Source organism: Medicago truncatula, chromosome 3 (assembly GCF_003473485.1).
Source record: "Medicago truncatula cultivar Jemalong A17 chromosome 3, MtrunA17r5.0-ANR, whole genome shotgun sequence".
Taxonomy (NCBI): Eukaryota; Viridiplantae; Streptophyta; class Magnoliopsida; order Fabales; family Fabaceae; genus Medicago; species Medicago truncatula.
In genome coordinates, this window is record NC_053044.1 from 57,894,768 (window position 1) to 58,038,946 (window position 144,179).

Here is a 144,179-nt window from a genome sequence, read left to right on the forward strand (position 1 = left end):
CCCATCAAAGGACACTTATTTCAGAATATTGCAGAATTAGTTGTCAGTTGGTGACCTGTTAAGTAGTCTGATACTGACCTGTAAAGTTTGTTATTGTTATCTAGCTATCTAGATTGTTAGAACCAGCAACTGAAGTTGCTCACACTATCTCAAAGCTTATTCAATAATAATATTGAATGAATACTTTGAGAAGCAAAAGCCCCTACATTATGTTATAGAATTTCAACATGGTATTAACGCCCTTTATGCTGTAGAAAGTAGGGGTGTGTTCATATTCAAATTGAAATTGCAAAATGATCCAAAAAATTTGAAAAATGCACAAAAAATGTGTTTGGAATTTTTCTTCTTCTGAAAACCGCTAGGTTTGAATTTCAAAACTGAACCAAATCACGTTCGTATATATTAAAAATCAAGTAAATAGGCAATTACCTCCTTGAAATTGTAAGTTTCGTCAATTACTCCCTTGAAATTAACAAAACTTCAATTATCCCCCCTGAAATTGCACAACGTTAATCAATTTACCCCCTCCGTTTAATTCTTCTGTTAGTCAACATGACGTTTTGCAAATATTTCCCTGAAGTTTTGCACTTATGTGCAAAATGCCGCCTGAACTTGAAAATTTATATTTTTTTGTTATCCTTAAAAGTGACTGCATTATCATTGAATTGTGGAGCATATTAGTTAAGTTTTGACGGTATACAACCATATATGTTCTCCGAAACGATCAAACATTAATGATGTATTAGAGCCTAATGATATGAAAGTCAGCATAACAAAGTATAACCACACCTGTCAAATGAAAAACTAATGCATGGTATACATAATGAAGCACATAAATGACATATGATTGGCATAGCCAAAAAATTATCAAGATGTCAAAATATATGGCTTTGCTATTGCTAATTTCTTCCTTTGACTCTATTGAGATGTCTTTTGAAAAATGAGAAGATGCACCAATATGAAGCAAGAAAGCTCTACCACCTTCCAATGTACCAAAGCACAATTGTAGCCTACAATTTAATACTAGAACAACGTTAGGAAGTTGTGATTGTCCTACTTTCTATAATATATTCTTATTCTTTCTATGCAATCTAAACCATCTTAAATCTATTGGATTGTAATAAATGATCCAAATGTTATTTGTAATATTGGATTGTAATATTGTAGAGTTTAAAGTATTAAAGTTAAATGTTAATTGTTTGCCTTTAATATATTTTGAGTCAAGGATAAGAAAAAAAATATAAATTTTTAAGTTGAGGGAGCATTTTGCACATAAGTGCAAAACTTGAGGGAGGTATTTACAAAACGTCATGTAAACTAACAGAAGAATTTGACGGAGGGGGTAAATTGATTAACGTTGTGCAATTTCAAGGGGGTAATTGCAGTTTTGTTAATTTCAGGGAGGTAATTGACGAAACTTACAATTTTAGGGGGTTATTGGCTATTCACTCATCAAAAATCTATCAGTTAATTTTAATTTTTTAATTTATACTTATTACTTCCTTCATCCTATAATAACTGAGCCATTTGCAAAAAAAAAAAAAAAAGTCCCAAAATAACTGAGCCATTTCACTTTTCATACAATATTAATTACTTTTTTCCCTTTATAACTCTAATTAATACTACTTTCATCATTTCCAATTTAATATATTTCACTTTACATTTATGATAGTGGAGAATACGCCAATACTTAACAAGTGCACTTAAAACTATATTTCTCTCTTCTTCATTTTCCCATTTTTCTTAATACGTGTGAAATAAGCTTTTGGTTCAGTTAATTCGAAACAAAGGGAGTAGTTGAATTTAACCTTTTTTATTTTTAATTGATTACTGACATTTTGTAATAAGTTATAATTTGGATATCCAAACATCGATCTAAATTACACTGCATTAAATTGGATTGGAATAAGTTTTTTAAATGAGTGATCCAAACTGAATCCAACCATAGGTGATTTTGTCTTTGAATCAGAATTGCCAAAATCGCACCTCGAACACTACTAGCAGAAAGCTTTCCCAACTATTGTCATAACTATGAAGCTTCTCTTCAATGAAAGCATCCTCACCCAATGACAATTTCTTGTCACCGAGTCTACAAGTAAACAATGCCATCACCTCTCATAATCTATCGTGTAGTCGACAGAATCTCTAAGAAGTATCGCAAATGGCATCTATGTACATTATCTAATGGTGTTCTATCGTGTGTCATTGGCTGCAAACACGCTTTTCAGGTGTGGGTAAGGTGCACAAGTATCTCGATTCTCTCTTCAAAGTTCAAGATCGTCAACTCAAGTGTGAACTTAAGAACACAAAATTGACAAGATATATCGATGAATGTCATATCAAGAACATGTATATGATTTATACTTGAAGGATCACAGGAGGAATTCAATTCCTTTGTAATAATGATTTATAATCATCTTTACACGCACTTTGTAGAAGACATTGAGATATTACTCATGGTAGATGAGGCACAATTTGACAATTTTCCTCAAGAATTTGTTAAAGGTAGCGTCTCTGCAAATATTGCACAATCCAAATCAATGTCCAATACCTCAACTCCAAATCAGGATAACCAAATTTCAGTTGCACAATACTACAATCCCGTTGTGGCAATGGTCATGGTTGTTGTCGATGGCGCAATACAAATCACACACATTGTGAAATTTACCCAAGGCCAAGGCACAAGGCTGCTACTTGGTATCACTACGATCAAAACTCATCTACAAGCTTTGACCGTTGAGTATTCAACTCCCTCAATATACTATGATGCCCCTTGGTATCCATACTCCGGAGCATCACCTCACCTTCAACCAACAGAATACCACCCATCCTAGTCCCTGCACTGGCCAGGAAAAAGTTATAATGGGAAATAGTCAAGAAGTCTCTATTGAATCTTTAGATTAATCTAAAGTTCTACCTCATTTCAAGCAAAATATCCACCTCTACAACATATACCTATTATTTCTGATATCCATGCTTTAGAAATCACTGCTTGTTGTGTTTGTGAATCCCATAGATTATATGACCCCCATCCCTCACTATTCATTCTACTCCCTTTGCGGTCTAACTCATTCTGATCTACGGGACCTAAAGCCATTTCCATCTTCAAGTGGCTATACCTACGACTGTACTACATTACCTTTGAGGTCTAATTCCCTTTGACATCACACATCATCTAACGTGTCCTTACACTTCCATCGTAACAGAATTGTTGAGAGAATATTGGGAAAAATCCAAGTCCCACATCGGATAGATAAGACTCTTGAGAAGAGTTTATAAAGAGGAGACAATCCTCACCTTACAAGCCGGTTTTGTAAGGGAGTTTTCCACAAGTCATAAAAAATGAATGATAATTTGGAAACTTCATGTATTTGTAGGGGTAGGAGGGTAAATTGCTTCAAATTTAAAATCCACAAAATTTGGGATTTAAACCGGTGAATTGACAACAAATAGAAGAAATTCTTGTGGTTTGAATTAGAGAGCATCCTCACTGTCATATCATCGCCCTGACTTTTCAACAAATAGAAATGGAATGATTCGGTCATTTTTTTCTTACAATAAAAAGCTTCTGCTAATGAATTGCATCTGTTATTCTTATTTCTTGACCACAATTCAGAATCTCATCTGTTCATATGGGAGAATAATTTGATTCAATAAAAGTGAGAGGCAAACGTATGGTCATTGATTGAAAACACAACGGTTAATACTGTAATGAAGATAGTCTACCATGGATGTTGCTTGAACATTCCTCGAAACATCAACCACAACTGATGATGATTAATCTATCTTTTCCTCTTCTCTGTTTCAACTTTCAGAGTTTGAGTTAGTTTTGGAGGGGCAAAGTAGAGAAATTAAGACTTTTTTTTTTTTTAAGAAGCAAATTAAGACACGTGCTTGATCTTTTGTTTATGAAAGGTTTTTAATGTGGAATCGGTTTTTGTCAAAAGCGAAAAATTACAAAAGAGTTTCTTTGATAGGAATTGATTTGAAGAGGAAGATTTGATTTTACAATGGGGATCCAAACATCCTCCCAAGTCTTGACCGATCCAAATCTCATTTAACCACTGTCTGTGAACATACATTTACTTCAAATAGTTATATTGAGGAGACGGAAAAGTAAATAGTCCTATGTTTTGGTTTACACCTAGATCACACACAAGAACCAATGAGCATGGAGCTAAACAAAGGCTGCACTAATTCCATTGCTAAAGGTTATAAACTGTCTTCCAACTTTTGACCAAAGTCAACATCAGAAGCATCACTACTGGGTTGTGACGAACCACAATACCCTACAGGGAGTGGCCCTGACGAAGGAGTCAAAGTATGAGTCTTTATCCCATGGATGGCTCAAATCACCTTCCTATGCCCTCCAAATGCCCATATCTGCAAGATGCAAGTAATTATGTCAAACTAACGCCTAAACATTTTTTCAAGATAGATGGCACTCAGAAAATACCACATCCCTGTATTTAATCAGTGAAATCAACATACATCAGCGTTCCTGGATACATTATTTGATACAAATATGCATTGGTTACCATAGTATAGTTATTGAAGAAAAAAAATGTTAGTATAGTAAGTGATAAGACACCTAAGCAAGTCACATGCTAGAAGATTCTAGAAGAGAGGGAATATGAGTTAGCTAGCAAAGTTCTTTATTTTAGAGATATTTTTGTTATAAAAGAGAGTGAAGGCTAGTGAGTGAGTCATTGAGAAATATTGTTAGTTGGAGAGGTTTCTCTCTAGTTAGGAGCATTGTGCTCTGGTAGGAGTGTTCACACTCTGGTTTATCCTTTTGTTTTATGTTATTCCGCCATAGTAGAGCCTTTCAGCTCACCATTATCATTCAGTAAATACAGTTTTGTTATCTTGATTTTACGAGTTCTATCATTGGTCCGACCTGTCGGATATTTGACAGAAGCTAGAGATCAATCATGCCATTGAATACATCCGAGGATGAACGCTTGGATGCTTTGGAAGCAAGATTGGGAACATTTGAGGAATGTGTCCAATCGTTTGTGGCGGAGTTTCGTCAATTGTTTATGACTGAGTTTTGTCAAACGTTGAGGGAAGTGATGATGAAACACAGGGAAACTGAGTTCTAACTCATATTCCCTCTCTTCTAGAATGTGCCGTGCCTAGATATCCTATCAGTGAGACAATCCTAGGACAAAACAGCTGAGGAAAAAATATGATACCAACTTCAGGGCAGAACATGATTTTTCTAACCAAAAAATATTTACCACTAACTTGGAATAAGTCCCAGTATTATGACCAGAAGATTCATTTATGCAAGGTCCTTAACAATCCTAAAGGAAGTATGTTTTGGAGTTCGACTCAAAACATGTTAAACCTCTATAAGCTCGCATGCCATCATAAATATAATGCTTTTTTTATTTTTGCTTAATTCCTAATTCTGTTTAACCTTAAGGAAAGCTTATAAACTAACATAAAAGCCTAGTTCTTTAGAAGCCTAGTCTGTTAAACCAACAATGAAGCTAACTTCCAAAATTGGTAACCACCCCCCTATATCACATATAACCTATAAGTTTTAAGGATCAGACTAAAATGTTTGCCCACCTTTAAATTTGTGTCCCAACTTCCTGTACACAGAGCACTTCCATCAGCAGACAAACCCAAACAGGTGATCCTGCCCTCATGAGAGTTTTGAAGAGATCCTAGATTCAGGACCACCTACAATCAAATGAAGAAGCAAGTATAGTCAGTTAGTCAGTCTTACTGACAAAAGTTGCACTAGACACAACCACAAAAGTACAAGAGCAAGTACAAATAAATGGAAAGAGAAAGTAGTGTCGGAAAATATCATGATATGACTAGATTTTACAAGACAGAATTGCATTTTGTTTTTGTTCAGTTTTTCTTTTTTCAAAAAATATGGCAAGTTTGCCAAGTCAGAGATTTAATATACTCCTAAGTCTATATTAATGGGAGTTGGAACAACCACTCTTTTTCAGCCTCCCTTCTCCTGTCTTTTTCCAAAATAAGAAAAATCTCAACTAGAAGATAAACCTTCAATTTTCCCTTCAAAATAAGAAAAAAAATTCCTTCAAATAATTCATATTAACTGCTTTTACTGGCCCACAAAACAAGGTCTTAGGCAATGACTTGAGACATAAATAGAAGTGCAAAATAAAATAAACAGCGGTATAAAAGCTCCACATCAAAAGACATTGTGATAGCAAAAAGAATATCAGAAAATTATGAGCCAATTTATATACAAGATGATGCCTAGTGAACTCATCATGATTAATAGACTCAGAGGTCCTATTCCAACACAATGCCACCACAGATTGAAATGTTGAAAGCATAATGAAACCAGAACTCACCCCCAAATCGCATGTAGAAGTAAAGCAAACAATTAATTAATAGAAACTAAACATGCTGTTAGTACGTATCACAAAGGATCTTATTTTCTATATAAGCCAGTTCCTCGCTGCCAAGCCAGAAACATCATGTTCTTTGAGGTGGGATCAAGTTACTCCCAGAGTAACTATGAGCAGAGTTGCTCCTCTTAATATCTCTAAACATAGAATTTCACCAATCCAACCGTCGATCGGTATCAGATTATATTAATGATCAAACATACAAATTGCTTATAAATTCAAAATTTGTACCTATGTAATTTTTTAGAGAACATTTACTTTTATACTTTTAAGAAGCTTATTATACATTCAAGTAGAGTTATTTGATGAAGTGTCAAATAGTTTTGAAATTTTATAAAAATTTGTAGAGTTGACCTACTCAATAAGAATTCTAATTTGGCAGTTGGATTCACACTGAAAATAAACAACCACAATGAAGCATATGTTCCATTTAAAAGCTAAGGTAGGAAGCAACAAGTAAGAAGAAGACACCCAACTGTTGGTTTAGGTCACACTAAAGCACCAACTACCTTTCGAAATAAAATCTCCCAAAACATAATAAGTAGAAATAAAACACCCTGCTGTCATTTCAGGTTAAACTGAAAAACCAATTATCTTTGCCAAAAGTGTCGCAAACATAGTAATCCCCAGTTCACTGTGGTACGAGGCTATGAGCAGAAAGAAAACACCCTACTTTTGTTTTACATAATCACACTAAAGCAACAATTACCTTAGCCAATAAAGTATCCCAAACATAGCAATCGCCATTTGTATATCCAGCAATCAGAAGTCTTCCGGATATGGAGAATGCAATGGAGGTCACATGTGCCATTTCGTTGTCACCGCTGTGTTGCTGATTATATACTTGAAGTTGGTGTCCAGTCCTAATGTCAAACAATCTGCAAGTTCCATCTTCTGAGCCAGTTCCAAATCTATTTCCATCAGGAAAGAATTTGACAGAATTAACATCACCCTCATGCCCATGAAATGTCCGCACTGCTCGACTTGCCACACGAGTGTCCCACAATCTGGCAGTCGCGTCGCAAGAACCAGATACAAACATTTTGGAGTTGGATCCATTAATGGAAATGCTGAGAGTGAGCAAAGAAAAGAAATATTTCTTAGCAATGATCCCATACTAAAAAAAACTATGCTCAACTGATTTTCATATAGATCTCGCTACTATTAAAACAACTTAAACAATACCTAAGTACATCTGCAGTATGTCCAGACTGAAATTCACCTCCAAAAACAGATGTTCTCAGGCCGGTGGTAATATCCCATAAAACACATGTTTGATCACCAGAACCAGTAATTAAGTGAGTGTCTTCGCCTGGAACATACTGACAAGATGAAACATAACCTTTATGTCCACTAAGCATCCTTGAAACATTTAGATTCCCATCCCTATCAGTGGGTGAATTAAGATTGAAAATAGAACAAACACTGTCAAGGCCACCGCATGCAACAGATTGACCAGTTGGGGAGAAAGCACATGTCATGACCCATGCACAAGGAAGCTTTATAGCATGAGTTTTCTGGCTTGTTAGAGCATTCCATACTATTAATCTACCATCTTGAGATGCACTAACAATTCGATTCTTTTCTGAAGTCCAATCCAATGAGTAAACCTGTAAAATTTCGTCAATGGTAAATAAAAACACAATTGCGCATATCTGACAACTAAGCAAAAAAAAAAAAAATCAAAAGCTTCCCTTGCTATCTATCATAGATAGAAAGTAAATGAATCTAACTCAGTTACGGAATGCTTGGTACCTATTAAGAAATTTGAATAATTCTACCTACTACGAGTACTCAGTGTTAAATTCAGCAAAAAAGAAAGTAGAAATTGGAATAAACCTTTCCGGTATGACCTTGGAGAGTTCTACAGCAAAGAATATCTGTGGGACCAAAAGTAACGGGAGTTCTACCTTGAGACTTTGCATAGCCAGCAACTACAAAGAGAAATTGTTGAGTTAGAAGATAAATAGATCTAATGAATGAAACTCGAACTCAGAACTCACTATCTGTATCAAGAAGAGAGAGGCGTCTTTGCTTCAAACGTTCTCTGAGATTGTTGACGGTTTCCGTTGCAGCTATGTGACGTTCCTTCAGCTCCGTAACTGACATTTTTTTTAGGTCTTCCTTCACTGATTCATTCAAATTCTGAAGAAAAAGGACGATGACCACGACCTAATTAATTAATAATAATAATTAATATGAATTTACAATTAGAAATGGTTGAGATGTAAAGTGTGAAGAGAAGAAGAAGAAGAAGAAGAAGAAGAAGTTGAACAAGTGGGGACTAACTGTTTATTATTTACTGACGCCGCCGGGCCCACTTCCTCCATCTGTCACTTGTGTTATTTGGAATGGAATCTGTCTTTGCTTCTTTTTCTATGGATGGATGGATCGAACTAAACTTAATTACGACGATAATTAACGGATAGTAATTTTGTTATTTCATTTCGTTTTGTTTTGTGCTTTCCAAGGTAACAAAAATAATAGTTCCGATGCCGGGAATCGAACCCGGGTCTCCTGGGTGAAAGCCAGATATCCTAACCGCTGGACGACATCGGATGCTTGTGTCAATTTATCCCAATTATTATATTTGACATTTCACCGTGTGCGCACACTACAAAGTACAAACGAGACAGTTTGATAGTGTTAGGGATAACAATGACAATATTATATTTGACTTCATAATTTCATACTTTGATATATATTATCCCTTTTTTTAAATATAATCCGTTTGCTTTAGTTTTATCCGTTTAGTTTGAAATTTTTACTATACTAAAAACATATAGAGTTCTCGTTTTTATGCTCTTGATCCTTTCATACTTCATAATTTATCTTACCCTTGGGTGTTTAGAAATTTATCAAGCTTTAATTTTTAATTTTTATTTTGAGCAAATCAAGCTTTAATTTATCTTACCCACTTGCATGATAAATTTGCATCGCATCCTTTTTATTTGCATCATTAATTATTTTAGAAGACATTTGTATGAGTTAGCTGACTGATCATATCAGATTATTCTTGTGTCTACAAAATTGCAGCATGGGATGCAATTATAATTATAATGTAATTTTAATACAATATCATTTATCAGTACTCCAAAATTGCATTATTTACTTCTCTTCAAAACGTTTGCGGGTTACATACATCTCTTGCTTAGATTTTCTGTCTTTCTGTTTTGAAACTCCACTGCGTTTTACCCTGCACACATCAAGCGGATAAATCCTCAAGAGCAACTTTCATGACACATCAAATTTTATTTAATACTTCTCTTTGGTGCATTGTTCACTCCCATCTGTGACTGGTAGTACAGTAGCTTATTTTCGTTTTTGCAAACATAACTTTATGATATCGATTGCATACATGTGTAAAAAGTTTTACATATAATATGAAATTATTTTGTATGCAACAAACAGGTCGGTAAATTGATATTTTTTTTCCTTCAGTTTTCACACTGATACGTCAATAATCTATGAAAATGGATTGCCACAAGCACACGTTATGCAACGCATACTCATACCTAAAAGATATACTATAATATTAAGAAGAAAAAAAGTTAGAATAAGGTTGGGTATGCATGCCAGAATTGGCATGCCTTGACGATGAACAATTAAAAACATACTAAATTAAAAGGTTATAAATAAAAGAGGGCCAAGGATAAACCCTTATTCGTTGATTAAAATTTAAATTAATGAAGTACTTTGTTTAAGAAAAACTTATTTACTAAAGCCAAGCTGAAGCATCTGCTTTTCAGGTACTCCCACCAGCGTAATTGCAAGCATTGTAACCTACCAAGAAGAGGAGGAAAATCAAGTTAGATAACAAACACAATGCATGTATGATTTATGATTTATTTTTTTTTTGAAGCTACAATGCATGTGCAATGATTTTGGCAAAAGTTGCATTTTAGAACTTCAACAAAAAGCACAATGTTACTACTGTGATTTTGTCAAATTTACTGAAGACTTAAACGTTAGAACCTTATAACTTGTAGATCACTCATAAGCCACAAACCACACCTACAGCCATAAAGCACAACTTAAAAGGACAGTCTGCTATTTCCAATAATTTTCCAATAATGTAGCGTTTTTCATTGCGAATCATGGCTAAGTGATATGTTCTTCATCATTTTTTTATTGATCAGTATTTACTATTAACAAGCATCATTGAAAAAAAGAAATGAACGAATAAGTATCAAAAGAGGATATTTACTTGGATTTTGAGATGTGAGCTTTGCTGTTTGAGTGAAATCACAGTTCCATTGATTTCTACCAAACGTTTGGTAGTAAAGATTCATTACAAAGGCAGCATGGGATGCTACCGTGTTGGGTTCAAAACATGCTCCTCCTGGTAGTATTGGCCCACAATCTATACCTTGGCTACATGCATAGTCAATATTGTTTTGCAACTGAGCATCAGAGACTCCTGCCTTAGGAACACACCATCCAGCAGAAGTGATGGGTGCTGGAGTAACTGGGCTAGTTGATGGTGGATTCTGAAAATCATTCAAACATCTTATCAACCTTTCTTTTTATGAGACCAATATCTTAACATTATACTATAACCAAAAAAATTGAATTGTCAACAAAAATAGGAAAAAATGAAACTAATTTTCATTTTTAATCTCTAAGACTCGGTGACCGAATTAGAAACAAATAGCAATTCGCTCACCTGCTGGCTAGATTTGGCCAAGCCAATATCATATGACATGGAAAGATCAGTTTTGAAGAGGCCGAAGGCGCGTTCGGAACCCGGTCCGGGTTTAAGGTCTTCATCATAGAGTGCAAAAATGTAAGTGTCCACAGACTTCCCGGGTATCAAAGGGGTACCAACTAATGATCTAAGATGGGTAATAAGGTTGCCATTATAGGCCTTGGCGTTTTCAACACTTGGTCCTACTTCATTGTTGTCCCCGCTAGAAGGCCATCCTGTCTCAGCAACCACAATCTCAATGTCCTCGTAGCTCATAGCACTCAGTGCAGAATGCACAGCATCAACCTGCTCAAAAAATCAGCAAGAAAATCAAATACCACTAATTATTACTATGTTCTTAAATATGAGAACATCTCAAACTTTTTCTTTGTCCCTTTTATTAGATTCATTTCAAATTTTCAACTGGTTTAATTATTTCTTAACCGATATACATCTAATTATGTTACACCTTTTTTTTTAGATTGTAATAAATATTGTGACGAAAACATAAACTATCTTTTCTATATTAAAGGGTAAACTAATAGTATACAATAATACAAATTGTCAACAAATATTAATATGCGGCTACCAACTTTTTTGACTATATGAGGAAGATTAATAGAGAGTTAAAATGAACAACCAAGAATAAGCTAGTTTATGGCTTATAAGTTTTTTTGTTTTTGAAGGAAAGTGGACAGCAACTAGGAGAGTAAAGACATACTAGTACATTCACTGACATTGGAAACTTTTTCACCTCTTTATTCCATGAGATCGAAAAAGAGTAAGGATCTTCCTACCATTACCATACTTGCTGCTACTATTACTATGGGTCCATTTTCTCTACTATGCCTAACAATTATTGAGACTTTGGAAGGACTTGTGACCACATTATCTGTGCCAGCTAGTCTCCAATCAAAGTCATGAGATTACAATCTATGTACTCATTATTTCACAGTTGAAACCCAAACATAGGACAGCATTCTCAATCACATATGGATAAGAACAACTTTATTCCTTACAATTTGACACCAGTGTCAATCTAGACTACTAATCAAATACTACGTGTTTGCTCTTTAGACCAATCAACCCGTGAATGGTCTGCTTACGCAAGTCTTATGTGGGCATTTAACATTTCCAAGCTCAAGACAGAAAGTTTAAGTCATCTAAACTCAAAGAGAACATATTGCTGTTGTAATAAAAATTTATACTTTAAAAAATTATCAAAAAATCATGAAAGAAACAATGATTTCTTAAAAATAATATATTTGTAAATAAGGCCGGTTTAGCAAATACAATAAGTTAGTTTATAGCTTATAAATTATATTATTAAAAAATACTTGTTTGACTCACCGTCGAAATAATCTAAAATAAAATTATTTATATAGCTTATAGTTTATATGTTATATTTAGCTGCGAAGTAGTATTTAGAGGAAATTACACTCACCTCCCCCGAGGTTTGACTCAATAGCACTTACATTCCCGCTAGTTTTTAATTAAACAATAACCACCCTTGTATCTTAAAAATTATTTATATAGCTTATAGTTTATATGTTATATTTAGCTGCGAAGTAGTATTTAGAGGAAATTACACTCACCTCCCCCGAGGTTTGACTCAATAGCACTTACATTCCCGCTAGTTTTTAATTAAACAATAACCACCCTTGTATCTTAAAAAAATAGACGCTCACTGCCCCTTTCAAGTTAGCGGTGTCTATTTTGACAGGAAATTAGAATGATAATTTTTTTACATATTCAAGGTTTCTCCAGGGATTTCACGAGATTGAATAGCATTAGACCATTGTTTGCAAAAATAAAAGTGGAGAAAATAATGATAGAAGAGCAAAGGAAAGGGTTTAAGGATCTAAGATTGACGAGAATGAAAATTTGTTTTGAAGTAAATCGAATACAAAACGAGAGTGTATTTTCCCCTAGTATTTATTTGAATGATGCAACGCTTGTTTCACTCACATATAAACAAGGCTTTTAATTTTTCCATTTATTTGCGTAAGCTATCAATTTTTTGTTTCACTAATATATAAACAAAGACTTTTAATTTTTCCATTTATTTGCATAAGCTATAAACTCTTAGTTCATATCATTAAAATAGACTAATTTACTTGTTTTTAATTTTTTTTCATTACATTATGCAAAGACCTGTTTCACTCATATATAATCCAGATTAACTAAAAAAAAATTTAGATTAACTAATAAAAATGTTAAAATTGCTGGCCAAAACGCTATTTGAACTCCAACCCCTCTGCATAATGTGATTTTGTATATTTAATCTTTTCCTAATTCTGACAACACGTGCGCATGTAATGCGGAATGTTGCAAAACAGAGAAAGATCGTCTCTTCAATACTCCCACACACTTAAACTTTTCGTTTTACAACAGTTATTAAAGGGGAAAATTTTATGATGAAGTCGCAAGAATGACTTTTTTGTTGAAGTTAACACTATAACATCAAAAATGTAATGAGTAACACCCCATTATTTATAGAATGACATCAAAAATTCAGCCTCATAGTATCATAAATACATCGGGTTAACAAGACTACACTTAATATAATTTTATCATACCTTGTTCTAAGCATAACACTCTACAAAGTGTAACACTTAAGACTATCACATAATATCATCTACTTTATTTGCATGTTAAAGATTCCAACGATAAAATAGTATTTATAAGTCCAAAATGTTGCAAGCATTACTAGATGAATATACTATTGATCATTAATCAGTAATCAACAATTTAAAAATGAATCAAACATTAAAATCAAAATTAACTTTTTCAAAAAAATCAATTTCCTGACTGCACCGTAGAATCAATAAATTATTTAAAGACACAATGAAAATGAAAAAAGGGAACGTTACCTGAGCATCGAACATGTTGGTATAGAGCTTTCCGTTACCCGAGTCAACCCGACCCGAATTAGGTTGAAATAAACAGAACGTAAGTGTTTCGGGTCTTGGATCACTCTGATAAGCAAAAAACGGATACGGATTAACCGTAAACGGCGATTTATTATCCTTCAGAAACGCCAATAACTGATTCAACGTATTTCTTAACGCCGGGTTAAACGACCCGGACGAAGGTGGATCCGACTGAGCCAAAACCGCCATGGAATGTACGGTGGTTACCTTCACCTTTCCGCCGAGTTTCACAGAGCTGAGGGCAGTTTGGACATTTCGAATCGCCGGCATAAGCTGTGAAACAAGTCCTTCATCACCGGAATTCAAAACCTCGTTACCGACGGTGATGAGAGTGATGTTACTGGCAGGGTAATAAGGCAACACGTTTGTGTTTATCCATTGAGTTGCGGCGTTAGGATCAGAAGCTAGACTTGGAATGTCGTTGTTTGCGGCTCCGATGACAATTCCGATGCCGGAATTGGCTAGGGATTTTATGATTGCTGGATCGGCGCCGTAGATACGTACTTTTCCGATGGTGGTGGATTGGAGAAGCTTAGCAGTGGCTTCCGGTGGGGGAAGATTGTCGGCGGTCTGACCGTAGTTAACACCGACGAAGGATTGTGAGTCTGCAAAAATGGAAGAAGTTAAAGAAAGTGAAGTAAAAGTTGAACAGTAATTTTCGCACTTTCCGAATAAAATATATTTCGAAAAAAGTAACGTTACTTTTTTACTTCAAAAGAATGAGAGCAATGCAAAAAAAAAAAAAACAAGAAGAAGAATGAAGTAATTAATTACCGGCAAAGGAGAGAGCAATGGCGAATAAAGAAAAGAAGAGAAGGAATGAAGGTGTAGGAGGAGACATGGCGTTGCTTGCTTGATAACTGGAACAGTGATGATGATGATGGTGTTATAAAGCCAACTTCATCTGAGTGAACTGAAAACAGTGTATACACAATACGAAAAATAAAATAACGGAAGAGAAAGTGTATGATTGAGTTGAGATAACTGTAGAAAGAGCGTGTATCTCAATCTCAATAGTAGTAAATAAATAATGTCCCGTGAGCATAACAATGCATTATTATATGTAGGGGTCGGGATTCGAACCTCAAACATTCCACTTATTTATCTTACATTCCACTTATTTATCTTATAACGGAATTCTAATCGGTCACAACAATACTTACAAACTGACAGGTTAGCCGGATAGCTTTACTAAGAGCCATATGAGATAGGGGCGGCATTTAAGTTTCATGAGTTACAATTGGAATCAATTTATTATTTATGGAGAATGTTACTTCATTTGTATTTTATTATACTCATTTCGTCTTTTAATTACTTCCTCCGTTTCAAAATACATATCCAATTTTTGCAATATGCACTATTCACTTGACTTATTTTGATTATACTTTTTAACTAATGTATAAATACAGATATTAGCATGTAAGATGTTGTTTGATTTATGTTGACAAATATTTTTAAAATATTAATTTTTTATAATTTTTTACTTTAGATAATTAAAGATATTAACGGTAAAAATTATACATTAACATATGTGAAGTGGTTGACTTGGACATGCATTTTAAAACGAAAAGAGTATAAAACTGCTTAGAAAAAAATGGTTGTCCTTATAAAAGACCTGTAATAAATTATTATATGTATTTTTTTTAAGGGTTTATCTAACATGTGCATTGCACATGTTAAAACAACAAATAGTAATAACTTTTTTTAGAAAAAATAATTATTTATTCAAAAGAAATTATATTTAATATTAAATGTATAATTTAATACAAAATTTCTATTTTAAACTTCTTTAAATGTGCAAATTTGCACATGATTAAAAGAAATTAATATATATCTAATCAATATGCGGGAGTATCATTAAAGAAGGTGACGTATGTTAATTTCTTGACTTATCCATTAGATAGAAGGTTGACATTTCGGCATGCGGATGTTATGGTGTACGGATGGGTAGAAGAAAACATGCATGTGTGTACTTGATTGGGGTTTCACCACTTGTTGGATTAGGTGTCAGGATTTTTACAATAAGACAAGCAGCCATAAAGTTGCGTCAAACAAAATGGCTAAACATGAGAAAAACTTGTTCTGACAATTAACATGTTTTTATATCATTTGCTTTTGACATTTTTGATTTTCTAGCACCAGAGGTTGTTGACCTTCTGCATAAGGTACAAAGGATCATGCGTAACAATATCATATCTGCTAGGTCCATGAATGTTGTGTTTAAGATAATTGGTTTTGTCATCCAAGTGTAAGTGTTTTGTCATCCAAGTGTAAGTAATTCTTGATACATACTAGTATTATTTATCTTAGAATATGAAAAGTAAGATTATGAAAAGTAAGATTGGATGCATTTATATAAAAAGGGTAATTCAATAATACATATTTTAAACATTTATTATTTTAACAATTTTTCTTTAATACTCGTGCTTTTTACTATATTATAAAGATAAATCCCTATGATTTTACCATTTTGCTTTTAGAATGGACATTTTTGTAATTTCCAATTGATGGGGTGTGGTTAGTGTCACCTCATCATTTTCAGGGTGCATTTTTCATTTTGCCCCTCACCATTTTTTTAATTATTTTATAATTTTTATATTTTTAATAACTTTTATAATTTTTATATTTTTAATAACTTTTAACTATTTTTCAATTTTTTCACCCAAATTCAGTTGCTTCTACATTGCCGTTGTGGGAGATTAAGGTATCGTTTGACCCGGCTTTTTTTCAACTACTCTACATTTTTAAGGATAAGTTAGGTCAAACACAGTGTCAATTATTTTAATTTCAATATTGTTTAATCATCACAACCTTACAAATATTTTTATTCACACTGTCATTTAATGATACCAAATATTTTTATTTCATTTCTTCAACCTCGCAAATATTTATACACACATTAACGTGTAGAGTAATATTTTATGTCCGTCTGTCTGTGTTTTTGTTACGTTGATGTATATAATTTTTTTTAGTGTTGCTTGGTTGAGTGCTACCTCGCCGATTTTTTTTAACTATTTTTCAATTCTTATATTTTTAAAAACTTTTAACCATTTCCAATTTTTTTATTTTTAACTATTTTTCAATTTTTTCTCCCAAATACAGTTGTTTCTACATTGTCATTGTGGGAGATTAAGATACTGTTTGACCCGGGTTTTTTTTCTACTTCTCTACATTTTTAAGGAGAAGTAAGGTCAAACACAATATCAATTAAGTACTTACTAGAAAGGGAACTTTTTTTAATACATAAAATTGAATGAAATGAGCTTTGGCCAAAAGTTGTTGAATGCTACTTTAAAAAACTACTTCTCGACAATATATTTCACAAGTACCTCTTTTCAACTCATGCTGGGAACCTTTTCTTTTATTTTTTAATATTATATTTCAATATGTTTTTATTTCCATTTAACTTTATTTTATTTTATTTTTTTGAACCGTTCCATTTAATTTTTTAAGGAGGTTCCATTTAATTTTTATATCTTTTTTTCAAAGGAATTTTATTATCTTTTTATCACTTATATATTTAATTTCAATTTTGTTTAATCATCACAATCTCACAAATATTTTTATTCATGCTGACATTTAATGATACCAAATATTTTTATTTCCTTTCTTCAACCTCGCGAATATACACACACATTAATGTTTAGAGTAATATTTTTTGTCTGTCTGTTTGTTTTTTATTACGCTAATGCATATAATTTTTTTAATATTGCTTGGTTGAGTGCTACCTCACTGATTTTTTTGAACTATTTTCCAATTTTTATATTTTTAAAAACTTTTGACAATTTTCCAATTTTTTTATTTTTAACTATTTTCTAATTTTTTTTCTCCCAAATTCAGTTGCTTCTACACTGTCGTTGTGGGAGATTAAGATACCATTTGACCCGGTTTTTTTTAAACTTCTCTACATTTTTAAGGAGAAGTTAGGTCAAGTACAATATCAACTAAGGTACCGTTTGGCCAGACTTTTTTTCGGTCTAAAAGCTACTTTAAAACAAAGTTAAAATAAAGCTCTTTAAGAAAAAGGCTAAAGCTGTTTGGTTTCTTTTTTTTTTTTTAGTTCTAAAGTTATTTTTGAGTTAAAAGCTGTTTGGCAAAATATTGTACAAAACTTTGAATTTATTATTTTTTGGTGGTGTCTGGGGTTCGAACCCGGGACCTTGCATATATTTATGCATTGTCTATAAATAAAAAAACTTTGAATTCATTATGAATTAACATAATAAATAAAAAAATGTCTAAAATATTTTTTGAAGGGAAAAAATGTTTAAAATATAAAAGATATATTTTTACCAATACTATATTTACTCAATGACGTTTATTTTGTGTAACATGAATACAAATTTGTACAATATCTTTTCCAATTATACTTTATAACAAATTTTGTTATAAGAATACCATATTTTTAGTGTTGGTCAAAAAGATAAGAATTTATATTATATAATATTATATTTGTTACATTGCTGGTGTCATTGAAAAAGATATGTTTAGTTTTTTTAATAAGAAAAAGATATGCATAGTTTGTTACAATACAAATGTGTAAATTATATATAAGTATAATTTTTTTAGGCAACTACACTTGTACTTTTAATTAAAATCAAAATTTTATAAAAATAATTATACGCATTACACAACACTAACAAAAATTATACGCATTAGCATAACAAAAAAAACAGAAAGAGGAACATAAAGTATTACTCTAAACGCTAACGTGTGTGTGTATTTCTGTGGTTGAAGAAAGGGAATAAAAATATTCGGTGTCATTCATTAACATCGTGAATACAAATATTTGCGAGGTTGTGATGATCAAAAGATATTGAAATTAATATATAACTGATAAAAAGATAATAAAATTCATAAAAAAAATAGATAATAAACTTAAATGGAACCTCATTAAAAAATTAAATGTACCGGTTAAAAAAAAAAAGGAAGAAAAAAGCATATTGAAAAAATAAAACAAAAGGTTGCCGGCGGAAGGTGGAGAGAGGTGCTTGTGAAATAAATTGAGGAGAAATAGTTTTTTGAAGTAGCATTCAACAATTTTTGGTTAAAGCTCATTCCATTCAATTTTATGCATTCTAAAAAAAGTACTTTTTTTCGAAGGTACTTTATTGATATTGTGTTTGGCCTAACTTCTCCTTAAAAACGTAGAAAAGCTGGAAAAAAAAGTCAGGTCAAATGGTACCTAAGTACTTACTAAAAAAGATACTTTTTTAATGCATAAAATTGAATGGAATGGGCTTTGGTCAAAAGTTGTTGAATGCTACTTCAAAAAACTACTTCTCGACAATTTATTTCACAAACATCTCTCTTCAATTCACGTTGGGAACCTTTTCTTTTATTTTCTAATATTATATTTCAATATGTTTTTTTCTTCCATTTAATTTTTTTTAACCGTTCTATTTAATTATTTTTAAGGATTTTTCATTTAATTTTATTACCTTTTTTTCAAAGGAATTTTATTATCTTTCTATCACTTATATATTTAATTTAAATATCGTTTAATCATAACAACCTCACAAATATTTTTATTCACGCTATCATTTAATGATACCAAATATTTTTATTTTCTTTCTTCAACCTCGCAAATATACAGACACACATATTAGCGTTTAGAGTAATACTTTATGTGTGTGTGTATTTTTTGTTACGCTAATGCGTATAATTTTTTTGGAGTTGCATAATGTGAATGATTATTTTTATAAAATTTTGATTTTAATTAAAATTAAAATTGTAGATGTCTTTTCTTCTCAACGTACTTCATACAACGATTTTTCCAAACTATCTCAGGTTAGGCCAATTGCTGAATTTATAAACTTAGTCAATGTCTGCTTTTTTTATGCACAAACATGCTTTGAGTTTTTTTACGCACAAATTAAAAATGCATATTGCATTATTCTTTATTTCATGTGCATAATTTGTGTTAGGATACATACTGCATCACTATTTGGAAAACAAATAAATTCAATCCTAACCAGTTAGGATTGTATTATGAGAGTTGCACCAAATGTTCGAAGACATCAATGTCAAATGGTGCTAGCTATATATGCACATGCGGAAGTGATGCTTAATTTCTAATTGTTTCAACAATGTTAATTGGTCAACGGGGTACATAAAATGTACATGCATGCATTTATCCCAAACAAGGTGTCAAGAACAATTCTGAAAGGAAAGCGTAAAACAATCATTCTCATTGATGACCAGACACAGACGGTATAACTGTCGCCTCATTACCGCCGATAGAGCAGGCTATGAAAAATACTTGGGTGGGTAGTGGTTCAATTTCTGCAGAGAACGAATGATGGAAGAAGGTGGTAAGCTCATCTTTGATCTCGAAAAGTCATAGAAGAACTTGCACGTTCGAGTTGTTCCAAGGTAGATCTTTGTTGTTGAACTATTTGAACTTCTACTATTTTGCGTATCGCTTTGGACTGTAGTCAAAAACTATCTTGATTTTGGGATGTCATTTGTTCTTTTCATTTTGTCTGATGTAAATATTGGCAAAAATCTCTTTTTGGTTAATCTATGAAACTCGCAGTCTCTTTTATAAATCTAACTATTATGTAACGTTAATCTGCATAATGTTGGTTCCTTCATTGGTTCCAATTAGTATCATGTTAATTATAATGTTGTTTTCCTAATCTCTTGAAGAAAAGAAAAAAAAACATGCTCTTTTCCTACATCAAATCTTTATAATACTTTGGTAAATGTTTTAGAAATGTACGTATATATAACATCTAATTAAAATTGCAATTTGTTTTGTACCTAACACTTCCCAAATGAGATATCAAGGACATTTCTAAAAGGAACACGAAAAACAATCACACTCATCGACAAACAAGCTCAAAAAAGGTATAAGTGTCGCTTGATAACGGCAAAGAGAGCAAGTTACAAAAAATACTTAGGCGGCCAATGATCAAATTTTGCCGAGAACATATGTTAGAGGTAGGTGATAAGTTAATTTTTGATCTAGAGAAGCCACCTAAAAATATGCACGTTCAAGTCGTTCTCAATTAAAGATTTCGTGTTCATGATCCGCACTTTCAACATATCACCTTAACTCTAATCCTAGACTAGATTATTATCTTCACTCACCGATGCTACTTCTTTGCTTGATTTCATTTGATGTAAATATGGGTATCAATCCTTTTTTGGTAACTCTATAACAACAACACTCTTTTTTATAATTTTGGATAATATGTAATCATAATTCACGCATCATTGGTTCCTTTATTGGTTCCAATTGTTTTCATCATAAATATTATGTCAATTCCTAATCTCATAAATTGATTATATGCTCTCTCTTAATCAGCCCATAATATTTTATGATGAATCACAATGTTCCGTCGTTTTAACATCTCTTCTTTCGAAGATTTTTTTTATCGAATACGTTATTGAAATCGTGTGAAGCACGGTTTTGTAACTAGTTGTTCTTATAAAAAAGGGAAAGATGGAGAATGGAGTATCACTTTTACATTTAATACAATGTCCTTTTGAATATAGTTCAGTTGATTACAGGAAGTTAGGAACAATCCATTGTTACATGTAGGAATTGGGTTTAAACCTTAAACATCTCACTTATTCTTCTTAAATGATGAATTATAATCATTAAGCCACTTAAAAAAAAATATAATAGAGTAGTTTTTAATAAGAAAAATTCTTAGGTGAACTCTCACCCAACACATCATTCTTACATCCAATCAATTAAAACTCAACACCTCATTAAAATAATTAAAATTAATTTTTTTTCTTATTATTTTTTGAGATTTCTCTCCCCACTTGCTTTGATTAACACCACAGTCCTAGTTTTGTGAGAAATTTTCCACCTTAATTTTCCTTTTTTCTTGTATTAAATCCTCTTAATTTCTGCAAATTGGATATTTTAATTTCACTGCATCACGTTTTGATTTCAATTTTATGCTCAAAATTCAATTTGTTTGAACAGAAAATCAACATCTACCTTCTCCATCTCTCATGAGGAGGGCATCGATTGCAACTGTTGAAATTGAGGGATGCGTAGAAGAAAATAATTTGGAGAGAGAGATAATATATATATATATATATATATATATATATATATATATATATATATATATATATATATATATATATGGGGGCAAGAAAAGTATAGAGAGGAAGAGTGGAATCTCGACGGTGGTGAGTGACTAGGTTTCACCGTTGTTAGGGAGAGAACACAAAACCATGGTGGAAGAAAGAGAGTTTTCTCCTGTTTCTATTTATTAATTAATTAAATAACACTTTTAATAATAGGTGTTATATTTTTATTGGTTAAATGTAACAATTATTTGTTGGGTGAGAGTTCACACAAAAATTTATCTTTTAATAATATGCCACATGTTAATCGTAACATGTGGTGTAGAACATCACAAAGAAATATATCGGTCCAAAAAAAAGAATATATATATAAGATGTAAAATATTGCAATCATATGTACCAAAAAAAATAATATTGCAATCATCATTCATCACAAAGAAATCACAAAATCTAAGGCTAATACAAAATCATCACAAAGAAATCATTCTGCACCTAACTCATGGAAATAAATTAGAAATCAAATATTGAAAATCCAAATAACTGAGTCTAAGCACATAAAAATATAAGCATGTTGATCATAGTTTATTTCCTTTCCCAATCATTGTGCTGATAAATCTGCGGAAACAGATATAAAAATATTGAAGTACATAATATATATATATATATATATGGTGGGGATATTTTGACTCCAAGAGTAAGTGTAATATCTTACTTTAAATCTTGACCTTTAATTCCAATATTGGTTAATGGCTTGGATTAATTGATATGATATGTTTTAATTCCATTTTCCACCGTAGTCAACACAAAATAATAAAACAATAAATGTCATTTAATTGCATAAGATTTTTTTTTTTTTTGCATATATGGCATTATGTTAATATGCAGAAAAAAAACACTATACTTGCTAGTTTGGTGTATAGAACAAAACAGAACGTGTTCAATTTTTGTTCTATTATCTTTTGTTTCAGGTCTTTTTAAGAAACTAAAACAAAAAAAAAATAAAGATATTGAACAAACAAGGAAAAAGAGTTTTTAAGTTTTGTTCAATTTTTACTGATAACCATTTTTGCCATGAAAGAGTTTTTAAGTTTTGCTCTTAACCCTCAAAAATTCTAGCGTGAAACAAAAAAAAAAGTAATGGAAGAAGAAAAAAAAATCAAACAATTAAAAGACATTTATTGTTTTGTTATTTTGTGGTGATAAGTGTTGACTACAATAGAAAATGGAATTAAAGCCTATCAAATCATTTAATCTAAGCAATTAACCAATATTAGAATTAAAGGTTAAGATTTGGAGTAAGATATTACACTTACTCTTGGAGTCAAAATATCCCCACCCATATATATATATATATATATATATATATATATGACATATACTATAAGAATAGCTATTTCATATGAGAATGATGAGAATACTTGTGAACCTTTAGATCAAATATAAATGATTCAGATTAAAAACATCATTTTAAACAATCCATGTGACTCTCCCTATCCTATCAATTCGCGTTTATCTTCTCCAACCCACTTGTTTCAACTGCTCGTTATTTCACTTCCGCCATTAACCTATGCAGTGAGATGGCTTCAATTGATAGCAAAGAGGAAGCAAAATTAGGGACTAGTTGGTTGTGGGTTCCTTTTACAATACAAAACTAAATAATTTTGTCAAATTCATCTTCAATTTCAATTTTATAAAACACATACATCTCAAAATTTAGGGTCACAAAGCAATAACCTCGATGGAGGAATTTTTTCAAATCTGACTTGAATTTGCCGTTAATTTCTCAAAGATCTAGATCAAAGGAATAAACGAGATTTGAGATATGATGTGATTGACTTGGAGAAGACGAAGGTTAGTCGCCTTCTGTTCATTCTTACCCCTTACTACCGGACCCCATTGGTTAAGTTGGGGCAGGAATAGCTATCGGACTACGATCACAGGCCGGGCCGACCCTCCTTTATTCTAGTCCAGTTGGAGAGGGAAAAGTCCCATCCGTTCCAGAAGTCGCAGAGAAATGGAAGGCTTAAATACCAAAAACTACGGAGGCATGATCTAAAAATGGGTATACCCGGATTCGGTTTACCCATGGAACTTGTGATTCCCTTGCGCCCACGGATGTCGTCTATAGGGGCTACCTGAAGCTATTCTCCGATCGGTACCTATACCCACTATTCATCACATCTGAGACTAAAGACTTAGGAAGTGATATAGTCACACTTAAATCCTTAAGTGTAGATAGGTAGACTTCTGCGACCTTTGAGTCGGCGATAATGAAAATTGTTAGGCTAGGGAGAGTCACATGAGTTGTTTAAAATGATGTTTTTAATCTGAACCATTTATGTTTGATCTGTTCACAAGTATTCTCACCATTCTCACAAGTATATATATATGACATATACTAATGGGTTTATGAGAAACAATCTAATGGAGAGAGATACATGTGTTTCTTAAATGGACTTTTTTAATCTCAACCATTCGTTTTTAATCTAATGGTTAACATGTATTTTTACCATTCTCATATAAAGAAGGCATTCACACTAGATATGTCATATATATATATATATATATATAGAGGGCATTTCAAATGAGAGGAGTTTTTAAATGAGAGGGTGAGAGGGTGAAATTGTGGCCTTTGGATTATTTAGATGGCTGTGATTTAATTCCCACATTAGTAGGTCATGTGAAACTAATTTGCTGAGCAATTAAACAAAACACGCGCTTCCCTCATAACGTTTCTTATTCCATCTTCTTCCCTTCATTCAACGTAAAACCTTTCACTTCCTGTAGAAACCATGACTGCTTCTTCCAACCAAATACAACCAAACGTTGCACTTCATGGACAAAGATACATCAATTTGATTTGGACAACTTGCACTTCTATTGAGTTACGTTCATCATTCTTCATGGACAAAGATACATCAACTTCTTTGGATATTCCTCAGGTATATTATAATTATTATGGCTTAAATTCATTTGCTATCTATTTTCTTGTTAGTTTTATTGCCGTTCAATGGTAGGTTTGGCAGGAATAGTTTTTGTTCTTTTTTCCTGCCGCAGCCTGTGTTGTTGATTATATCTTGTTGATGGCTTCTTAATAAAATATGTTTATTGAAGATATTTATTTTGTTAATTTTAGGAATATGAATGTGTGCCAAATTGTGATGATGAATTAAAGCCTAAGATTGGACAAGTATTTGATACATTACAAGAAGGTAAAATTTTTTACGAAAAATATGCACTCTCTATCGGATTTAGTGTGCGTTCATCATCATCGACTGTAGATAAAAACGGCGTGAAGCGTTGGAAGTATTTTGTTTGCTCGAAAGAGGGTTATTTGCCAAATAAGACGGATGATAAGGAGCAAAGTGAATCTACTGTCAAGGCTAAAAGAAGAAGGGCTTTAACAAGAGAAGGATGCAATGCAAATGTTGTTTTTAAATGGGTGGGGGAAGGTAAGTATGAGATAGCTCGATTTCATGAAAGCCACACACATCCACTTGCTTCACCTATGAAGAGACCGTTTCTAAGGTCTGCAAGGAAAGTGAATTCAAGTCACAAAAGCTTATTACTTGCATGTAGTAGAGCAAATATTGGACCTTCAAAAGCTTTCCACTTATTAAAAGAACAGCGTGGGGGTTATGAAAATGTTGGATGCACGCAGAGAGATCTTCAAAACTATTCCAGAGATTTAAAGACTTTGAATAAAGATTCTGATGCACATGTTTTGATAGACTACTTTAGAAGGAAGCAAGAAGTTAATCCATCATTTTATTATGCGTATGAGGTAGGTGAAGAAGGTCGACTGAAGCATGTTTTTTGGGCAGATGGTATTTGCAGGAAAAATTATTCCTTATTTGGAGATGTGGTTTCATTTGATACTACATATCAAACAAATAAATATCATTTGATTTTTGCACCTTTCACCAGGATAAACCATCATCGACAATCTATTACCTTCGGAGTAGGACTTATAACAAATGAGAAAAGTGATTCATTTGTATGGTTGTTTGAAAAGTTTTTGGAAGCAATGGGTGGACATAAGCCAACACTTATAATAACCGATCAAGATCCTTCCATGAAAGTGGCTATAGAAAATATTTTTGATACTTCTAATCATAGATTGTGCATGTGGCATATCATGAAAAAAGTTTCTGAAAAAGTAGGTGTTTCCACGAATGACGATGATGAGTTTAACAAAAGCTTCAAGTCATGTGTTTGGGGTTCAGAGACACCAAATGAGTTTGAAGAGACTTGGGCGTTTTTGATGACAAGGTTTGAGTTAGAAAAGAATAAATGGTTGTTGCATATGTTTGATATTCGAAGCATGTGGATCCCAGCATACTTCAAAGATGTAACACCCCGTTACCCAAAAACAATTATATAACAAATATTCATCAGAGTAGTTCCACAACGGGCATGTTACACGTCATTTCAAAATTTCTTAAATAGAAAATAAAACTATTTAATTAAAACAACTTGATAAAATATGAAAACATAGCAGCGGAATAGTTTTCAAATCAATAACATCGTGAACATCCAACAACAGTTTATGGCACTAAAGGCCTCAACATAAGTCAACAACATTGTTCAAAAGACCATAAAAGGCTCCACATCATAATTCCAAAATTGATACATAAGGAATGAAAATAAATATAACTAAATCCCATCCCGTACGTATCAGAGCCCTAGACAGTTGAACCACCACTCCTACTAATCTTTATTACCTGCAAGTTACCCATACGAAGGGCAACATTTTCAAGCAGAAGGGGTGAGATTCACAATCAATAATAATAATATATAATTCATCAAAATGCATCTAACAACTTAAAGTCCATCAATTAGTAATAATAATTCTTTTAACGACTCCTAAACCATATCATGTACTCATCATATCAACAGTCATAACTCGATATCATAAACAACATCATAACAACATCATTTAACTTCATAATCAACATCTTAATCATAATCATATAACGTCATACTTATAATTCGTATACAACATGACAACTTCATAATCAATGACATAAACAACGTAACAAAATCATATTCATAGTTCATATACAACATAACAACATCATTAATTCGTATTAACATTCTCCACCAAGCACCTTATTAACAACTCATGAATAGATGACAACTTAGCAACTATACGTAACATCATCATTCCATAATAATAATTATTCATCAAACATTCCATTAGCAATTCATGAATAAAAGACAACTTATCAACTTAACATAACCATCATCAAGTACATTTAACAACTCATAGATAACATCACATAATCATCATCACAACATTCATAATCATCATCATGTAACATCATAACAACCTCATATTCAACACCATAAACAGTCATCATAACTTCGTAATCATTATCATAAACATCTTCTCATAATAATATAAACAACACAACATAATCATCACATCATAACAATATAAACAATTACATATATTTAACAATAATGTTCTTACTTCTTTACCTTTAGTAACACTTACTAATTCAACCAACAACGACGATAACTACAATTATCCAATATATGTATATATTTATCAACAACATCATCATCATCAATGTGGCAACTACAACCAACAACTAAGACTCATGCATGACATGACAACACCACTAATACTCCTCAAAATATGCAATTATGCATGTGGTACCAAACAGGACCGAAGCCCTCACCGTTTTTGAATGGTTAAAGCATTCATCAGGACCGAAGCCCTCACCGCTGTGAACAACTAGTGCTCCAGGACATGAGTCCTCTCCGCTGTTTATGCATATGCAATGGACCTACTTGTGTATATCTACATACAACTTGACCATGCATACATACTCCACAACTCTACTAAGACTCATCTACAATGCATGTGGTACCATATCAGGGCCGGAGCCCTCACCGCTTTTGAATGGTTAAAACATTCATCAGGACCGAAGCCCTCACCGCTGTGAACAACTAGTGCTCCAGGACATGAGTCCTCTCCGCTGTTTATGCATATGCAATGGACCAACTCGTGTATATCTACATACAACTAGACCATGCATACATTCTCCATATGACTCCAATTTATACAACATGTATGGTTCAATAAATAAATCATACATCACAGCCATCAGCAACAACAACAACCAGCAATTCAACAATCCAGAATAATGCACAATTAAATATAACTATGCCCAAAACAACAACATCAATCATCACAATTCATACAACAACAATCAGCAACGGCAACAACAACTGTGCATAAATAAATATGACTTACTCCACAAATTGGTCAACTTAATGATATTAATAATCAACAACAACAAAGACAGCAACATAAACAACTTGCAACATAGCAACGTTAATAATAACAACTCGAATGATATAAACAAGAATATACATTTTCCACATAATATATATATTTCACATTAACCAACACCAACCAACATTAGCCAACGTCACCTAAATATTAACCAACTTTAATCAAACGTTAACCCACTTTAATTAAACATTAACCAACATATTAACCAACATTTTCCACAACATTAACCAACAGATGCATCTTAATCAATAATAACCAGTAACATGGCAGCACACAAACAATCTCAAGATATAACAACATCAAATGGTAATCAACATCTTAAAACATCATATATACATATAACACTTCATCAATCATTGACAATATCGTATTCACAAATATATACATACATATATTAATTCATCAATCATAAACAATTCTTCACTGTGACCTACGTGCAGTAATTTGACCATAACTCAAGTTCTATAAATCCTTTTGAAGTCAAACCAACGGCATTAGAAAGCTAACATCCATACCCACAACTTTCGTGTTTACACCTAAGACCAATTCTGTACCAATCAATACCAGTTTTCATTTCAAATTCTGACAAAGTTGTGCTGAAATCCATAAAAATTCACTAAGACCTCCTTGGAGTATTTTCATCATATCTCATAAACCAAAAATCATTTTCGAGTAAAATTAAAGCCATTGGAAAGCTAACAAAATTATCTACAACTTTCATGTTTACACCAAAGGCCAATTCAAAACAGAAACGTGTGAAAAAGACGCAAGAACGCGAAACAGGGGATGCTGTCAAAGTGCAGCTCGCGAGGCGAGTAAGTTTACTCGCTGTGGCGAGTTGCGACGAACAACTCTACGGAAACAGACCAGTTTTCAGCCAAAAACCCAATTTTTCATCCACCCAAACCCCAAATTTGATAGGAAACTCAACCTATATTTATTCTACAATCTGAACATCGATTCTTAACACAATTGCCATGGTTTCTACACTTTTCAATCCAAGAATCATACTCCAAAAACCTAACCCTCAATTTCCAATTTCAACTAGAACTATGCTAAACCAAGATCAGAATTATATAACCATTATCCTTGAGAGATAGTCTCACCCTTACCTGAGTTCAATTGCACAAACAAAGCTACAGCAAAATCGATCCCCTCTTGCTCTTGTTCTCCCCTTGGCTTGGTTTTCTCTCCCAAAACTTGTTTCACGTAAAACTGCTTCTAACCTTTTCTTTTCCTAACTCCCAAAATATAACTCCTCCTTTATTTCATTAAACTCCCCTTAATTCTATTAATTCCTAATTAACTCCCCAACCTCCAAAATAATATTAATTCTCACATTATTCTAATTAATATTAAAATAAACTATATAATAAAATAATACACACCACATAATCAACCAATATTATTTAAAATCACATAAATTATATAAATATATCCTAACTCAATAAAAAATAATTAAATAATCAATTAATTCAAGGAGGGCGTTACAAAAGACACTTTTATGGCTGGGATATTGAGAACAACATCAAGATCAGAAAGTGAAAATTCTTTTTATGGTAATTTCCTGAATCCTAATGTTAACTTGGTTGAATTTTGGATGAGGTTTGATTCAGCAATAGAAGCGCAACGGCATAAGGAGTTACTGGCTGATAATAACTCAATTCATTCTAAACCGAAACTAAAGTTGGAACGTGGTATAGAGAGGCATGCGAGGGATGTCTATACTCGTGAGAACTTTTATATATTTCAACATGAATTATGGATTGCATGCGTGGATTGTGGGATTGAAAATAAGAAAGATGAAGATGGGATGGAAATATTTCATATATATGATAATAGTGAGATCAATGGTAAACTTCGAGAAGTTGTGTATAACTTGTCCGATCACAATGCAAATTGCTCATGCAAAATGTTTCAGGCTGAAGGAATACCTTGTAGACACATACTTTGTGTTTTAAAGGGAAAAAATTTCAATGAAATACCAAGTAAGCACATTGTGAATAGGTGGACTAAGTTTGCAAACAGAACACCTATTTTTGACATAGCTGACAATGTCTTTGAAGAAGATAGCAAACTCATTTCTGATGTGTGGAACCACTTACATAGCTGTGTGGAGAAGGCTGGGAAAGATAAGGAAAGATTGCTTCTTGTGTTAAATGGGGCTGTTAACATGGAAAAACAATTGGACGAATTTGAAGGGAGTTCTAAGAGAACAAGGACAGATGATTTGATTCTTGGGTCCAATATTCCTGACGAAGTAGAAATCCTTCCACCACAGTTTGCAAAGACTAAGGGTAGTGGTAAAAGAATCAAAGGTGGCAAAGAGAAGGCTATTGAACAACAACAAAAAAAAGCAAGACTTTGTAAGGCATGCGGTGAGTATGTGCATCATGACAGCCGCAATTGTCCCCAAAGATCATCTCCATAATTTTGGTAAGAAGCCCCTTTCAAAATGTATTTGTTTTGATCTTTTTGTCCTCATGTTTATGGTGCACTTGTTTTGATCTTTTTGTGCTCATATTTTTACTTGATGTTTTAGGATTGGAAGAATGGCATAGAAGAAGGATGAAGAAAGTTAGACAAACCAGATGAATAACATAGAAGAATGAATGACACTTCATGTTCTTTATGGTGCTGTGCTGTTCTGTTGGCGTGGAGTTTTTTGTGCTTTCTAGTGTTTTTAGTTGTTTTAGCATTGCTGTTGTTCTGTGTTATTAGTGCTGGCATTTAGGGAGTTTTTTTTGCTAGCAGTTTTAGTACTTGTAATTCTCTTAAGTTTTAGTAATCATGAATTCTCTTAAGTTATATGTTACTTTGCAAGCTTGTAAGTACTCATGAGTTATGCTTGACTTCCTCCTATAATTATGCTTGACTTCCTCCTTATAAGCAAATATCACTCCTATTTTTGTGCCAAAGTATATATCAGTCATGTAACAGAGTGATAACAAAATAGTTTTCTGGTTTTTATCAACAGCTGTGCTGTTTTTCTGCTATGTATCAGTTGTTTTTCTGGCTTTTAATGAAATATGCTGATTCAAAAAAAATAAAACAATTTGAATACCAATTGGAAAGTGTAACCAACTGGAAAGTGTAACCAACAAAGTATAACCAACAATGAATACCAATTTCATATAGTATATAATTTGCTTTACAATACAAATGTGAATTGAATTACCACAAAATAGAAATTACATTTGATGTTGTAAAAAAAGTACAATTAAGGAGGGCTTTAAAACAAAGGGCTCCTCTCCACCAAAATCAAAACTCAAATTTGTATATACAACCAATGCAAAATTTGTATATACAGTATCTACATGTATGCATATTCTAAATGAAAATTCTTTCTTCTTCTTCTTCTTCTTCTTCTTCTTTTCTTGTTGTCTAGACATAACAGTAACTCAAATTTTCCAACCAAAGTGCCTTTTCAATTTTCCTTGCAAAGTGTACCTAATTGATTCACCCAAAAAAATAAATTAAACCTGGAAAAGTGATATTCAAACAAAACAAGATGTAAACCAATTGGGGTATCAAATTAAATTGGGAAAAAGTGAATCAAAGGTATTGAGAATTAAAATGGGCAAAATTGAATCAAATTAGGCTATGAATCAGGACACAATTTCAAACCTGTTCATAATAGATTCACGAGATTAACAAAAAGAAGAAGAAATGTGAGAACTGAGAGAATCGTTGTGTGAATTAAGCTAATAAAACGTGAAGAACTGAAGAAACGAAAGGAAGAAGAATCACCATAATATATAATCGTTGGTTCGAAAGGAAGAAGAGGATTAACAAATTCTGATTATCAAATTTGTGTGACAGAAAGAATCTTGTGTTTGTGTGACAAGAGGAGTGAGAACTCAGAAAGGTGAGAAGAAACGTTTATGTGAGAAGAAGAATCGTATGTTAGAAAGGTGAGAAGAGATGTCACGTGAGTCATTCAAAGCTAACATTTAATAACAACCATCTATTTAATCCAATGGCCACTATTTCATGCTCTCATCCTCTCATTTTAAAAGTCCTCTCATTTGAAATGTCCTATATATATATATATGTATGTATATTGTGATTATTGTCCCTTTTATCATGAAACTAAACCAAGCAAAGTATGAATAGTTTATTACAAATGAGAATTATATGATGTGATGATCGATAGGCTCTGAAGAAGCTTATTTGATGAGGTATTGGGCTTATGTGAAATGAAATATTTGTTTGATTGTTGCCAGAAAGATGTTGTTCACACTTCACTCAATGTTAGGAAATACTAGTTATTTACTAATATAACCTCATCGGCAGTTAACTGTTGATGGAATTTAACCGGCGGCAGTTAACTGCCAATAGACATTTACGATTTTTTCTGGTGTGTTTCAGCCTTCTTAGAAGTGTATACAATAATTTTTTTGTTGCTAAGGGTGATTCAGGACCGTATTTGAGGCAGACGAGTAGAGGGGCTATTCTAGGCCCTAAAAAATAGTTCGGAATTTGGACCCTAACAAAGTAAAATTTGGGGTTCATTATGCCCTAAAAAATTACTTATATTCTAAAGGGATGTGTGGTTGTTAGTAATAGATTCAATCCTTTGCTGTCCTATTTATAATTTTTTTTGTTAGATAATTTCTTAATATAGTAAAACCATCCTCAGCAAATTATTTTCTTATTTTGGAAATTTAATTTTTTTTATATATGACATTATTTAGGACCCAAATTATAGGTTCGTCTTAGACTACTAAAATCTCAGAAACGGTGATGTAGTAGTTACTTGCTTGTTGATATGATGCTCAAATTTATTTGTTTCATAAGGTTGCAACTTTTGTGTCGTCTTTGACCACAAAAAACAAACAAACTGTGTTGTGTATATAGTTTTATATTGGTTAAAAGTCTTTATGACCAACGTCACATAGATCAAATCTTACAAGCGGTCAACACATTGAAAACAAGCATGTCTCCAACTTCATGACTTGGAGAGTAGGTATGCTTACTTTCAAATATAACACCTGTTGCTAAGTACTTCAAGGTGATGTAGGTGGGTGCTTTTAGAAACTCTGTGTAATAAGTTATTGTAGTATTATTGACATAGGAAACTGAGAAAGGACAAGGTTAGTTTTGAATTATGCTCTTTACCTAAATTGATTCGCTCATTTCCAAAGTAAATGACTGAAATATCCCTATGTATATTAACTCACGCTAGTGCAAATTATAATGTAAGTTAACATACGTTGCATGCAAAAAGAAACACATTAAAACCCAGCGTGAGTTAACTCTAGATTTTTGGCTCTAAAAATGTATCATTAATTGCTAATTTCCCTCTAAAAGCTATGTTAACCTGAAAATCTAATTATTTATTAAAAAAAAAAAAGAGAAATTAGTGTGATTTGTTGAAGTGTGTTGTATACCGTGTTTTATAGCCTTTACATATTCTTATCATTTGAATTTCAAATACAAAGGTTACAGTAACTATAAACTTCAATTAATGTCACCATTGTTATCCTCCACTAAGTCTGGCATAATTCCCATGCAGGTTCACGTTTTACAACACCAGAACTTTTGGGTATAAATAGTCAAGCTGACACTTTGCGTCCTCGCAACCTATTTCGCAGCAGATAGTTAACGGCCATACCCACAACTGAGACTTTGCTCTCATACCATTGCTTGACTGGTAAATGCAAATTTAAGCAAAGTTGTTTCCCATGTTGTCTTCCTTATAATGCTATTACTTCATATAACTAATGTTGTCTTCATGGCAGACACCTTGGACAAGGCCTCTACATCACTCAAGTTGGTTGATGACTGTGGAAACATGTGGGTGTGTGAGTGCATATTAATCTTTGGTTCAGCTCCGTATGAGCACTGCATGATTGGTGGTGAATGGAAACGCTTTGTGGATGCGCGTAATCTCTATGATGGTGTGAAGATCAGACTTGGTGCACTTGCAGTTGGGAAGAACGATAGCCTCTACATCACTGTTATTTGGAGTTAGGGTTTGGTTGCAAGAATGAAGGTGTAATTTGGTGCGGTGGTGGATGTTTTTTGGTTATGGGGGATTAAGCTTTTTTCGGGTTTGGTCTTAAGTTTTTATTTGATGGGACATATATAGTTTTTTAAACTATGTTTTTTTCGTTTCCATGCAATTTCATATTGTAATCTTGAATTCTGACTATTCAGTTTGAGGTCATGTTGCTTAATTAATATAATTGCATTTTATTTCTATGCCAAATTATTTTTATGCCAATCTGTTGTGAAATTGGAGGTTAAGTGAAAATATAATTGCCCCTTACCAACATGGGCAGTGATACTTCACCTGAATTAATTTATTCCTCATCAGTTAATATGCAAGTGCAGAAACAATCAAATGGGTTAGTTGCACCAAATTTTAGTGTGTTGTTGATTTAATTTGAAGATGTATATGCTTAAATATATAAACAATCAATAACTGCACTTTGTCTGGATACAATTTACTAAAGTTTTTGATGTTAGATCATTGCTCTTTGCGTTGGAAATAAACTGCATCAGAACCCTTGATTCTATTGTTTGTGATTATGATCAGAAGCAATGAATTCAACATTAAGTGTGTTCTATGTTTAATAAAAAAAAATAATATTAACAAGAGTATATAAAACCCATAATAATTAATATAGGAGAGATGGAAAGGTTAGTCACCATGTTTCAAATTCACGAAGCCATTACACTTTCAAAGTGCTAATTCAGAACCTAATATAAAACTTAGTAAATGTTGGAAATATTGTGTTTAAAATTGTTAAAATTTATTGTCTATACTACAGCGAAATATTGCTTTTATAGTAGAATGTAGATTTTTATATATTTAACTGTTATTTTGAATAAGTTAACACTAATAATTTTAACTCAAGTGATTTGAATGCTGACTTTCGAAATAATTAAATTACAAATAGATGCAAGAAACTCATCTAATAGTGTATAAATTTGTGACTATTAAAATTACTTTTAAATGTTTATAGTTTAAATTGACCCACAGTAAAGTATATAAGAAGGATTTTTCTATTATGTGCAAATTTGCACATGTTAAGAAATTTAAAATATAAATTTTGTATTGGAACTTGTACATTTAATATTAAATATAAAACTTTTGAATAAATAATTGTTGTTTTCCAAGAAAAAGTTACTACTATTAGTTGTTTTAACATGTGCAATGTTGCACATGTTAGACAAACTCATATAAGAAATTAGGAATGAGAATATGCATGACTGTTGTGCTTCCCACTGCTTTAGTTTGTATTGTAAACATACACGCAATGAATTAGTTTGGCTTTTCACGTTACTAGGCAATAGTTTTGGTATTCTCTGCCTTTTATTAAATGCATTTGGGAAGTTGTCGTGATTAATGCTGATTTACATCGGTTGCCAGTAAGTGAAAGGGCCATATACATAATTTGATCTTGATGATTTACATTCAACTATTTTTATTTATGTTATATTGCTGTAATTTGACCATTAGTTATTTATGAAATTCAGATTTTTATTATTTATATTGTAGTGCTCATTTTGTAAACACCTTTGATCTTCAAGATTTTGAACATTATTCTATTATTAGAAGATATATTTCAGCTAAGCAGATCCGTGCGACACACGGATCATCTATCTAGTAATGTAAGTTAACATACATTGCGTGCAAAAAGAAACACATTAAAATCCAGCGCGAGTTAACTCACGCTGGTTTTGTTTCATCCATATTCCAATTAAAACAAGATTTGTGCACATGCATTCATTTGTGATAAGGGCTAACTCTAACCCCATTCATTCACTATCTTTCTCTCATCACTAACCAAATAAAAAATTAAAATAATATTTGTGCACATTCATTCATTTGTGATAAGGGCTGATTCTAAATTTGACTGACTTTATTTTGTTTGCCACTTGTTAACACACTGGAATGTTGTTGTGTTGTGCTGGTGACTTGGTAGTAGTTGGAGTATCAAATTTCAAAGACTTGGTAGTAGTTTGCCACGATGCCATGCCATGCCATGCAATCATGCACTGCTATATTAAATAAAAATCAAGAGCAGAAGCATATCAATTGAGAATCACTTAGTATATTAAATGGTGGATTTGTTTTTGTTTTTGCTCCTCCTCTCTTCTCTTTTTGTTTATGGATGAAACAAAACCAGCGTGAGTAAACATTACTCACGCTGGGTTTTAGTTTGTTTTTTTTTTTGTGCGACTTAAGTCATGAAACGTGAGTTAACTCCCACAAATTTAACATTAGTGTGAATTAACTCAGGTTGCGTGAGTTAACATGTGTAGGGGTATTTTGGACATTTACATTGAGAATGAGCAAAATCATTTTGGTAAAGAGCAGAATTCGTTAGTTTTGAGGGGGGTTCACCTGAAACATATGACTTAATGAGAGACATTGTCTTCATGTGATCCAAACAATTTCGAATCTATCTTGATAGGCTGCTGATGAAAGTTGATACATATTTTGAGTAAAGCTACCTTTGAAGTTATTGGATCTTAGACAAAAAAAACACTGTATTCAAGCATTGCTGAAATCCAAGCTGATAATGTGTGGCAAAGGTGAATAAATCATGAGTTCTCGGGCAGAAGAGCATGTTCGTCTTGGGTGAATAAATCTTTGAGTTTACACGGCTCATGTTTATCAATATTCATAGTTATTTTCTAATTCTTGTGGTTTGTGCTCTAGACTCATGGTTTGTGATGATAGATGTTTCAACTTTGTTCGAGATTGTTCATTATCAGTTGTGGTTGCTTTGTTTGTGATTTGAAGCATTGGCGAACAATATTTTACAACACAGTCGAAGGAGGAGCGCCTAAGAAAGAAGAGACCCTAAATCATTCCAACCAAATATAAAGTACAAATAATAAAATCCATGAATAAATAATATAAGCAATATTGCAGAAATATCATCTTATTCAAACTGATAAAATTGATATATCGTGAGAGATAAATATTTACAGAGCTTGTTTATTCACAAGATAATGCAAACAAAATATGTTAAAAGACCTAAAGAAAAATAACTGTTAACTACATGGTAATATAAGATATGCACAATGGCTTCTGACTTTTTTCATAATAAGTTGAACTTCATTAGAACTAGTAATTCGCAATCCAAGGCTGCCATGGTCATTGCAACAAACAATCATCTCCAGCTCGCTTTATTTACGGGCTCCACATGTCTTTTTGGATACGGAACCTTTTTGAAAAGGTCTACTTGAGAAGGAACAGGATCTTTCTCTCTAGTTCGAAGTTCCTATCAACAAGGAAACCAAATCTTATAAAGAAATATTTTACCGAGTATCCTGCCAAAGATGTCGTATAGATAATAATATTTTAAATTTTCATAGTATTAGTAACTGGTGTAGTTGAACATGGCATATACTTTAACTAATGAGCACATGTACTTTATGTACTGAGCACAAACATGAATTTCAGGGCACAACTAAGAAGTTACTTTTTCCTTCTATTTCAGGGTACACCAAGATTATAATGTATTTCAAAACTAAGTGTGTGTGCATAACTTAAGTATTTTCTTATAATATTGAGACGCTGAAACGTAAGGCTTACAGAACGGAAGGGAAAATCATCTGCCTCAAGCATATGAACAATTTGACCCATCTTTGGTCGCTTATTGGCATCCAAATCTATACAGCGAAGGCAAACCAGTAAAGCTCGCTTCAAAGATCTTGGAGAAGGCTGAATCTCGATCAAAGGATCAACTAGCTCCTCACCACGACGACTTGCTACCATTCCCTTAAACCAATCAACCAAGTTCATCTGAAGCAAATCAAACAAAAAGAGACGTAAGACTTCTTACAATTCCATGGAATGCTGTAAAGAAATCCTGGATTCACCTCTGCAGGTGCTCTAGAATAATCAATGGGACTTCTTCCTGTAACTAGCTCCATGAGTAGAATCCCAAAACTATACACATCGCTGCCCTCATTAAGCATACCCGTGCTTGCATACTCCGGTGAAACATATCTGCAGAAAAATTGTTTGTGGGAAGAAACAATATAGTAAAATATCACTCATATACAGTAAAGAGATTATTACAAAATAACTGAGGCCAGGAAAAGAAAGAACTAACCCAAATGTCCCCATTACGCGTGTTGTCACATAGCTTTTCCCAGATCCTAAGAGCTTGGCCAGTCCAAAGTCTGATACTTTGGCATGCCATTTTTTGTCTAAAAGAATGTTGCTTGATTTTACATCTCGGTGGACAACTTTGGGTTCTAAGCCTTCGTGCAAATAGGCTAGCCTGTTTCATGATTTAGAAAAGTTAATTGATATTCTGAAAAAACATGTAAGTTAATGGGAATTCCATAACAATGAAGCATCATAACAGTATGTCGGATATGATTCATGATAGGATATTATGACATAGTTTAATTGGTCTCTGAAACCAATTAAGGCTTTGTTTATTATTGTTTTTCTATTGGAGCATGATAACGCATAAAAATACTTATTCCAGTTGTTATAAAAATATATAGTCAATATCTCAGTTGACAAGTATTATAAATGCATGTGAAGGTAACATGGGTGATACACTAATACCGATAATTTAAGATATAAACTCGATAAAACAAGCAAAGAACTCAATAAACACACCCTTTTGCAGTCCCAACAGCAATCTTCATTCGTATATCCCAAGTCAAAGGGCTAACAGGTCCTACATCACCATGCAGCCACTGCTCTAAATTTCCATTGTCAACATATTCGTAAACAAGCATCCTGTATAGTCAGCGAAATCGCTTTAGACAAAATTTATAGGAAGTTTCTTCATTTGAAAAACCTTGAATCAAAAGAATAACAGTCATGTAATAAACATAATACTTACCTTTTAGCACCTTCTGCACAATATCCAACTAACCCAACCAAATTCTTATGCCTCACTTTTCCAATGGCTTCAACTTCCACTTTAAACTCTTTCTCTGCTTGACCCCTAATTAGTACAGTAATGCACATGAATTTTCAGCATACCATAGCAGAGCAAATTTATCAACATTTTGAGATAAAGCATAACATATCTAGTATTGCAAAGCAAAGTTGTGTGCAAAATAAAAATGCTCAATTTCTTCTTAGTTTGGATATCTTGCAATATTTCTTAATTTATCATGGAGATTTCAACTGTTTGGACCCACAGGCATGCTCAATTTTCAAGTTAATTAATGAAGCAACAAAAGTATAAATTCTTGATTTTTTAATTACTTCATTCTTATGCCATTTTTTAATTAAGTACTTCATTCTTATGCCATTATTATTATCTCAATGAATATTTTTAAAAATATCAACTTTTTTATAATAGATAATTAAATGTATTTAGACTAAAGTTTTTATAGGGAGTAAGACAATATCAATATACCTGTAAAAAAAAAGTTGAGCTATAAAAAAATCACAAATAAGATAAATAAACTAAAAGTGAAAGTAGATAAAGAGAAAGGTAAGTCCAGCTCAAAAAGGAAAAATACCTTATTTAAAAAGAAAAAAAAGTAAAGAAGAACTAAGTGACCGTTTACTATTCCTAAACACCTTATTATAGTAACTGTTTCTGGTCATATTTAACACTCCCTTCGATAATCTTTTTCTCTTGATCGCTTACACTTAACACTTTCGCATTGTGTAGTAGTTCACTCCCAATTTAGACATGCACTCTCCTAATAAAATACCCTCTCCTCTCCTCACACACTCTCAAGCCTCTCGCCTCCTCTTTCACTCTCAAGTATCTCCTTTTCCTTCCTCTCTTTTTTTCAGTTTTTTCCATGTATTTTTTTATTTATTTATCCCAGTAAACAAAATTAGTTAGAAAAATGACCATATTTCAAGTTAACAAAATATTTAATCTTTTTTTCTTTCCTTCTTTTTTTACTGCAAGTATGGACGATAATAAACAAATGCAAAGTCTCAAGTACATCTTGAAATGGACAGGTGGCTTCGTTACCACACTGACAATAATTTGTGGTTTAACCAGCCTGCCTATCATTTAGGAAGGACTTAATCAAGTTTGAAGAGAATATCGATTCCGTGATTGAAACTGCGGTTTACTCAACTTTTGAATTGGTTGTTACGGGAATGTTTGATTGGTTGGCACATGCATCTATTGAACGCAGAGTAAACCATCTGTGTCAAACAAACAGATGGCACAGATAGTTTACTCTGCGTTCAATAGATGCATGTGCCAACCAATCAAACACTCCCGTAACAACGAATCCAAAAGCTGAGTAAACCGCAGCTTCAATCACGGAATCGATATTCTCTTAAAACTTGATTAAGTCCTTCCTAAATGGTAGGCTGGTTGGACCACAAATTATTGTCATCGTGGTAACGAAGTCACCTATCCATTTTAAGATGTACTTGAGATTTTGCATTTTCTTATTATTATCGTCCATACCTGCAGTAAAAAAAGAAGAAAAGAAAAAAGATTAAATATTTTGTTAACTTGAAATACGGTCATTTTTTTAACCAGTTTTGTTTACGGGATAAATAAAAAAAAATTACATGGAAAAAACTGAAAAAAAAAAAAAAAAAAAAAAAAAGAGGAAGGAAAAGTAGATACTTGAGAATGAAAGAGGAGGCGAGAGGCTTGAGAGTTGAGAGTGTGTGAGGAGAGGAGAGGGTATTTTATTAGGGGAGTGCATGTCTAAGGCCCCGTTTGGATAAACAGCTTATATAGATGTTTATAGCCTTAGAGCTTACATCATAAGCTCTTATACTTGATAAGCTATTTATGTTTGAATATGTACACTAAAAAGTACTTACATAAATTGAAGTGTTTGGATGTGACATTACATAACCAATTATCGAAATTTTAAATATTTTTAAGTTAACATAAAAATCAGAGAATCGAACCATAATTATCAAGATTTTTTTGATAAAAATAATCAAGATGTAAAAAACAATATTATAATATATTAATTATAATTATATATATATACCAACTTTTCGTTTTAGTCCCTCTAAAATTTTCCATCTTCACTTTTGATCCCTCTTTTAAAGTAAACTCATATGTAGAATTCATATTTTTGAATAAAATTCATAATATTATAAAAATCTCGCCCAAAAAAATTTAGAATTTTTTAACAAAACATAAATTTAATATGAATTTTTATATTTTGATGGTTAAAAATTCATATTAAATTTATGTTATGTTAAAAAATTCTAATTTTTTTTTTTGAGAAATATTCTACACATTTCTGCACAATTTCATTAAAAAAAAAATACTAAAATTAACTTAAAAATAGGGACCAAAAGTAGTGATTGAAAATTTTATAGGGACTAAAAGTTGAAGGAAAATTTTAGAGGGGCTAAAACGAAAAGTTAGTATATTTGTAGGGACCAAAAACATATTCAACCCTATATAGTATAATTAATATTTATCCTTTAAAAAAATATCAAGATAACAAAAAATAATAAAATCTTCCTTAAAAAAAAGGAAAAGTTTGTTTTTTCTATTCAGTTTAATTTTGTTACGTAACAAAAAATAATAAAAATCTTCCTTAAAAAAATAATAATAAAAATCTTAGTTACGTGTGTTACTTTAGTAAGATAAGTATATAACAATTTTGTTACTTATACACCGCCAAAGATAATTATAATTAAAATATATGTTTGGAAAAAGTGGCTCCAGAGAGAATCGAAGGAGGTCACATAAATTCATAAGCTCCTTGTTAAGCCGGAGGGTAAGCTGAAAATTTAGGCTTATTGAATATGGCATAAGCAGCTTATAAACCATGATAAGCTATTTTTATTTATTTACCCAAACACCTTTAAAAAAGCTTATGGGAGTAGATAAGCCCACATAAGCTCAAAATAAGCCAATCCAAACGGGGCCTAAATTGGGAGTGAACTACTACACAATGTGAAAGTGTTAAGTGTAACCGATCTAAGAGAAAAAGATTATCTAAGTTTGTCTCTTATTACCATTATTATAGCAGCGAGAAAACGGTAAGAGACCAAATCAAATTTTTACTGAAGTATAAGAATGAAATGGAAAATGTGATTTAATTAGCAACAACATACTTATTGTTGAGAAGATTCTTGACAGCGACAATAGAACCATCTTGAAGAATTCCTCTGTATACAATTCCATATCCTCCTTCTCCGATCACGCTCCCTTCCGCAAATCCATCCGTCGCATTCTCCAATTCCTTCAAACTATACCACCGACCCCACCCTATGTTCGCCGACGGCGACGGTGACTCCACCGACACACTACTACTCTCTTCGATCTCACACTCCACTTGCTTCTTCATCCTCGACGATTCATCACCGTCAACTTGTTCGATCTTGATCACCTCCACGATCTCCTTAGAAACAAGTGGAATTGTTCCGGAACTATGCTTCACTCGCCGCATTTTGCTCTTCTTTGAGGTTCGATTCCGGCGAATGCAGAGAACGGTGATGAGAATGATTGTGACTACGATTGCGACTAAAATGAGGACTAAGATATAGAATTTCAGCCCTACGATAGAGGTGGTTAGCAACGGCACAGAACCGCCGGAGGAATTGGCGGAAGGTGCCATTGCTATGCTAAATGTGAGAATGTTTGGTTGGTGAAAAAATTGTAATGAAGAAACAAAGAAGAAAGAAAAGGAAAAGAGAAAGGAAAAGAAAAAGAAAAAGAAAAGAAGAGAAGAGAGAATATTGAGAAAAACGAAGTTTCAACTTTCACCAACGGATATTATTACAAAAGCGAAAGGAAACTATTGCTACTGTTGTTACTTTTTGGACTTGGATGTGATTATATTTACTTAAAATGCCACTCATAAATAATCAGATTCAGAATCAGTGCCCAGGTATTTAGGGAGCTGCATGACGTGGGGATTGGGGGAGTGCAAATTAATCTTATGAAAAAATGGACATTGACAACAACATGTGATATGACATGGATATTTAATTACACGTAGGTACATTATGTAATACTCCCTAGTTTGAATTTTGAAGAATCAAAATTGAAGTATTATGTGTAAGTGTTTAGATATATCAATATCAATACAGACATTTAAACAAAGTGGGACACTTGGGTCTTCAAACTTTCAGTATCATGACATGTAGTTAGATCATAGTAATTGACTACATATAATTTTTGTTTTGAGTGATGCTATATTATCAAGCGAATGAGTAATTCGAGAGAGACTTGCTATGTGTACAGCGAAGCATGACATGGCAAAATAATTTTGTCCACGTTTTAATTCCAGATTTATAGAAAATCACGTAGGATCTGTGATTAAATCACACTTGTTGCTGTTGTTATGGATCTGTGAAAAATCTTTCATTATTTATACATAGCAATTTCCTTTTGTTTTAGTTGGTTCTTCCAATGGTGAAATGCAAGCTCGGTCACTATGGGTAGAGATGCATTAATGTGAAGTGTGGATTCAACGTAGGGATTAACTGATTAAGTTTTAGTTATAGAGACCCTTTCTATTTTTTACATGATAGTAGTAGTCTCTTTCGAGTCAATAATAATATCACGTGTATTACGTACCTTACCTGGTAGAGTTTTCTATTTGCTTCTTAAAAAAAAAAAAATCAGCTGTAGAATAATGCAGAATGTTTACTTAATAAAATTATTGCGTGTTTAATACAGCATCATATTCATATACTATTAATTAATTAACAATAAAATGATACAATAATAATGCCAAGGGTTGAATTGGAAATAAAAAAAAAGTGTTAAAAACCCAGTGAATTAATATCCTGTGGAAGTTGAAACGTACTCATCCATTTTGATATGGTGAAAAGGGTCTCTCTTGGCTCTATATATGTTTGTCAAAGTATCAAGTGACTGAACGTAATTATCCAAAGTAACTCGCCACCAAACGATTTGTTAGGACATGCTATATTCTGCATACTTGCTTGGCATTTTGTTTCACCAACTAATCTAGTTTCAAACTCCAGCTTCAGTGTCGGATTTACATTTACAGCCCATGGCCAAGAAATAAAACTGAGTTTTGAATCATGGATTCTGTCTATTTATTGTAGAATTTATGTAGGATTGTGGTGAGAATGTGGCAAAATTAGTGCACTATGTCCAGTGGCGGATCTTGCCGAAAATATTGGGGGGAGCGGTAAATATGAACTAAATATTATAATTGAAATTCATAAAAGTTATATACAATTTCATCCAAAAAATATCACCGCAATAGCTCAAACACGAGACTAAAGCTTAAAATATACTATATACCAACTAGAGAGGTGAGAAGAATGGTGTTTTGATATGTGAGGATGGAGAGGAGAGGGGGTACCGAGAGAGAGCAGACAAAAACAATCAGGGAAATTCAAGGGTACTATAGTAATTTTCAGTATACAAATTTTTATTTTTTTTTATTGGGGGGTGCCACAGCACCCCTGGGGGTCTCAATAGAGATCCGCCCCTGACTATGTCACTTACCAAAACTTACTTGTAATGAAAGAAAAACTTACTTGTATTAGTGCTACCGGTAACATTTAAAAATATACCTTTGAGTTTGTTACACACTAAAAATATGTCAAAAATTGTTGATGCATTTGATTCAAAATTTTAATCAAATATAACAACTTTCTTTTATCTACTTTTGTGACATTACAGCAAGGAACTAAAAAAAATGTGTTAATGAGAATAATTTTGTAAAAATTTATTCTCTTTTTTCTAATCATTGCATTTTTAATATGTGTAAATTTTTAAATATATTCATTTTAAAATAGAGTGTACTCTTACACAACTTCCAATATTCAGTTGTTTAATAAGTGTTTTAGTTTAACCTAAAAAAATACTCCCTTCGATCCTATTTATAAGAAAAATTTGACTTTTAAGATTCATTGAGTAATTGATGTATCTAGTCTAGAATATAGATCAAATACACAATTTATGCAATGAATCAAAAAAGTCAATAATTTCTTATAAATAGGACCGAAGGGAGTAAGTGATTTAGTTTGTGGAGTAAAAATATGAGTGTCGGTCTCCCAAGAGGACTTGTTCTTAGGTCCTTTATTCTCTTTATCGTTTTTGTTCCAAAAGAAAAATATTATCTTAAAATTGTGAATTTTTTTATAAGTTTTGGTAACGAGTGCCTTAGATACTCTTTATAGTTTAAACATTCTAAATTAAATAATTATTTTTTAAAAATGTTAATATTTTAATTAATTACATATATTTTTATAAATATTTATTATTTATAATTCTTAAAAAAATGTTTTAGAGACGCTCGTTAATATTTCCAATTTTTTATTCTTCAAATAACATTACTCAAGAAAAGTTAGGTATTGAATTGTTGCATAAAGTTTTGGTGGTGATGGAGATAGCATCGGGTTGGGAAAGTTGTTGCTGGCGACGCGGGTCGGAGTAAATTTCAGATATTAATGGGAAACTCGGAATACGTGAAATATTTGGGCTGCTAGCTACCTTACTACTGGGTATTGAATGTTGTTGTCAGATAAATTGAAGTCGCATTTTAATTGTACTTTCAAAATATCCATATTAAGGTCTCGAATTTAATTGTACTTTCAATGGTACCGTACAACTTCCAATTCAATTTAATTTTTCCATTTACTTCGATATCGAATTTACTATATCTATGCTTAAATTAAATATACTCCATGAGGATTTAACTAAAAAGAAAGATAAATAATTTAGAGGGTGATTTTAGATTAGAATTAACTTTAAATCACCTCTCTCAGTAGATAAAGAGAAAGAAAAATTGTGATAGCTAAGGTTTGAGAAGAAGAAAAGGGAGAAAGAGATTGGGTTAGTATTTTCAATTATATGTCACTTTAACAATTTTACGTCTTAAGTTGGTTTGGTGGTGTTGTCCCCAGATCTTTGGAATGTGCTCCTCTCAAAATATCAGGTTCAATTCTTCTCGGTGACAACTTCGAAAAGCTAGTGTGACTTAAAAAAAACAATTTTATGTGAATTAAGAAATGTAGTTCATGTTGTATAGAAAAGTGAAGTTATGAATTATTTTACAAAAAGGAGTATCTTTTATTAATAGTGTGGAAAACATATATTAAAAAAATTAGAAAAAGATAAACTAATAAATAGTAAGAGGCATAATAGTAAAATAAGCATTAGTGATTTGTTGATATTGTAAAATGACATGATTAAAGAAAATATAATTTATTAGAATGACATATACACTTAAGGGTAACAACGACGAATATTTGAATAAATTTATCAAAGCAACAACTTTTTCTTTAATATCTGTGACTTTTGTTATGATGTTCAATAAAAATGAACTGATATTTGAAATTATTTTTTTTACAAATTTATCCTTCAAGAGATAATTATGCTCTCAGGATGGTATTTATTGTTATTTGCTCAGACATACTATTTATTATCAAGCCAAATATATTAGATAAGTCTTATTTTTATTTTTATTTTAAATTGATCATTTATGTTCGTAAAAGTGTCCACCTAATCTTTTAAGTTGTATAATATAGGCTAAACTGCAGTTTTAACCCCCTAACTTTCACAATGGTGTGATTTTGGCCCCCTATTAAAAAAAAATTAAATTTTAAACCCCTTTGCAAAACAGACCTTTTGGTCAATTTTGACCAGGTTAACGCGGAGGTGTCATGCCACATGTGTATTTTCTCATTTTTTTTATTCAAAAAGCCAACTGTGTAATGCTTGGAAAAAAAAAATATAGAAGGTGTTATTCAAAAAGCCATTTTTTTTTCAAGCATTACACAATTGGCTTTTTGAATAAAAATAAATGGGAAAATACACATGTGGCATGACACCTCCGCGTTGACCTGGTCAAAATTGACAAAAATGTCTGTTTTGCAAAGGGGCTAAAACATAGGGGTTTAAAATTTAATTTTTTTTAATAGGGGGCCAAAATCGCACCATTGTCAAAGTTAAGGGGTTAAAACTGCAGTTTAGCCTATAATATATGTATGTAAATAATCATGTTTGATGTCATAAATATTTTTTGGAGCTTTCCGCCCCAATGATAAACAGTCATTTAATCACTTTGCAACAAAGATGGGTAAAAAAACGAGAAACACCGTGAATGTTTATGACTTTGAAGGATAAATTTACTATAAAAGAAAATTAAGGGTTAGCTTGTTCATTTTTACTAAGGCTAAAGTGCACTTTTCCACCCTTAACTTTCAAAAACTTGCAATTTTAACCCCCTAAATACAAAAACTACAATTTTGATCCCCTAAGATTTAGCTCATTTGCAACTTTGATCCTTTTTGCCAATTTTGACTGGTCAAAGCATACGTGGCATGCCACGTGTGTAATTAATGAATTAAAAAAATAAAAAAATCCATATAATCATTTTTTAAATTAAATAAATTAAAAATGTAATTAAAAAATTAAAAAAATCAGGAAAAAAAATTAAAATTAAAATCCCTCAATTTTTTATTTCTTCTTCTTCTTCATCTCTTCCTCTCAAAACACCCACCGTCACTCTCCGACCACCACCGCCGGTGACACCTCCTTCTTATTCAACAATGCCTCCACCGCAGACGTCATCCTCCGTCTCTTCCCCGACACCATCACCCCGCTGGAATCTCCCTCCTCCATCTCCGTCGACTCCACGCCAATCTCTGATCTCCATGTCTACCTCCACACTCTGAAATGAAATTAATGTTCCTGTAATTAGACAAGTTATAAGAGTGATATTGTTAGAACCCAAACATGTCCAAACTATAGACAGTAAACTCCTGCCACTGCAATAATCTGCCCATGGATCTTGAATTGTTGAGGCGTTATCATGATTTATTTTTATTAACAAGCACAGATTCTTTTCAACTTGGATATATAAGATGTCAACCACCGACGAAGAGGGCCTTAAAAAGCTGTATCAAGACAAAATAAAGTCCATAAAGAAAACAACCACTAGAAATGAGGGTATAGTTTTTTTTTGTCCCTGAATTCATTCTACCAAACTTGAGGAATGTGACTGATCTCAACAAATCTAGCGAGAAAAGAAGCCCAAGGATTTTTAATGTATTTTCCTGATTCTTTTAATTTTTTAATTTCATTTTTCATTTATTTAATTTAAAAAATGATTATATTGTTTTTTTTATTTTTTAATTCATTAATTACACACGTGGCATGCCACGTAGGCATTGACCGGTCAAAATTGACAAAAAGGATCAAAGTTGCAAAGGGGCTAAATCTTAGGGGGCCAAAATTGTAGTTTTTGTACTTAAGGGGTCAAAATTGCAAGTTTTTGAAAGTTAAGGGGGGAAAAGTGCACTTTAGCCTTTTACTAATTATTGTTTTACACTTGAGCTAACAACATATAATGTCTCATTTGTATCTTCGTCGTATACGACATTAAATGTCTCATTTGTATCTTCGCCGTCTTCATCAGTTATCAGTATCTTCAACTTCTATGGAGACAGCAACATATAATTGTTGTTTTACACTTGAGCTAGACAACAACTTTTCAACAAAAAAACAAAAAAAAAAAAAGCACGTAATATATTAGCAGTTAAACTTACGATTGGTTATATCTGAAAGTGGACTCCTTAAATGTTGAATGCAAGACCCTGGAGATTCTGGTGGCCCATTTTTACTTTGTGTGGTCATGGTGGATAACTTCATGCTTTTCTGTACATCTTCAAGATTTCTACTAAAAACTACAGGACATCAAACTATGCGTTCAATTCATTGAGCAATGCTTCAGACAATATTCTTTATGAAACTTTAATAAATTGAAAATTAATTTTTGAAAAATTCATCCACAATAGTGTTTTAGGCTCTGTTTGGTAAAAATAACGGATAGCTGATAGCTTATAACTTTTAGCTGATAAACTAACTGAAGTGTTTGGTAAAAATAGCGGTTCAACTAGCTGATAAATGTAAAATGACATAAAGGGTATTCTTAATTCATAATAAAAATTATATCATTAATTTAAGTATTTGTAATTTTGAAACTAATTTTATTCACAAAAATTTTATCTTATATTTATTATTATTTAAGTGTTTCCACTTTATAAAGAAAATAACATTTATCTCAAAAACAAAAAAAAAGGTAGCACTAATAGAGTAATACGAATAACAAAGAATAAAGAAAATAACACTTACATAAAAAAAAAAAAAAGTAACACTTATAGAATAATAGTATTTTGTTTCGTAAAAAAAAAAAAACGAAGGTATATATTTTTTAAAAAAAAAGGCCAGCTGATATATATACAAAAATTGGAATAAAGGGATAGTAGTCTTTATTACGTAGCTTATTATAAAAATTATAATGGATAAAAATACAATTTAAATGAAATAATAAGGGTAAAATTGGAAGAAAAAGTGAGAAATTATAAGCTCAAACGCTACTTGGAATAACTTCTGAAAAATAGCTTATAAGCTCGTGAAATAAGCTATAAGCTCATGGTGAAAAAATGTTACCAAACAAAACTTTTTTTGTCAAACGAGCTTATAAGCTATAAGCTAAAAGCTCTTTTTTAGGGTTTCCCAAACAAACCCTTAGTGGCAAATAGAACATGAAAAGTCATACATTGATGACACACCACAAAAAAAACGTGTTTGCTACTGACCTTGGAATACGAAAGATTACATAAAGATTGTGAAAATTATTTTATACAAAAAGAAGTTAGGACGTAAAGAATGCTATTTTATACAAAAAGAAGTTAGGACATAAAGAAAGCAAGAGATTTAATGGAAATGAATAGAACCGTAAAATAATTAGTTTTTTTGAGTACAACAACATTTGTAACTTCTATTTAATTTTTTTTTCAATACATCAAATTTGCATAAATAGTTATATAGCTTACACTATTTTTGGATAAAATTTGAAATGGAAACAAAATTAAAACTGGTTTATGGCAAAGTTAGTTGAATACTTTTACTAAATGTGTACACAACCTCAGTATGCATCGGCGTGATCAGGTTTAAAATATGAGGAATATAATTTGATTCCAATACAGTTAGAACAATATTGTATATATAGCAATAATTTGTCATTCTCAAAATTGTACTGCACTTGTATAATTATAAGTTGTTACTAGAAAAATTTATATTCCTAATTGCTATAATTTGTGAATATACAATTTCACTATAATTGTAACTTACAAAACTGGATGATTGTAACTACCATGAATGAACAAATATTGGAAAGTCGTTTAAAAAATGATTAGTATCTAAATATCTATATTTACCGATTATGTGGTTACCGCAATTTCAAAACCAATTCCTATGTGTGAAGATAATTGATGAAAGCAAGTAAAGTCTGCTACTAATTAGTAGCAGACTTTACTTCATGTAATCATGATTTGTTCGACCTTCACGCGAACCAATTTTGTTGGCTTGGTGGTAGAAGACCTCTTAACACCTCCTTTGTTATGTATGACATGTACTTCATCCGAATTATTTATCAAAGGACCTATTAAAACAACAAAAGCAGAAAAGTTACTAAGGTCTTGCTATTACATAGATGTATTTGGAGCAAAGAAAATATGAGATGTATACCAGTCAAGCAGTGATACGATAGCAATGTTTCAATGTTATGTGTGAACATTTCCAGAATGGAATAACAAAGGAAACAAAAAGGATGAGTACAGTTCCTGTTTATTTGGCATGTCTTTATAGATGAAATATATGAGGGTGGAGAGATATGCATTGGAAACTGTTAACCTCAAGGAGCCGCCCAAAAACAGACAGCAACCACCTCACACAAAAGATGAGGCTGAGGTATACAATAAGAAAAGGCCAACCTAGCTATAAGAGAATAACAATTACAGCAGCTGGTCCTGGTCCCTTTACACCAAACAAAAGCATACCCCTGCCCCATGCGCACGACAATAACAACCAAAAAAACACAGCTGCAACTTTCAGATCCTATTGACAGAAGGCAAAAACCAACTGCCAATCACAACCGACTTGCATGCAGAAACAAAACGAAAAAAAAAAAAAAAAACTGAAACAACACCAGTAGCCGGCAAAGAGAGCACTATAAATAGGAATTAGTTATGAACGAAGCAAAACCAGAAGTTTGCAAAAAAAATACGCGGGAGATACACACCAGTCAGGGAGTGGTAGGCCAGCAAGGTTTGAATGTTGCATCCAGACATTTGCAAGTTGAAGAAATAAAAGAACACAAACTGATAAGAAGAGAAATGGAAGAGTACAGTTTCAGATTTTTTTGGAACGTGGTTATATAATTAAGTAAGGTATGCTGATAGTTTTGCATTGGAAACAGCTGATAATTATTAAGTAGTGGAGAGGACATGAGAAGAGAAAGAGAAAGAGAAAGATGGAGACTGAATTTTTGCTTTGGTTTACAATTCAAGGGCCAACTAATAGTGCTAAAATCAAGCCTCAATTAACGCACACAAAGTAGAGGGAAAATAACAAATGACAAGGCAAAATTTGAAATTCAAATTTAACAAATAGAAAGAGGGAAATTTTTTTAAGATTAAAGTGATTAGCAATTAATGCAATAGAATTAGAGGGAAAAAAATTAGATTAAGTGATAGCAAGACCTAATAAGCTTTAAGAGTAAGTGATTAAGAACGAATTTGAAACTAAAAAACTAAAAGAATTAATTTGATACAAAGATAAAAATGGAAGAAAAAATTCAAATGAAAAGAGTGTATCCTCGTTTCAATTGAAGATCATGAACTCATTTTAAAGCAAGTAGAAGCTCATAGGCATCACCTTCATCAACCGTACACAGTGGAGAGATCCACTAAATTTTGGCAACAAAAAAAAAATGTCTACTGCATTACCAACTCTCAAACACATGAGTTACATTCACACAATTATGATGAGTAAAAAATGAAGCATCAGATATTACTCGGCTAGTATGTACCGTCTTACACACATCAATATTCACCCTGTTATGATGGGTAGAAACCAGAAAACAATAGCATCAATGTTACATTTATATCAATCATTTTTTTTGTTTAATCCATCTTATTTATATCAATCATCTTACTTGACTATTATGTTATGTTGGTGGTAGGCCCCAACAAAGATCGGGTCTAAGAATTGAAGGCACAGTTGGCTAGGGAGTTCGATATGAAAGACTTGGGACCAGCAAACAAGATTTTAGGGATGCAAATTCACCGAGACAGAAAAGACAGGAAGATTTGGCTTTCTCAAAAGAATTATCTAAGGAAAGTCTTGCGCCGCTTCAACATGCAAGATTGTAAGCCAATCTCTACCCCACTTCCTGTGAATTTTAAATTATCCTCAGGTATGAGTCCTAGCAATGAAGCGGAGAGGATGGAAATGTCTCGAGTACCGTATGCATCGGCGGTGGGAAGCCTTATGTATGCCATGATATGTACAAGACCAGACATTGCACAAGCAGTGGGAGTGGTTAGTCGGTTTATGGCGGATCCGGGTAAAGAGCATTGGAATGTTGTTAAGAGAATCATGAGGTACATTAAAGGAACCTCAGGTGTTGCGGTATGTTTCGGAGGATCAGAGTTAACTGTCAGGGGTTATGTTGATTCAGATTTTGCAGGTGATCATGATAAAAGAAAATCTACTACTGGTTATGTGTTCACACTTGCCGGAGGAGCAGTAAGTTGGTTGTCCAAGTTACAAACTGTTGTAGCTCTGTCAACGACAGAAGCTGAGTACATGGCAGCTACCCAAGCATGCAAGGAAGCTATTTGGATGCAAAGGTTAATGGAGGAACTCGGGCACAAGCAGGAACAAATTATTGTGTATTGTGACAGTCAGAGTGCATTGCACATTGCAAGGAATTCAACTTTTCATTCAAGGACGAAACACATAGGCGTTCAATATCATTTTATTCGAGAAGTAGTAGAGGAAGGAAGCGTGGATATGCAGAAGATTCACACTAATGATAACCTAGCAGATGTAATGACAAAGCCGATCAACACTGACAAGTTTATATGGTGTCGATCCTCGTATGGCCTATTGGAAACATAGCAACTGAAGTTGGCAAGGTAGAGAGGCTTTGAATGCTCACAAAAGTGACTTTAAGTGGGAGATTGTGAACATGTGTGAACAAGTAAAGCCACATTTTGTTGAATTCTTACAGCATGCATGGCAGTAAAAACATGTGGATAATATGACTTTGTCTTTGAAAGTAATTTTTCGGTGCACTATTGTCAACAAAATTGGTTGGTTGTTGTTCTAAAGTCCATGGTGCCTTAAATGCAAGTTGTTGAGGCAATGGATTTTGCTCCTATAAATAGCTAGCCGTGAATCATTGTTCATCATCCCAAATCAGTAACACCATCACAGAACAAAGTAACACAACAACTACTTGTTCTTAGTAGAATAGTGAGAGGAAAAATATAGAGAGAAAAATTAGTTTCTCCTGTGAGGTTTCTCCTAGGTAGTGTTAGTGTTTGTATTCTCCTATTTATAAGAGAGAGTGGTAATTGTACTCTCCTTGTAGTTAGAGAGAGGTCCTGTAATTTCATCCACTTAGTGAAAGTTCTCTACTCTAGCCCCGTGGTTTTTTCCCCTTATTTGTTGAGGGGTTTCCACGTAAATATTGTATGTTCAGTTCCTCTTTTCTCATCTCTTATTTTAGCTGCGTGATAATATTTTGTTACTCTGGTACCTAACATGTTACGTGTTACTTCCAAGTCTTGGCCAAACATAAATACAAAATGTCAACCTTCTAAAACCTGCATGGTTCGATTCCAAACTCATTGATCTACTTTCTTATTCCAAACCATGTTGTTGCGTTGCTTTGAAATACTCTATATCATCACCAAACAAACAACAAAAAGGTTGTCTTCACGATGCGCCATAGAATTTCAAGAAATACATCATTGACATTGTTGTGCATAGCCGGAATTGAATGAATGCTTCCACAACACCACTATTTGTCAAGAGAGTTGAACTCATTTGTCAACAACGCGCATTGTGTTGGGACAATGAAAAAGAAAATGCAAATTTTCCACCCAACCTCTCCAACACATGCATAGAGTGAAATTGCAGCCTCCACCTAGTTTAGAAGACACTTTTTGCACACCCTCCATAGCAGATTCTTTTATCTTCCATGCTTCTCTACCTTCCAAATCCTATCATCCTCAACAACCAAGTCAAATAACAGAGTCAACAATATTTTATGAGCGGAAGCATGATAAAATAGAGATGTTGTCAAAGCTCCATTTCCAAGTTTTTGTTGTTGGTTCAAGTAAGTGTGGAACTTGATCTGGATCAAAGGCAGTAGGCTACGATAACACTGTCTCATAGTCATAACATAACCAATTAAGTAGTGGCGGAGCCAGGATTATTATAAAGTCTGGTAAAAAAAAAATTGTAACACATTTATAGGGATTTACATAAGAAATTGTAAGCAAATAATCAAAAATCTAAAGAAATTGTCCAATTTATAGGGGTTTATATAAGAAATTCAAAGGAATTTACGTAAGAAATTGCAAAAAAAATTGGGTAGGAGTCCAGGCTCGCCAGACCTTAGAACCGCCACTGCTATTAAGAGTCTCACATTTGAACTTATATGGTTTGAACAAAACCTCATAAGTCATATTTGTGAGTTTGTATTAGATCAAACAACAAAATTTAAGATGGTAAGAGAGGGTATTCAAGATTCGTTGGACTGCATGTTATCAAATTTCTGGTATCGGGTCACGTTCTAGATGTTCTATAATGGAGTAGGGGATGTTAGGAGTCCCATATTAAAAATGATATGGCATGAACAAGGGTTTATAAGTGGGAGTGGTTTTCACTTCACATGACGACTTTATAAGATTGTGTTAGACTCAACCATAAATTATGAGATAGTTCACTCCTCGACACGTTGGGTTCACAAGATTCAAAGCACTTAAACTCTCAAATCTTATTCCACGATCTTGTTTATTCACCGACAAAATGATCCCAAAAAGCATTTAAATAGCTTTGAACCTCATTATTTGGTAGTGGTCAGGGTTTAAACCCCGAACCGTTTTATGCATTGTCCAACCAACTAAGCTAAGCTCACAAAGACACTTTAAACCTCATTATAACCCAACTAAAAAGAGTTCATAATATTTTCAATTTCATCCTCAAGGGAGGAAAAAGAAACATGCTCATGAATCATGACAGATGAAAATATTGCTTGGAACGCCGCTCTAATGAATTTATTACTACACCTCTAATTTTTTTAATAACTTTGAACCTTTTTATATAATACTAAATAAATTTTTTAAGGGGTCCTTGTGAGCAATTTATACAAATAAATAAGCTTTATGTATTATTCATAATTTTATCAATGTAGTTTATGAACATATAGTTTTCGTTAAAACTTATAAATCAGCCCCTATGTTTCACAATCGTGCGATTTTGACCCCCTATAAAAACAATAACAAATCAGTCTCTTAAGTTTACCATATTTTACACTTTTGACCCCTTATCCAATTTTGATCCAACCAACACACATGTGACATCTCGCTTAAGTGACTAGGATGCCACGTGTGTAATTTTTTAATTCAAATAGTGTGCTTCTAGATCGTTTTTTCATTCATTTTGTTTAAATAAGTTATTTTCACTTATATTTAGTGTTTTCTTTTGTGATCTTGTTATCTTAGCATGATGTTTAGTTTGTTCATCGTTTTGGTGTAAGGTTGTTTTGTTTTTCGGTTATGTTGTTGTGTCCATTCAGAACGGTATTTTTTTTTAGCAAAGGCAAAATTAATGGATTTCATTCAAGAACAAAGAGTACAAAGTTGATGGTACACTATAAAAAAGATGGGGGCTAGGATGAGATAAGGAAGCTCTAGCTATACTATGAGCAACTCTATTAACTTGCCTCCTAATATACGACACTTTAAAGTCGGCATTTGTAAACAAGAGACCTTTACATTGAGAAATAATGTCTCCAGCTTCCTTCGGAACGGAATTTAGATATTAGATATGTAAATGATTAATATTTTTTTATAAAGTAATCAAGAATAGTATTTAGTTTTATAAAATGAAGGGTATAATTAGATAAAGAATTTAACGCCATATTTAGCTTTAAAAAACGTTTTTTAGTTTATACACATTTTTTGAAGAAGAGTTCGTTTTATACACAAAAAAGTGGCATTTGTTAATAATATGGTTTTTCTTTTATTTTTGAAGGTGTTTGTTAAATTATGTTATTTCTAGATAATAAAGTGATGAATCTGAAGCATTTCCAACGTCAAGGTCCCATGGTCTAGCGGTTAGGACATTGGACTCTGAATCCAGTAACCCGAGTTCAAGTCTCGGTGGGACCTTTTTTGTTCTTTTCATATCAGTTAATTGAAAGGCCTCTCCTTTTGTATTTCCCATATCATTCATATCAACCATATTTTTTTTTTCTTTTCTGATAAAGCCAAGTGTATGTTGTTTTTGCATATTGATTTTTTTTTTTTAAATATGATTTTGCATATTGATATAATGTTGAATTTAAACTATGCGAGTCATATAATTTAAACGTCCCTCCTTTTATATTTTTCATATCAACCATAAAAGTATTTTTGTTTTTTTCTGATAAAACCAAGTGTATGTTGTATGTTGTTTTTGCATATTGATATAATGTTGAATTTAAACTATTTTTAAAACATAGTTTAATTTGAATAGTATTAATGTAAAGATTTCTTACAATGTTCAAATTGCTTAAGCACTTGAGACTTGGCTTACTTTCAGCTCTCAATTGGATACATGAGTTTAATTTGGGACCTGTTGATTTAGAATTAGACTCAAAGAAGATGGTGGACAATTTTCATATGTCAAAATACGGCATTATTGAATTTCGTTTCATTATAGCTCATTGTAAATCCATATTTTCTCATTGTCATATAAACTCTAGTGTTGAGTTTGTGCGGAGACAAACAAAAAAGGTTGTTCATATGTTTAAAAAAAAAATTATCATAGGCTGGCAGTGTAGATTTATAATGTTGAATCCAAAATTGCAGGAATTTTCCACAGCGCACAAGCTTTGGTTTTGTAGCTTCTAAAAAATCGCAACAGAACAGATTGACGTGCATTTCGAGTGTGCAATGTGCAACTAAACAGACGCTTAAAGACGTTTCCAAAACCAATTAAGAGATAGTAAAACCAGTTTTCTCTTTCATCCTCTATAATTCTGATGTTGTCCCTTTTTCCCAAAAAATTATCATCAATTATGATTTGAATGAAGAATAATATCTTACACATTAAAATTTAAGAATCTATTTCTTTAAAATGAGTAAGTCACTTTAAAGTATAATAAAGTAAGTAATATCAACTATTGATAAATAAACCAATGGTTAATATCAAATGTACATACATGACAAATCATGAGTATGTTGAATTATCAACCCTTAATTTTCTCATTAATGGTTGAGATCACTTACTTTACTATCTGCTCACTTTAGAAGTGCTGGATTCAAAATGTACAACCACTAAAAGACTTGGGACAAGGGGTAAAAAAATTCAATTACAGGTGAAAAAAATGGAGCTTGTCTCTTTCCAAAACAAGCAGTCAAAGAAGTATCATCCATATCTACCACAGCAGTTGTCAATTGGTCTTTCTCTCCACTCTACATCTATCTCCACAAGTTTGTCCAAGACCACTGAAAACGAAAACAATATTCCCCTTTGAAAGGTATTATCATGAGTTCAAGGAATTTACTGCCAATTTGTCTGCTGAAATGTGCAATGAGCACTTTTTAGTTCCAAAAATACCCTAAGAAATGCCCAGAAACCAATAAGAGCACAAGGGTATTAATGAACTAAAGAAGAAAAAAGTTTAAAACTTCAGCCTCTATTCCTTCAGGGGTCCACCCTCTCTACATCAGGTAAGCCAAATGATGGCTCAGGGCATATCTCATTTGAATGACGTCTCCGCGACGATGAACTACTAGTTGCTGAAAGCTTCAAACTACTGGCTCCTTCTAATTTTGTACCAGAAGCTGCAGGGATTACGGCTACATCAGACGAACTCTGACGCCAACTACCAAACAAAGTAGCATTCCAAGAGCCTCTGGAAGAGGTTGCTTTCAGCCGCGCAGAACTCGAACTTTCTTCTCTTACAACTTTTAAAGGATTTTCCAAAGCCTTGAGAACATATCTCATCGGTGGTCGTCTTGAAGGTTTTGGGTTTAGGCATGACCTGGCAACAATGGCTATTGCCCACACTTCCTCTAAGAAATCCTCATCCACAACAAGAGATGGGTCAACGATTTTCGTCACGAGCTCCTTGTCATACATGTTAATGCAAGGCAGAATTTGATCAAGCCATTCCCTTAATACACCCTCACTGGAAGCACTAATTCCAAGCTTACCAGTCACCAGTTCAAGTAACACTTTCCCAAAGCAATAAACGTCGTAGGCACAAACTGACGTTGATGAACCTGTTTCCACGGACAGTACACAAAATTTGTGTCAAAATAATAGTAATAGATTGAATGACTATTCTGCTTAATAGATTGAATGACTATTCTGCTTAGCTCAACATAAATGTCTCTGCCTTACCTCAAGTCAGAAAAGCAGAAAATACAATTACCACAAGCATATAAAATAAACCACTAGATCAATCAACATTTAATACAAACTAATTCATAAAAATACTATATCCTGCAAGCCAAAACTAGCAACGAGGTATTTGTTTCAAGTCATCAAAATTAATTTCCAGAAATAACTATTCCACAAATTTAATGATGGGAATGTTATCCCCAGGTACTTTTTATATAATGTTTAGCCATTTATATGACACTCCCAAATCCCAATAGTCTTTCATAGAAGTGGGGTGTAGAGCAATGTTATCGATTGCGGGTGGCGGACCATTGAGAAAAGCTTATAAAAAAATCCGCCACGGCCGATATTTGACAACACTGGCGTAGAGGCAGTTATAGGAATTAAAAAAAAGAAAGTTACGAACAGAATTTGTTCACATCTCATCGGAATCCATTTCCCAATCCCTCCCACGTGGAAATCATTTTGTTCCGGGGAACCTTTTATGCCAAGGAATAAATTTTGCAACCATATAACAAACATGGGAAAACTGTGTGTAAATTTTTAAAGTGTGGATAAGCTTATTTTCTTTTAAAAATAGCTTGTAAATCTTACTGACACGACTTTTGGGGGAGGGAGCAATTTTTTCCAAAGAAGAAAGCAAACACACGCATGCACAAAATACATTATGTATGATACAGACAAGCAATCAAGACATACATACAACTTTTGAAAACAGAAATTGAGTTTCTACTTACCAGATGCGCCTTGTTCAGAGGACCTACACATTAAAAATGGAAATGAGAAATTAGATACATCTTTTTTATAGCAAACAATATAAATTTGCAAAGATGACATTGAAACTAGTCAAACTCATAATGCAGCTGAACCACAAAGCAATGAGATAATGGAAGAAAATGTGAAATAAAAAGTAAGGTAAGAAAAGAATCCAGCATTGCAAAGCCCAGAAAGGTCAATGAGCAGTGATTACAAAAACCGAATGAGCAGCATCTGTTATTTAAAACACATACATATACAAACAGACAAAATGACATTTCTAAAATATATAAATAATTCTTAAAGCAGGGTATATTTCAAATCATAGGCATTTTCCCCAAAAACGGTCTAAATGATTAAGTCCCACAAAGCACAATGTGGTCAATGCACAATGAATAACCATTCAGTTACTTTAAATACAATTTTAGTGGAGTGTAGTACTTACTGAGGCAATCGCAGAAACCGGGTGATTTTACTTTGATGGATATCACCTTCTTGACCACTGGCTTCGCTTAGACTCCCTAACCGAACTTCATATCTGTCATCGAGAAGTATACTGCTCGCTTGAATATCTCTACAATAATTAGAAGATAAGGTTATCACCACTAGCATTCTATTAAGCTTGAACTTAGATTATATCATGTAAACTTGTTACTTCTCCATTCCAAGCACACTTGAGATGGCTCAGTCAATTAAATTAATTAAAAACAAATATTCAGAAGTTGAACTTGTTCCGAACCTTTTTCTTTTTTCAACTCTATAGAGTAGCATCTTAAAGATGGTTTACACTTTACACACAAAATAATGACAACAAAACCCAGTGACAACTATACAGCCACCTTGAAGATAAAGAAAAAAATACCAAGCATACACAGCCACCTTGAAGATAAAAAAAAAATACCAACGTGTATGACAGTATCTTTTATAATTGGTCACAACAATAATTGAAAAGTAACCTAGTAAGCATATCTTAAACTTCTATGGACATCAACAAACATATGTTTTGATACAAAGAGGACCAACAGGAAGGGTTGAATCCTTCGTAAAGATGCAACGAGGGATGATGTTGAGTGAGAATTCATAGTTTATTAAATCAGGTATTGCATCAGTTCTCAAAATGGAATGGCTGGTCGAAAACAAACAAGGAAAAAAACAAAGAAAAAAGAATAAATAAGGGAAATCCAGAAATACCTGTGAACAATAGGTGGAATACATTCATGATGAAGATATGATACGGCCTCTGCTGCTCCAGTAGCAATCTTTAACCTAGTTATCCAGTCCAACGACTGCAAAGTACCATCTTCCGCTGTGGTGTTTTTGAAGAATAAGCAATTAGACAAGTCCCCTTTTGGCATAAGTTTATATACCAGGAACTTCTCGTTTTCGTTTTCTAAGCAATGACCTAATAAGGGAACAAATCTTTGATGAGAAACCTTGTTAAAAAAGTCCAATTCAGACAGAAAAGCATCCTTTTTTGTAGATCGCATGTCGATCCTTTTGATGACGACGGGGATCCCATTTTCCAAAACACCGTTGAATAAATCCCCAGTGTGGCCATGTTTTATGAGATTTGCATCACTGAAATCTCCGGTTGCCTGAAGCAACTGATGATATGTAAATGAGTCACCTACACTTGCAAGGTTTACCGATACACCAGGCGGCGGAGGACTTCCTCCAGCAGGAGCAGGGCCCACACCGTTTCCTCTTTGACTTGAATTACCCCTTTTACGAGTGCACAGAATCAACAGTACAAGTAGTAACGCCAAAATTGCAAGTAAACCAAGTCCACCCAAGACTGCCGCCAATATAATCTTAGTTTTATTACTCTTCCCAGAACCTTCGGTGGCTTTTGTCGTATTCGGTTGTCCAAAATTATCAAAACTGAGTCCCCTCTCCGCATAAAATGATGCACATTCCACCGTTGACTTCTGATTTGTCGCGTTCTGAAGGCAATTACTATCTATTGATACGTTATGCATGAAATCCAAAACCTTACCCTCATAATAATTGTTTGCAAGATCGACAAAAGAGAACCTTCTGAGCACAGGTGTGAGATTTCCATAAAACAAGTTATGAGATATATTGAGCACCGCAACCGTAGAACCGGCAGAGGAACTAGAACTGGGAAGCATACCAGTGAAACTATTGGAAGACACATCAACGAACGTCAACCTCGGCAGAGACCACATTTCAACAGGCAAAGAACCAGTAAAATTGTTTTTCCTCAGAACTACGGTCTGCAACTGCAATGAAACAGTAAAAAAGTCCGCCGGCAATGGTCCATTAAGCATGCTGTTTCCAAGTAACATTCTCCGCAAGTTTCTCAACCCTCTCAAATCAGGAAGAACCCCGCCGGAGAAAGAATTCTCACTAAGATCAAGGTCAACCAAGCTAGTAAGACCACCCAATTGTGCAGGCAAAGAATTTAAGCCATTACCCGAAAGGTTCAAGTGTTGTAACCTAGAAAGAGTCCCTATACCCAAAGGAATAGACCCAGAAAAAAAATTGCCAGACAAGTCAAGGGAAGAAAGATTTGCAAGAGAGCCAAAAGATTCCGGTATATTGCCAGTAAGGGAATTCCCCGAAAGATCAAGAACCGAAAGAGCCGAGAGTTGACCTAAACTATCAGGAGCATTCCCAGTAAGATTATTATCAGAAAGATAAAGACCAGTAAGACTAGTCAAGTTCCCAATAGTGTTAGGAATGACATCGAATATGGAACAAGAACGAAGATCAAGCACGCGAAGCGAACGGAGACTAACACCAAACAAATCAGGAATAGAACCGGGAAGATAAAAACCAGAGGCATTAAATGACTGTAATAGAGTGAAATTAGCCAAAGCGTCAACAGAAAATTGAGGGTTTCTTCTACCAATTCTTGTTCTTCGAAAACCAGAGATGTTGATCCCAACAACACGACCATTCTGACATGTAATACCAATCCAGATTAAACAAGGGTCTGGTTTTCTTGGCCATTCTTTGCTTCTTAAACCCAAAGAAGTTCTTAGTTGAAGAAGTGATTCTCGTTCCAAAGGTGAACTTAATGGCTGAGTCTGTTCCAATGTTCCACGAAAACGCAGAAATAAAAGCAATAACGCAAACCAGAATATCCCTCTTGGATCCACCATTATTTATTATTATTAATCAAGTTTGACTCAAAGATCCAACAACCATTACTATTGACACCAACAAGTATCAATCTCTCTCTGTCTTTTTTCTCTGTAATCACAATTCAGTATTCAGAAATATACATAAGAACACATTTCTACATTCAACATTTTAGTGTACATAATCAAAAAAAAAAAAAAAAAAAAACGGGGAAAAAGGAAGGGGAAAGGAAAAAAAGTCTAACCTGAAAATCATGAGCTGATTTTTTATTTTTGCGTTGAATGAGAAATCTTTCTACCTACTCTATCTCTTTCTGAATGCTTCTTCTTGTTGTTGTTGTTCTTGAGTTGACAGAGGGAAAAGGGAGAAAAAGAAATTTAAAAAAAAAAAGTAGAAAATATAATATTAATATGAAGGGTTGAAAAAAAATAAAAAATGGAGAGAGAGAGGTGTTAAAAACAAGTACGTCAGAGGGAGAAAAAGAAGAGAGACAGTAAAAGGATGGTGGTGGTGGTGTTGTGTTTGGTTCTTTGTTCCTCTCTCAACTCAATGACTGTGTGTGAGGGTGGTGAGTGAGTGAGTGAGTGAGTGAGGGGTAAAATGGGGATTTACCGATAATTCCGTCAAGTACAGCTAAGTGGACACATGCACTTCTTCTTCTTCTTCTCGTTCTCGTTCTCGTTCGTGGATCGATCACTGTGTGTCTTTTAAGTTGTGAGATTTATGTTTTAATGTCTTCTTATTGTCTATACCAACCACTACTTTACTCCACTTCACCACACTCTAACCCAAGTGCCTTTTTTTTTTTACTACAACTTATTTGAGTTTATTTACCAACTTAAATTTTGTAAGATTGTTTAAGAAAATATTCCGTCTCGATCTATATTTACGCATCATTTTAACTAAAAACTTATATCTAAATATAAACCCATTTTCAGATTATTACATTCATTTATTTTTTTTCTAAATATATCTATAATTAATACTACTAATTTGTCTTAAAGTATGAAAAGTTAAAATTAATATACATATAAACAAATGATAATTTGGTAAAATTAACATATAAAATAGACATATTAATTACACTAACAGCATTTATTAAGAAATATGAAAAATGTAAAGGTTGCTTAAATATATAAACAGAGTGAGTAGCTTATGGCATTGTTTATAAGCTTATTTCGTAAGTTATTTGAGATAGCTTACGAAAACTTGCATATTTATTTTATTTTATCTTTTGCTGTAGAAAAATTGCATACAAATGTTTATCATGAAGTGTAAAAACTTCACATAACAAGGTCAATGTCTCTCATCTTTTTAATTGGTTCTAATTTATACTACTACATATATAAAGAAAATAGGAGATTTTGGATTGACTTTTTTGTTATTTTGATCATACTTTAAACAAATTTTCATATAATAATATTAAGACTTTTTCTAACTACACCCCATATAGTTATGGTTACATCCTAAAATGATAAAATTACCCTTTCATAAAATTTGATTTTTAAAAAGTTTCTTCCTTCTCTCTTGGTTACACCCCAAAACCCATTTTTCTTAAACTCGGTTTAAGTAGGTCATGTAAATTTAGTTTAAGTAGGTCATGTAAACTTAGTTTAAGTAAGTCATGTAAACTGAGTTTAAGTGTACATACTTAAACTCAGTTTAAGTATGTCATGTAAACTTAGTTTAAGTAGGTTATGTAAACTGTGTTTAAGTGTACATATCAACCTTGTTCAATGATTCTACGCAATCTCTTATTTTAAATATGTACATGTAAACTCAATTTAAGCATGTCATGTAAACTGAGTTTAAGTTAACCCCAACAATGCAAATTGAAATCGTCGTACATTTGAGTTGAAGAAGAAGAAAAAATTGAAACTAGCATTATTGAAAAAGAAGAAGAAATTCATTTACTTATATGCAATCGAGTATGGATGAAAGATATTTGGATTCACTATTCTTCCATAGAAATTGATTGAACATCATATTATTTGATCGTTTGTGGGTGAAAGAGGGTAAAACTCAGTGACAATAAATAAAATCAAGATTTTAAGAAAATTTATATAAAAGGACAATTTTGATATTATAAAAAACTTTTAAAAAAATTTAGGTGTAATCAAAAATATATAGGGTGTGAATAGAAAAACTCTAATATTAATTGTTAACCTATCTTTTGAAATTCGGATAAAAATTGGAAGTTTTTTAAAAAGTTTAATTCATTATTTTTTTCTTACAAGAATTCATTTTTCTATAAGGTAAATTATTAAGTACTTTAAAGTTTGGTTGGATATTGGACCTTGACGTAAAAATGTGCTTTTATTTTTAAATAAATTAATATTAAAATGTGATATGTCATAAAATAATTGGATACTTTTAAACATTTATATTTTTTTTCTATTAAAAAGTACATTTGTATATTTGTAAACATTCCATTTTTATATTTAATAATATATAACCCAAATCTTGACCAAAAAAAAAAAAAAATATATAACCCAAATATTTTTAAACTTTTTATTTGCTAAGTAAAGAAACCCTTTTTAAACAAGTACAGCTAGCAGATGGGATATTTAAAGAATAAATTATTAATTGATTAAGGTATGTTTTTTTTTTTATTAAGGTATGCTTTTATTATTATTATTATTATTATTAAGGTAGATTTTTTTAACTCTTTCTTCTTTATCATTATATTCATTGATTGTCTTAATTTAGTTGATAGAGACAATACATAATATATGTAAGGTTGGGGTTTAAACCTGGTTACCAAAAAAAATATATATATATTCATTAAATTTTTTACTTCAGTCAAATAGTCATCCTTGTATCCTCCTATTAATATACGCTACTAATATCATAGTTCCACTACTTCTACTACGGAAGAAGAAGGAAAAAAACACGTTAAATAGATATTTAAAAGAAAAGGTAAAAATAATTTTGTTGCAACTTTCACACAGTAAGTAATTTTTTAGAAAAAAATTCTTTATTATTTCTTATCCATATCATATGCATCGATATTTTATTTTTTTTTGAAGGAATATGCATCGATATTGTATATTGAAAATTTGAAATAATTGGGTCAACTAAATTGTCTTTAATATATAAATCTATAAAGCATTAATTGTTATTTGTTCAATAATATCTTTATCAACATTGCTGTGTAAGACCTTTTTTTTTTTCTTCTTCTTCTGGGTAAGATCTTTTTTACTCTCTGTATAAGGTAATCAGTTGTTAGTGTTAGAAAGTTAAAAGTAATAAGAATAATATAATGAGTGGTGGTCATTTTAGTTCCAACGTGTAATAAGTAATCACAATAGTCTTTCAATATGACGAAATTTAAAAATAATTCATGATTATACATTTTATTAGTCAAAATATTTCATGATGCTAAAATAAATGTTGAAATTAATTATTTTTGAATAGGGACTAATATGATTGTAAGTAAGTACTTATAAAAACTAACATAATAATAATAAATATATTGAATGATTAATATAACAATATTAACGAAATATTTTAACGTAAGAAAGATTATTATGGTTATTCGATACACGTTCATATATTAAAATGACTATATATTATCAATTATGTAGACATATTCTATCAGAAAATTATTGTAGACATTTTTTTTCAAAAAAAAAATAATATTGTAGACATATATTGTGGTTATTCCTATCGGTGCTGGTTTTGGTGCTTCAGAATCGACACAACACTTGTTTTTATCTTATTCTACCTTTGCTTCTTTATGGCCAATGGTTCGCGATTGGATTGGCTTTTTTGGAGTAGACTCTAATGTATTGTCTGATCATTTTGTCCAGTTTGTTCATTCAACAGGTCGTAGTAAGGCTAGACAGTCTTTTCTTCAGCTCATTTGACTTCTTTGTGCCTGGGTGTTATGGACTGAACGTAATAACAGGTTGTTCAACAATTCTATTACACTCCTATGCCTAAGTTGTTAGATAAAGTAAAATATTTGTCTTTAAGTTGGTTGAAAGCTAAAAAAGTTACATTTTCGTTAGGTACTGATAGGTGGTGGTCAAGCCCTTTCCAATGTTTGGGTATTGGCTAGTTGGTTGTTCGTGTTGTACAAACTGTCGGATACATTGTTTCTTGAGGAACTTCAGTAGCACGCCTTGTGCTATTGAGATTTTTGTGTTTTGATTAATATAATTCCATTTTTGATTGTTAAAAAAAATATTGTGGTTATTCCTTTTTCATTAAAAAAAATGTATTAATTCCTTTTTTACAAACTCTCACGTTGAAAATTACAAGAAAACGTCAATTTGAGAAAGTAATAGTAGTTGTATGGATCAATTTTTTTGGTCAAACGAATATGTGATTGAAGACATTTTTGGTTGAACATTGAATATTCAACTACTGACTTCTCTTCTGTGAAATCATTGAAAGAGAGCAATCAAGTTAATTAATCATGACCAAATAAAATAGGTAGGCTGTAACTTGATGATTTGATTGAATCTTTTATAAAATACTCCTATGTCAACAGTGACAACACGTGCAAGGAGTTGTACTGTAATATATATTGGCAATTAAGTGTAAGTGATCATATTCGATTCACTTGGTACTATATAAAGTATTATTTATTGGTTAGTGGCTCATTCAAATGAATCAACTGGTCTTTTTTTTTCTAATAAATAAGTAAATTACAACTAAACTGACTTTGAAAATATTATTGTTATAAACTACCGGTTTAAGTAAATATCTTCAAAGAATTCACAAAAATTATATAAGCATTAAAATGTTAAAGTAATAGACTGATTCATACATCAAGCTACAACGTCAACTATTATCTACCAAAATGAATATTGTTGTAAAGTAATAAAAGTTTGAATGGATCTAAAGAAAACATATATATTTGAGATTAGTGACATGCTACACGCAGAGTTATTCAATGTTGAGGTGCACCACTTTGTTGTCTTAGCCCGAATGTCTGCGGCAAAAGTCCCTTTCCCAACAACAAACTTCCAGTTTTCAACTATATATCGATAGATATCTGCATCTCTTTGCCAACTTTGCTTGTGTATAACGTGAAGTTTCCAACTTAATAATTATTATTGTTATTTTCATTTTTCAACTTTCAATAATATATATTATATTGAGTGAATAGGCAAAAACCCCCCTGAAATTGTAACTTTCGTCAAAAACCCCCCTGATTTTTAAGAAACTTCAAAAACCCCCATGAAATTATCAAACGTTAGTCAATTACCCCCCTTCCGTTTGTTTTGGCTGTTAAGTGACTATTTTTTAATTTCTTTTTGCTTTCTTCTTCTTCTTCCTTCCACTTTTTTCATCATCTTCATCAACATTCATAAAAAAATCCAGAAAAAATTTAAGAAACAACAACATCATCATCAACATCACACACTTTCTAATGATTCTCTCTCTCTCTTGTTTGTTACCTTCTTGAATTAATCAACTACAACCCTTTGGAATTCATCAACAACAGAAAGAATAACAGAAAAGATCATGAACTTGTTGGAAAAAGAACAAGGGTTATGATGAATAGCATGAACACCAACATCAACATCAACGTTTCTTCTCATTCTCATGATGTTATTGTTCCATCATCACTCATGTCTCCTCTTCATAATCAATCACTTTTTAACCCTCATTCAAATGGATTTCCTTTTTGGAGCAGCGATGAGATTATCAACAACAATGATCATCATCAATTGTCTCTTGATCTTTCTGCTACGACCCTTTTGGATAACAACAATGAGCAACAAACAAGAGAAGCTTGTAATGAGATGATGATGATGTTGTTAATGGTTGTTGTTTCTTAATTTTTTTCTGGATTTTTTTATAAATATTCATGAAGATGATGAAAAAAGTGGAAGGAAGAAGATGAAGAAAGCAAAAAAAAAAAAAAAAAAAAAGTCATTTAACAGCCAAAACAAACGGAGGGGGGTAATTGACTAACGTTTGTCAATTTCAGGGGGTTTTTTGAAGTTTCCTAAAAATCAGGGGGGTTTTTGACGAAAGCTACAATTTCAGGGGGGTTTTTGCCTATTTACTCATATTATATTACTTGGATCAGGGCCGTTCTTTGGAGAGTGCAAAATACTCAATCGAGCTGGGCCTCCCAAAACGATGTGTCTAAAAAATTATTGTTCAATATCCTCCCATCCACTCAAAAAAATGTTTTTATTTCTAAGTTAAAAAAACACGTCTTTAGTAAAACTAATTGCTAATTTTGATTTTGGTAGCTAATAATCATTATATGAGTGTTATTTTCAATTTAAATAGAAGATTAATCTTTAAAAAAATTGTGCATTTTTTTATTAAAGAACTATTTTTACAATGAGAGCCGAGCCTCCAGTTTTATAGAGACGGCCCTAACTATTATTTTATATGATATAATATATCATAAAACATACTCTAAAAAGAAGAATGATTCAAGCTCTAAGAAACTAAGTATATTTTTTAAGTTTTTGTTTTTTTGGAATGCAAGTATTTTTTTTCTAGTTTAATTATCTTAGGGTTTAACCAATGCAATTATCTTTTTAATCCTTCGCTTTTTTTTTATATCTTTTGAGTCCAATTTTTTTTTGGAGAGAAATGTGCTTATAGCATTTGATTAATAATAATAGATTCAATACAACTGGGGATAACTTAATAAATGGTGGAACTAGCTAAGGAAATAACTTCTCTTGCCAAGGCATGAGCCGCCGCATTCGCTTGTCGCCTAATAAACTCCACCATGGAGTTTGTAAAATGTGCAGAGAACATCTCCCTACAATCCTTCATAATGCTTCCAAATTCTTTATTGTTTGTATGACGTGAATGGAAAGCATCCCTTGTAACCTTCGAATCGAGCTCAAAATCAACATTATTAAAGTGCATATCTTGCATCCATTTAATAGCATGAAAAAGGCCCAAAGCTTCGCCAACAGCCACGGGTAAAGATAATCAAATTGCAGTACTTTGGCTAACACAAAAGTTCTGGTATCATCCCGTAAACAAACCCCTATACCTGTCCTTTGAAATTGTTCAGAAAAAGCTGCGTTAACGTTACACTTAGACCTCCCGAGACTTGGCGGTTTCCACTGCTGAACAGCAGTGCTTATATGGGCATTCTGTTGCTGCAATATGTTATGCTGAACCATGACAGAAGGCAGCTGCTGGCCAACAACTTGATGTGACATGCGCTGCTGAACTGTAGCAGAATGCGCGTTCAGTTGCGGTGCGTTAGCTTCCCGCCATTTGTTAATTAACGCTCGAGCTCTGTCAACAACTACAGCACTAACCTCGGTAACATCCTCCCAAATTTTAAGGTTTCTGTGCTTCCACAAACTCCAACATAATGCAACAAAACGTTGATTAAGTTTCACGGACAAGTTACGAAGCAAATAGAAAATGGCATCAACAGTAGAATCGGTTTGCATAGCTGCATGTTGGACATCAAACCACATCCAAGCTGACTTCCAAACATGAATTGCAAAAGGACATTCAAAGAAAATGTGGTTCAGATCCTCATAATTAGAATTGCAACTAGCACACATCGTCGGACACGACACACCCTTGTCTTGCAATCTGATGCAGGTTGGTAGACAACCCCTACACATACGCCATAACAGATGCTTAATTTTTGGAGGAACCTTAAGCCGCCAAATATCCTTCCAATTGTCGGGACGATGAAGATGAGAAATGTCGATTAGTTCTTCAACACATAATTTATACGCACTCTTTACCGAGTAACAACCATTAATCTCCGCCTTCCAAATCAAACGATCGTGTTGAACTTGTTCGAACAGTGGCATATTCAAAATGCGATCAGCCACATCATCACTGAAAACCTGTCGGATCAGAGGAACATTCCAGCCTTTACGATGGTCAAACAATAGACTTTGAACCTTAAAATCCTGAACATAATGGCTTCCGGTAATATTTCCATCAATACAATCTCCATGAGACAGCCAGGAGGCGTCAAGAATAGGTATATTCGCACCAGAACCAATAGTCCACCTTGCCCCACCTCGCACAATGAAACGAGCGCGTAAGATACTACGCCAAACAAAACTCGGATTATGACCAACAGTGGCATCAAGATAGGATTTAGAGGGGAAGTACCGAGCTTTAAAAATACGAGAAACTAAAGAGTGAGGCTCTGTTAGGAATTTCCACCCTTGCTTGCCCAACATCGCAAGGTTGAAAGCCGATAAGTCCTTGAATCCCAAACCCCCATGGATTTTATGAATCGATAGCTTTTCCCAACTCAACCAATTAATGCCTCTACGAGTATTTCTGCCATGACCCCACCAAAATGAATTAATCATTCTCTCGATAGAAGTAATCAATGTGGAAGGTAACTGAAAAAGACTCATAACATAGGAAGGAATGGCTTGGAGAACCGACTTGATCATAACTTCACGCCCTGCCTTAGAGAGGCACTTACTACTCCAAGAATTAATGCGTTGCCACACACGGTCCTTAATATAGGCGAAAGTGGTTGTCCTATCTCTTCCAATCATAGACGACATTCCTAAATACTTACCGGTACCCAAGACAGCTTTGACCGCTAAAATGGTGGTGATATTATGCTTCAACTCATCAGACACATTCCTACTATAGAAAATTTATGACTTCGGTAAGCTAATTGCTTGACCGGATGCAACCTCATACACATTAAGAATGTTCTTCATAACTTGAGCCTGATTTTCCTCCGCCTTAAAAAAGAGAAAGTTGTCGTCTGCAAACAGAAGATGAGAAACTGGGGGTGCTTGTCGACAAATGCTAGTACCATAAATGGTTCCACACTCCTCAGCATGTCGAATTAAAGATGAAAGACCTTCTGCACAAATGATGAAAAGATACAGGGAAAGAGGATCCCCTTGTCTGAGACCTCGCCCCGGTATAACTGGTCCAACATGTTCCCCATTGACAAGAACACTATAGTCAACAGATTCAATACACATAACCATCCACTGAAGCCACTTCTGATTGAAACCCATCTTAATCATCACCTCCTTCAGAAATTCCCAATTCATCCTATCATAAGCTTTACTGATATCGAGCTTTAGAGCGACGGACTTATCATTGCCTCAAGTTTTCGTCTTCATAAAATGGATAACCTCAATAGCCACCATCGCGTTGTCCAAAATGGATATATTAGGAACAAACGCTGATTGGTTATCTGACACACATTTATGAAGAACTAATTTGAGTCGATTTGCAATCACCTTAGAAATAAGTTTATACAACACGTTACAAAGAGCAATGGGGCGCCAATCTTTCATAGACGCCTGAGAATTTCCTTTCGGAATGAGAGCTATGTTTGTCATATTTAAATCAGGTGGAAAATAACCTCTATCAAGCCACACACAACACTCCTTGAAAATCTCATCATTACACAAGTTCCAGAATTGTTGGTAGAACCCCGGATTATAGCCATCGGGACCGGGACACTTATCCAGATTCATAGAAAACATTGCCTCTCGAAACTCCTCCTTAGTGAATGGCGCGGTGAGCATCACATTATCATCCTAAGACACAGATTGACGAATAACTTGAATAATTGGAGCCACAACATTATTTTTTTTTTGAACAAATTCAAGAAATAATTTTTTGCAACATTGCACATTCCTTGGCTATCTAAAATCTTGTTACCTGAATCATCCTCAAGAGATAAAAATACGATTGACCTTCTTTCTAGCGGTAGCAGAAGCGTGAAAGAATTTCATATTTCGGTCTCCGTTTCTATACCAATGAGTTTTCGCCCGTTGCCGCCAATAAGAATCCTATTGAGAAAGCAATCTGCACATCTTCTTCCTAAGACTCACGACCTTCTCTTGACTAGGACCATAACTATTCAGACGAAAAGATTGAATTTTCCTCCTACATTCTTCAATATCGGCCTTCAATTTGTTACAATGATCTCTACTCCAAACCACCATGTCTGCCGCACAAGAAGATAATTTAGGTACAACTGTATTTGTTGAATGCATATGCCAGGCATCAGTCACAAGCTCTTTGAAGCCTAGTTACGGGTACCAAGCATTCTCATAACGAAAGCTATGTTTATGCATATGAGGCCGATGCACAGGACATCTATTTAACAAAATGGGATAGTGGTCCGAAGACGGGGCTGCCAAATTCTCCAACGTGGCTGTGGGGAAAATATTGGACCAGCCTGTATTAGCTAAAGCTCTGTCAAGATGTTCTTCCACCGCACGCAACGTACCTGAACTTTTGAACCACGTAAACGGATACCCCTCCACCGGAACGTCCACCAAACCTGAATCAAGAACCGCTTGCCTGAAACCACTAATCAACCAATTAGACCGAAGGTTCCTTCCTCTTTTTTTACTTGCATCCATAATGTCGTTAAAATCACCCATGATACACCAAGGTCCTGCAAACTGATTAGCCAGAAATTTAAGGAAATCCCACGCTGCTCGCCTATGTCCCCCTTCAGGGTACCCGTAGTAGCCAATGAACCTCCAAACACCATGAACGGAATCAACAACGTCAACAGAAATATGATTATTTGAGCAATTTGCAATCTGACAGTTAAAAGAGGCACGCCAAAATAATGCAAGGCCACCACTTCTACCAGTACAATCAACAGAAAAACAAAAATCAAAATCAAGCACGTAACGTAGAGCTTCAATTTTATTACGATGGACTAATGTCTCACTTAAAAATAATAGGGTCCGGATTAAAGTGCCGAACTATGTACTTTAAATCAAGAATTGCGCTTGGGCTACCCCAAACCCCGTCAATTCCATCCAATGAGACTCATTTGCCTTGGTAGGCCTGAGCATCAGGTTCCGCCAATAAAACATATTCATCACACCAAGGATTATTAACTAGTACCATTGCAATATTCCCCATCACTATTAGTATTCATACCTAATTCTTTTTCGAAGCAGGTTTTGAAATCAGCCCTACAACCCAAACAATGTGAACCGTAAATTAAATTCCACTACCATGTCAATTTAATTCAAGAATTACCCACCACTCTATCCAACTACCATGTAATCATGAGTCACACAATTCTCACATATTGCAATTGAAAACACAATTCTTTAGAAGCTAACAAAATTGGTATACAAGGAATTTGAAACCAAAAACTAACCAGCCAGGCCACTAGGGCAATATAGAATAGCGATCAAGATTGTGAAACAATCTGATCGAAGAACAAGTTCTCACAACTGGGGCGACACCAGCAGAACCCTAGGAGAGAAATTCAACACAAAATGTCCTTGAAAGTATTTTTTGTCGGCATTAGATTCCATGTTTGGTTTCTTTTCCTAGTGTTAAATTGTTTCTTGTAACGTCTTTAATTTTCTAGCCATTTTATCTTCATGTCCTATTTACATTTCAGACAATTTACTATCATTTCAACAATTTCTCTTATTTTCTTGTTGGTTACAAGTTCACCTTTCCTTTTTCAGTCACGTAAACAAATAATTAATTTTGGTGAAAGTGGTAATGTAAAAACTGAAGTTTTTAAAAGCATAAATTTCAATTAATTTTTTTTCATAGCAGAATTAATCCAATCTACAAGGTTTTGAAATAATATATATAACTTAATACAATTTGACATCTTTTTTGTAAAACATAAAATATTTAAGGGTTAATAGACCTTTACCCCTGTAATATAGGTCACTTTTGGTTTTGTCCCCTGTAATTTTTTATTTTATTTTGGTCATTGTAATTTTTTTTTTGTTTTGGAAAACCCCCCTAGACCAGCTAACTATGCATTTTTGCTAATGTGGCATGATGTGTCACCTTTTTTGGATGACGTGGCGCGCTGACTGTATAATTATTTTTATTTTTATTTTTTTATGGGGTACACGTGGCATTTATGATTTTTTTTTTAAAAAAATATTTAAAAAACGAAAAAATATTATAAAAATAAAATAAATTCTGGAAAAATAAAAATGATTAAAAAACGAAAATAATTATGGAAAAATAAATAAAAATGAAAAAAATCTGGAAAATTTTTAAAATTCTAGGAAATTTAATAAAAAAAATCTGGAAAAATAAAAAAAATTAATATATATCGAAATTTTCAAAAAAAATATTAAAAAAAACTGAATTAAATTAAAATTATAAAAAATAGAAATTCTATAAAAAAAATTAATATATATAGAAATTCTATTCTTCATGATCTAATCTTATGTTTTTTTAATTATGAATATACTTTCAATATTTTGATTTTCTGTATAAAAAATAAAAACACAAACTTTTTAATTTCGAAAGAAAAATCTGAACTTTCATTTTTAATTCTATTCTTAATAGATTCATAAATTTTGAAATATTTTAAGTTGCTGAATTTTTTATTTTTTTATAAAATAAAACTTCTTAATTTCGAAAAAAAAAATATGAATTTTTAAATTTTTCCTCTATTGAAAATAATACGGAAATATGATTTTTTGAAATATATTAATTTTTCCATATTTTCTATTTTTTTTTCATTTTACCAGATTTTTTAAATTATTCCAGAATTTTTTTTACTAAATTTTCTAGATTTTTTCATTTACCAGATTTTTATTAATTTTTCTATAATTGTTTTCGTTTTTTTAATCATTTTTATTAATATTTTTATTTTTCTAGAATTTATTTCATTTTTTTATAATATTTTTTAGTTTTTTTAAATTTTTTAAGAATTTTTTTAAAAAAAAATCATTAATGCCACGTGTACCCATAAAAAAATCAAAAAAATTATACAGTCAGCGCGCCACGTCATCCAAAAAAGGTGACACAGCATGCCACATCAGCAAAAATGCACAGTCAGCTGGTCTAGGGGGTTTTCCAAAACAAAAAAATTTTACAAGGACCGAATCCAAATTTTTTTTTTATAGGGGGCAAAACCAAAAGTGACCTATATTACAGGGGGTAAAGACCTATTAACCCAAGATTTAATACAATTGAGGAATCCTAAAACTAGACACTTTGATCCGGCTTCAACTACTGTTAAGAGTCCTATATCGGATAGGACATGGCCTGACAATGTGTTTATAAGTGGGGGAAATCCTCACCTCACAAGCCGGTTTTGTGGGGTTGTGTTAGGCCCAACCACGATTTCTAAGATGGTATCAGAGCCTCTCCAAGATCCATTGAGCCACCTGCTATCAGGTTTCCGCTACTTTATAATGGCTTAAACCTAAAAACAAACGACGAAATGGGATGAGACGCTACAGTCTCAGTGAGTTCCCAGATTCGGGATAAAACATAACATGCTACATTGAAAATTTATATCATAATATAATATACGATACAATACTTTTATTTTATTATATAATTGCCCTTGGTAAATCAACATAAACTTATTCCTTATCAAACATGCTTTGTCTTTAACTAACTAACTACATGAACACACTTTCTTACGTCTGTCGAAACACTTGGGTGTGGGTTACCCAATGTTATTCGTTCTGCCGGTATAGTATGCTATAAAAGTTTTGCAAGTGACACCTCACTGTCTGCCTACATCGTAACGGACACCTAAGACTTTCCTCTGTGCTCGGAGAATTATCTTAGCTTCTAATTCTACCCCGCATTACCGTGACACTGTCTAGTCTTATAAACTCATCTAGTAATTTTAGTAATTATAATTTTTCACTATTTAGATGTGATTTCCACAAACTTGTAATAATACACATTTGTATCTTATGTCTAAGCATTACTAACATCATATCTAGATCAATAATTAATGCTTCTAGTAGCCAAAACATGTTGCTTGCAGTTATCTAATTTATTAATCATCTATATGTCTTAATCACATATTCATATTTTGTTTAGTTCCAATTTGAATCGCCCTTACTAATCTAGCATGCTTTGCCTATTATTTTAAATTCTTTTCATTAATTATTCTGGACATAACTTAGACAGAAAAGTTATCTAACTTTCATACTACCATGGTTTGACTTGAATAGCAAAATAGGATCCAAATGTGTATTTTCATGATGTGGATTTTCACCTGTTACTTACAAACAACATGTTTAGAAAACAAGCAGGATGGTAAAGGCTAACTTGCAATTTCCTTTCCACCGAAACTGAATTTGCTTTAAGCCACTAACACAAATTAACATAACAATTGTAAAATGGGTCCTTCAAAAAAAATTGTCAAATGGGAAAATCAATCTTTTTTTTTTTGTGTGTAAATTTTACAATATTCTATATATTTTTGTATAATTTTATTAAAAAATAAAAAAAAAACTTAAAAATAGAGACTAAAAGTACTGATTGAAAATTTTGTATAAACTAAAAATTAAAGAAAAATTTAGAGGAATTAAAATAAAAAGTTGGTATATTAATAAAAATCAGAAATATTTAACCCTTATGTTTTTTTTAAATGTAGTATATGTTTGTCAGCTCCGCACCAAGTAATTTTTTACATAGTTATTAAAAGAAAAAGTAATTTTTTCCATAGACATTTCCATCCAACTAGGGCTCTGTACTACCTACTGAGCTTGGTTTGAAAAATTGTCATGAATGACATGATATATGCTTTTTTGATGGAAATTGTACATGAAAAGTCGGTTTAGTCTACAATTTTTTAATACATTCGTGAGTCTCAATAATTGATGGGATGTAAAAAAATTCTGAAATATGTATGTGTTTAATTTAAAATTTTCAGAAAAATTCATCTTTGATATAATACATTGTTTAAATATGTAAATTTTTCGATTCTTAATCATACTAAGGTATAAATAATACATTTGATTTATTTATACAATACAACTTATGATCTGATATGATCTCTCCAACTTTCATTTTTAAGATAGAAATAATTCATCCTTTATTAATATAATATTTCATATATTATGTCTTGCATTTATTGAGGCAAATGTCAATATCTATAATGCTTCTCATGGTGTCTCCAACCTTCAATTCGATTCTTCCCCCAATTTTCCAAGCAAAACTAATCAATTGGAGGAAAAAAATACATCTTGGTGTTAGTTCTTGGATGTGTTCGTGCATCCAAGACTATAGTAAAAAATATATTGGTATGGGATTGACTCTTGATGCAATCTTATTGTTATGAGAAAAATGTCCGCAACCCTCTTACACATATCCTTAATAGCTTGAATATAAGCAATTTTGGTTAGTTTCTTCTTTAAGGCTTTCCACAAAATCTCTCTAAGCATTCTATCACACGACTTCTTCAAATTGAATGAAACTAAGTGCAAGTCTTTTTTTATTCAGGTGATATCGCACCATGACACGTCTGAGAGTAAATATATCACTTTCGTTGTCTGCCTCCCAATATAAATATACAATCAAGTTTGTTATCAGTAACTCAAGTCTGTTTTTGTAGTTCAACCACCACTATTCCCATAACTTCATGGTATCATTAAAAGTTTAATTCCTCTGCACAATTTTGATATCCATGTTGTTATTATAGATCAAAATTGCTTTGATCTCATAGTTTTGTCAAAAAGTTTAATTTCCCTGTAATTTGCATAATTTTGTTGTTTCCTGTTATTTCAAAAAATTGCAAACATGTCCTTATCAATGTTCAAAAACTGCTAATTGGTCCTTTTAAATTTCCAAAAATTGCAAATTGGTCCATATAAATGATCATAAAATTGCAAATTAATCCCAAGAAATTATCATTACATTTTAAGAATTTGTAGGTTGGTCACTAAAATTTTAAGAGTGTATAGTTTGTCCAATTTTTTTTTTAAGAGTGGATAATTTAATTACTCCATCCAAAAAATAATAATACAAATAAGCAGCGTTGAATTGAGAAATTTTAAATATGTAAAAGATGAGTTTTATAAACATTTTAATTCAAAAAGTCTATCTAAATTCTAATACTCACTCTTTTATTATCTGAAATTCATGTGAGTTACATATGTAGAAGTGACGAGGAGTGTTATAAACACTTTATTTCCTAAAAGTTTATCTCAAATCTACATTTTTGTTAGATGAAATTCATCTGGATCACATGTTTAAAAATAAAGAAAATCATCTGAATTTTATCTAATAGAAAAATAAATGTACTGGACTGTGTTAAAAAATATATTTCTAGCATTTCTATCACATATAATTATAGTTTCTAAAAAAAAACTGATAGCTCCACCTAAACACAATCTAACAACATATTTGATTGAACCAATTATTAAAAAAAATTGAAAGTGTTTCAACTCTTTTTTTTTTTTTTTTTTTGAAAATATATCGTAGGCCACATGATAAAACACCCTCAACAAAATTTAATGGAATCAATATTAATTTTAGGGTCAATAGTGTTTTACCTCCTATAATATAAGTTATTTTCGGTTTTCACCTTTGTAAAATATTTTTTTGATTCCGTCCTTGTAATTTGAAGATTTTTTGGTTTTAGACCTTCATGAAAAAAATTTCCCCTTATAATTTAAGGGAATTTCGGTTTACCCTCTTGTTAATTTGAGAAAATTTCCGTTTACCCCCTGCTATATCATCGATTCTGTACAGTCAAAATTTATGAAGGTTCAAAACAAAAAAACTTCAAACTACAAGGATGAAATCTAGAAAGAAAATTTTATAGAGGAAAAAGGGTAAAACACTGTTATTTAAAGTGTAATCATAATAAATGTAATTATAAAAAAATGTATCTGACACAATAATATCTCTGTATTTGAAAATTGAAACCGTGCAGCTTTAAAAAAGCAGTCTCTCGAAATTCCAATCGATACAGCAGCAGCGTTAGAAGAGAAGAGAAAGGAATTTGAAAATGGAAAGGTTAGGGTGGTGTTTGGAATTCGTTCTTGGAGAATCAAGTATAGATAGTGAGTGTATTAAGGAACTGATTAAAGTAAACTACTCAGTTACCGAAATCAATAATAGGAACATGAGAATGATTATGCTGAAGTTCCTTGAAGATGAGTTGTTGTCGAAAGCATCTATAGATGAATGGATGCTTGAACTTCTCGAGGTATTAGAAAAACTACTTCTAATTGATTGCAATGACCCTTCAAACCCTAACCCTATTAGCCATGCCATGAAATCTGCTTATTTCTACATTGCTGTGGAATGTACAGTTAAGTACCTTGAAGCAGGTGGTACATCTAACTACCTCCAAGCAGCAGTTGACAGAATATGGAACCGTAGGTTTCAAAAATTGGAGGAGGGAAGTTATTTGTTAACTCCAAAATGGAGACTCTGGAAAACGCTTATCAATGATTCCCTTGTTGATTCACAAACCATGCTCAGACTTGCTTCATTGTCTAATACCAGAAAGAAAGCCATTAAAGAGGTTCAACGCTTTTTGGTGGATGCTCGGAATAACCTTGTTGGCCCTTCCTTTCTCCACTCTGTTGCTGCTCCTGCTCAAAATCAATCCCATAATGGTTATTTCTTCTTTTCCCCACTTTTTCTTGTTATTTATTACCGCTTTATATCTCATACTTGTCATTTTCTCTAATTATTATCGGTGTTGTGTTCTATTCTTATATGTGCTTGTGCTTCATAGGTAGTTAATTCACTTTTTAAGAGTAAATAATTGCAATTAAGTGAGTAAGAGCCTTATATACTTTGGGATAGAATTTCATTGCAAAATGCATAGGGTCTCCATGAATCATTGGTTAGGACTGACAAATCTATATCATTGATTTTCATTCCTCCATGAATCCCCCATTCACACTTTCTCAGTTATCAAAAATACTTGTTTGCTTTTTACAACTTTTAATCAAATTTTGTTTTTCTTCTTCTCATATTAGAGTCTCCCATGGAAGTCGACAAAGATAATGGAAGGCTTAAAGGCAAGGCTTCTACTACTGTTGTTGTTGTTGAGGAAATGGCTACATCAACCAGCTGTAGCAAAATTGACTCTTTGCCTGTTAACGAGGCCCCAAAGAATAAATGCAATTCTGTGGAGTTCGAAACATTTGCAAACGATCCTGTGCCCGATTCAATTTGTATGACGGACATTGTAAGGTCTGATGTGGCAATTGAAGAAACGAACCAGGAGCCACAAATGGAAAACCAGAGTAAAGATGCAAATGTACCCAACCCACAAACTTGCCTAAATATTAACAATGATGAGGCAAATCTTACGAAGGCAACTTCCCATCATCCTAGCTTGATGAACCCAAATAGTTCTGCTCGTACTCATGAGGTAAATGTGTTTTGTAATTTTTTGTATTTCTGGTTGATTCCTTTTTACTCTAAAAATACTAGTTTGTTGCAACAAAATATCTCATGAACAACCATGCTTGTAATTTTTTGTTCTTCCGATGCCTTGATTTTATTGCTTATTTTATGTAGTGGGATGATTCGATCGATGGATTGCAGGCAGGAACAGTAAGGGGCACAAGTAGAATTCGTTTGCGCAGTCCAGAGACGAAGAAGCTTTCTCCATTGAAGGAGTATGAACCAAAAAAAATTACGAAAAGGAGAAAGAAAAAAAAATGGAGTCAATGGGAAGTGGATAATCTAAAGACCGGAATTGAAGTGTATGTACTTGTTTTAACCAATCAAGTTACTATAATATTTTGTTGTGTATTTCATTGATACAATGTTTTTTTCGTTTTTGGTCAGTTCCTCATTCCTTTTGCTTTTACCTTTACTTTTTCATACATTTTTTAATATTTGATAGTGTGTGAAATTCTGATATTTTTAGTGTCTATGCATAAGAGAATATGTTTCATCTCTCAACAGTCACATATCTCACCATTTTACTATTCAAATTATTTTACCCTAACTATTTATGCTTCATTTGAGAATATAGATAGAATTAAATTCACTTTCGCTACAAATTCATATTCTCATTCATTTTTTTTTTCAGAATTGGAGAAGGAAACTGGAAATCAATTCTTCGTTCTTATGATTTTGACGAAAGAACTGAAGTAAGTCTAGTTAAAAGGTATTGGTATTTTGTTTTTTTGTGCTTATGCTTCTAATGTGAATCAAATTTTGTTTATCAGGTTGATTTGAAAGACAAGTGGAGAAATATGAAGCGGTCTGGATGCCAATGAAAATTTTATGCATGTATTTTATTTTTTATTTTTTTTGCTGATCAGTTCATGCCAAACAGAAGGGCTGTATATATTAATAGAGTTCAAATGATGATCTCAAATTGAGATAGTATTACTTTTTGAATTTGGAAGGTATGTTCAGGTGTATTTTTGTATATGTCCCTAGAATTGTACTTCACAATCATGAAAGGAAGTCCAATAGTGTCTGATATTGCGTTAGCAGGGAGTATTCCAAGTAACTTTTGTTTTAAAGGTTCAAAACTTAAGCAAACTAGTTTTAGCCTCCCTCAAAGATGTATCTAACTTATTTTAGGTGCACTTATCATTATCCTTGATAAAGCAGCGAGCCATTACAGTTTGTCCTTGACTTATTATGTTTTTACCTGAAAGGCTGAAAGACACCACAAATTAGAGTTAGTATTGACTGCAATCATGCAGCTTTATTAGATATTTTCGTTATTCTATTAAATACAGTAAATTAGCAAGTTCTGCATATTCATTTACTGGAAAAGTTTTGAACAGAAAGATGATTTTTAGGTCACTTGAACAACATGCCTATCAATCTTAATCTACATGTTTTGATGTGCCAAGCATACATAAGATCCTTCATTACTTGTAAATTAATATGATAAACGGTTATATAATACTTCAATCACGCTTAATTTATTTTAGAAAAACGTGTTATATAGTCTGTAATTAAAAAAAGAAAAACAAACTATCCCTTCCCTTCCTAAACCCTCAATCCAAACACACCCTAAGATAAACAAAGCCTGATCCCGTTTTTATTATATAGCTTTAAAACCTACTTTAAATGTTGGTTTCACACCTCTAAGTTTAACCCTTTGACAATCAGCTTAACTGATTTCTATGTGATTAAACAACAAACATCGTTTGAAGCATGGCCGTTCCTACGAATCTGGAGGCTCGGTGCTGGAAGTGAAATGAGACCCGTAATAAAATAAAGATGTATTTTTTTTTTTAAAAGAACAATGTTCTATTTAAATTTTTCAAAATATAAATACAAGGTACCGTATATATGCGGTACACCCAAAAGTAAAAATCACTACCATATACATGAGGAACCTCAAACCGCCCTCCCAAAAAAACACCCACCTAACAACAAAAGTAAGATGACTCAATTCTAATATGCCTAAAACAAAACAACAAAAAAGGAAAGTAGAAACCTGCACAGAACCACCAAAAGCCATGTGTCCACAAAGCTGGCAGCAAAACGAGTCTTCATTCACACCAAAACGAAATTACCATTCCTATTTAAATTGAAAATGAAATCCGTAAACATAAGAAATTATCATCATTGTAACTAACACAAAAAATATCCATATTCTAATAAATAATAAATAAATACAAGTTTAGAAGAATACCTTTATCAATCTTCTAGGAACTAAAACGAATCTTCCTACTCGCATTTACTGACGCAAATTGATCAATCAACTCTTCGTATTGTATATTTTGCAACATAACACTCTCAATTGCTATCATTGCTAAGCCATTAAAGTCTTTCTTGTAGCATGGTAGACCTCAGATAAGACTTCAACAACTTCAACTTTGAAAAACTTCTTTATGCGGAGGCAATTGTCACGGGAATTGTCAATAAAATTCTATATGCAACAATTGTATTAGAAAAACAACTCGCGCCTTTCAAAAATCTTAAAAGCTCAATAGGTCGCATTTCTTCTTCAGGCAAGATATCCCTTAGTGACCTTAACTCCATATATAGTTCTCTCCCATCAATATAAGAATTCTCATTATGTTTCAATGCCTGCTCAAAATTACTACAACAAGACTCCAAAGTCGCATTATCCAATGATTTAAACTTGTCAAAAGTCAACAAAAAATCAAAAATAGCTTCATATTGTTTGAATTGTTCAAATCTCTTATTAAGAGATACAACAACTTGATCAACAAGGCAAAGAAAGTAATGAACCCTAAAAGATTCTTCTTCAGATTGCTCAACCGACGGGGTATTCAAATCCTCATCAAACTGCCTTTTTCTTCGAATTATGCGCCTTCGAAGAAATACTGGGTCAATATTCAATTCAATAGCAACTTCTGTAGCATCATCCAAGGCCTTCTTAAAACCACTTTCTCTATATTTCTTAAAAAAAGAAATCAACTCTTTTATTTTTGACATAGCAACATCAATAAGCATATCATCTGACTGTTAAGAGCTTGCTAACCAAATTAATTGCTGATAATATGTCAAACCATATAATTATAGATACTATAAACTCAAAATCACCAAGTTCATGTGTTGCTAAAGATTTAGCTTCACTTCTAATTTTAGGATCAAGATCTTTTTCTAACACTTCAAGTAAAGCTTCAATAAAATCTGACATTGCTGCTCTTATAGCTTTGACACTTTCTATATGACTCTCCCAACGAGTGGATGACAATGATTTTGGAGTCAACCCTTTTAAATTATCTTTCAAAATTTTCCATCTCTTAGTAGAGTTGGCAAAAATAGTATAAATGCGTTGAACAACTCCAAAAAAATCTTTAGCTTTACCACATGAGTTAGCCATATCACACAATGTCAAGTTAAGACTATGACAACTACAAGGATTATAAAAGGCTCTTGGATTTATATCTAAAAACCTCTTTTGTACACCTTGATGTTTTCCTTTCATATTTGACCCATTATCATAACCTTGTCCTTGCACATCAAGGATGTCAAGATCAAGATTTTTCAATTCATCTTGTAAAACATCAAAAAGCCCTTGTTCAGTTGTATCATTCACATTCAAAAATCCTAAAAAAGACTCCTCAATGCTAACAAAATTTGAAGAAACATTCACATATCGTATTATCAGAGACATTTGTTCTTGGTGACTAATATCAGGAGTAAAATCAAGTATCACTGAGAAATACTTTGCTTGCTTGATTTTTTCAATGATTTGATTTTTAATTCTAGAAGCAAGCAAAAGTATTAACTCATTTTGGATTTTAGGCCCAAGATATTTATCCTGAAGATTATCATCTGTAATACGTCTAACATGTTCTTGGACACATGGATCAAATTCATTTAACATATCAATTAAGCCCAAAAAGTTCCCATTGTTATCTTCATCTAATTTTTCTACAGAACCACAAAAGGCCAAATTATGTTTAGCAAGAAATTTCACTATTGCAATAATTCTTTTTAAAACACCTTTCCAATGATCCCTTTCTTGCTCAATCAATCTTTGAGTTGTTTTATCAATAGTTTGAAAACTATTCATCCTTTGACGCAACTCATACCAAGTAGTCATGCTCTTAATGTGATCCAAGCTTGTCTCATGCTCTTTAAGTCTATCACCAACTATGACACCAATCACTAAAACCCTCGTTTGCTACTTGACTTCTACCAATCCCTCTTTTGAAAACTTTACAACAAAAACAAAATAATCTATCAAACTCTTTTGAATAAACAAGTCAATCTCTATCACACTTCTCTCCATTTGATAAAGTTCTAGTATACAAATTAGCCATAAAGCGTCTAGAAAATTTATCTCTAGGACCCGTCACAATTTTTAAATCTCTTTTAGGGCCTTTTGTAGCTACCAACTCAATCATTTTAGACTCGAGAGAATCCCAATTTCTAGGATCAAATATATCTACACTAATGTGAATGTCATTAACATCATCAACATTTTGATTATCATCTTCATTATCATTCAAATTTTCAACATCAACATTCATACCAACATTGTCATCGATAGGAATAGCATCAACATTATCATCAACAGGAATAACATTATCATCAATAGGAATAGAACTATCATCAATAAGAATTTGTGTTTCTTTTACAATAAATTTATCAAGAGCTCATGTTTGGGATTCAATTAACTCAGCTTCTTTTTTCTTTTTCCTACGCTTCTCAGCACCAGACTCAAACTTTCTAATCTTAGGTGGAAATTTAGGAGGCAATTTAGGAGGCATAGAGGAAGATTGAAAAAGTATAAAACCTAAAATTCTTGACTGTTCTTGAGCAATTCCGCAATGTCAAAGTTGAACCATATTAGACATACAATGTTGAGGTTGAACCATAAAATAAAATTAAGATATAATTAGTAATTAGCAACATTATCAATTATACATGTTAAAACAGAGAATAACCAAAAACTTATAAAATTAGAAACAGAACAGTGTCAGTGTTGTTTTGGAAAGGGGAAAACGTTAATCTCTATTTGAACTTGTCACCCACAAAATTCATAAAATTAAACCATAAATCAGCCAATTTAGCAATTTGAAAAACTCGTAAAATTAATCTCTATTTGAAGAACTCATAAAATTAATCTATATCAATCTCTATTCCAGCATTTAGCAATTTTAACATTCAACAAAAATCAGCCAATTCCATGAAAGGACGTAAAAGAAATCAACGAAAGAGAGGTTATTTACCTAACAGAGTAATAGTGTCAGTGTTGTTTTGAAAAGGGGAAAACGTCAATAGGATGGTCGATGATGATGATGGTATGGTCAGAAATCGAATTGGTTGAGAGATGCAATCGGAGGAAACGTTTGAGTAATCGGCAGTCGCGTTTGAACCATGAAGGAAGAAGAAGAAACGAAACACTGATGGTGAGAGGAATGGAACGCGCGTTGGTATGTATCAGAGAAAGAGTATTTTTTTTTTAGTGGGGGGTATTGGGCTATAAAAAAAATTGAGGCCCATACCCAGGGTCCGGCCCTGGTTTGAAGTTTGAACACTCCAATCAAATCCAATCTAAGAAGAACACTCCAAATGTGCTGTGAACTGATTCCATATACTATACAATTAGTATATTATATATTTGACAAAAGTAAACATATTAACATTTTGTTGCCTTATTGTCTTTTATGCAAATGTTCCTCCACTTGTCCTTCAGATCACCCTCGAAAAAAATTGAGATATCAAAACCATGAATTGAAAGCTTTAACACACTTTTCACCCCAAAACTTTGAAAATGTAGCGATTTAAACCCTATTAAAAAAATAGCCAAAGTCCTCCCTCATGTTTAGCCCCTCTTGCAAAATCCCAATTTTGACTTAGTGAAGCCTATGTTTCATGCCACTTAACACACAAAGATGCCAGCTCAGAATTTTTTTAATTAAAAAATAAAAAATGACAGTTAATTAAAATGAATAAAACAACGCAACAAATCAATTGATGGAATTTCTAGGTTCTACATTCTTCCCTTTTCATTTCACTCTGTACAGCATAGAGAATTGTCATCCCTTTTTTCCTTTATCCTTAATGACTTACGATTTCCTTATTCAATTTCAAGTTATTGGAATTAATTTTTTCTGTTGTTACAGATCCAATATGGTGTGTTTAATCACAATATAATATGGAGTGTTTAATCAAGAAAATAAAAATGAATTTTTTTTCACTACATTTTGAATTTTGAATGCTAAGGGGTGAAAAATGTGTTTAAGTCTAAATTGAAAAAGAAAACACCAATAACTAGAAGTTATTAGGCTTACTGCAATTCTCCCAGGAAATGAATGAGAGTAAGAGTTCAAGATAAATGTCCAATTTCCAGTGCCGTGTCTGAAAAAGAAAAAGGGCCAAATATAGTAGACTACAATTTAAAATAGTGATCACAATTTATAGCTCTGGTTCGATTATTTCTCATAGCTATTCGGGTCAAGACTAACCACAAAGTCTCATCCCTTTTGAACAAAGCATTGAATTCAATGAAAAGAACAATTGTATTATTGAATTGTAAACCTAATTAATCGCACCTTGCTGCAGTGCACCTAATTAATCGCACCCCAACAATTGGGGAGAATGCGTACTTGCTGCAGTGCACCTAATTAATCACACCCCAACTATAGCAAATGGTGGTATCACTCCATATGAATTGCTCTTTGGGAAAGCACCAACATATGAACACTTGAAAGTGCTTGGATGTCTCTGTTATGTGAGATACAAGACACATGATAAATTTGATGCAAGGGCAAAAAGGTGAGTGTTTATTGGATATCCTCAAGGGAAAAAGGGATGGAGAGTCTTTGATATAGAAAACAAAGAAAATTTTATTTTGAAGACAGGTTTCCTTTTAACAACAACAAAGAGGAGTCTATCATAACTAGCAACTGCTTGCAAACCTTCACAAATGAAACTCAAATGGAAAATGAAGGAAGCATGGAGCAAGATAATTCAGAGTATGTGCCACATAATGATGACAAAGAAATTGAGAATTCTGGAATTATAGATATGTTAGAGAACAACAACACTGAAAATGAGGTACAGGAAGTAAACAACACTGATGCAGTGAATGAGATGTCTGAAACAGATAGCAGTGACATGGAAAATGAAGAACTAGGTCCAAGACCAAGGCAACCATCAATTCGTTTGAAAGACTATTATTGTTACTCAGTTATAAATGAATCATCACACAAGCACTCTGATCCAACATGTTCCTCGGGTAAGCCTTATCACATTTCAAACTTTGTGCATTAGTATGATACTCACAAACCAAATAAAATATTAATCATAAGATTTCAATCTAATAAGAAAAGAAGACACTCTTCTATGAATAAATAATTTATCTCCCTTGCTTCCCTCCTCTCCAAAATTCTTCCCTTCTTTTCCCTCTTAACTCTCAAACAAAACCTAAGCTGCCACATTAACAAAAATGAGGTGTTTGACTTTGATTCCATTGTATACCTTTAATTACTTACATAAAGTATTAATGAATATATATTTTTCTCGAGTACAGTGAAATGCACATAATTAATGTATTATTACTTAATTCTAATAGGATGTGACTCATTTGTCATAGAGTGAAGTGTATGAATGACACAAAGACAAACTAATTTCACACTCAGTCGGCATTGGCAACAACTCCCATCCTAATCCCCAGGCTCTTTGAGAAGCCGTTTGAATATTCTAAAATTGTGACCTAAGTAGTGATAGCCATTTAGAAAAGCAAAGTTTATTGAACCTTTATTTGACACATCTCCACCAAGGAAGAAAAACCTACCTTTGCTATATACAAGAGCAGGCGTGGACCTCACTTCTCCACCAACCAAACCATCACATAGCTTATTTTACATTTGAAAAAGTTGGCAAAATTTTTATTATAATTAAAATAATGTTTTGTACAGACGACACACCTACTACACTCAATCATATATGACACATTACACATGCAGAACATAATGTGATCTGAGCATATAACATTATAATTGGCTCATCAATAAATCAAAGAGATTGCATGTGTTTGACAACTGTAAAAATAAAGGTACATAAAGTCCATTCAATATAATCAAGGAGCCGTACAGCTAACAAAAATATACTCATATATGAGAAAATTCACATATTTGAATGAGAAATTTCACATATTTGAATTGTGATGCAGTCAACCACATCTTAACCGTTTGGTTAAGAGCAAACATTCCAAATTTCAACGTCTGTTATGATTTCTGAAGAATATCTAAAATAGTAGCTGAAAATCTAAACCATCTGATCTTGGTTATAAGGTCTATGTAACTGAGTGCATCCAGTCACATGCCTTAGCACTTGTTTGGTTTGGCGGTGGGACAGTCAAACGTGCATCTCAAAGAGTAATTGCAGTGGAAATAGAGAAGTTAGGAAACCAAACTTCCACGTTGACACGGTTTCTTGCCGCAATTTTGAAAAACTCAACGCCGTTTCAAACATACTTATGTTGTGTTTGGAATAGCGGTGGACAGCCACCAAATACACGTCCAGACTAAAGCTAGAATTTCCAGCTTTGTAAAAATCACGTTAAAGTGGCATTGGGACGCGAGAATTGTGATTTAAACGCCAAACCAAAGAGAAGCTTAATCATTCTGAAACTAATCTAATACAAGTTCTTAAAAGTAGTACAAGGACACTGCCACTGCAAAACATAAGGATAGTGGTCCACTTACAACTTGTCCAACCGTTCATGTGATTGAAAGAAATTGAAATTTCTCAAATAAACTTTGTAAACCAAAACTTTGGAAAGGTGTTTTTTTGCCAAATAAATTTAGATTCACCATAAAATATATGAGCCAGTAAAAAGTGCCAGATAAGTTCATATACTGCACAATGCACATCTCATTGAAATGCAACATAAAATTGATACAATGAAAAACTGTAAATAAAATATAGCTCTGTTGTATTTTCAAATGTTATAATAGTATTCCAGAATCCATGAATATCATTTCTTTTTTTCAGTTTTCATCCATTTTAGAGCTTTGCTCATCATTTCTCTATCAATAAATCCAGTTATTCCTCATAATTTCTCTATCAATAAGTTAGAATAAGCACTTACAATTCTACAGCTTTCCTCAAAGTACTTTCTTCAACTTCACTCCATCGTTTTGCTTTTCTTCTTTTGATAATTTTGTTTTCTTTATATGCCTTTAAAGGTGAAACTACCAACCTCCTAGGACTGTGTAAATGAAATTTCTTTATTCTTGATACAACTGAAGTTTCTTCAGTGGCTGATGGAACCTCAACACCAATAGTATCTCCTAAAATGAAAATTAGAAATTAATCCATCAAGAAAACAAACAACAACACATATATCCTACACAATAACATAGCAAACCAGTATAATCTTTCAGGTGAATTGAATCAGAAGCAATGCCAAAAAAATTCACAAACAGAAAAAAATAAATAAAATTAAATCAGACATTGTAAAACATATTCATTCTTTACCTATTAGACACTGTGCAGCATGAAAAACTACCTCTCTCGGTGTAAATAAAATTAAATGAGACATTGTTAAGCGTAATCCTTTTTTTACCTATCAGCCTACGTGAATGTAAAACTACCTTTCTTTTCTTCAGTCTCAAGCAGATCACTTATAGTCCCGCTCTCGTCGAGAAAAGAAGGAGAAGTCGAAAATTTAACTCTCTCCTTAGATGGAACATCATCAAAAACGGTGTATCCTAAGAAAATAAATGAGGAAAAATTGACAGTAGAAAATGGAAAGGGAATTAAATGTAGAGTTAAATGAATTCGAAAAACTACCTACAGTCCCGCTCAATTGAGCTTCCTCATCAAGAAAAGAAGGAGAAGTCGAAAATTGAGCTCTCTCCTCGGATGGAACATCGACAACAACAGTGTATCCTAAGAAAACAAATATTCACAACAACAATTGATGAATGATTCTCAAGTTATTAAGAAAAAATTGAAATTAAATAGAAAATGGAAAAGTAATTAAAATAGAATATGAATTCGAAAAACTACCTACAGTCCCGCTCAATTGAGCTTCCTCGTCAAGAAAAGAAGGAGAAGTCGAAAATTGAGCTCTCTCCTCGGATGGAACATCGACAACAACAGTGTATCCTAAGAAAACAAATATTCACAACAACAATTGATGAATGATTCTCAAGTTATTAAGAAAAAATTGAAATTAAATAGAAAATGGAAAAGTAATTAAAATAGAATATGAATTCAAAAAACTACCTACAGTCCCGCTCAATTGAGCTTCCTCGTCAAGAAAAGAAGGAGAAGTCGAAAATTGAGCTCTCTCCTCGGATGGAACATCGACAACAACAGCGTATCCTAAGAAAACAAATATTCACAACAGCAATTGATGAATGATTCTCAAGTTATTAAGAAAAAATTGAAATTAAATAGAAAATGGAAAAGTAATTAAAATAGAATATGAATTCAAAAAACTACCTTTTCCAAGCAATTCATTTACACTTCCGATCAATTGACCATCCTCAAGGAGAAATTTTTCCCCTGATTCCTGTAAGAACTGGTGAAGTTGCTCGCCAGTTTTCTTCTTGACTTGATTTGGGCCGTAAAAAGAGATTTTATCGGTTAGCTTCCGCAATTTCTCCATTACCGTGAACTTTAACAGCTTCTTGAAGAAGAAGAAAGAGAACGAAGAAGATAATGAAACATACCTTTATGGGTTATCTTTATACTATCTCTGTCTCATTTGTGTTTAATTACCTCCTTAATTACCTAATTCGTAAAAAAAAAAAAAAAAAAAAAACACAGCCTCTTTAATTGTTTAATAAAAAGGTAATAAACAATTGAGTTATATTTATCGCAAATTATTCTCTTCTCCATATGACAATATATTATATTTCTTCTTTAAAAAAGGCATTATTGCACTACTTCTTTATTTATGTGAAATTAAGAATAAATTTTTAAACTTTTATAATATTTAGTAAAAGATATCAATGTAATGTATATAGTTTGTTGTGAGAGAGATATATGCGTCCCCATGAGCTTAATTTAGTTGGTAAAGATAATGCATAATATATGCAAGGTGTAAAAATAGAAGATTAATAAAAATATTGAGAAGATTCCTTAAAAGAAAAATTGAGAAGATGAAAACATGTTATATAAAAAAGTAGCGTTGAAATATATATATTATATATATATATATATATATATATATATATATATATATATATAGGGATATGATCAAATGACACTATGGTGTCAAACTAAATTTGACACCATATCTTAACCATCTATTTTAATTCAATCTAAGGTCATAAATAATTTGGAGTATATGCTCATTATTTTCTTTTTTAGAGAAGCAAAACAAATATTTTTCATTAATTATCAGATCATATATTTACATTGCTATTTCTTTCCCAATTTCTCTCAACTTTATCTCTGAATCAATGTCTCAATGACGATGAAGAACAAAAACTAGATATTGGATGGTTGTTAAATGTCTAAAACTCTTCTCTAGAAGACAAAGTCTTTTGAATTGTAAGCACTTTAAGGACTTGAAACATGACCAGGATAAAATTAAATTGCTAATAATGAAATTTCAAATTAAATGTGATTTACTTGACCCACAAAATTTCTGAGTTTTTTAATCGAAGCCTTTTCTAAATGAATTGAGAGGATGGAAATCCTTAAATGGTTAAAACTTGATTAATTTCTAACCATCGTAAAACAATAAAAATAATATGTTCAAAAGAAAGAATTTCCGTCAAAAAAAAAAAATGTTCAAAAGAAAGAAGAAAGAAAAATGTTTTGCTTCTCTAAAAAAGAAAATAAAGAGTATATGCTCTAAGTAATTTATGGCCTTAGATTTAATTAAAATAGATGGTTAAGATTTGATGTTAAATTTAGTTTGACACCATGGTGTCATTTGATCCTATCCCATATATATATATATATATATCAATGTAAGAAAAATAATAGAATTGGTGTTTGACAAACCTAAAGTAGGAAAAAGGTTATACGAAATGAAGGTTTGGGGTTTGCGTTTGTGTTCAAAATATGTGAACATGTGATTAACACAAATTCCTTTATTTATAGTTAACATATGCATTAGAATATACTTGTCAAAAAAAATATGCATAAGAATATTCTGCTAAAAGATAACATAATAACTAATCAAAGCCCTTTTTTCCTCATAAAGAATGTGTTAAAAGATTACTTAGTAACTAACCGAAGCTTCTTTTCCTAAAAAAAACAATCCAATTGGAGCCTTTTAATCATAAAATAAGATCATATATGTAAATTTTGTTGAAAATATTATACGTAGTTTGTTGAGATAATTCTGCTACATAAAATATTAGAAATTCAATAAAAATTTAAATATAATGTTGAGTAGATAAGATCAAAAGTTTGTCAAAATATTTATGCCAAAATAAAATATTGATTTTAAAAAATAAAAAAATAATAAAAATATTGAGAATGAACGTGGAAGTGACTTGTGGCATAAAAAAAAAATACTTTATATATATACTATTGATTGATGATTATGGGTCAAATATCTGTCACTAATAAAAATAAAAATTAAAACAATGTAAAAATATTAGTCATTGATACATAAAAAACATGAGAGAAATATTTGTCATTAGGAGATTATTATAGCTTTTTTTAGGAAAAAATCACTTTTAAAAAAAAAAAATAATAATCACTTTTAAGAATATTGCATCCGTTTGTTACATGTTTTTTTAAAAATCAGAATCTAAAAAAAAAATCTAAAAACAGCTTCGAATGAGAAGCTGTTGAGAGCAGCTTCTCAAAAAATAGATTTTTTTAGATGAGAGAGAAAATATGGATATAAGGATTGAACTAATTTTGTAACAAAAAAATCGCTTTTATATAGCTGTATCCAAACAAACTAAATTATTTTTAAAAAAAAAGCGAATCTCTAAATTATTTGAGATTTACTTTTTCCACCCTGTCTCCTTCTCGCGCGCCCTGCAATTTGTGGATAATATATTCCGAAATGATCAGAAAAGCACACTGCACCATGCCATTAGTGAAACTTGATCATGTTCAGGGTGCTTGTAGTTTCGGAAACTATAATCCGGACAGAATAACAGTATTCTGGATTATAATTTCTAAACACCCTGCATTTGAAGTGAGCGGGAAAAATAGACGTTTATTTTCGGAAAATGAAATTCGGACTGCTAGGTTATATATACTCCTCCAGAACCTAGCTAAAGCACACTGCCTTTATCATAAACACTCCCTACACCTCTAAAAAATACACCATTTGGGCAAAAATATGGTTTGGAGCAGCAATCTGGCCATCAAGGGGGGTTAACATCATCATTTTCGTCTGAATGCAAAGGTAGTGTGTATATAAAATTTCTCCCATTCGTTTTTTAGGCAATTTCCTTTTGATCACGTCATACGATCTGTACTGGATTTATCCGAAAAATAAATTCGGGACTGCATTCATATGTTTAGGATTTAGTAATCCGAACAACACCAGTACAAAAATTATGTTCATTTTCTGACTCTGCTTCGCATTGTTTTCAGTTATGGTTGTTCCGGTTGATGCCCCAAATGATGATCCAGCTGAGATTGAACATCATATCGTGTTGCCGGTTCTTTTACTTGAAGATGTGCATAATTCGGGAAATGCCAAATCCGAGAAGCCCCCACCACCACCACCGAAACTTGAAATTTCTTTAGGCGATGCGAAAGTAGAGGATCATTATCTTAATTTGATTTTTCATAATTCGGCTCCTCCTCCAATTCATGTTGTTTGTATTGATCAGCGAGAACATTTTACCACTACACACAAGTTTGCAACACATAATGATTTGTTGGAGTGGGTTCGAGAGAAAGCTAGGAAGCTCGGTTTTTACATTGTTATTGGTAAATCCGATAACGGTGGCAATGGAAGAAACACATTTGTTACTTTGATATGTGAAAGGGGAGGTTCATACACAAAGTATAAGAGAAAGAGTCGGCGCGAGATAGCTGGTTCGGTTAAATGCAAGTGTCCGTTTTGGTTGAGAGGTTACTTGTTAACTAGTGGTGATTGGAGCCTCAAAGTTGGTGATGGTAGACACAACCATGACATGACAGATGTGTTGAAAGGTCATAAAACTGTCGGTCGTCTAAACCCAAATGAACGTGTTCACCTTCAAGAGATGGTGGATTCAAACATTCCTCCAAGGCAAATGCTTACCAACTTACGGAAGAGGAACTGTACCACTTCAACTGCTATCAAACTCTTCTTAATAAATTCTAGACTCAATTAAATAATTAAATAAAACAAATAATTCAAAGAGGGCGTTGCAACTCTACCCTTCTTAAAAGAATTTCGTCCTCGAAATTCAAAGCACGCAAGAAAAGGAATTCAATTATTGCCTAACCATCTTAAACCATATATAGCCAAATTGAAACTTCAACAAAACATGTAAACAACATCAAAGTTAGTCAATCAAACATGATCACATAATAAACATATCTATTAATCAGAAACACAACAACAACCAATCAAACAGCATAAAGATAGTAATACAACTGTTACTCGACACAACTCGACTCAACTACTTGGCTGGACGGACCGACCTGCTCTGATACCAATTGTAACACCCCATTTTCCCGACTTAAAAATTTCAAACATATTAATCAGAGTATTCACATAAAAGGAATGTCACATTCTTTTCTTAAAATTATAAACTGAATAAATAACTATTTATCCTTTAAAATTCAATAACAAAATCTCATTTTTTTTACTTCTTCCTTTGGTTTGGGTTTCAGATCTCTTTTTCAACCAAAATTGTCAAAAATTACGTTGTCTCCTTGATCAAATTTTGGGTTGGAAACTCATAAACTCAGGAACATGAATGAGTTTGAACAACACTAACGAACTTGGACGGAAGACTGATAAAAAGGGTACTACACATTGATGAACTCGGACAATCTAATGCAAAAAAGCTTAAATAATGAATTTATCACAATTAAATAACTTAAAGATCACATATGTATTTTTTCTATACTTATATAATCAATAATCAAAGCTTATAGAAAATGTAAAAAAAAAAAAAAATAGTTTATAGAAACTAAATACTTAATTGAACTCTTTCTACAAGTGTCCGTAATTCAGTCTTTCATGGTAAAGATATCAAAGGACCACTGGCTCGTTGTTATTGATTAGAGTATTACTTTTCCCATCTTCTAACCTTCTTCCGCGCTCTGTAAAATTTTTAAAAATGCTATTGTGCATTTTGGATTTTAAAATCCGGATTCATGTTTACTATTTCGGATTTTATAATCCAGAAAATTCTTATGTATAAGCAGTTTTGAGTTTTGCTTTTAAAAACAACAAAAAAACTAAGTAAAAAAATGCTAAAAACATGTCAATCCATACCTTATTTTTTAGCATTTAGTGTGCGGACATGTCCTCTGTTGTAGTTTAAATCTAGGATTAAATATGTTTTCGGTCCCTACATTTTTGGCAGACTTTGAAGAATAGTCCATACATTTCAATAAATGTTTTTAAAATTCCTACATTTTACCTCCGTTTACAAAATTAATCCCTACCGTTAAGTTTTACACAGTCAACGAACAGATTGGTGATGTGGCATTTTTTTGATTTTTACTTATTAATAGGGTCGGACTAAAAAATATGGGTAAAACACAACCCGACCCATTATATCGAACCCATTAGAAAGAGGATTGAAATCCCTAAATCCCCAAATCAAACACATTCTGGATTTTGCATCTATTTTTTCTCTCATCTACCCACATTCATCACCACATTTAATTCCAACAACAACCTATTCTCTTACCATTCATACGCAAGGATTCATCTTTCAAAGTCTGATTTTGTGGGTCATTAGAGTTGGGCAAAGGAATCATGAAATTGAGTTTGGGGGTTCTTTTTGATTTTACTCCATGTTCTAAATCTTCTCTGCTAAAGAGATGAAGGTTCCTTCATATTCTTCATCATCTTCTAGATTTTATGGGTTTGAGGATTCATGATTTACTAGGTTTTGTTTCTTATTTCTGGGTTTAGATTTGAGAAAATCAACAACAAAAAAATAGATCTAATCTAATTAAATGGATGACTAGAAATTTATTTTGAAGAAAACGTTTTTTGGGAGGGTGGAAAGGGTATCAATTGTTGCTGTTAAGTGGGTATAGGCTTTTTGTTTTTCTACCATGTGACTGTATTAAACTCCTGTTGTATGGGTTCTGTTTTTTCTAGTTTCCTGGACTTATGTTTGGATGGAAGAAGAACTCAAGACTTTCTTCTTTTTATTTTTTTAATTTTTTTTCCAGCGTTTGTTTAAAAAAGAAGAGCAATGTAGTAGAAGAAGGGTTATGAGTTATTGTTACAATTAAATGAGAAAAATATGTTTTATTATGATATAAAAATAATAAAATTGACATGTCACTTGACACATGACAATCCACATCATTTAAAATGTTCATGTGACTATACATGTCATTTAACGAGGTCCACACAATATGCCCAAAGACCATTCCGTTTGTTAACTAGGAGGAAAATAGACGGCATGGACCAATTTTGTTAACGGAGGAAAAATGTAGGGATTTTAAAAATATTTTTTTGAAATATAGGGACTATTCTTCGAAGTTCGTCAAAATGTAGGGACTACAAACATATTTACCCCTTAAATCTAAGACACATAACCTATTTAAGTAACATCAATTCCTCATTGCTTATCAACAAAACGGGGTCACATATAAGTTGCTTATTGTATAATTACCATTGGAGTCAAAATTGGTTAATGTTCTTGCTTAAGCAACTAAAAATATTTCTTTCATTGAAGATGCGGGACTATTTAATACACCCCATCACACTAAGGTCTGGACATATGATGCATGAATATAAATGGTATATCTTAAAAATTGTGGTTGAGTGTTATATAACACCATAAAACCGGTTTGTGAGATGACTTGTAAACTGATGATTATGATTGTCTCTTGTTATACACACATTTTAAACCATATCTTATTTGATGTGAGACTATTTAACACCGACCAAATGCGGAAGTGAAATTCGTCATATAATATTTAGATGACATTATATAAATGTTAGTATAATTAGTATCGTATAAAAAAGGTATAATTTTAGACGTGGGGAGCCATAAAAAAATGTCGATAGTGAGCATTGATTCATCTTCATTCTTATTATTCCATTCCTCAACTACCCCATGCATTTCCCAATAAACTAACCCTTATAATTAACTAGGAGAATAAAACGTGATCATTTTTGCATGATTTAGGATTTTCCATGGCCACCACAAAAGTTTTTAAAAGCATTAAAAATTGGACATCGTTTCTTGCATGATAAAATGATTTATTAAAATAATCAAAATCAAAATTACAAAATCGGATAGGGAGACAGATGGAGGAACAAACAGGCATTGCATTGCTTCAAATCCATTCAACTTTAGATACTTCAGAAGCCTAAGGCAAGCATCTATATAAGCAAAATAATAATAATCATGAGTATGTAATTATAAACAAAATATATAGAAACATGAACAAAAAATAGTGGCATGGTAAATAATTTGGTGCTACAAATTAATGAAGAGAAACATTACCTTATGATATTTTTTTTCTTTTCATCAACATTGCTAATTTGCTAAACTTCACGTGGATTTGTAGTTTGGAATAGGAACATGACCAGACTCAATGTGTTTGAGATCCTCCAAGAGTAGCTCATAATGTCTCTTAACTTCCTCAACTGATTTACCACCAACGGCTTTTGCTACATTTTGCCAACGGTCAGGGGTATCCTTATCAAATTTTGCAAGTGCTTTTTCAAACAACTTGTTTTGTTTTGGAGTCCAAATTGAATCACAAGGCTTGTGTTTGCTAAGGGAACTTGAGGCCATAATTATAAGTACTTAATGATTTAATTTAATGATCTAAGAAAATGTAAAGAAGAAGAATATAAGAGAGGAAGGTATATTATTAACTTGTTGAGTATGAAAATGCTTTGGTGGTTGCTATGCTTATAAATGGGTTGAGAATAGTGGGTTATAGCTAATAAGAGAATCTGAATAGCAAAAAGTTGAAAAACCTTGTGGCCCTTCTGCTTTGGAACCACAAACTGAAGGAAGAAGGACAAGGTACAGCTACAAGCCAAGATGAGAGAATCAGTTTCCAATGAATCAGGTTCCAGATTTCAATTCTTTTTCCCTTTTACTCATCATATATTACAAATAAAGTTATTCACCTTGATTTAGCTTGATAGTGCTAAAAGTTAAAACTAAATAATTATGTAGCACCAATGCTTATTCACCTTGATTTAGCTTGATAGTGCTAAAAGTTAAAACTAAATAATTATGTAGCACCAATGCTTAAGATCCAAGACATTTTCTTATCTTCAAGGTTCCTATCACATGTCCAATGTTCAACACGCTTTGGTGTTAGAGGCCGACACGATACTGTTGAAATTTGGGGTCTAACTCATGCTTACAAAACCGGCTTGTAAGGTGAGGATTGCCTCACCTTTATAAACTCTTCTCAAGAGTCTTGTCTATCCGATGTGGGACTTGGATTTTTCCCAATACACCCCTCTCACGCTCAGCAGTCGTGGTTGCTAATGACCTATATTCAGCTTCGGTGCTCGAACGGGAGACCGTGGGTTGCTTCTTTGAGGCCCAAGATATACAATTTGATCCAAGAAAAATGCAATAATCAGTAGTGCTTCTCCGAGTAAGTGGACATCCTGCCCAATCTGCATCACAAAAAGCATTAAGAGGTTAGAGAGCTTTGAGATAAATACCGAAGACCGTGTGTTAAAGTTCCTTTGATGTAACGCAAAATGCGTTTGCCTGCACGCATGTCCTTTTTTTTGTTGGATTTTGAAAATGTTGGCATACAACATTGACTGCATGTGTAATGTTTGGTCTTGTGAATGTAAGATACTGAAGAGAGCCACATAAACGATGATATTCAGTAGAGTCCACGGTCTCATGATCATATGATAGTTCAATCACTTTTATTTTCTCAAATTACTAACAATGTTTACATGTCGGCGTCCGTGCCATGTATGTGTAAAATGTAAATGCTTCATAGGTTACTAATGCTTGTTTAAAAGGAATTTTACAATTTCACTTCAACTAGACAAAACAAGTATCTGAAATTGGGGTGGTCATAATCAGCCACCACTGGTGCTATACGTTGAACTAGTAAAAAGTGCAGACTATGTTATTTTATTCAGTTCTCAGATTTTTGGAATTGGTTTTTCGGATCTTTTCTCCCAATTACTACATTCCAAAAGGATCTAGCTGGCTATCTGAAACATGTGAATACATATACCAAATTTCATCTGCTATCTAGACTTGTGATATTACTATTTAAAATATGTATTGGTACTTTTAATATGATTTCAAAATTATGCATAATCAGGTAGAATTTCATTGCTATACATTGATAGTGTAATTTTTTTTACACATGTCGAATCATATATTTCTGTTGTTTTCTTTAATCACTTCTGCTGTAAAATTTCCGATCAAGCTACAAGTTAACTTTTTTTAAATAACCTCCAAGTAAGTTGATCTTTATAAATATAAGTTTCACCTTAATATTAAAAAGATCTATGGTTATGTTGTATATTAATTCAGATAACTAGAGAAAGTCACATCCCATGAATTTCCAACATGAGGAAATATAGCAGCTAGCTATCAGGGAGGCCTTCCAAAGTCATTCTAATTTGATTTCTTGTCTGTTTGGTGCAGCGGTGCAATGTTTAAACGTGCGTCTAAAAGACTAATTGCCGTGAGAAGGCAGAAGCTGGAAAACATAGCTTCTACGATAACGTGATTTTTTACCGTGCTTTTACATAATCCAACACCATACCAAATACACTAGAAGATTTTCAAAACGGTCGCTAATAGATGGAAAGTAACAACCCTCTACTTTGTTTGGATACTTAGGTTCGTGGAGTTCTTTTTAGTGAGTCGAATATTCTATGTATTTGTTTTGGTTAGTGGGTTAAATACTATTTATACTTCATTCATTTCTTATTAATAAATTTTTGCGGTCAAAAAAAAATGTTGAGATGTGACTCAAAAATGGTTTTGGAAAAAGTTCAGAATCATGATACGATTTATGAACCATGGCACGATTTTCTAGGCAGTGAGCATGGTTTTCATGGTATTCAATCGTGACTCAATTTTGGGAAAACGTGACACGATTTTCAACTTGCTGGGCACGTTTTCAGGATAAGGTTGGTCGTACATTGGGTCGTACGCACCAAACGTGTCACGATTTGGGAAATCATGACACGATTTTGCCCGAATCTGAACACTATGTAAGCACTCCATGACCCATTTGTTCGAAAAGCTTGGTGAATCTCATGGAAACCAAAGGAGGGAACTTTTAGGGTATGTAGATACTAAAGGTTGAGGGTCCTTGGGTGAGGTTCAAAGCTTCAAGATGTGAATCTTGGAGAACCAAAAGAGGGGGCTCTTGGGAAAAGGGTTGGTACCTTTTGGGGAAGATTCATGGGGATGGAAAACACATGAGTGGAGAGTCTTTTGTGAGCAACTTGAGTGAGTCTTGTGAAACCAAAATAGAAGATCCTTAGTGAAATCAAAGGCTAAGGGTTGTTCTCTTTTGGGGGTTAGATTCTAGAGTTGGGAAACAATTGTAAACACCTTGGGAGAGTGAAAATCATGAGTGTCTTGTTCATTGGTGAGATTGGGAAAATGTGCAGAAATTAGGGTTGTTCTTTGTGAGCTTGTTGAAGCTAATTTATTGTAACCCATTTGTATCTCTTTGTAAGAACTCATTGATAGTGGATTGGAGAGATCAATCTCTCCTCCAGAGTATGTCAAGTTGGACCAAACTGGGTGAACATTTCTTGGTGTTGTTATCTTTTCTTTAGTCTCTCTTTATCTTGTTTATTCCTTGCTTTGGATTGTGGTTTTGCTATGCACATGGTTTATAGACTATGTCTATATTCTTGTTATTGCTTGTGGTTATTTATATTTGGTTATTGGTTGTCATTGATACTTGCTCTACATATCATATAGTTTGTATTGGTGTGAAATTTGAGTCCCGAATTCACAACAAAAAAGATGGAAAGTAAACGGAGAAACTAATGTGTTCTACTCTTTAGGTCCCAAATTATGCAACCTTTTAATCATTAATTTCACAAAAATTAAGAAGTATAATTAATATTGAATAGAATTATAAATTATAACTAATTTTACAAATTTATTCTTCATTAACGGTATAAGAAAGATGAATTTAAGAATTGAAATAAAAGAGAGTGATAAATTATATGTTGCTTTTTAAGTCTCCTAGTCTAGCATTCCTTATTCTTGCTAGGATTCTTTACGTTATAAATTCCATTTTAACTTCTTCAAAAAAAAAATAGTTTCTTTTATATAAGAAAAAATAACATTTAATAATGTTTCATTGATATCACAAAACGACTTATAATTTATAACAAAAAATTTCACCAAAAAGACTTATACTTTGTGACGGAAAGAGTATTTTTTACTTCACAAAAAGTATTTATGAAGATTGAAATTTTGAAAGAGGTTAAATTGATTGTCGCAATCTTGCCACTTAGTGCAGTATTTATGAAGTAGAATTTAAGGATTTTTGTTTGCTTCCCAAACAAACATTTTTCATCCCTAATATTATCTTTCTTTTTTCCATACCACCCACTTTCTTTTCTGGACAAATTAAAGGACTAAGGAGAGTGGCTCCTTTGCTTGGTAGGCAGGATGGGTCAAATGTCTAGCAAAATGTTAATTTTGTTAAGGTGAATCTTATTCTTAAAACATCAAAGTACTAACTCCCATGAGTATTTATTTATTTATTTTTGGTTTGGAAAAAGGAGCTAAATCTCAACAACAAAATACAATAACAATTAAGTGAATTATATATATTTTTTAATGTAGTCATTTTCGTAACCTAACATAGACTCGTTCTGCGACACGACATACAGGGGATGTTTCACGTAGACATGAATAAGAAACCACGTAGCTTCTTATAGGGCATAGACGCTTTGTGTAAGAGCAAGTTGAGCATGCATACTTCTACTAGTCTAGCGCGTTAAATATGAGTTTGTAGAAGACATGGGAAGATGCCAAAGAAAAAGCTAACTAAAGTGGTTTTTTATTTTATTTTATTATTTTTATATTGTATTTGTGGCATTTAATTGTTCATAAAGATATGATGCTTTTCTACGGTACGCGATCATTGGAGACATGAAAGTTTAGTCCACGCTACTTGATATTTTGAGTGCGGGCAGCGTAAAGTATTTATAGCTGCATTGAAAAAAACACTACTATTTTTTTCCTCTGTTCTATAAGAATGAGTTGGATCTAGACACTAGCTCTGGTTACGGTAGGCGATTTTAATGGGTCTTGATTTTGCAAACAATTTATGTAAATGGTGTTATTGTCAATTTAAGTAAATGATTTGTTGCGCATATGGTTTTCTTATGTATATGTTCCCAGAAAAATCTTTGCTTCACGAACCCTTTAAGCAAAAAGTTAATTTCATATTTTTGCCTATTGAATTTTTGGGTGGGGATGTTTATTAAATGGTTAGTTAATTTGACTAATTGAGGCATGATTTTGTATTATAATTAAATTTTTAATGCAAAAGACAATAATAGAAAACATACGAATATTTGAATTAAATAGGATTACGGCTAACAACATAATACTCCCTCTGTTCCCTCAAAAAACATAATACTCTCTCTGTCCCTAATTCTAAGCACTCATTGAGAGAAAAAAAAAATTGTTCCTAAATACACCATACGGTCACTATTATAAGCAAAAATCAACATTTTAGATTCATTCATTAAATGATGTATGTGGTCGATAATAAAGACGATATACATCATTTAATGAATGAATCTAAAATTATATTTTTACTTATAATAGTGACCGGAGGGTGTACTCCAAACATAACCCTAATTAATACTAGATGCATTTATTATTATTTTTTCAAACATAACCCTAATTAATACTACTAATTTACCTTTTTTTTACGTTTATTTACCTTGGAATATGAAAAAGTCAAATTTGAATATACTACAAATTTACCTTATATCAACGTTTATTATTATTTTTTCAAACATAACTCCAATGCCACAACAGGACACAAAAACACTTATTTGGATACATCACGATGAAAGAATGTTCAATGACTAATCAATCTAAAATATCTTCTAAACAGTTAATAACGTATGAGAGCTACCAATAATCAAATCATGTGTAATAACAATTTTTAATCACTAATATTAGGGTTAATTAAGTTTTTGGTTCCTATAAATATCTGCAGTTTTGTTTTTAGTCCTTATAGAAATAAATCACACTTTTTAGTCCCTACAAAATTTTCCGTTAGGTTTTTAGTCGTTGTTAAATTAAAATTTGTTTAGTTATGAAGAAATTGTGAAGGAAGATGTTCTTCTCGTTTCAGTAAAGGCAAGGAAAAGAGGAAAGGTATTACTTTTGAACTACCCAAAATAACCTTAGCACTCAATTTGTATATGTGATTATAGTAATATAATATTGATTACCTGCAACAACAGGTAATTAATACTGGGTTGACCTACACATGCAAGTTACAAGACCAACATACAAAAAAAAAAAAAAAAATCCTTGTAAAAGCATGTCATGCACCATGCAAGACCCATAAGGGTCATGTACCTTAAACGGCGCCCTAGACACTTAGTATGTTTAGTTTCATCTCTAAAGAGACCAAAATTAATTTTAGAGGTGTAAAATTGATTATGACATGTTTGGTTGTTTTCAAGTAGAATTGATTCTGCCTCCAAAAATGATTTTATTTGAAGTTAGAATTTGTAACTTTTAATTTTAGAATTGATTTTCACCCACATATTTAATTCTATGCTGGTTGTTTTGTTTCTTTTTGAATTGATTTCTGACTTGAAAATTAATTTTAATAAAAGCTTGATGCCGGGAGTTATTGTTAACGACTCGTGGTTGAGAGAGGCCGCAATTGTTTTTAATTGTAGAATTGGTTGTTGCCTTTTGTATACTTGGGCCTGCTTATCGGGGTGATGCGCAACAGTTGAAATATTGGGAACCGTTGTTAAATCGTATTAAAAATAGAATGTAAGATTAGAAAAGCAGAAATTTACCTTTGGGTGGTCGGCTAGTTCTCCTAAAGTCTGTCATGTCATCCTTTTTCGATATACTTTCTTTCCTTCTTCAAGGCTCCCACATGATAACAATGGATTTCATTGACAATGAAAACTAGATCCGGTTGGTGGTTACTTTATCAATGGTGCTTATCAGTTGTGAGTTAATTTTGTTTCCCATTTTCATTAACCCATTTCAGATCTTTTTTGGCATAAGGACATTCCTTTGAAGGTATCTGTGTTTGCCTGATGTCTTCTCAGAAATCGGCTTTCTACTTAGGACAACTTATTTAGGCAAGGCATCCTTAATAATTAAAGTATTTTGAAGAGATTTATAAAATATTTATACCGTTCGAATTCTATAATTTGAACTTCATAGAGCGTGCGAGAAATCTTATAAGATTGAAAAAGAATGTGTCATCTTTGACAGTTGGACTGGATCTCTATATTGAGCTCATATTTTTTGATAAATTATCGGGCTTATATATTTTTTACGAAGAAACTAGTAACATACCGCACGGGTGCTGATTAGTCATGGATGATTTATTAAGTTGGAACTTGACAAATATAATTTTTGTTTGGTAAAAAATTGAAAGTACTTGTAATAATCTAAAATTTGATATTGAAAAAAATTGTAAATTAATTTTATAGTAAAAAAAAATTGTGTACAAAAAATGTTATTATATGATTTATAATAAAATTATAAAATAATGAAAGAGTTAATAATTACTCAAAATTGTTATAAAAAAAGGAAAAAAAATGAAACAATGTTTTTGACAAAGGTGAAAATAGCAAAAACAGGTGTGAAAGTATTAAAAGAAGAGTTGGTTAAAAAAAAAAAATGGTCGGCCGAATAAGGTAGAGGTGTGAATTCAGGTTAGGATATTTATATAAGTAGGTTGTTAGTAGTGTTTTTCTGCATCTTGTATCTCTGATTTGGGAATGACTACAATGAATAAGTAATATGAGTCTAGTCAATAAAATAGATGTTAAATCAAATTGGAATAAAAAAGAAATGCGCAACCAAAGTGAAATTGTTATAATAAGGTTGTGTTTTGTAACATAAATAAGGTAGCTTATAGCTTGTTGGATTAGCTTATAAGTGACGTGTTTGATAACAAACTTTTCTCATGATAGTTTATAGCTTTTTCTGAGAAGGTAGTTTTTGAACTTATAGCTTATAACTTTTTATATTTTCTTCCATTTTTAACCTCATTAATTTAATTTTATTATATTTTTAATAAAAAAACTACACACAATCATATATAACTACCCACTTTTAGTGAGAAAAAAAATAACTACCCACTTTTTATATTTAGGTGCAACCAGCATGTTGCACGTTATTACCATGCTCTATTTTTCTTATTACCTCGTGTTTTAGTTTTTTATATTTTTCTTATTACCTTGCGCTTAATTCATGTAATATATTTATAATCGAAAATAAAATATACAATAAACAGTGAAGCAAATGTTTAGTAAAAAAATATTAATTGAATTCATAAAACACATTTATCATTTTCGGGATGAAAGTAATTTAAAATAAATTTAAATATTTAAAAAGAAATAAATTAAGTAATTTTGTATGTATATATTTTATTAAAAATAATAATGTCCTTTTATGTTATTTTATACTTATCAGCCACTTCAACAACTAATTTTTACCAAACACATTATTTTTAATAAACGAGCTTTTCAGCTATCAATTAGCTTATAAGCTATCAACTAATTTATAGCTTCCTTTTACCAAACAGAGTCTAAGTCATAACTCTTACAAAGCTGCAGCTTAGATTATAAATATAAATAGTTTTTTTTTAAGGGAATAAATATAAATAGTTGAATGCAGGAATTATAATATACAATAGAAATACAAAAGATTATAATCATAATTGAAAAACGTGACATACATAATAATTATTCAAAATAAATTTAAATCTTATATAACCCCCTATATAAAAATCCTGCTGAAGAACAAATTGCTTTCATTTAAGTCCTAATTATATTGTATTATTCGTATTCTTAATGATTTCAAAAGTTTGAGGATCTCCGTTATCTCCATATACGATAATGTTGTCTATAGCTCAAATAATTTGCATGATCCGAAGGTAAACTCTGCAAGACATGTAGCAAGTAATTAATAATAGTTATATAAATAAGGTAAATAAATAAAAAATATTGCAGCTGAGTATGTCCTGTCCTAACCAAATTTGCAGTGTCTATGTCTTTTAACCACATTTGAATGTCAAGTATTTTGTTTCATTTGGCATTACACTTCCACCGTAAATTTTTTAAATTTTAGTAATACATTCAATAACTTTGGATTTAGTTACTTTGAATACATTGAATCTGTATATAGATTGCTTAGTGAAATTATCAATTTAATTTAATACATTACACTTCTACGAAGAAATACTAAGCTTACGTTAATCCCTTAGTGAAAAATATATCCTCCTACTCCCCTACACTTACACTCTAACACCTACAAACTATTATAATTATCAATTTTATCCATTTCAACTCTTTCATATTTAGAATGAGTTCACCTATACATGATTTTTTTTTTTTGAAAAACTTATATCAAGTTTTTTGATTTGGCATAAATAGTTGATTGAGGTAAATGAACATGTGGCGAGTGATCCTAAAATTAAGGAAACTTAAATTGTGGCGAGTAAGTTTTGGATTTAGTCTTCTTTTCTCCTTTTGATACTCTCTAGTAGAATAATCACTTAATTCTCTAGACTTATTCTTCTCTATTTCTCTTTTATGCACCGGGAACACCAATTCTAATTGAATTCTCCTTTATCAATTTTATTTCTGATTCAATAACGAATTGGGTTCTCCTCTATCCATTTGTTAAACTGTCAATTGTGGAAACCTTACATAAACTATCTATCAACCGCATAAAAAGCACTTCATATAAGGTTATAAACCTACAATTGCCCTGATTCCATTTACAAGTTACCTTTTCACTCTATTTTTTCAATTTTTTTTTTGGTTTAAATATGCAAACCGTCCCTGTAATTTGGGCTAATTTTGATTTTCGTCCCTGTAAAAAAAAAAAAATTAATTACATCCCTGTAAATTTTTTTTTGTTTTAAAAATGTCCTTGGCCCCACTTCGTTGGTGATGTGGCATGGGTCTTGTCACGTGGCAGTCCACATAATTAAAAAATTAAAAATATTTTTTTAAATTAAAAAAATATGAAAATAAATTCAAAAATCATTAAAAAAATCGAAAAAAAACTTTTAAAATTAAATTTTCGACCATTAATTTTTCTAAATTTGAAAATTATATTTTTTTCTTCATATTTTAAAAAAAATTAAAAAAATCATTTCATTTTTTTCAGAAATATCAGATTTTATAATTTAAAAAAAATAATAATATGATAAAAATAATTTCAGAAAATAATTTTAATTTTTTTAAATTTTTTCAGATTTTTTTAATTTTTTTTTAGATTTTTAAATTTTTTTTATATTTTTAAAACATTAAAAATAATTTTAATTTTTTAATTATGTGGACTGCCACGTCAGCGCCACGTGGCATGAGTTGTCCAGTCAGCAACTGCCACGTGGCCCAAAACGTTGCCACATCACCAAATAAATAAAATATCATTCCAATATTTTTATTTTTTAAATCATATATATTTTTTATTTTCTTTGAATATCCAATAGATCACTTTAAAAGTGCATCTAATATTGAGAATGTCTTGTATGCTTAATTTCCACCAAATACAAATATTTTCTATTAGTTTGTATAGTTGTATTTAAGAGTATATCATCATTTCCAGCTGGTCCTCCTAAAATCATATATATTTTGCACAATCTAGCATAAACTTGAAGGACTTATCACTTTCCCATTTTTCTCCATCCAGGCCCGTACTCCAAAGAGAAAATAATACATACAATAAACAAATAGTGTTTTACATTATCTTAGTTGAAAATAGTGAGATAAAGGCATATTTAAAGCGTTCATAATTAAATAATGTTGATCGATGTCATCATTAAAAAATAAGTGAAGAAAGGGATGTCTTTTGTCTAATTAAGATATATATATATATATATATATATATATATATATATATATATATATATATATATATATATATATATATGTTTATTCATTTCTATGGTATGGAGTATGGGCCACTGATTTGATTTCTTCTTGGTGCTGTTCTGATGACAATCAACCTACCATTTATTAAGATACTTAGTTTGGAAGATGGTAGTGTATATTGTATGGCAAATGAAACATAACATGTGTGTTTGTTGGGGAGGGAGGGAGGCAGTGATCTAATAGCAATATTAGTCAATTGATTAAAGAATGTCATCAGTCTCTAACGATTTTATTTACTATTTTCGAACGTTATTAGAAGGAACAAATAGAAGTTTAAAGAAGAGACGGATTACTTTGGTCTGCTATATATACTTGTTCATTTATTTAATCCACACAGGATTTTTGTATAGCCATTTTGCAAACATATATAGTAGATCATGGTCAAAACATAGTATATATGTTTTGTGTGTAACTTCATTCAATTATATTCAGCAATACATGCCAATACAAGTTGGTACATATTGCTGGATCTCCGACTTTTATTTGCCGAGACTTAAATTTTTCTTTGATAGACAATAGGTAAATTTTATCATAAATCATTGTTGAAAGTGATGATTCTCTCTAAATTTTTTGACAAATAGAGAAAGAGTTGCATACAGGCCGATATATCATTGGCAGGTACACTGGGGGTTTGGAGGGGGAAAGAGTTGGTGGCTTGATGCACAAAAAATATAATATCGGAAATATCAATATCATTGTCTAATAAATTACCAATTTGAGGGACATTGTAGTTTGTAGAGGTCTGATGAGTTCAGACTTATTTATTTTAAGAGATGAATTTTTAACCACTAAATTGTTTGACAAAAGAAAATTTAAGTACATTTCTTCATTACCACTCATATATGACGTCTTATCCGACTCTAGAAATGAATCTCTGCAGTTGCATGTTGAGAATAACATATTTGAGTAAATAGTCAATTATCCCCTGAAACTGTAAGTTTCGTCAATTACCCCCGTGAAATTAACAAAATTTCAATTACCCCCTACGTCAAATATTTCTGTTAGTCAACATAACGTTTTGTAAATATCCCCCGAAGTTTTGCACTTATGTGCAAAATGCCCCATAAACTTGAAAATTTATATTTTGTTTTCTTATCCTTAAAAGTGATTGCATTATCACTGATGTGGAGCATATTAGCTAAGTTTTGACGATATACAACCATATATTGACAGTATTGTAGAACAAATTGGCAGTATTTGGTAAATCCTACAATAATGTTCAAATCTCAAAAATATTTACAAAACAAACATAAAAGTATTTCTTTGTTCCAACATGTTGTTTTTTCTTTTTCAAGTTGTTCTTAACCCCATTAGAGATCAAAAGGATGGTGGCTATCATGTTTTTTTATTCTCTTAAAAAAACATAATGAAATATACATAATATAATATTATTACCATTTCTTTGAATCCTTACGGGGGAAGAAGACCATGGTTCCTTCAAGATCCTTTATAAAGTGAAAGAAGTAACAGGTTTATATATTTTTTCTTGAAAGTGACATAAGTGTGTTGATGGTGTGCATGCACCGCTCACAATATAAAGGAAATGAAAATTTTTGGTGTGGTTAAAATTAGCAATAGCAAAGTCATATACTTTGACATCTTGGTAATTCTTGGTTATGCCAATCATGTCTTATTTATGTGCTTCATTATGTATGACATGTATTAGTTTTCCATCTGACAAGTGTGGTTGTACTTTACTATGCTGACTTTCATATCGTTAGACTCTAATACATGGTTAATGTTCGATCGTTTAAAGAAACATATATGGTTGTATATCGTTAAAACTTAGCTAATATGCTCCACAATTCAGTGATAATGCAGTCACTTTTAAAGATAAGAAAAAAATATATAAATTTTCAAGTTCATGGGGCATTTTGCACATAAGTACAAAACTTCAGGAAGATATTTGCAAAATGTCATGTTAACTAACAGAAAAATTTATATAAAAAAAGATACATTTTTTCGTGTGCATTTGACGTTATTTTTCATTTAACAAAATACATTACTTTTTGTGATTATAACGAACTTTAAAAAAAATTGAAATTTGACAAAATTAGTTGTGAATATTTTTAGTGAAAAACAACATTAAGAGCACAAAAGTAAATACATAAGCTCTGTGCATTCTATCGTCAATAAAGTTTTGTCCATTCTCTTTACAAGTTTTTTTTGGTTAAAAAGAGCATAGTTTTAAAGTACAATTATGATCAATCAAACAACTAGGCTTAAAAGATTAATGAGTTCTACCAAATAATAAATTGTTTAGTAAAAACCGAATTCAATTCTTGTGTTGAACATTTCTTGATTAAACTTAAGGGTCATGTTAATCAATGCTCCGAGACACTCGTTAAAGAAGCCAAAAGAAAAAATTTTAGATAATGTTTTTTTTTAAAAAGTTTTTAATGCATTGACTATACAACTTTTAATGCAAAATATTATTATATTTGACTCTTTAACCAATATCTGTTACACTAGTTAGTATTTTCCTAAACTTTATTTATATCTCAATTGAACTCCGATTAACATGAGCTTTTCTCTAAGAATCGTGAGTTAACCAAAAAAAATAAATGTTAAACCCGATCAATATTAGATATATTCAAGATATGATATCGATAAAAAAAAATATGAATAAACGTTAAACCCAATCAATATTAGATATAGTCACGATATGAGTGTGATCACAAAACAAAACCTTACAACATGAATAATGTTGTGTGTGACCTGAATTGCGATATCTGCCTGCCGCCATGAAATGCATGCATTTACCCGCCAATCCATGAAGCTTTCAGTGCAAACATAATACGTCAGGGGATTGGGACTTGGATCTACAAACATGCACGGAGTCAAACTTTTCAACCCTTTTCTCCAATATTTAATTTTTTTTACTATTAGTTATTGCGTGTTCAAACATGGATTAACATTTGTTATGAACTACTAACAAATACGGAGTATTTTTTATTTGTTTTGAAAAATGAACTACCAAACATTTAGATAATGGACTTATTTAATACACATGTATATTAAGAATGACCATAAATAAAGCAATTCATTTTTTTTTTTAAGGATTTACTATAATATACTCCCTCCGTCCCTATATAAGACCCTTTTGCCAAAATCACGGGAATTAAGATAGTGAATATTTGTATTAAAGTTGTTTGTAATCACTATTGTTTTTACAATTTTATCCTTTAAGAATGAATGTTAGTTTATGTTTTCAACATGTTATTTATTGTTGATTGAAGAAAAAGATGTATAATAAATAGGGGCATGGATGTAAAGAATTAATTAATGTAGTTGGAAATAACAAAGGGATCTTATAAAAGAGGACAAAAAAAATTATCAAAAGGGTCTTATAATTAAGGACGGAGGGAGTACTTATTAGACATTGGTGTTGAATACAATGACTTGTAAGTAATCTACATACTAATTAGATGACAGAATTGAAAACAATGAAAAATGACATTCATTTTATGACAAAAGGACGAATGAGAAATGGTTCATTGCAAGATTCTTGTGACAAAAAGTTCATGCTACATTACATAGCCTCTATTTAATTGGATAATTAACCTCTTTTTGAGTCGTTAATTAGCCTTCTATGGTGCTGGGAAATTTGGAGTTTACAATGTCGTGGCCTGGGACACTTGAATAAATGTTAGTTTGAAAACACTCTTGGGGAGTGTATACTTGCAGAATGCACGTGATGCTAAAGTAGCACCTTTGTTCAAGGACGGAGTCCAAAATTTAGCTTAGGAGAACCGAATTTAAGAGTATAACTTAGTAAAGAAAAAACAAATTTTCATATAATTTAAGAAATTATATGATATATCAAAAAATTATAACTTTTTTTAAGATATAAGAAAGATGAGAGATCAATTTATAGTTTCCTTCATATATATGTGAGAGCCAGTGAGGTGAATGTGTGGTCAAGAGAAACGGTCCAACATTTTTTTAAGTGTGTGCGAGTCTTTGTCTCCTCTCAAGATGAAGGTTTTCTCGTAGCAGTTGCATCAAGATAGGATTCCGACTCGCCAAAATCTATACTCAAGGAGGATTATTGTTGACCTTGGGGGTATTTCTTGCATTTTCTGTAATGAGTTTGTAGAGTTATCTTGTCATCTTTTTCTTAGATGTCCTTTTTAGGTCGGATGTAATATCATGTGTTTAAGTGGTTAAGGTGAGAGTTTGTTTTACCTTCAAATTTAGCGTGTACTCTTAGTATTATGTTAGACTTATGTGGGGAAAAAATGAGAGGTTAGGTTTCTTATTAATCCGACAAACTGTTGTGTGGTCCTTATGGAGATCATGTAATACTCACATCTTTTTGGGGCATGAATGATATAACATTACTCTTAACACAATATCCTCATCTATAAATATAGAATCATTTTTTATTTATTTAGTAATTCTTTTGATAAATATCCTTCAAAATTTCAACAACACTAACTATTTTATTTACTACAATCGGGAGGTTAGTTCACTTGGTTGAGCTAAAAGATTAAATGTATTAGAGTAATTTACACTTCTCTCTCCTCAATGATGCTTGAATTACACTCCCCTCCCCTCTTATGTTAAAATATACACTCCCCTCCCTTGAAAGTTAAAATTTATAATCCCTTTCCTTATAAGATGCTTGAATTACAACACTTTCCCTTAATAATTAACTATGTACTACATTTTAATCTATTTATACATAAAAAATATTTTTATGATATATTTCAATTTTAAACCACCATTTAAGAAAAATTAATTCATTTCTTTATAATTTAAATGTCAACGATAATTAAATTTAAACATTTTGCTACTGATTTTATAATTTAGAGTATAAAATTAACTTTTAAATTGTATTTAGTAATTTTTCACATATTTTAATTTTAGTTTTGGTTGTTTATATTTTATAATAGAGTTTAAAACTACATGCTAATGAAATTGTGAATAAAAAATAGCGAAAAATATGTATTCAATTTTTATTATATTAAAATAGACACACAATACAATTTTTTTTTTAAGTGTGTTAGATTATTATTTTTTTGCTAGATTATTAAAAATAAAATAAAAATTAATATTGATGGAGTAAAGTGTAGATTTTAACATAAGAGGGGAGGGGAGTGTAATTCAAGCTTATCTTAGGGGAGGGGAGTGAAAAAAATTCAAATAAGTTTTGAATAAGAGGGGAGGGGAGTGTATATTTTAACATAAGAGGAGAGGGGAGTGTAATTCAAACATTTTTTAGGGGAGGAGAGTGTAATTTACTCAATGTATTAAGAAGTTAAAGGTCAAAAACAAAAAAAAAATACTAACATAACAATTAATATATTATCATTTACCATTCAAATTATATTTTACTATAGTGATTATCAATAATAATTTGATACGACTATTAATGGAAAGTGATTTAGGAAAGAAGGTAGTACTAATTAGCATTTACCAAAAAATAGTTAGACAACTATATACGAAAATTCTATGGTAAAATTATTAAAATGACTTTTTTGTTGAAGTCATTAGATTGACCAATCATTGAACATTTGTGTATTTAATGTATGTCATGTCAAATCATACGGTGTATTGCACATTTACTCATACGGTGTGCTGCTATATTTTTACTTATTGCAATTGTGCCCTTGATTAAATTAAAATTAAACATTTTTATTATTATTTTATTTTTTAATCTTAAAACTTATGCATCTAAATTGGATACGACAGTACGACAAAAAAAAATTTGATAGGACCAATTTCATCTTCCCCATTGTCGCACAAAATCCTTAGTAGCTTCATCAAAATTCCAGATCGATTTCTTCCTCCCTTTCTCTCCAAAATTCCAGATCATTTCTTCCTCCTTTTCTCTCCAAAATTTCAGATCGATTAAACTATTGTTCTACCAATTGAAGTTTATATTATTACCTAAAATGGTCCTAAAGAGTAGGTCAATTCATTGAAATTCCGTATTAAAAGAAGCATCAGAACCAATAAAAAGGTGGAGGGTGTGGATGTTATATGATTCATGATATTAATTGGCAAAGGGGAAAATTAGGCCCTATTTCTGTTTTTCTTTTCATATAGTTTCAAAGAAATTCATCAGTAAAGGCACATAAAGCTTGTCATATATAGTTGTAATTTCAACCTTAGGATTTCGATTTAGATACTTTTACCAATTCAATTGATGTTGGTATCAGAAGTACTATGTTAAGTACTTTTGAAATCTTGAGGCTTAAGAATTTGATTGAGATTTTGATGAAGAAGGGTGTTTTGAAACAGCTGTAGAGAGACAAAGAAGTTAAAGAGAATTCAGAAACACGACATGTAAAATTACTAAATTACGCCATGGCCTACCTCAATCAGTACAACAACCACAAACAAGGGGTGTAAGTATGTAAATCCCTAATCTGGGTTAGCAAAATGTATAATTTAGGTTAGCAAAATCCCCTTCTGCAGATGAAGAATAAAGAGGATGATTAAAAATGATTTAATTTTAGCATAAAATCTCCTTCTGCAGATGAAGAAGAAAGGACCAAGATGAAGAAAAATGAATAATTTGCCGATGAAGAAGAAAGGACAAACAAAATGAACAGATGAAGAACAAAAATGATTTTATTTTAAATAAAATAAGTTAATAAATCAAAAGTAATTAATATTTTGTAAGAAGACTGATTTGTAATAAGATATATTTAGTCTTACAGTGGTCCATCACAAAGACACACATGGCATCAACAATTATGTTATTGGCTAAATAAAATGACTTTTTCAAAAAAGTCATTTTCTTAACTACACCATAGAAGCCCCATAGGAAAATTCTGTGAGAAGAGAGTGAATTTGGTGCAAAATGTGCTGCGCTAGATTGGTATTGGTATTTAAGAAGAGAGAAGGCTAGGTATGAATCTGGGTACCGATCATTTGCAACTTGCAAGTGGACCAAGGTCCAAGGGAGATATATGGATAGCAATTAACAAGAGACTTCTCCATGCCCCAAACTTTATACTGGCTACTGAAAACTACAGTTTATTTATTTATTTATTTATTATATTAGGATGATCCTGCAAGAACTAGAATTTCCCATACATATATTGGATCTGCTGCTCTTCTTCACCGTATATGCCATATCTCCATCACCCAATTATTAATCTGCAGGCTCATATACATATATAAAGTAGATAAGATAAGAAGCAGGCTTTACAATTAGTTTTTTTCAACATATTGTCATTGGTTCATTTTTGGAACTCTTATTTCAGGAACAGTGCAGTCGCAGATTCTATGCAGACTATATATAAAAAAGGCTAAAATATGGTTTTGGTCCCTGCAAATATGCCTCGTTTTGGTTTTAGTCCCTGCAAAAATTTTTTGTTGTTTTTGGTCCCTGCAAATATGTCTCATTTTGGTTTTGGTCCCTGGCTCCACTTTTGTGATAATTTGCACACGTGTCACATGATGACTGAACCATTTATTAGAGAAATAGTCCCTGCAAAATCTTTTGATTTTGAAAAAGGTCCCTGCAAAATATTTTGTTTTCGAAATAGTCCCAAACAAAATATTTTGCAGGGACCAAAAACAACAATTTTTTTTTACAGGGACTAAAACCAAAACGAGACATATTTGCAGGGACCAAAACCATATTTTAGCCTATAAAAAATGGTAGATATTTAGGTTTGTTAACCATTTGGTCGGGAAGTTTGATCTTTCAACGGTGCATATGAAAAGTGTGTGTATACATACATATGTTGACTCAAACAGAAAAATAAATGTTACCGAGTGTCAATCACTTAAATAATCTCAATTACATTAAGAGATCGAGTACAACCATGAAAACGTATGTCAATATTGAATGTCGGCATTGCCATATGTTACGAAGGATATGTGCAAGAATTGCAAGAATATACACGTGCAAGGATCATAAACACATGGTTGGGGATACAATATGTATTTGGCGGAATACATGGGGCAGTGAAATTTAAATTAATGGTTGGGATTTATTCTTGTGTTTCTTGCCAGCATATTTTCTTGCAAATTAGCATTTTTCAAAAAATAAAAGTAACCTTTGGTCCCTAAAAAAATAAAATAAAATATTTATTTTTGGGGATACATTTTCTAGGCGAAATAGCTAATTGTGTATCTTTTCTGAAGAAAAAAAACATTGAGGAAACTTCTTAGTGATGGAATGAAATTTAATTTGGTATGTTAACATTAATTTTCGTGTTCAGACAAAAAATGTCAATTATTTATAGTATAAATAGAGATAAACAAATAAAATTTATTTATTTTGGTGTAAACTAAAACATTGTAGTTTAAATTCATTTGTTTGGTATCTTTATTATGATTTTACAAAATTACAAATTGTAATTTTAATAAAGTTACGGTAATTTGGTCTAAACTACCGTGATACCAAACACGCATGTAATATGATTTTTGATGCGCCACACTTACTCTTCCAATTTTCCCTCTGCCTCCCACTAAGTATGACTATGAAGAACGTCCAAGATTAATTGTTGTTGTTTGATTGGATCAACAACAGAATTAGGTGCTGACACAACATGTAGAAAGAAATTGAGAGAGGGATGGTGACTTGAACCAAAATAAAGCTGTTTGATGGCCCATTAGGTCTGATAATGGAAGTTGTTCTCATCATCTGAGACTCCTTCCTACTCCTGTCACTCCCTAATTATTTATTTTTGCTCACCTTTTCCCTTCCTAATTATACGTTGCTTCAAGCTGCAAATGGCAGCACAAATTTGCAAGCAAAGCATGACTTAGACATTTGAGTACTCGTGATCACATGCCTCACACTGCCCTCTTTCAAGGCATCATCATATTATCTCACATTTTACTCACTAAAGTTTGCAACAACCATGAGACTTGCATATGTCTTCATTGAAAAACTTAACAAGTCTACCGTTGAACCGGATCGATATCTTTATACTAACAATTTAGAGTTCTTAAAAATAGCCTATTTCAAATTCCTTTCCTCTAAGGATGTCCACCTCATCAAAAGCCTACTTGGCATATGTTCCTAAAATTCCTCCTAATTTTTAATACAAGCTTAATAATTTTAATTATTATTAAAAACCGTTTTTTATTTAACATTAAATTGTACATAAAGTAAATAGTTGGTTACAATCAGATAATGATTAATATAATTACTGTTTCGATTAAAATTTATATTTTACAATAAAAATTTGAACGTTACAAATCAAATAATTATTAATCTAATTAGTATTCAATTAACATTTATATGTAACATTCAAAATTTGGTTGGTTACAAAATTATAATAAATAAATTGAATAAATTATATTTTGAATTTTGGGACGTTACACTAAGGCATTAACCTACTAATTAAAAAATTAATTGTATTAATTAGTTTTTAAGGTTATATAATTAATTTGTTTGTTACAAAACTATATTACATAATTATTTATAAGATATTATTAAATATTAAATTAAATTTCAAATGTTATGAAGTTAATTTTTTGTACGTTACATGAAATATAATTTAATTGTTTAATGCACGTTTTATAATATTAAAGATGTTGATAATATTAATTTTAGAACGATCAAATTGATAATTAATTTATATTAACCGTTATGGTACTATTTTTCTATATAAATAGTAGAGATTTTGGGTATGAGTACACAACAATCACAAAATATAGTTCTTCGTTTTCTGTTCTTTGGTGCTCTGATATCTATATTCTAAACTATTTCTGTAATTTTTCTATTGCAAAGGAAAATGTCAACGAAACACAACTTCATCTCTAATGTTTCGCCAAGAAAACAATCGTGGACATTGGTTGTGAGGGTTGCTCGTGCTTGGTTTGGTCAAGACTACAAAAATAAAAAACTACCATTTTCCATGGAGTTGGTTCTAATTGATCGAAAGGTACCTTTTTCATATCGTTTTTCTTTTTTGTTTTTTTAGTATTTTTTTGTTTAAAGTATAGTGTTCTCATCTTTTTTATCTAGGGTGATCGAATTGGTGCGTCTATACGAAGAACATTGATCTACAAGTTCAAGAATCAACTCCAAGAGGGAATGGTGTTCACGATTTCCTCATTTAATGTTGCTAGCAACATTGGTTCGTATCGACCATCACGCAACGAATACAAACTGAATTTCACAATCAACACAAAAGTCAAACTATCTAAAACTGTTTTGGTCCCAACAAACGTGTATTCGTTTACACCTGCACCTGATGTTTTCAATGAATCTTACGACAACAACTACTTAGTTGGTAAGTGACTATAATTTTCTTCATGTAGATTATTTTAAATATTATTTTTGCTTACAAAAATAACACAATAATTTATATATTGAATTAATAAAATGTTTTGTTTAATATGATTCAATTGTACGTTATATTCTTTTAATAATAAATAGTAATTTGACCGATATTTTAATGTGTGTTATATATGCAGATGTAATTGGAGTCATGATTGGAGTTGGAGTTGAAAAAGAGTACGAAAGAGATGGTGTAAAAACTAAAATGAATGTCATTGAATTGGATTCAAATGGGTAGGTTTGATTTTTTTTTTTTTTGTAATTGTAATTTTTCAAGACGGTGTATTATAATATTTTTATTAATATTTGTATAATCTTTGACAATTTTAAATAGGTACGTACCGTTTTAAATGTACTCTTTTTGGAGAGTATGTTGAAGAGCTGAACTCTTTCCTATCTTCCGGTGAATCTCAAAATGTTGTTGTAGCCATTATGTTGACAAAAGTTAAATTGTTTCAAGGTAATAATTTATGACTAGCAATTGTGATTGTTTGTTTATACGAATATATATACTTGATTCATATACTTTTGAATCTTAATGATAGGAAAACCAAATTACTATTCTCCTACATCGGGATTGAATATTATAACTAAAGTATACTTGATTCATATACTTTTGTATCAATCAATAATATTATAATATTTTTTTTTCTTAAGTTATAATATTATTGATTGATACTTTTTATTATAGCTTTCTTAGTGCAATACAAATTCTCCTATATCGGGATTGATCCAGTTACCAAATTCATCTCGCATACCTGTAAATGAGTAGTTTCTCTTACTTACTCCTAGGACCACTATTGAGGAGTTTAAGAATGTTAATAAGGTTTTTTTTTTATTATTACAGGTCTATTTTGGTAAAGTTTGCACACCTTTTGGTATAATGTTATTTTGTATGGTGATGCAGGGCACCTCTTTTATTGTCTTAGGAATTTCAATTTTCAATTGAACAAATCGTTTTTGTTGCATGTATTGACACTTCAATAAAAAAAAAAATCAGTTTCCATATTTTCAATTTACAATTTACTTATGTCTTAAACTTTACACAAATTCTAAAGTAAATACAAAAATTAAGTTTCCCAAAGTGTGAATAATTAGCGATAACCTATTATTTTAAAAATATTGTTTTTGTGTTTTAAACTTATTTTTTGTTCACAAATATAAAACCAAACATGATTTGTTAATGCTTTTTTTATATTCAAAATTTAACATAAAAATTCATTTTTTTTAATGAAATACAAAATATACATATATTTATGAGGTAAATTTTATTCAAAAATGTGCTTATTTTGATAAATTAAAAAAATAATGTCAATGAATATTATTTATGAAACCAATAAAAATAATAGATGTAACTAAAATTTTGAATTTAGGTTTTTTTTATTTATAATTGCGATCATAGAGATCATTGTGATTAAGTAAAAAATTAATATTTTTATTAAGAGTGAAAAATTAAAACATAGTAATCATATCCATTTGATATATTGAATGACTGACAAACCAAAGCTTATACAAACTCTTACTAATTAGTTAATTTTTTAGAAATATATTAATTATTTATAGTGTTTTTATCTTTTGGATTTAATTGTACTTTTGTTGATTATTTTATCACTCTCACAAAAATAGTCATCTAAAAATTTAACTTTTTGATCTCAATAAATGATTATTTATTGTTCAATTTTAAATACGAAGATAAAATACCACATAACGCCAAAATTATGATTGAAAAGAAACAAAAACAATAATATTTAAAGAATCTGTTAAAATTTAAATCATATTAAAAAAATTTAAATAAAATGTATCCCATGCTTGACACGGGGCGTTACACTAGTTAACAACAAACCAAAGAATATTGGGATGCATTTATATGTTGTTATAGAAAGTTCTAAAGCTGGATTCTTACCATTTTTATTAAATTTTAATAAAATAATACTTCCCCAATTACAAGCATATTTAGAAAAATTGTGCGAGAATATAAAACCTTTTTTAAATGACTACTATTTACAACCGTTAGATTATAAAGGTTTGTTTTTATTTTATTTTAAATCATTTGGGGTAAAAGTTTTTTTTTTCATTAATATCATATACAAATTAAAAAATTTTATTCTATAAAAAGGATTACTGCATTTCTATTAGAAAAAAAAGATAACCATATAAAACTTTAAAGTAAATATTAACTAACGTCTCTAGGACACTAGTTAAAACAAGAAGCATACTTAAATTTTTTAAAACTTATGTAATCTAACTATTTGAAAATGTAAATATATCGTTTTCAAATTTCAATACAAAATTTGTTTTTGTTTCATTAAATAATGCTTCATAAACAATATTTAACATAAACTAAAATTAAAAGATGCGCAATCCATACATTTACACCCAAAAGGAGACAGAATTTTCACACCGTAAGAACCTATGTCTAGGTTGGCAGTAGGAACAAATGAAAGAAGGTTACCTTACCATTATCAGAAAAGTTGTGTTATTTGAACTTCTCTTTTTTAACAATCTATGTGACAACTATATTTTATAAAAAAATGTATATATTAGCACGAAAACCAAAGAAATAGAGAAAAAAAAATATATAACATAAACATGAAAGAGAAAGTTATTATAAAATGAATGTACAAATATCATTTATCTTATTGGAATGGGCTAAAAATCATCAAGTCAAGACATTCCCGCGCACTACTGCCACTCTTTTATGACGGTGTATGTAATGCGCCACGTGTGTTTATATACTCTTTCCCAGATAACGTAACGGGGGTATGTAACCAACAGTACACTACCAATCACAACAATGACTCATTCTTCTTCTTAGTCTTCTGCATTTCTCCATGTCACGTGACACGTCATCATCTGACATGTTAGATTTGAAGAACAGAGAATTGACACGTGGAAGAACCCACATGGGTGAAGATGTAAGTTGGACCAACTTCCTTCCTGGGGCCCATAAAAGATTAGATACCTTTTCACACAAAAAAGACAGAGTGTTTAATTTCACTAATCCTATGACGTAATATTGAACAGGTTTGATTTGATCCTATAATTAGTTGAACTAACTGAAATTAGGCATGTTTAAGATTGAATATTACGGAGTCAAAGGGCGTCTCCGTTTTGCCGCGACTGGAACAGTCCCACGTGGAGGTGTCATATCAAATGGGTCCCAAAGCCCACAGACTCGTTATAGGAACACATCCCTCTTCTTCAATCAACTCTCAACTATGTCTTTCTTCTAATCTAATCCTTATTATATATATTCATTCTCTTTCCTAATAATTTATGTCACTTCAACACTCTTTCTTTACACACTCACCACTCACCACCTTAATTATTTATTATCTCTCAATTAAATATAATTTCTGAACTATATATATATATATATACCCCATTACCCATTTTCCATTCCAACCTTACCTACGTTGTTTCACTCTATTCCTCCTCTCACAAGACCTTCCTTCATGTATTAGGTGCGCGCATTGACCCTACTACTTTCCTTTCCTCTCAAGTATTCTTCTTTCCATCTACTAACTAAACTCATTCATCCCCTGTTTCAATTCAACAAGAAGCTAAAGACACTAACACCGTCACCTAATTGTTATTAATAACAGTGATCAAACATGTTGCACTGTTTGAATACTACTACTAATTCTGGGAATCTAGCAACTGAGAGTTGCTCCTCTGACATAACAGTGTTGGAAAGACAAAGGGAAAGAATGAAGTGGCAGCAACAACAACATCATCAAGGTTACTTCAACTCTGCTGCTATGTTCTGTTCTTCTCTGCAACAACAAGTTGACAATTCTGAAGCCTCTTCACTTGCTGCTGATTTACTGCCTCTTCAAATGCCAACTCTTGATGTTACTTCTTCTTCTATTTCAAGAACTTTCAGTTGTCCACCTCTTCTTCCAGATCCCAAACTCATTCACTCTTCAATTGCTGGGAAAGACAAAGACAATTCTTCTAAGAAAAGAAAAGCTGAAAAATCTCATCATAATTCTAAGCTCAAGGTGTGTACAATTTTGCATAGAGAGGTCATAATTCATAAGAATATCATTGATCTTCAAGAAATAAATAAAAGGAATTAAAATTAAAATTAGAATTGGCTTAAATAACTATAAGAAATTATATTTAATTTTTTGCTTGTTGTTTAGGTTGTTGTTGGTGAAATTGAAATTGAGAATAAAGACAAGAGGATCAAAATAGGTTCTGAGGACGGAGAATCAAAGATCACCGGGAATCCGAATACCAAGAAGAACTGTGTAGCAGAAGATACTTCAAACTCAAAGGAAAATTCAAAAGTTTCTGATGTTCAAAAGACTGATTACATTCATGTTCGAGCACGTCGTGGCCAAGCCACCGACAGTCATAGCTTAGCTGAAAGAGTAAGTAGTAATAATAGTTTAGTTTGGTTTCTGGCTGAGAAAAATAAAATCAAGTTTTAGTCTTATATCTGAATAATTATGTATGATGCAGGTTAGAAGGGAAAAGATTAGTGAGAGAATGAAGTATTTGCAAGATTTAGTACCAGGATGCAACAAAATTACAGGAAAAGCTGGAATGCTTGATGAAATCATTAACTATGTTCAGTCTCTTCAAAAACAAGTTGAGGTAATTAGTTAATTAGGTTCATTACATTGATTCTTAATTTGCCTATCACATTGATCTATGTTAATTTTCTTTGCAGTTCTTGTCAATGAAATTAGCTACTGTGAATCCAAGGCTTGATTTCAATATTGATGATCTATTTGAAAAAGAGGTACGTAATAAAGAATATGCAGATGGAAGAATTTCACTTTTCACTTTTCACTTAATTTTAAATCTGTAATATTAATATGCTGATTCCTCACACAGGTTTTTCCTAATTGTGATGCAAATGCATCTTTTCAAGCTATGGGAATGTCAACAGGATTGAATAGTAACAATCCTTATCTTCAGTTCAATTCACCACAGCAATTTGTTCCATATGGTGGATTAGATGCTGGAATGAACCCTTCAGATATGGGACTTAGAAGGAGCATAAGTGCCCCTGTATCCATTCCTCAAACTTTTATTGATTCTTCTTGTTTCTCTGTAGGTCCATTCTCTCTGTTATTATTTTTGTCCCTTTACTAGTGTTTTAATTTTGTTCTATTGGTTGATTTTATTAATTTTATCTTTGTTTATGTGTGTAGCAGCAAATTCTACCGTCTACAATATGGGAAGGTGATTTCCAAAACCTATACAACTTCAATTTTGATCAAGCAAGAGCAACATCTTTTCCTACTCAATCTCAGTTATTTACAGGTAGTTAAAATATTTGTCTAGTCATAAAATCACTTTTTAATTAGCTTTGTATCTTTAAAGTAGAAAGTAGAGGTAAAAGTGAGTGGGTTTAATAGATGATGGAGACGTTACATCCCCTTCATTTTGATCAAGCATAAAAATATACGGTACCTTTTGTTTTTCAATAATCAAAATAAAGATTTTTTTTTTTTTTTTTTTTAAATGGATATGTTAAATCATTCAATTCAATTATGTAGCTGGTTTTCTTTTTCTGAGTTTCCACTTTCCCACTACTTTAATGCTATATAAGAAGATAACTATGTGACATCATACAATGACATCAACACCGACACGGTTATAATGGTAATAATTTGAGAAAATAAAAGAGATTTGGATAAGTGTGGTTTTTGTGTCAGACACCGGTATATGTCGCCGAACACGTCTATAATCTAAAATGTCATTGCTACATAGAATGACACTAATACTTTGTTCAGCTTAGGCTATTAGCATGACAAAAAAAACATGCATAAGTTGTATGGATTGAATGACAAAAATACTTATTTGCCTAATTAATTATAAGGTTAAATATGTTTTTGGTCCCTATAAATATGTCAACTTTTCATTTTAGTCCCTCTAAAATTTTCCTTCAACTTTTAGTCCCTATAAAATTTTCAATATTCACTTTTGGTCCCTCTTTTAAAGTAAAACTCATATGTAGAATTCATATTTTTTAATATAATTTTCCATAAAAATTCAAAATATTATAAGAATTACTCTAAAAAAATTTAGAATTTTTTAACAAAACATGAATTTAATATGAATTTTTATATTTTTTACGGTTAAAAATTCATATTTAATTTGTGTTTTGTTAAAAAAATTCTAATTTTTTTTAGGAAATTCTTTTAGAATATTTTACACATTTCTGCACAATTTCATTAAAAAATAAAAAAATTAAATTTAAAATAGGGACCAAAAGTAGTGATTGAAAATTTTATAGGGACTAAAAGTTGAAGGAAAATTTTAGAGGGGCTAAAACAAAAAATTGACATATTTCTAGGGACCAAAAACATATTTAACCCTTAATTATATTTTGTGAAATAAATTGGATAAGAGGAAGCTATCAGCTTCCCTTTTTGCAATTGTAATTTTCTTGCAACTTGGATTTAAAGGTTTATAGCTTTGAGGACCCGCAATAGCGTCAATCATTTTCATAAAGTGGATTACAACTTAGGGTTGTTTCTGGTTGCCATTTCACAATCTCCCATTTTAGAGACCACTTAAATCAGAGAAAATGATAGTTTCACAAGGCTTATGGGATGTGTGAACAACAAAGAGATAGAAAAGAAAGAGGGAAAGTGACAGTCACAGATACTATGCTAGGAGTGATATGATTTGAAAGATAGGATAGTAAAAACTGTAAAAGTGACTTGCTTGATGCATAAAAGAATATAAGAATGTTCTAATACTAAATATAGAAATATTTATATTATAGACTGTACAAATTATAAATTCTAAAAGTGTTGTTTGACATTGATGCAGGTCTTGTTGAAGCAAACAATCTAAAGATCGAGATGTAGACCAGAAAACTGTGATCATTCGTTGGATTAATCAGCTTAATTACTCCAAATGCCTCTTATCAAGATTCTTTTTTCTTGTGAAGTACATAGCCTATATATTAATTGTCTGTATACTTCTCCTTAATATAAATAAAATCATATCAATACATCTTAACTTCATTCTCATTTCTTTTACACATTCAAATTAGATATACATATGTTAAAATGCAAAACACAGATCGATATTTATTAACACAATCTTTGTGTAGCTTAACTAGTAAGTTATAATCGATTAACAAACATATGGTGGACATAAGTGGTAGATGTTTCAGTCCCTTAATAATTTAGTTTAAGGTTTGATTCCCGACCGATGCGTATAAAAAACATAAATTATATCCTTAAATGGATCTCAATTATCTCGAAGAATTAATCTTCACAATTACGTTCAGATGATACCTTGGTTTACAAAAAAATTATAATCTGTAAGAACAACTAGTAACAAAATGATAAAAGAATCATTAGTAAAAAAAAAGAAAAAAGAATAAAAGAATCATAAATCGCAATACAATGAACACAATCTTTGTTTACGCAAACCGGCCAAGTGTGCCTACATTCGTGACTACATAGTAGCTATACTTATGATCTATATTCCAACAATTTTCATGCTGAACCGTGACAGCGACCCTCGCACCCCAGTCGCCTCCTACAACAACCAATTGGACCTAACACACGTTTTGACCAAACACAAGGGCAGGGGCAGAGGGAGCTTCACTGCAATAGCTTACCTCCCCTCAGGGCCGTCCCTGAGAATTCGGAGGCTCGGCTCTGGAAATGAAAAGAAGCCAATGATAAAATCAAAACATAATTTTTTTTAAAAGAGCAATGTTCTATTTATATTTTTTAAAAGATAAATACAAGGTGCCGTATATATGCGGTACACCCAGAGGTGAAAATGACTACCGTATACATGAGGAACCCCCACCTAACACCAAAATCAAGAGGAACTAATTCTAATAATCCTAAAAGAGACCCATCCTTGTGAGGGAATGAAATAATCTTAGGGGGCCTAAGAGATATTAAGGGGGCCTAAAAATAAACCACCATTATACTGGATATAAAAAAAAATGAGGCCCATCCTTGAGGGAGGCCCAGCTCGTTTGAGCTGTTTGCACCCCCTCAGGGATACCCCTGCCTCCCCTGCCCCTTGCCCCTCTTTTGTGCCTATGAGTGATACTCAAACATAATCACTTGAATATAGTCTGTTGTATGATTCAACTTATTTCATCTGCATTAGTCCACCCCTCAGATTGAGTATTATCTGAAGCACAAAGTCACTGAAAACTCACTAAAAATATCTTGGGGGTTGTCTTCATTATTCAAATCCAAATGATTGCAGAAGTAATAATAGTCAAAGTGTCACACTAAACATAACACTTTGTATGTACCAAATTAACCTTAAACCAGTGATTCAATTAAGCCTTATCCATTTAGTTGGGATAAAGCAGAAAGAAAACACTGAACATGTTAGGGGGGGGGGAGAGAGCAGGGATAGTGGACCATCATAAAGTAGCCAATTGGGGACAGAATAAGAGGGTGTTGATTGAGACAGTGATAGCTAAGCCACAGAATGATGAATACATAGCTCTAAGTATGCGGTGTAAAGGAGTGTTATGGGCAGACATTTCTTTGTCTCCAATTTATTAGAATCATATTTTGTCTCTGATGTACCCAATAATATTTATGATTCAGTTCAATCAAAAATATCATTTCTACTCATGTGTCTGTGGTTAAAAGGATAGATCCTCACCACAATCTTCAACTATTAAGAATAGTAAAGACAAAGGACACTCACAAGAAAAGGAAAAGACATTAACATTTTTTTTTATTTTTTTATTTTATTTCTAGCATCAATTGTACATGGACTTGTGTCGAAATCCGGCCATATGTGGACCAAAATCTAAGCCCCATTCATTATTAGAAAACAAATACGAAAATCATAAACAAAGAGCATATAATTTATTAGAACAACAATCTTAATTCAGAAGAAAACAACTACAAATAACATAAACAAAGAGCAAATCATGTTTGATCACCATATTTGGTCAATTGTATCTAGAAGTGTCTTTGAGTGCAAAGTGGCTCCGGTAATTTTCTATTTATTCAAGCCTAGACTTACATATTATATAACTTTTTTTTTTTTAAGATACATATTATAACTTATATTCAAATATAATTTAAGGTTCAATTTACAAGATTATCCAACAATGAGTCATATCCAACAATTACCAAGGTTCCCCAAGTTGCTTCTAGTTCAATCAATCGCACTGGTTTCTTTTGAACTCAATCCATGGTAATAGTGTTTGAATTCAACTATTATAAATTATTTTTTATTGTACGTTGGCTAGAGATATTTTTTTTTTGACAAAACGTTGGCTAGAGATATGATAAATACTAGTCCATTTTTTATGTATCTTCCTAAATTATTAACATATGTAATAGTAATAAAATATAGATAGATTATTGTTCTTGTCTTAATATGCATGAAAGAAGCTTCTCAATTTCAAAGTTTTGTTTTATCGACGGTTAATTAGGAACTACTGTTTTTTTTGTTGTTTGTTGGAGCTAACAAGTAACAAATACCGCAGCCATCTTTCATTTTCAACGCATTTATAATTGTGACATAGGTGCTCCTGTCTGCTTCATAGTGAAGATTTTGTTGATTCTCTGTTTCTAAGGATAGTGAGAAATGATATTTCATATTGCTTTCAATTGGCCCATTTTTAGCTTTATTATATTTGTGAGAATTTATTTTATCTCAACCCTTTCATTCATTCACATGGGGGGTGTTGGGCAGTCCCAAAGTTTATAATAATATTATTATAATTAAAAAAAAGTTTTTTCTATCATGTTTGCACATTTTAAAAATTTAAATTAGTAACTTTGACTTGGAAGTTGTGTTTTTTATATTAAATATGTAACATTTAATCAATAATTGTTGGTTTTTAATGAAAAATTACTACTTTTAATTACCTTAACATATGCAATATTGCACATGTTAGACAAATCCTTAAAAAAAAAATCACCACAGATTCCTTTACCATCAGCATGGAATATTAGAAAATAATTTCAAAAGCAAAAAATCAATGTTAGATTCCACCTTTGTGTTGTGTCTCATACTTTTTCGAAAAATTCTAAATAGGCCCATACTGGATCAGATTTGGAGTATGAATTTTTGATCCACATACATCTATAAAATAGGATCAGTTGACATCATTATCAATTTATACACTTATACCACTCAATTATTTTTCACGCAATTTGAAATTAATATCAGTCCTTCTAGATGAAAAGTTCTTATGAAGTATTATAGTATTGACAAAATTTCATGTAAATTTTAAAATAAAAATATTGTATAACACTACTTTACTAGGCACGGGTTTTTTTTGGTAACAAAAGGGAAGGAAAAAAAAATGGAAAAAAAAAACAGAGAAGCTAAAATAGACCCATACTAGGCACGGGTTTGATTATATTTATTTTCTAAGTTATAATAAGTAACAAACTTGACAGGTCTTTTCTAAAAAAAAAAAACAAAGTTGATAGGTCTATTGAATTATTCTTTGATTAAAAAAATGACTATTAAAATATCTTTAAACTTGTTTCTTCGTCAATTGAATGTATAGAATACAAAAGACTTCTGACACAAATAATGTGAAATAATGTGTCATTCACCTGTATTAGAAATTAATAGAATTGCAGTTGAATTATATATCTATTTTTTGGGTTTAGTTTTATCTCCTCTTTTTTCCCCTTTATCTTAATATATGTTTATATTTTTGAAGATTTTTTTTAGATATCAAATTTTTATTCTAACTTGGGTCAGTGAAATGTTTTATTTAAAGAAAATGAAATAACTCAATTTTAATATGTTAAGAAGTTTATTTTTTTTATAATTAGCACATAATTAATGTGCATATATGTTGAAGATTAAATAATGTAACTATTTATTCATATAACTCATGAATTTGAAAGAATTAGAATGTAAAAGGTGGAAAACTTTTAAGAAAGGGTGAGGAGATGTTTTAGAGGTGTCACATAGGAACAATTCAAACTAAAGGCTTATTTAATGGGGGAGAAACATTAAATTAATTTAATGGAGAATAAATAATTAATTTGAGATTTATTAAATATTAAAAGAGTTGTTTGCAGGGTTTAATAAAAAGTGGGAAGCTTTTTAGTCTATATTTAAGAAAATATTACAATTTAGAGTTGTATAATGAGTAGCACAAAAAAAAAAGTTGTCTAATGTGAACACACCAATATTTTTAGTATTTTATAGCAACAATGCATTTGATTTGCTAAAAAATGAAGGACATGACAAAACAACTTCAGTTGTCCGGTATTTGATTTGTAAAACTGTTTCAGGTACTGACAAACTAAATGCAAGGGACAGGACAAAAACTCATATTTTTGTCGCTCACGAAACCACAACACAACTTTTTATCCCACGTACAAGTTGTCTAAAATACCAAAATAGCATTTCGTCCCCCAAAAATCGTATAAAACAAAAAATTATTCAATGCCATAAAAAATTGTCCCGTGTTCTGCCTTGTGTTCTGTTGTTTTATCTTGTAGGATTCTGTCAAGTATTTACTGATTTTCAAACCAAACACTTATGGTAACATTTTATTTTGTTGTTCTATTTTTTTTAAATGGCTAAAGTCCACCTTTAAACCATTTTTTTTTAAGGAACCTTTGAACCATTATTATGAGGTTCATATTAGACATGGTCAACAATTTATATTGCAGCATTTTTTTTGAGACTAAAATGCAGAATTTTGATTTTTATCATAATCTCCTTTTTTTTTTTTTTTGGCAAATTTCTTATTTTTTTATTACAATTTTTTTGAATTAGTATCATTAGATATTAAGTGGAGGTTATTGTTGAGGAAAAAATCCTTATTTGATGTTTTAAAGATTACAAATATTTAATAATTGTTTTTTAATTTGTTATCTACTAATGAATTTTGTGAGAAATGTTTCATGAGAATGTTCTTAACACAAGAAGAAGGTTCTTTGCTCACAAAACAAGTTAAAAACGTCCTTATCAAAGAAAATAAGCAAAAGGACATAAATGGACTTTTTGGAAGAAATTCAAGAAGCAAAATATTCTCTATGTCTCACCAAAAGAAGATACTTTGGATATATGACATAAATGGAAAGAATATCACATGATTACAAAAGACATTTGCATTTAAAAAGGAATTGGAAAAGCACGTGCCTTAAAGAAAGAAGAACAAAATCGTTTTACAAAGAAAGAATGTTCTTGAGAACATTCTGGTATAGCTACAAATGGATAAGGATGATGTCATCTCCATCACAGCCAATTACAACTCATGCACAGCTGTATTACAACCTCACGTGGGCTGTCCCAAAAGGCTAGAAAGCAGAGAATGTTCTTCAGAACATTCTTCACTTGGAATAACACATTTTTTGCAACACTTGTGCATCAAGCAACAAAAAGCAAGAGCACATGGGCTGTTTTTTTTCGTACAAGCTTCACAGCTGTATGTTCATGTACATTTCAAGTGAGCTTCACAAATCTAAAGCCTACACAAGAAGAACGTTCTCAAGAATGTTCTGGTAAAGGTACAACAAGATAAGGATGTCATCATAATGCCACCATATCACAGCTGGCCTATAGTCACACGTATGTACTCTTTCCCAAACAGCTGGAACTCAAAGAATGTCTGAAGAACATTCTGCAACTCACAAAGGTTTCCTTTTTGAGTATTCTTGCGCGCCAAGCTACAAAAACACAAGCACATGGGCTGTTTTTGGAAAGGACAACACAGCTGTATTTGTCTGTCAAACTTCAAAGACAAATGCTTCTATAAATACAAGCACACACCCTTGTTAATTCTCAAGAGCTTACGTACAAAGAAATCAATTCTCTCATTCATGTGAATCCTCAAAGAAGCATTCATAAAGCTCTTCAACAACAAACAAAGCAAGCTTCAAATATCTTTCTTCTCTTGTAGCTAAGATATCTCTGAAAGTTTGTAACAAAAACAAAGCAAGCTTCAAATATCTTTCTTCTATTGAAGCTAAGATATCCCTGAAAGTTTGTATTTATAATATCTCCAAGTTGGGATATTATTTGAAATATCTCTTTGAGATATTATTTTGAAATCTCTACGTGAGATACTTGAGAAATCTCCAAGTGAGATACCATATTCAAACAACACCCACCACCATACAAAGTGTAACTAGATCTCAAGTCTATTGGGCTTAATAGTTTGAGATAGATCTTTTCTTGTGTGATCAAGAATCGTAGAAGCCTGCTGAGGTTGATAATACAGAGTGTAACAGACTGATCTGGTATGATCAACATATTATAGTGCTATTCAGAAGTTTCTGATAGCAGGATACTATAGTGGATAATCTCACACGTAGTGTGGGGACTGGACGTAGCCGGTTAGGCGAACCAGGATAAATTCTCTTGTGTTCTCTTTCTTCTCTCATCTCTTAATTTCTGGCCGTCACATATAACCTATAACTAACTATATTAATTTTCCAGAGTGCTCTGGTTCTTAAAACTAAAATTAAATAATTAACATACTACTTAATAATTATCCAGAACTTTCTGGTCCTATTTATTTTATTCTTAATATCTCCAGAGTTCTCTGGTCCGTTATCGCTTTATTTATTTCAGTTATATATATCCAGAGTTTTCTGGTCCTTTACTACTTTATTTATTTCAGTTATATATCCAGAGTTTTCTGGTCCTTTACTGCTTTATTTATTTCAGTATTTTATTCCAGAACTTTCTGGTCCTTTTATTTATTTCATTATCCAGAGTTCTCTGGTCCTAATATTATAATATTTTATTATTAACACTAACCAAGAATTTTCTTGAGCCTATATACTTATTTAAGTTTCAGGAATAAATTTTTAAAAGGGTCACAATTCAAACCCCCTTTTCTTGTGACGTTTATTGCTACTTCAGTTATACTTGTTTTTTGGTTATACAACTCATGAATTTGAAAGAATTAGAATTGAGAGTTGGAAAATTTTCAAGAAAGAATCATGAGGTTTTTAGAGGTGTCACAAAAGAGATAATTCAAACTTAAGGTTAACTCAAACGTAGAAGGGTGTATTGGATCATGATTCTAAGAGATTTTAGAAGATTTTTTTATCATGAAATTTTTTTGTAGTATTCAATCAAGACTCTTTCCAATTTAAAAAAAGTCTTGTGTTATTCAATCAATATTCGTTGTCATTTAAAAAAAATCTTGTTGTATTCAATCAAGACTCTTAATCACTTAAAAAAAGTCTAGTGGTATTCAAAATTATTCAAATTTCGAAGGATTGTTTAATAAATCAGATTTTGATGGATTTTGTGGGATTTTCTAGTGAAATTTTAGCATGAAAAAGTTTTTCATGAAAACATGAGATTTCTTAAGATTGATTTTTGCTTTTAAGATTTTCTATCTCTCCCTCTCTCTCCTCCCTTCTATCTTACTCTCTATTTTCCTCTCTCTCTCCTTTCTTCTCTCTCTCTAGCTCTCCCGTAAAAAAATAAAATAAAAGAGTATTTATTGTGATTTTGTGAAAGAGAGTGTGTTCTGATATTTTTTTTCAATTATTTCTTAAAATTCATAAAATCTGTTGAAATCTCTTTAAATCCTTAAAATCATTTCAAATTCTTTAAAATCTTATGAATTAAATCCATTGAAATCCTTAGTAGTCTTTTAAAATCATCAAAGTCATCAAAATCCTGCAAAGTCTTTTAAAATCCTCAAGACTTTTTTAAACAAAAATTATCCTTTAAAATCCTAATCCAATACATCCTCCGTAGTTTAGAGCGGATTTCGATTTCAACTCTTCAATAATTCTAAAAAAATAAAATTAAAAGGGATAAATAATAGTCACTCTACTTTTACCAAACAAAATAATAAAAATAAATAATAGTCACACCACTGTAGTTTATGAAGAATACAATGCAAACATCTCCGTGTGCTTAACTCAATTGGTAGGGATATCGCATTTTATATGTAGGAGTCGGGGTTCGAACCCCGGACACTCCACTCTCCACAATTAAATTGTGTGAGCTCTAGCCACTAGACTACTTGAAAAAAAAAATATATACAATGCAAACATTATGGAAACATTCAAATTGTATTACAATAACGTGCAAGAGATGAAATATTAGAAATCTAATCTTATACAAATTTTTTCTTTGGCCGCATAAACTTACACCAAGAAAGACTATTTATATGAATTTAATTAGACCGAGGAGGATGAGAAGAGCAATGTTCTTGAACTATGGAGCAACAACAATACTACATATGGTTCAATACAACAATATAGCATGTTGAAATCCCCCCTAAAAAAAACATGCCGAAGGTTCAATACTACATATGGTGTCACAAAGAGACAATCCAAACTTAAGGTTAACTCAGGTTTAGTTTACGACGTGTTTCAATTTTGACTCTTCAATAATTCTAAAAAGCAATTTTAAAAGGGATAAATAATAGTCGCACCACTTGGACCATAAAAATAAATAAGGGTTAATTAAGTTTTTCGTTTCTATAAATATCTGCAATTTTGTTTTTAATCCCTACAAAAATAAATCACATTTTTTAATCCCTACAAAATTTTTTGTTAGTATTTTTAGTCCCTATAAAATTTGAGTAAATAGTCAATTACCCCTCTGAAATTGTAAGTTTCGTCAATTACCCCCCTGAAATTAACAAAACTTCAATTACCCCCTTGAAATTGCACAACGTTAATCAATTTACCCCCTACGTCAAATATTTCTGTTAGTCAACATAACGTTTTGCAAATAACCCCTGAAGTTTCGCACTTATGTGCAAAATGCCCCCAAAACTTGGAAATTTATATTTTGTTTTCTTATCCTTAAAAGTGACTGCATTATCACTGAATTGTGGAGCATATTAGCTAAGTTTTGACGATATACAACCATATATTGACAATATTGTAGAACAAATTGGCAATATTTAGTAAACCCTACAATAATGTTAAAAACTCAAGAATATTTACAAAACAAACATAAAAGTATTTCTTTGTTCCAACATCAGATGTTGTTTTTTCTTTTTCAAGTTGTCCTTAACCCCATTAGAGATCAAAAGGATGGTGGCTATCATATTTTTTTATTCTCTTAAAAAACATAATGAAATATACATAATATAATATTATTACCATTCCTTTGAATCCTAACGGGGGAAGAAGATCATGATTCCTTCAAGATTCTTTATAAAGTGAGAGAAGTAACAAGTTTATGTATTTTTTCTTGAAAGTGAGAGAAGTGTGTTGATGGTGTGCACCGCTCACAATATAAAGGAAGTGGAAATTTTTTGTGTGGTTAAAATTAGCAATAGCAAAGCAATATACTTTGACATCTTGGTAATTCTTGGTTATGCCAATCATGTATTATATATGTGTTTCATTATGTATGACATGTATTAGTTTTTCATCAGACAAATGTGGTTGTACTTTACTATGCAGACTTCATATCGTTAGACTCTAATACATGGTTAATGTTTGATCGTTTAAAGGAACATATATGGTTGTATATCGTCAAAACTTAGCTAATATGCTCCACAATTCAGTGATAATGCAGTCACTTTTAAGGATAAGAAAAAAATAAAAATTTCCAAGTTTCAGGGAGCATTTTGCACATAAGTACAAAACTTCAGAGGGGGTATTTGTAAAACGTCATGTTAACTAACAGAAAAATTTGACGGAGGGGGTAAATTGATCAACGTTAAATATTTATAAGGACTAAAAACTTAATTAACCCAATAAATAATAGTCACACCACAATAGTTTACGAACATTAAGCTTACAAATCATTATGGAAACATTCAAATCATTTACATCACGTGCAAGAGATGAAATATTAAAAGTCTAATCTTATTATGCTTTCAAATTTTTTCTTTTGCCGCACAATTTTACACAAAGAAATACCATGTACATGAATTTAATTTGACCGAGGAGAATGAAAAGGCAATGTTCTTGAACGGAGCAGCAACAATATTACATATGGTTTAATACAACAATATCTAAAATTCTCCCAAAAAAAACATGCTTAAGTTCAAAGTGAAACACAACATTATGTATATAAACTTGAAAGTCATCCTCTAGTCGGTGCATCAAAGAATGTGGGTTCTAAATGTGATTATGCAACCCCCATATAAAGTACTCTTCATCAAGAGATGAAAAGACCAAATAAGTATGAATAAAAATGTTTTTAAGAGAATGAAAGTTTGAAAGGAATGGACCATAAATAAAAAGGTGGCTTGGAAAAGGATTTTAGGAAAAGGCAATTAAAAGATCATCGTCGGTTACTATAACAATAATATGTGAAATTAAAATATCATCATCGTGGATTAGGATTCTATGAGATTTTAAAAGACTTTTTAATTATGAAAACGTCTTGTGGTATTCAATCAAGACTTTTTGCAACTTAAAAAAAGTCTTGTGGTATTCAATCAAGACTCTTTGTCATTTTAAAAAAGTCTTGAGGTATTCAATCAAGACTTTTCATCACAAAAAAAAAAATCTTGTGGTATTCAAAATCATTCAAATTTCAAAGGATTGTTTAATAAATTGGATTTTGATGGATTTTGTGGGATTTTGTAGTGTAATTTTAACAAGAAAAAGTCTTTCATAAAAAGATGAGATTTCTTGAGATTGTTTTTCTTTTGAAAGTTACTATCTCTTTCTTCTCATTTTTCTCTCTCTCCCTCCCCCTCCCTATTCTCTCCTTTCTCTCTTCGTTTCTCTATCTCTCCATTCTCTCTCTCTCTCTCTCTCATCTCTCATCCCCCTCTCTCCCCCTCTCTATCTCATAAAAAAATAAAAAATTGCATTGAGAATATTATGATAGAAAGTATGTCGTAATCAATGTTCCGCAAATTGAGTGTTAACTCTCTGAGATTACCGAGTTTACGTTTTTAGGTACAAAAATCGTGTTAACTCTGAGGTAAACTCGATTTCTGATAAAAGCGAAAGGTTTAACGAGTTTGATTCAGTTAACACTCAGTAAACTCGTGTAAACTCGACCGATTTGTAATGGCTGACACAATATTTTTTTTTAAAAAGATTTGTAAGTGCTGGCATAATTTTAAATATGTACAATTGAATTTTGTGGGAATAACATTTTTAACAAATAAAAAATGTATATTGAGAATAATGTGTTAGTGTTTTTTAGTCCCTTAAAATCTTATAAAATCCATAAAATTCTTAAAATTTGAAAATCAATAGTAAAATAATTTTTTATTGGTTTTATTTTTCTTTATTCGAACGCTAGAATTTATTTGTTCATTATTTTTATCATTCACGCTTATAAGTTTGTTCTTTTCCCCCTAAAATTCTTTGAATCCTTTGAAAATTTAAAATCACATAAAATCCTTTGAAATCCTTAAAAGTCAGTGTGATAAATCATTTAAAATCTTGAATGTATAAAGTCTTTTACATAAAAAGTCTTTTAAAATCTCACAGAATCAATACAATCTCACACAGTCTTTTAACATCTTAAAGACTTTTTTTTTTATTAAAATTGTCTTTTAAAATCCTAATCCAATACACCCCGTTATACTTTAGGAGTCAGTATTTTAGATATTAAATTCATATATTGGAGGTTATATTTTAGAAGTTGAAAGAATTATAATATGAAAGGTGGTAAATTTTGATGAAAGGGTGAGGAGGTTTTTTTAGAGGTGTCACTTGAGCACAATCCAAGCATTGGAATGAAGCATTATAATTTTTCTTGAATCTCAAAAACTATGTCTATTCATGTGTAAAAGTTGCTTTGTAATATGGTTCTTTTGGTGTTATAGTTGATAGTTATTTCTCAATTCCATCTCTATTACAAAATCGTACATGAGATTTTCACCCCATACAGCTCCTCACGAATAAATCAAGTTTCAGGATCTTTTATTTCTTGTACCAACAAAAAAAAAAATGGACTTAATAGACCTTACAAAAGGTGGGCAATCTACATTATTATTACGAGAATAAATCATTTAATGTCTATTTAAATTGAGTTTATTTATTGACGTAAGCACTTGTAGAATTTGAAAAAACATTTTCATTTATTTGAGATAATTTATGTAAACAACTTTTGACATATTGATAATTTATTTTCATAAGATCTCAAGATAGTTTAAGAAAACAATTTATAGTTTATACAATATACTTACTTATCATATTTTCACATTAATTTATTTTAAAATAAATAAATTCAAATGTTAAATAAATTTTACGTACATGTTATTAGTACCCAAACAAACTTCAAGGTATCTAAAAACTACTTTAGTTAAAACCGTGTACAACTCTCAAACGATAATTAAACTAAGATTGAGGGCGTATTAAATTGAAAGAGTAAACTATCAAATTGATCATTCTTTTTTAAATCACTTTCCAAATTAATCTTTAATTTTGTTAATATTTTAAAATAGTCAAATCATTTCATTAATCAAAATAGTCTCTCGCATTAAAAAATTTCTTTAATACGATCATATCAATTCTTCAATATACTTACTTATTGACATATTATTTATTATAAAAAAATTGATCGTCATTATTGAGAGGCCATTTTAACACGTCAAAGATAATTTTGACCAATAAAAGTGGGTAGGATAAATGAAAGTGAAAAAAGAGGATTGGGATAAGTTTCTCTAGACACAAAGTTACCAAACCAAGGAAATTTGGAAGAAGAAGCGAATATGGAAGGTGGTAGCATGCTGCACGATCCGTACGAACCCTTTCGTATTTCCACTTCCCAACAAGAACTTCTCAACAGCGTTCCCTTCGTCGGAGACACTCTCACTTCACCCTGCAACTGCAACAACAACAACCACCACCACGATGCCACCGCCGCCGAGATCATCCCTCCCATCATCCCATTGTACGCTCCAGACACCCAGCACGTCGATAACCAAGACGTTTTTCACACTCCGCCGGAGGACCCACCGCTTCCATCTTCCGTCATTGATCTTTCTCAATGTGAGTTTAATCAAGCTGTTATTGATGTTGATGATGTTTCTCAAGATTCTGAATTTGGGTTTGTTGAAAAGTCACGCTCTCTTGAAGAAGATCTACTGAGTGAGTTTCCCGAGATACATCCTGATGAATTTAGCGCTTTGGATAGGTTAATTTCTGATTTTGATAAGGCTCCTATGAAATTAGGGTTTGATCCTATGAATGTTGAGCAGGATTCTGATAAACTCAGAATTTTTGAAAAAGAAATTTCTAGTTTTCACGACGAATTTGGGTTTGATTCTTTGGAGGAAAATGTTGAAACCCAACAACAAGTTGTTCAAAATGATGCTGAGGATGTTAACATGGTTGATGTTGAGGGAAACAAGTCAATTGGCTCTTCTTTCGAGAAAGCGACTGCAAATGAAAGGGGGTCTGGGGAGGATAAGGATAAGGATAAGGAGAAGGAGAAGGAGAAGGAGACGTTAACTGTTTTTGATGTGTTGAAATTTCTTGCGAAGACTTCTGTTAAAGAAGATGATGGTCTTACTTTGTTGGAAACTTTAAAGCGTGCTGGTATTAAATTTCCTCGTCCGAGCTGGTGGCCCGACGATATGAAATCTGAACTCTTCAACTTCTAGGTGAAGAAGTTCTTTTCTTGACTGACTTTTTGAGGACATTGACAGTGCTTTCATGGAAAATTCTCAATAGTATATGTTGTCCTTCTACTACTTAATTGTATTTTGATATTAACCTATGATGATATTTTATGGTAGGATTATAGTTTCTATCATCTTTTGAATGTTGACTATCACTTGTAACTGTGGTTCAGAACTTAACCTGTTATGTTAACAATCTCCTTGCTGGATCTAATGTTATTGTTGCTTGCTTATGACTCTATCATGTCTAACTTAAATATTCCTTCTTTGTTTATATTCTAATTCTAATGTTATGTTTATCACGTGCAATAATGGCATTAGAGTAAATCATCCTTAAAGCACTTAAATATTTCTTTTGTTTTCAAACTTTTCTGCTGCTTACCGACCCACTGATGAATATAAAATAAAGACATGGCTAACAATCAGGTAAGCCAAAGCAATATGAGATAGTTTTGGTCAATGCCATGCGTACTCGTATTAACAATCAGGGAAGTTTCATAACTTGAAGGAAAGAATACCAGGCTGTGGAATGTACAAATTTCAATACGTGCATGTCTGTGAGTTTTTGTATGTTTCAAATCTTTATATTTATTTGAAAATCAGTGACTTTGGGCAATTCTAATTCTGAATTCTGATGTCGTACCGAGCATATTGAAATGGCCATAGCCAGTTTTGGCCATCATTTACCATTTACTTGATATGTGGTCATTGATTCGACAAAATCACTTTAACCTAGAACTATTTAAGACGGGGACCAGTTTTTTCCCTAGCAAGAGAGAGGTATATCATTTATTATCTCCTCTGCCATTCTGTTTTCTATGTTTTTGATCAAATAAGTTCTGCAATCTGCATTGCCTACTTGCTACTTGATCAGGGTAACAATGCTGAATTAGTTTTACACTTGAGGATTAGGTCACGTTGTCACACCAACAACAAATCCTAAAATGCTGGATCTAGTGTAATACATACAGCCTAAGGGGAGTTGAAATTAACTGATGTAAATTGTTCGAGTAAACATTTGATAAAGGTAAGTTCGAAGTTTAAGCTTGATTTGGTTACAAATAAGTTTGAATGTTTGGATATGTTACTCCTTTAAGAAGTTTGATGATTAACTTAAGATGGATTTACAATGTAACTCAAAAGGTACATTTTATTGCCTCCCTTTAACCAAATTCCTGCATTTTCACTAAAATTGTATTTGAGTGTACTTAAGTTTTTCATTGGGGTTTTTGTTAAACTTTGCTTAACACACATGTTCTGAGGAAACTGTTATAGTTAGTTTGTTATTGCGTAAGATTGGTCCAGTTTTCAACCAACTTGTTTTTGTAAAAATTATATGTCAATGAGTAGAATTAGGATCTAGTACAATTATAAAACTACAGGACTTTGAAATTTACTTTGTAATAGGATCGGCTAAGTGATATGTTATAGGATTGACTACACGGAATAGGACTTTGAATACAGCTTGTGAACTATTCCATTGTAACATCATTGAAGAAGTTTTGTTCCTTGCTTTAGAAGTTTTGTAAGAGCCAAAGTTTAGAAATCTTTGACAGTTCCTTAAAGTGCTTGATGCACAAGAGTATAAAAGACTGAACTGAGCCTGATTTGCAAAAGCATAATCAATTGGACATGTTTTTCCTTTCCTACTTTATAGATCAAAATGAGGAACATGCCCTCTTTATCTTCTTCATATAAAGAGATCCTATGTTATGCTTTAAAAAACGATTCATTTATAGGACACGTTGTCCATATTTTCTCCATTGATATTCATCTTCCACTATCTAATGAAAAGTAACATAAAATAATTATATGTTAAGCACAATCATGTTGTGAGATCAAAGTATAATGTCATACAGAATGTACCCCACATTTGTTACAGTCAGAACTCATGTTGAAGGGCACAATTGAAATTACTAAATTACATCACTTTTTTCAATAACAAATGTGATTAGTGTTATATAAGTATATTATATATTTGTTTGTGAGAAAGATGGATGGATTACCTCCTCATCACCACTAAAGTGTAACCTTTATCACATGTCTTTCCTTCTGATTGGGTATTACAGTTAGAGAATTTAAATTTCTCTAACTTTTTAATAATAGGGATCCAAGCACTAAACATGTCTTATGGTTATCGATCTCATTCGTCTGATTTAAATCAATAGTTAAAATCGTTTAAAATTGATTTAATTTACCTGAACTATCTGATCTCAAATCAATAGTCGGGATTAATTATTGTGATAACTGCATCCTTTTATCAACGTATCAAATCTGAACCATCCTCCCTCCCCAAACACCACCCAACTTAAAATAAAAATAAAAATAAAAATGGTTGTTATTATGTAAGGCGAAAACAATTAAGGTTTGACAAACAAATTTAACTCCTCATCCACTCAAATAAAAATAAAAATTAAGTCCTCTAAAATGGCTATTATGTAAGGTGAAAACAATTAAGGTTTGTTATTTCAACAAACTCATAATCTATTTTGATACACATGCAATTTCACATTGAACTTTTTAATCAATGGTTGACAATATGCTCTTTAGAAGAGTCATATCCCTTAACCAACACGGATCACACATCTTTTTTTTGTTGAAGATTTAATTCTAAGACATTTATGTGGTTGTTCATATCTCATCTCAATGTGATAATGATTCAAAGTTTTAGGCTTCCATCATAATCCAACACATAGTAGACAAAATTTGAGAAGTGTTGAGATTGTCTTCAAATTTGTGGTCTGGAAGAACAGGGAAATCGTGACACGATTTTGGCATTGTGACACGATTTCGGGGTGCCGTGAGCTAAGTTGCAGGGTGCAAAATCGTGGCACGATTGTGGGAAATCGTGACACGATCGTGAAACTTGCTCGTTAAGTATCCTTGATAAGGACTGGTCTTTTCTTGGGTGGTACGCAAATCATGACACGATTGGGAAAATCGTGACACGATTGCAACAGAGGAAGGCTAGTATAAAGTGTTCTTGTGCAGATTTGAAGAGGGAGTTGGAAGAGAGAGAGACTTGGGAAATCAAAGGGAGCAACTCTAGGGTTTAGGGTTCTTTGATTAGAGTATCTCTTGGGTTGAAAACATGGGAAACACCTTGTAAAGAGAGAATCATTGAGTGTCTTGGTGAGATTGGGAAAAGGGTAGAAATTAGGGTTTGTTCATTGTGAACTTGTCAAGCTAATTTCTTGTAACCTTTTGTATCCCTTTTGTAAGAACTCTTTGATAGTGGATTGGAGAGTACAAACTCTCCTCCAGAGTAGGTCAAGTTTGGACCGAACTGGGTGAACAATCTCTTTGGTGCTTTTGTTTTCTTCTTCCCTCTCCTTTTATCTTGTGATTGTGTATTGTGTTTCTCACTTGTTTCCTAGATTAGATCTAGGTGGTGTTTTGTTGATTATTGCTTGCACACACACTTTGTTTGGTGGTTACCACTCTCCTTTGCTCCACACATCATTATTTAGTATTGGTGTGACTCGATCTAGGCGATCGGAATCCACAACAAGAAGTATAATTTTTTTTAAACAAAATAGAACATAGAGAAGAGTCATTACTAACTACAAACAACTAACAATCGATCAGCTGTGTTGCATTGTTACAAAACAAACTACTATGCCAGAAGGTTACCTAAAAGCATTCTGTGTGCTCATAAAAGTAAACTATGAGCCAAACAATGTTACATTCAAGAAATGAGTAGTTTAGAATTACTTGCAAAACAAAGTAAAATGCCCATGAATTTCCAAACAAGAAAGTGGGTCGAAAACAATGCCAATTTATACAGAACACAACCTAAATCCATTAGACGATTGATGCATCACCAGCATCTGTCAATCAAAGAAGCGAAACTTCTTCAGTATTCTAAACTTGAGGAAAAATAAAATGATAAAAGAATAGTCATTAGGCGAGGAATGCACACCTTTTCCAGGAACGATAACAACAGGTGCTGCTTTACAGTGGTGAAAGCAATACTCACCGACGCTTCCTTGTATCACACTGAAGAAGGAAAAAAAAATACAGAATAATGGATAACTGCAGTGTGTAGAGAATGACCGAGATATAGAAAGAGATTGAATTGAATGTAAGGTATGTTCATACACACACACACACACACACTCACCTTTGAAACAAGCTTCTGCCTCTGGTCCCCAGAACCACAGCTGCAGGTTTAATCCTCTCTGCTTCCTTACAAATTACTTTTCCTGCATCACCTTGCACTATCCGAGCTACTGTTTTCACCTGTTTTCACATCATACTAATCATAAGTATAATGGAAGAATAGATTGCCAATTTGCCAGGAAATAGAGTAGTAATGAGTGATAAACAATAGAGGTTAACCAAAAAATTAAATCCACAATAATTAGCATTCATCATATTCAACTAATAAAGTACCAAAGTTATCAATAAATGCTGCAAGGGATTATTAATACTTGTATTAAAAATTCATTTTATACGGATGAGTCGTCTATAAAACTTAATCAGCTAAAAAATGAAGTGACTGAACAACTT

The 144,179-nt window shown here is 31.9% G+C and overlaps 11 protein-coding genes, 1 long non-coding RNA gene and 2 other non-coding genes across 26 annotated transcripts in view; 5 read left to right on the forward strand and 9 right to left on the reverse strand.

Annotated features, from left to right (window-relative positions):
- Positions 1 to 3,954: 3,954 nt before the first annotated feature.
- LOC11422783 (guanine nucleotide-binding protein subunit beta-1) lies at positions 3,955 to 8,831 on the reverse strand. Of its 4 annotated transcripts, none has more exons than XM_003603863.3 (7): positions 8,694 to 8,831; positions 8,408 to 8,576; positions 8,244 to 8,338; positions 7,590 to 8,014; positions 7,114 to 7,474; positions 5,581 to 5,694; positions 3,955 to 4,383 (listed from the first exon to the last, which is right to left on the reverse strand). In XM_003603863.3, the coding sequence occupies exons 2-7, from the start codon at positions 8,511 to 8,513 to the stop codon at positions 4,348 to 4,350; spliced, it is 1,137 nt and encodes a 378-aa protein (XP_003603911.1). In that variant the 5' UTR covers positions 8,514 to 8,576; positions 8,694 to 8,831; the 3' UTR covers positions 3,955 to 4,347. The 4 variants fall into 4 exon arrangements, with proteins under 4 accessions (XP_003603911.1, XP_024633718.1, XP_039688133.1 ...); XM_024777950.2 differs by having other exon boundaries at positions 8,408 to 8,549; positions 8,694 to 8,805; XM_039832199.1 differs by lacking the exon at positions 8,694 to 8,831 and adding an exon at positions 8,593 to 8,664 and having other exon boundaries at positions 8,408 to 8,561.
- A 60-nt stretch (positions 8,832 to 8,891) lies between these two features.
- On the reverse strand, positions 8,892 to 8,963 carry TRNAE-UUC (transfer RNA glutamic acid (anticodon UUC)). Its single transcript has one exon. It is a non-coding gene; the product is annotated as a tRNA-Glu (tRNA).
- A 950-nt stretch (positions 8,964 to 9,913) lies between these two features.
- Positions 9,914 to 15,032, reverse strand: LOC11421546 (glucan endo-1,3-beta-glucosidase 7). The gene is made up of 5 exons (XM_003603864.4): positions 14,799 to 15,032; positions 13,965 to 14,629; positions 11,071 to 11,397; positions 10,612 to 10,894; positions 9,914 to 10,187 (listed from the first exon to the last, which is right to left on the reverse strand). Exons 1-5 carry the CDS (start codon positions 14,863 to 14,865, stop codon positions 10,150 to 10,152), a joined length of 1,380 nt encoding a protein of 459 aa, XP_003603912.1. The 5' UTR covers positions 14,866 to 15,032; the 3' UTR covers positions 9,914 to 10,149.
- Positions 15,033 to 24,871: 9,839 nt separating this feature from the next.
- Positions 24,872 to 26,652, forward strand: LOC112420311 (protein FAR1-RELATED SEQUENCE 5-like). The gene is made up of 3 exons (XM_039832129.1): positions 24,872 to 25,021; positions 25,216 to 26,430; positions 26,626 to 26,652. Exons 1-3 carry the CDS (start codon positions 24,872 to 24,874, stop codon positions 26,650 to 26,652), a joined length of 1,392 nt encoding a protein of 463 aa, XP_039688063.1.
- Positions 26,653 to 31,494: 4,842 nt separating this feature from the next.
- LOC120579757 (uncharacterized) lies at positions 31,495 to 32,402 on the reverse strand. Its single transcript, XR_005645500.1, has 2 exons — positions 32,137 to 32,402; positions 31,495 to 31,836 (listed from the first exon to the last, which is right to left on the reverse strand). It is a non-coding gene; the product is annotated as an uncharacterized lncRNA (long non-coding RNA).
- Positions 32,403 to 37,273: 4,871 nt separating this feature from the next.
- On the reverse strand, positions 37,274 to 43,033 carry LOC11415335 (probable receptor-like serine/threonine-protein kinase At4g34500). Its single transcript, XM_003603872.4, has 7 exons — positions 42,398 to 43,033; positions 39,219 to 39,323; positions 38,990 to 39,112; positions 38,469 to 38,639; positions 38,233 to 38,362; positions 37,946 to 38,155; positions 37,274 to 37,631 (listed from the first exon to the last, which is right to left on the reverse strand). Exons 1-7 carry the CDS (start codon positions 42,898 to 42,900, stop codon positions 37,521 to 37,523), a joined length of 1,353 nt encoding a protein of 450 aa, XP_003603920.1. The 5' UTR covers positions 42,901 to 43,033; the 3' UTR covers positions 37,274 to 37,520.
- A 13,419-nt stretch (positions 43,034 to 56,452) lies between these two features.
- TRNAQ-CUG (transfer RNA glutamine (anticodon CUG)) lies at positions 56,453 to 56,524 on the forward strand. The gene has a single exon. It is a non-coding gene; the product is annotated as a tRNA-Gln (tRNA).
- An 894-nt stretch (positions 56,525 to 57,418) lies between these two features.
- LOC11433912 (probable LRR receptor-like serine/threonine-protein kinase At2g16250) lies at positions 57,419 to 63,340 on the reverse strand. 2 transcript variants are annotated; one of them, XM_003603876.4, is made up of 6 exons: positions 63,222 to 63,340; positions 62,854 to 62,950; positions 60,693 to 62,720; positions 59,947 to 60,075; positions 59,483 to 59,505; positions 57,419 to 58,624 (listed from the first exon to the last, which is right to left on the reverse strand). In XM_003603876.4, exons 3-6 carry the CDS (start codon positions 62,627 to 62,629, stop codon positions 58,044 to 58,046), a joined length of 2,670 nt encoding a protein of 889 aa, XP_003603924.2. In that variant the 5' UTR covers positions 62,630 to 62,720; positions 62,854 to 62,950; positions 63,222 to 63,340; the 3' UTR covers positions 57,419 to 58,043. The 2 variants fall into 2 exon arrangements, with proteins under 2 accessions (XP_003603924.2, XP_024635734.1); XM_024779966.2 differs by lacking the exon at positions 63,222 to 63,340 and having other exon boundaries at positions 62,854 to 63,204.
- A 15,836-nt stretch (positions 63,341 to 79,176) lies between these two features.
- On the forward strand, positions 79,177 to 81,818 carry LOC11418218 (uncharacterized). Of its 2 annotated transcripts, none has more exons than XM_024778148.2 (5): positions 79,177 to 79,900; positions 80,270 to 80,667; positions 80,844 to 81,004; positions 81,337 to 81,397; positions 81,476 to 81,818. In XM_024778148.2, the coding sequence occupies exons 1-5, from the start codon at positions 79,285 to 79,287 to the stop codon at positions 81,524 to 81,526; spliced, it is 1,287 nt and encodes a 428-aa protein (XP_024633916.1). In that variant the 5' UTR covers positions 79,177 to 79,284; the 3' UTR covers positions 81,527 to 81,818. The 2 variants fall into 2 exon arrangements, with proteins under 2 accessions (XP_024633916.1, XP_003603927.1); XM_003603879.4 differs by having other exon boundaries at positions 79,178 to 79,900; positions 80,817 to 81,004.
- A 1,417-nt stretch (positions 81,819 to 83,235) lies between these two features.
- LOC112419918 (uncharacterized) lies at positions 83,236 to 91,402 on the reverse strand. 6 transcript variants are annotated; one of them, XM_024778150.2, is made up of 8 exons: positions 91,158 to 91,401; positions 90,939 to 91,037; positions 90,720 to 90,818; positions 90,501 to 90,599; positions 90,302 to 90,418; positions 89,797 to 89,998; positions 86,993 to 87,059; positions 83,236 to 86,400 (listed from the first exon to the last, which is right to left on the reverse strand). In XM_024778150.2, the coding sequence occupies exons 1-8, from the start codon at positions 91,321 to 91,323 to the stop codon at positions 86,338 to 86,340; spliced, it is 912 nt and encodes a 303-aa protein (XP_024633918.1). In that variant the 5' UTR covers positions 91,324 to 91,401; the 3' UTR covers positions 83,236 to 86,337. The 6 variants fall into 6 exon arrangements, with proteins under 6 accessions (XP_024633918.1, XP_039688134.1, XP_024633921.1 ...); XM_039832200.1 differs by having other exon boundaries at positions 83,236 to 87,059; XM_024778153.2 differs by lacking the exon at positions 86,993 to 87,059 and having other exon boundaries at positions 83,236 to 83,642; positions 91,158 to 91,400.
- Positions 91,403 to 97,822: 6,420 nt separating this feature from the next.
- Positions 97,823 to 98,692, reverse strand: LOC11422787 (protein RADIALIS-like 4). The gene is made up of 2 exons (XM_024777643.2): positions 98,282 to 98,692; positions 97,823 to 98,157 (listed from the first exon to the last, which is right to left on the reverse strand). The coding sequence occupies exon 1, from the start codon at positions 98,573 to 98,575 to the stop codon at positions 98,330 to 98,332; it is 246 nt and encodes an 81-aa protein (XP_024633411.1). The 5' UTR covers positions 98,576 to 98,692; the 3' UTR covers positions 97,823 to 98,157; positions 98,282 to 98,329.
- A 23,811-nt stretch (positions 98,693 to 122,503) lies between these two features.
- LOC11414623 (transcription factor bHLH63) lies at positions 122,504 to 126,180 on the forward strand. Of its 3 annotated transcripts, XM_024778272.2 has the most exons (8): positions 122,504 to 122,652; positions 122,794 to 123,192; positions 123,337 to 123,567; positions 123,659 to 123,793; positions 123,870 to 123,941; positions 124,037 to 124,255; positions 124,357 to 124,468; positions 125,987 to 126,180. In XM_024778272.2, the coding sequence occupies exons 2-8, from the start codon at positions 122,803 to 122,805 to the stop codon at positions 126,022 to 126,024; spliced, it is 1,197 nt and encodes a 398-aa protein (XP_024634040.1). In that variant the 5' UTR covers positions 122,504 to 122,652; positions 122,794 to 122,802; the 3' UTR covers positions 126,025 to 126,180. The 3 variants fall into 3 exon arrangements, with proteins under 3 accessions (XP_024634040.1, XP_003603935.2, XP_013462329.1); XM_003603887.4 differs by having other exon boundaries at positions 122,575 to 123,192; positions 124,360 to 124,468; XM_013606875.3 differs by having other exon boundaries at positions 122,576 to 123,192.
- A 12,427-nt stretch (positions 126,181 to 138,607) lies between these two features.
- Positions 138,608 to 139,903, forward strand: LOC11415337 (uncharacterized). The gene has a single exon (XM_003603890.4). It carries the CDS (start codon positions 138,756 to 138,758, stop codon positions 139,647 to 139,649), a length of 894 nt encoding a protein of 297 aa, XP_003603938.1. The 5' UTR covers positions 138,608 to 138,755; the 3' UTR covers positions 139,650 to 139,903.
- Positions 139,904 to 143,210: 3,307 nt separating this feature from the next.
- LOC11421531 (uncharacterized) overlaps positions 143,211 to 144,179 on the reverse strand; it is a 1,876-nt gene continuing 907 nt past the window's right edge. The window contains exons 3-5 of the mRNA XM_003603892.4: positions 143,791 to 143,909; positions 143,590 to 143,666; positions 143,211 to 143,497 (exon numbers count right to left, since the gene is read on the reverse strand). Of these exons, the coding sequence (XP_003603940.1) occupies positions 143,472 to 143,497; positions 143,590 to 143,666; positions 143,791 to 143,909 (222 nt within the window). The 3' untranslated portion in view covers positions 143,211 to 143,471. The remainder of the gene's footprint in view (positions 143,498 to 143,589; positions 143,667 to 143,790; positions 143,910 to 144,179) is intronic.

What these genes read in the sequence shown, in the direction of transcription:
- LOC11422783 (XM_003603863.3), bottom strand. Translation starts at nt 8,513, where the DNA reads ATGTCAGTTACGGAGCTGAAGGAACGTCACATAGCTGCAACGGAAACC. An exon ending in CTCTCTTCTTGATACAGATA is followed by an intron (nt 8,339 to 8,407) that starts GTGAGTTCTGAG and finishes TTCTCTTTGTAG; the next exon opens with TTGCTGGCTATGCAAAGTCT. An exon ending in TCCAAGGTCATACCGGAAAG is followed by an intron (nt 8,015 to 8,243) that starts GTTTATTCCAAT and finishes GAAATTTTACAG; the next exon opens with GTTTACTCATTGGATTGGAC.
- LOC11421546 (XM_003603864.4), bottom strand. Translation starts at nt 14,865, where the DNA reads ATGTCTCCTCCTACACCTTCATTCCTTCTCTTCTTTTCTTTATTCGCC. An exon ending in TGGCCAAATCTAGCCAGCAG is followed by an intron (nt 10,895 to 11,070) that starts GTGAGCGAATTG and finishes AATGATTTTCAG; the next exon opens with AATCCACCATCAACTAGCCC. An exon ending in GCTCACATCTCAAAATCCAA is followed by an intron (nt 10,188 to 10,611) that starts GTAAATATCCTC and finishes TCTTCTTGGTAG; the next exon opens with GTTACAATGCTTGCAATTAC.
- LOC112420311 (XM_039832129.1), top strand. Translation starts at nt 24,872, where the DNA reads ATGACTGCTTCTTCCAACCAAATACAACCAAACGTTGCACTTCATGGA. An exon ending in CTTCTTTGGATATTCCTCAG is followed by an intron (nt 25,022 to 25,215) that starts GTATATTATAAT and finishes TGTTAATTTTAG; the next exon opens with GAATATGAATGTGTGCCAAA. An exon ending in TCCCAGCATACTTCAAAGAT is followed by an intron (nt 26,431 to 26,625) that starts GTAACACCCCGT and finishes ATCCAACAACAG; the next exon opens with TTTATGGCACTAAAGGCCTC.
- LOC11415335 (XM_003603872.4), bottom strand. Translation starts at nt 42,900, where the DNA reads ATGGCACCTTCCGCCAATTCCTCCGGCGGTTCTGTGCCGTTGCTAACC. An exon ending in AAGAATCTTCTCAACAATAA is followed by an intron (nt 39,324 to 42,397) that starts GTATGTTGTTGC and finishes TGTACTAATTAG; the next exon opens with GGGTCAAGCAGAGAAAGAGT. An exon ending in TGTGCAGAAGGTGCTAAAAG is followed by an intron (nt 39,113 to 39,218) that starts GTAAGTATTATG and finishes CTGACTATACAG; the next exon opens with GATGCTTGTTTACGAATATG.
- LOC11433912 (XM_003603876.4), bottom strand. Translation starts at nt 62,629, where the DNA reads ATGGTGGATCCAAGAGGGATATTCTGGTTTGCGTTATTGCTTTTATTT. An exon ending in ATTCCACCTATTGTTCACAG is followed by an intron (nt 60,076 to 60,692) that starts GTATTTCTGGAT and finishes TAATTATTGTAG; the next exon opens with AGATATTCAAGCGAGCAGTA. An exon ending in CGGTTTCTGCGATTGCCTCA is followed by an intron (nt 59,506 to 59,946) that starts GTAAGTACTACA and finishes TTTAATGTGTAG; the next exon opens with GTCCTCTGAACAAGGCGCAT.
- LOC11418218 (XM_003603879.4), top strand. Translation starts at nt 79,285, where the DNA reads ATGGAAAGGTTAGGGTGGTGTTTGGAATTCGTTCTTGGAGAATCAAGT. An exon ending in GTTCTGCTCGTACTCATGAG is followed by an intron (nt 80,668 to 80,816) that starts GTAAATGTGTTT and finishes TATTTTATGTAG; the next exon opens with TGGGATGATTCGATCGATGG. An exon ending in CTAAAGACCGGAATTGAAGT is followed by an intron (nt 81,005 to 81,336) that starts GTATGTACTTGT and finishes TTTTTTTTTCAG; the next exon opens with AATTGGAGAAGGAAACTGGA.
- LOC112419918 (XM_039832200.1), bottom strand. Translation starts at nt 91,323, where the DNA reads ATGGAGAAATTGCGGAAGCTAACCGATAAAATCTCTTTTTACGGCCCA. An exon ending in TCAATTGAGCGGGACTGTAG is followed by an intron (nt 90,600 to 90,719) that starts GTAGTTTTTCGA and finishes TTGTTTTCTTAG; the next exon opens with GATACACTGTTGTTGTCGAT. An exon ending in TTGAGGAAAGCTGTAGAATT is followed by an intron (nt 87,060 to 89,796) that starts GTAAGTGCTTAT and finishes TTTCTTTTTCAG; the next exon opens with ACACGGCACTGGAAATTGGA.
- LOC11422787 (XM_024777643.2), bottom strand. Translation starts at nt 98,575, where the DNA reads ATGGCCTCAAGTTCCCTTAGCAAACACAAGCCTTGTGATTCAATTTGG.
- LOC11414623 (XM_024778272.2), top strand. Translation starts at nt 122,803, where the DNA reads ATGTTGCACTGTTTGAATACTACTACTAATTCTGGGAATCTAGCAACT. An exon ending in ATCATAATTCTAAGCTCAAG is followed by an intron (nt 123,193 to 123,336) that starts GTGTGTACAATT and finishes CTTGTTGTTTAG; the next exon opens with GTTGTTGTTGGTGAAATTGA. An exon ending in CTCTTCAAAAACAAGTTGAG is followed by an intron (nt 123,794 to 123,869) that starts GTAATTAGTTAA and finishes TTTTCTTTGCAG; the next exon opens with TTCTTGTCAATGAAATTAGC.
- LOC11415337 (XM_003603890.4), top strand. Translation starts at nt 138,756, where the DNA reads ATGGAAGGTGGTAGCATGCTGCACGATCCGTACGAACCCTTTCGTATT.